General features: G+C 37.4%; 4 protein-coding genes across 9 annotated transcripts; 3 read left to right on the top strand and 1 right to left on the bottom strand.

Moving 5' to 3' along the window:
* Positions 1-325: 325 nt before the first annotated feature.
* LOC127858265 (cullin-2-like) lies at positions 326-60,245 on the top strand. Of its 2 annotated transcripts, XM_052395254.1 has the most exons (21): positions 326-445; positions 743-875; positions 4,246-4,347; positions 5,170-5,267; positions 6,214-6,319; positions 7,446-7,528; positions 10,301-10,508; positions 12,877-13,039; positions 14,620-14,744; positions 19,874-19,981; positions 23,755-23,817; positions 25,529-25,657; positions 27,508-27,594; positions 32,230-32,376; positions 40,902-40,979; positions 41,564-41,630; positions 42,483-42,676; positions 50,051-50,152; positions 54,538-54,654; positions 57,028-57,860; positions 57,915-60,245. In XM_052395254.1, exons 2-20 carry the CDS (start codon positions 756-758, stop codon positions 57,157-57,159), a joined length of 2,229 nt encoding a protein of 742 aa, XP_052251214.1. In that variant the 5' UTR covers positions 326-445; positions 743-755; the 3' UTR covers positions 57,160-57,860; positions 57,915-60,245. The 2 variants fall into 2 exon arrangements, with proteins under 2 accessions (XP_052251214.1, XP_052251215.1); XM_052395255.1 differs by lacking the exons at positions 50,051-50,152; positions 54,538-54,654; positions 57,028-57,860; positions 57,915-60,245 and adding an exon at positions 49,375-49,627.
* On the top strand, positions 47,921-49,258 carry LOC127858271 (uncharacterized). Of its 3 annotated transcripts, XM_052395266.1 has the most exons (3): positions 47,921-48,788; positions 48,843-48,896; positions 48,951-49,258. In XM_052395266.1, exons 1-3 carry the CDS (start codon positions 48,576-48,578, stop codon positions 49,095-49,097), a joined length of 414 nt encoding a protein of 137 aa, XP_052251226.1. In that variant the 5' UTR covers positions 47,921-48,575; the 3' UTR covers positions 49,098-49,258. The 3 variants fall into 3 exon arrangements, with proteins under 3 accessions (XP_052251226.1, XP_052251225.1, XP_052251224.1); XM_052395265.1 differs by having other exon boundaries at positions 48,843-49,258; XM_052395264.1 differs by having other exon boundaries at positions 47,921-48,896.
* Positions 60,246-62,278: 2,033 nt separating the features above from the next.
* On the bottom strand, positions 62,279-85,709 carry LOC127858270 (leucine-rich repeat-containing protein 46-like). Of its 3 annotated transcripts, none has more exons than XM_052395261.1 (7): positions 85,626-85,709; positions 73,901-73,988; positions 72,860-72,971; positions 72,492-72,648; positions 68,638-68,707; positions 66,904-67,121; positions 62,279-64,224 (listed from the first exon to the last, which is right to left on the bottom strand). In XM_052395261.1, exons 1-7 carry the CDS (start codon positions 85,663-85,665, stop codon positions 64,058-64,060), a joined length of 852 nt encoding a protein of 283 aa, XP_052251221.1. In that variant the 5' UTR covers positions 85,666-85,709; the 3' UTR covers positions 62,279-64,057. The 3 variants fall into 3 exon arrangements, with proteins under 3 accessions (XP_052251221.1, XP_052251222.1, XP_052251223.1); XM_052395262.1 differs by lacking the exon at positions 85,626-85,709 and adding an exon at positions 81,716-82,049; XM_052395263.1 differs by lacking the exon at positions 85,626-85,709 and adding an exon at positions 76,007-76,345.
* Positions 85,707-105,942, top strand: LOC127858266 (cytochrome P450 20A1-like). The gene is made up of 11 exons (XM_052395256.1): positions 85,707-85,878; positions 86,095-86,144; positions 86,767-86,936; positions 87,412-87,557; positions 88,413-88,580; positions 89,523-89,592; positions 95,829-96,002; positions 96,407-96,527; positions 98,563-98,674; positions 99,648-99,712; positions 100,848-105,942. Exons 1-11 carry the CDS (start codon positions 85,807-85,809, stop codon positions 101,092-101,094), a joined length of 1,395 nt encoding a protein of 464 aa, XP_052251216.1. The 5' UTR covers positions 85,707-85,806; the 3' UTR covers positions 101,095-105,942.
* Positions 105,943-107,699: the final 1,757 nt, after the last annotated feature.

Here is a 107,699-nt window from a genome sequence, read left to right as displayed (position 1 = left end):
TTATAAATATAAAATGTTTTATTCTTTTAACTGCACTCTCATGATCACCTTGTATATAACAAATGTACGAGTATGCTCCAGAGTGAGATTAGTACATCACATGGAAGAAGAAGAAGGTGTATCCGGAAAAAAATGACACAAAAATCTACTGAAATTCTTGTTCATGGTCTAATTCATTCCCATCTTGACTTCTGTAATGGACTCTTTGCTGACATTCCGGCATATTAGCTGAACAAATTACAAAGAATTCAAAACAATGCTGCCAGGTTAGTCACTGTTTTCATATAATAAAACACTGTTTCGGTACATTTTATTGTTTTCGCGAAAACAGTACTGTTTTCGGTATCTAGTCATACCGCCTTATGACAGGTTCTTCTTTGCGAAGGTAGAATAATTGTTGGAAGAAGAAATAGAAGTTCTATCGACACTTCACGTAAACATCTCGGTAAGTGACGCATCTCAAGCTAAATAAGTGAACGTCCTTAACAATGTATGCACTTTAATAGTTCTAATTAAGAACTTAAGAAGATTGGCATGAAACCTTAAATTCGCAAGGGATAAACTTGACGAATCATGTCACTGTTATTGTTAAACGAATTGAAAGAAAAGCATGTTAACATTTTTAAATGTAGCTTAAAACTGTTAATGTTATTGTCTGCAGACTAAGAAACTAAAGTCAAAAACTATATTTTTGTGTTTATTTTTCATTTTTAGAATATAGGTTACATGTTTGTTTTTTCAGCACGTTGTGGAAGATGTCACTTCGACCAAGACGTGTAGATTTTGACACTACCTGGTCAACACTGCTGGAGACAGTGAAAGGAGTAATAACATGTGGAAGTGTTGCCAGATCAACTTGGAATGACAGATTCTCATATCCTTTCCCATACAAGTCTAGCTTTTATTATGATTGTCCTGTTGTCCTTTTTCGGACAAATTTTCCAGACATTTCGAAAAACTTTGTTGGTTCTGTAAGTTTGCTTTAAAACTGACTTAGCAAGCAAAAAAAATGTTTGGCTTATCACTTTAGTGCCACGTAATGGCCCCTTTTATCAACATTCAAGCATGTTCCAGCGTTGTTCTTTACACCTATCAGGAGATAAAAATTCCACTGGTCTGCTCGTATTTACCAGTTAAATTTTTAAAGGACAAGTGTATTTCCCAAAAGCAGTCTTCCTACAGGACAAGAAAAAAAAATCTGATGTTAATGCATCTGACCAATTACACTCTTTTTCATTAAATTAATTTCCTTTTCTTAAAGCATATCTAGTCCGAAAGTTGAACTGAAACGTTTTTTGAACTCTTTAATTTTCTGTATGAAACGAAATTCATAACTAACTGCAGTTTAGTCCAGATGTGTGTGCCTTCACGCTTGTGTAGTGTCACTAACAATAATGCCACTTGCCCAATATTAGAGACATGATGCTAGCAACCAATCACATTCTTTGTGGTATTAATATAAGCAAATCAGTGCTCAGGAAGCCAAATACACGTTGTCCCCAAGTAAAGGTGTACTCAATAATAGTCCATGACACAGATCTCAAAGCCCGCAGCGCTGTAGATAAAGCCTAAACTACTTGTTTTTGATAAAGAGAACAAGTTTTCGCATTTTTAGCTCGACTGTTATATATGAAATATATATGGTGGAGCTATCCTACTCACCCCGGCGTTAGCGTGAACATGCAAATGTTAAAGTTTGCGTACTACCCCAAATATTTCCTATGTCCCTTGACATATTGCTTTCATATTTTGCATACTTCTTTACCAACATGACCCCAACCTATAAACAAGAGCAGACAACTTTATCATGCATTTTGTAAGAATTATGGCCCTTTTTCCACTTAGAATATGCATATTATTGATAACTCTATGTTTAAGTTTTCGTACCACCTCAAATATTTTCAATGTCCCTTGACATAATGCTTTTATATTTTGCATACTTTTCCAACATGACCCCAACCTATAAACAAGAGCAGACAACTGTATCGAGCATTTTGTAGGAATTATGGCCCTTTTTTGTCTTTGTTACTTTGAATATTTTGTTTAATTTTGTGTTTATATCCATTTTACTTCTAAAGTATCAATGCTATTGCTTTCAAACTTCTACTTTTACTGTACCTATTGCTTTCAAACTTCTACTTTTACTGTACCTTGCAAGTTGAATTTGACCTTGACCCTTTGAATGACCTTGACTCAAGGTCAAATTAATAAATTTTGCTTAAATTGCCATAACTTCTTTATTTAACATCAGATTTGATTCATACTTTGACAAAACAACACTTACCTGACATAGCACAATGGACTCCACCCAAACTATCCCCCACGCCCCACCCCAGAATCCACCCCCCAAAAAAATTTTTTGTTCTTTTTTTTGAAAGATCATCTATTGAATAACCACACACCCACATTATACCCCCCTCTCCATGATGGCTTACATTTTACTGTCAAGCACTCAAATAGTGGAGCGCGCTGTCCTCTGACAGCTCTTGTTTTTAAATGCACCACCAATGTTTTAACCAGGAGTACAGATCTGGGGGGTTCTCTGCACTACAAAGTTTTGATTCAGCAAACAAATATCAAATTTAAGTCATATCAGTAAATTGCAATCTTTATTTCACACATATTTGAGAGAACGAGTTCATGTGTTTGCAGGACGAGTGAAAATAGTCATGCGCTCGTCCTGCAGGACTAGGTTATTAAAATAGTTTTGCCCCTGACATAAGTCGAAATTTATTGGCCAAGTACCGGTAGCCATTTTATATATCGTGCATTCATGTGATGGCGTTTTTGTGATAGGGTTTGCTAATTGCTATCAATAGGTTTATTGAAATGTGAAAGCCAAGTGTGTATATGTTTTTTATGGTCCAATCAAGTCCTACGCTACTAGTATCTTCTTTATATAACCTGCGATTTTGAAAGCAGACAAATACAATTTGATTTTTTACATTAAGTCACTTTTGTTGCATCAATCTTAATTCAATTGTTTTTGTCCCCCTACCGGTTTCACACTGGTTTGCGCTCTGTGTGTCTGTCTGTCAGTCCGTCAGTCTGTCACACTTTTCTGGATCCTGCGATAACTTTAAAAGTTTCTGTAAAATTTTCTTCAAGAAACTTGAAACATGGATAGATGGCAATATGGACATAATGCATGTCATTTCATTTTGATCCTACGTCTAAAATTCTGGTTGCTATGGCAACAACAAAAAATAATTTCTGACGATAATGGAGCCAGTAGGGGACATTTATTGCTTGGCAATAGTCTTGTTGACCATGGTTCGAATAACATAAGTGGTTGATGCATGCAAAACGTGTTATATGATTGACACATGTTGAATGGGAAATCTCTGCTCCTAATTAGACATCCAATAGAAGCAAATGCCACATTTCACTTTATGAAGTCATGGGTATGGTTCACCTGTGTTTTTTTTTCTGGAAAATGTTTTTTTCCAATCAAGAACCTTTGTGTTAATTGTCATGAAATATTTATATACATTTAACGTTAATATTAGCCAGACAGCAATACTTTACTGACTTAAATAAAGTTGAAATAAAAGATTATTAAGGATATTAAGGCTAGTCTTGCTATGAATTCATATTGCCAGACAATTTTCATGGAATGTCATGATTTGGACCTGATAAATTATGGCATGTATACCTTTCATTACCACTCTTACTAATCTATATACAAATGCCTTTATTCTTATAACACATTTCAACTTAATAAAGCAATAAAAAACAAACAAGCTTAAGTAATGTAAATGGAACAAAAATATCCATCAAATTATTTCCAATCTAACTTGAACCAGTAGTAAAATCATTATTTATTGATGTTTATGTGTTTTTTGACCTTGAGTTTTACTATGAACATATATATTTTGCAGATTTAATATTTACTTGCATACTGGATTGTCCCTGTCAAAGCTAAATATTAAACCAATATCTATGTTGCAAAAACAAAACATGATTACATGGTGAAACTCAATACATGTCGGTGCTGTAGTTTACATGAATATGTTGAAAAAATAAACATTTAGACATAGGCATGAACAATTAATGTAGATTTTATTGTAAAGTTTTGGTAACAAAAAGAAAGGAATGTGATGATGTTTTGTCAACGCTGCCAATGCTGATAGATAGTCTTTTCTTACTTCTAAGGCTTTGTATTGTGTTTTGTTTACTTTTCAAGAGCACAATGTTGACTTTATTCAGTCAGTCACTGTCTTTGCCACTTTAACTCCATGTACAGATGTGTATGCCCTTTGTGTAGCCTGCCCGGAGCCTCTGGGAGATCGTCTCTACCAGGAAACCAAGGCATTCTTGGAAAAGCATGTGGACACTTTACACAAGGTATCTTCATCAAGTGCACAAATAAAATCGAACTCTGAGATTTCAGTGGAAGCAGATTTTAGCTTTTTAATTCAAAGTAACTGCCGTATTATTATTTTTGACTTTGCAAATAATCTGTACTGTATTATTGTGTCTCATAAGACATCATTAAAAGCCCTTGAAAGTAATGTTTTAACAATATATGTCGCATTCTGAGAAAACTGGGCATAATGCCTGTGCGTAAAGTGTCGTCCAAGATTAGCCTGTGCAGTCTGCACAGGCTTATCAGGGACGACACTTTCCACCTAAACAAGCACTTTCAGCCTAAACAAGATTTTCGGTAAGAAGGGACTTCCGTAAAACGAAAAATACCATAAAAGTGGAAAGTGTCGTCCCTGATTAGCCTGTGTGGACTGCACAGGCTAATCTGGGACGACACTTTACGCACAGGCATTATGCCCAGTTTTCTCAGAACATGACTCATATAAATGGTCAGTATGGGATGTTTCAAATCATTTCAAATGATGCTTAAGTAATGTGTTGTTTCTAAAGTTAATTAATGTAAATTAAGCATATATATTTAATGTGACATTTTGGTAATGCTTCTAGATTATCTGCATAACATGTAATGCTAAATGCTGATTATGCCAACTGAACATGCATATACATTTGTCTTCAAACATGTCATGCATATGAAATGGTCTCTACGACGACACATTACCTTAACTGTATTTTGCAAAGAAGAAACTTCTTTCAAACAAACAATACCATAAAAGCAGAAATAGGATTTCCATGATTGGCTTGTGTGGACAGTACAGGCTTATGTGAAATACTGTCTTTCAGAGAGTTGTTGATTGCAATGAAGAGAATCTACTGACAGCTTACCAGAAGCACTGGGAGCAATACAGCAAGGGATCTGCCTACCTTAACCAGCTATATGGGTACAATTTTCACTGTCTGTACTGCGGTGGTTGTAACAACTGTAAAATCAGTATTATTTGTGGACATTTATTTTCAATGATTTCATTGCTTGACCAACATTTGAATTTTGCACAAGCATGTCGAAAAATGACCAACACAAGTTCCTTTTTTCAAAAATCAGAAATCTACAAATTGAAAGTCATTATTTTTAAGAATATGACAATTCACGCCCACATATGTAAATAATTTTACAGAATAACCTAGCATGTTTAAACTCAGAAAATTATTAAGTACAAAAAATAAATAAATGTTCAAGTTAGGCAAGTTTTTATTTAAACCACTCACTAATTGCCTACTTGTACACTTAGTGATGCACATTTAAACCACTCACTAATTGCCTACTTGTACACTTAGTGATGCACATTTAAACCACTCACTAATTGCCTACTTGTACACTTAGTGATGCACATTTAAACCACTCACTAATTGCCTACTTGTACACTTAGTGATGCACATTTAAACCACTCACTAATTGCCTACTTGTACACTTAGTGATGCACATTTAAACCACTCACTAATTGCCTACTTGTACACTTAGTGATGCACATTTAAACCACTCACTAATTGCCTACTTGTACACTTAGTGATGCACATTTATGTTATATGTGTATGTATTATACAACAACTTTAAGCTCTTAACGCCCTGTTTTCCCAGAGCATGGCTTAACCCTTTGCATGCTGGGAAATTTGTCGTCTGCTAAAATGTCGCCTGCTGAATTTCTATAATAAGCATTTTCTTCGATTTTTTCAAAGAATACTATCAGAATAGCAAACAGTTTGGATCCTGATGAGACGCCACGTTCTGTGGCGTCTCATCTGGATCCAAACTGTTTGCAAAGGCCTTCAAAATTTGGTTCTCGCACGGAAAGGGTTGATTTGAGTTGTGTAGAATGTTTCTTGTTGTAGGTATCTTAATTCCACATTTATCAAGAAGCAGAAGTACAGCGATGCTGACATTAACTATGGAGGCTATGCCATTGAGCTCACAGACCAAATGATGGAAGTTGGAGAGGTACCTACTACTTTTTATGCCCCCGGTAGGGTGGCATATAGCAGTTTAACTGTCCGTCAGTCAGTATGTCAGTATGTGTGTGTGTCAGTATGTCCGTCCGTCCGAAAAAACTTACAATGGCAATAACTTTTTCACTATTGAAGATAGCAACTTGATATTTGGCATGCATGTGTATCTCATGGAGCTAAACATTTTGAATGGTGAAAGGTGAAGGTCAAGGTCATCCTTCAAGGTCAAATGTCAAATATATGGCATCTGTCAGTCCGAATACTTTAACATTAGCCAGAACTTTTTAAATATTGAACATAGCAACTTGATATTTGGCATGCATGTGTACCTTATGAAGCTGCACATTTTGAGTGGTGGAAGTTCAAGGTCAAGGGCATCCTTCAAGGTCAAAGGTCAACAAAAAAAAATTCAAAGCGCCGTTCTCATGAAGCTGCACATTTTGAGTGGTGGAAGTTTAAGGTCAAGGTCATCCTTCAAGGTCAAGGTCATCCTTCAAGGTCAATTTTTTTTTTCAAAGCAGCGTTCTCATAAAGCTGCACCTTTTGAGTGGTGGAAGGTCAAGGTCATTCTTCAGGGTCAAGGTCATCCTTCAAGGTCAAAGGTAAAAAAATAAATTCAAAGCGGCTTTATCATGAAAATACACATTTTGAGTGGTGGAAGGTCAAGGTCATCCTTCAAGGTTAAGGTCATCCTTCAAGGTCAAAGGTCAAAAACATAATTCAAAGTGGCGTTCTCATGAAGCTGCACATTTTGAGTGGTGGAAGTTCAAGGTCAAGGTCATCCTTCAAGGTCAAAGGTCCAAAAAAAATCAAAGCGGCGCAATAGGGGGCATTGTGTTTCTGACGAACACATCTCTTGTTCAATCATTTGTTGACATGTTTTAAAGTAAGTGAGAATTGTCAATCCCAATTGTAGTCTCTTTGTAGAACTTTCTTAATAGATTCATGTTTTAATAGCTCCATTTCCAACCCTAAGTTTCTAATGAGAAGCGAATGGCATAAATCTGAACAGAGTGAGTAATTCACAGGCTATCTGGCTTTATTCTGGTTAGATTTAACCATTTTCATAAAGCCGTTGGGAACGAAAGGGTAAATGATGTTACATTGTTTCCCTCTAGCTGGCGCTGGATACGTGGAAGAAGTTCATGATAGAGCCCCTCAAGGATCAGACGATCTCACTCATCCTGTCTGACGTGCACAAGTAAGAACACTGCACTATTGACTAGAAGCCAAATCATTGACCTAGTTCATATGAGATATGAGTTCATATTGACCTAGTTCAAATGAAGATATGAGTTCATATTGACCTAGTGCATATGAGATATGAGTTCATATTGACCTAGTTCATATGAGATATGAGTTCATATTGACCTAGTTCATATGAGATATGAGTTCATACTGACCTAGTTCATATGAGATATGAGTTCATATTGACCTAGTTCATATGAGATATGAGTTCATATTGACCTAGTTCATATGAGATATGAGTTCATACTGACCTAGTTCATATGAGATACATTCTTGGACATCAGAGCTTATTGCACTTGTGTAAAGCTTCTCAGATTAGCCTTGAAATATAGTTTGTTTGTCTTTACAAATGTTTAATAGATTGTGGAAAATATACCTGACGATTTGTGGAAAATATACCTGACGATTTGTGGAAAATAAACCTGACGATTTGTGGAAAATATACCTGACGATTTGTGGAAAATATACCTGACGATTTGTGGAAAATAAACCTGACGATTTGTGAAAAATATACCTGACGATTTGTGGAAAATATACCTGACGATTTGTGGAAAATAAACCTGACGATTTGTGGAAAATATACCTGACGATTTGTGGAAAAATAATACCTGACGATTTGTGGAAAATATACCTGACGATTTGTGGAAAATAAACCTGACGATTTGTGGAAAATAAACCTGACGATTTGTGGAAAATATACCTGACGATTTGTGGAAAATAAACCTGACGATTTGTGGAAAATATACCTGACGATTTGTGGAAAATATACCTGACGATTTGTGGAAAATATAACCTGACGATTTGTGGAAAATATACCTGACGATTTGTGGAAAATATACCTGACGATTTGTGGAAAATATACCTGACGATTTGTGGAAAATATACCTGACGATTTGTGGAAAATATACCTGACGATTTGTGGAAAATATACCTGACGATTTGTGGAAAATATACCTGACGATTTGTGGAAAATATACCTGACGATTTGTGGAAAATATACCTGACGATTTGTGGAAAATATACCTGACGATTTGTGGAAAATATACCTGACGATTTGTGGAAAATATACCTGACGATTTGTGGAAAATATACCTGACGATTTGTGGAAAATATACCTGACGATTTGTGGAAAATATACCTGACGATTTGTGGAAAATATACCTGAACTCATAATAGTCTATGATGTACCACTTCTTTAAAACATAAACGATCAATATGTTTCAATAATTGTCCTCTTCCAGGTAGAATATGACTATACTACCTTGACCATATTTAATAAGAACAATTTCCCCATTATATTGTCAAGCACTCGAAAAGTCCAGCGCGCTGTCTTCTGACAGCTCTTGTATGGGAATAAATTTGCCTTGGTGTTTCACAGAGAGGGTAACAACAATTGTAAAAGTTTAATGGGAAATGTTGCCATGCTATTTCACAGAGACCGTAACAACAGTTGTCATGCTATTTCATGAGACCATAACAACAGTTGCCATGCTATTTCACAGAGACCTAACAACAGTTGCCATGCTATTTCACAGAGATCGTAACAACAGTTGCCATGCAATTTCACAGAGACCGTAACAACAGTAACCATGCTATTTCACAGAGAGCATAAAAACAGTTGCCATGCTATTTCACAGAGATCATAACAACAGTTGCCATGCTATTTCACAGAGATCATAACAACAGTTTCCATGCTATTTCACAGAGACCGTAACTACAGTTGCCGTGCTATTTCACAGAGAATGTAACAACACTTGCCATGCTATTTCACAGAGATTAAACAACAGTTGCCATGCTATTTCACAGAGATCATAACAACAGTTGCCATGCTATTTCACAGAGACCGTTACAACAGTTGCCATGCTATTTCACAGAGAATGTAACAACAGTTGCCATGCTATTTCACAGAGATCATAACAACAGTTACCATGCAACATGTATTGCACAGAGACCGTAACAACAGTTGCCATGCTATTTCACAGGGATCATAACAACAGTTGCCATGCTATTTGACAGAGACCGTAACAACAGTTGCCATGCTATTTCACAGAGACTGTTACAACAGTTGCCATGCTATTTCACAGAGAATGTAACGACAGTTGCCATGCTATTTCACAGAGACCTAACAACAGTTGCTATGCTCTTTTACAAAGATCATAACAACAGTTGCCATGCTATTTCACTGAGACAGTAACAACAGTTGCCATGCTATTTCACAGAGACCGTAACAACAGTTGCCATGCTATTTCACAGAGAATGTAACAACAGTTGCCATGCTATTTCACTGAGAATGTAACAACAGTTGCCATGCTATTTCACTGAGATAGTAACAACAGTTGCCATGCTATTTCACAGAGATCATAACAACAGTTGCCATGCTATTTCACAGAGATTGTAACAACAGTTGCCATGCTATTTCACAGAGACCGTAACAACAGTTGTCATGCTATTTCATGAGACCGTAACAACAGTTGCCATGCTTTTTCACAGAGATCATAACAACATTTGCCATGCTATTTTCACAGAGATCGTAGCAACAGTTGCCATGCTATTTCACAGTGACCGTAACAACAGTTGCCATGCTATTTCAAAGAGATCATAACAGTTGCCATGCTTTTTCACAGAGACCGTTACAACAGTTGCCATGCTATTTCACAGAGAATGTAACAACAGTTGCCATGCTATTTCACAGAGACCTAACAACAGTTGCCATGCTATTTCACAGAGACCGTAACAACAGTTGCGTGAATCAGACAGTGCTCCATGGCGTTATCAACTCGTTTGTGGAGGTTGAGGAGTACAAGAAGAAGCACTCCCTTCAGTTGTACGAGGAGGTGTTTGAGCAGCAGTTCATCAGCCAGACCGGGGCATTCTACAGACACGAGGCCGCCAAACTCAAGGATGAGTGCACCTGCTCCGAATATATGGACAAAGTAGGTGCAGGGCAATTTAATAGGAATATATTGACAAAGTAGGTTCAGGGCAATTTGATAGGAATATATTAACAAAGTAGGTTCAGGGCAATTTGATAGGAATATATTGACAAAGTAGGTTCAGGGCAATTTGATAGGAATATATTGACAAAGTAGGTTCAGGGCAATTTGATAGGAATATATTGACAAAGTAGGTTCAGGGCAATTTGATAGGAATATATTAACAAAGTAGGTTCAGGGCAATTTGATAGGAATATATTAACAAAGTAGGTTCAGGGCAATTTGAGTAAAGTATAATACTTTCCTGCTCAGAAATGAAATGAAAATGGTTATATTTAACTAGCATTAAACCAGAACAACCTGCGAGTAATTCACACACAGCCTGTTCAGGTTTTATGATGTTTGCTGCTCATAAGTATCTTGGAATTTGAAAGGAAACCTTTTAAAATTTGAATCTTTTCAGTAAGATCTTTAATTAAATTTTGTTTTAGAAAAGACTATAAAACATTTTAAAATGCATATCTCAGTGGTTACAGGTAAAGGGTTAAAGTTTCCATCACACATCCCTATTTGTTATTTTGTGATCCCATTTTGTCAGTCGTTAATTTTCAGATTTTTCTTGTTAACACTCTAGATGTCACATTGTTAGATCATCATGAAGCTGGGTCAGATTTGTCACAATGATATCTCAGCTGAGTTCGAAAATGGTTCTGGTTTGTGGAAATTTTCCTTATATGGATATAGTGAAACCATGTTAAAACGCTTTTTTATCACATGCCATACCTTGTTTCCAATGTAATATAAACATTACAAATATTTTTATCTTACACATGTGTAATATACTTTTTAAGCGTTTTTATTGGCTAAGTTTTCGTTCGACTGACCAATCGCATTTTGTTATTTTGCTGAAATGACGTTGCAACGTCAAATGACGTCACAAAATGTAAACAATATTCTGGATTTTTATGTCCCTCACCGCTATAGTGGGGACATATTGTTTTTGCCCTGTCTGTTGGTTTGTTTGTTTGTTTGCTCCAACTTTAACATTTGGCCATAACTTTTGCTATATTGAAGATTCATATTTGGCATGCATGTGTTTCTCATGGAGCTGCACATTTTGAATGGTGAAAGGTCAAGGTCATCCTTCAAGGTCAAAGGTCAAAAAAACAAATCCAAGGGAAGTAACAAGCTTTAAAGGGAGATAATAATCTGTACCTGCCAAATGATAATTTTTAATGAGGTTTTCCGAAGGGAAAAACTGGTTATTAGATTGGCGAATGTCGGCGGGTGAAGGGGCGGGCTGTGAGGCGGACCAAACAAGCTTGTCTGGGCCATTACTTTGTGGTTCATCGTGAGATTTTAAAATCATTTGATATCTCCAAGGTCAAGGTCACACTTTGAGTTTAAAGGTCAAAAATGGCCATAAATAAGCTTGCCCGGGCCATAACTATGTCATTCGTTGTGAAATTTTAAAATCATTTGGCACATTTGTTCACCATCATTAGACGGTGTGTCGCGCGAAAGAATTATGTCGATATCTCCAAGGTCAAGGTCACTCTTTGAGTTTAAAGGTAAAAAATGGCCATAAATGAGCTTGTCCATGCCATAACTATGTCATTCATTGTGGGATTTTAAAATCATTTGGCACATTTGTTCACCATCATTGGACGATGTGTCGCTCAAAAGAATTACGTCAATAACTCTAAGGTCAAGGTCGCCACAACTAAAAATAGATTTATTTTGAAACAAAGGGGGTTAATTCAAAACAATCAGTTCAGTGTGAGTTGTCTCCCTTTATCAGACTTTTTTTTCAAATTGAAAACCTGGTTGTGTGACACTTTTGTCCTTTGTTTTTAATTAAATCAAAGCGGCGCAGTAGGGGACATAGCATTTCTGACAAACACATATCTTGTTTATTATGTTTGCTTAAATATTTATTTAATTTGCTCATTTAAAAGCATGTTATAGAAAAAATCTGAGGCGTGTTGTCATTTCATACCATATTTTATTAAACTCGTCCATGAAATTAGTTATTAAGCTTGCCAAAGGCTAGCTTACTAACAAAATTCATGAACTCGTTTAAGAAAATATGGTATGATATGACAACTCGTGCTAGATCCTATGTTTAAGTCACATTTATATTCCAATCTTCATGAAACTTAGTCAGAATAGTTGTTCTAATGATATCTCAGCAGAATTCGTAAATGGTTTTGATTTGTTGAAAAACATTGCCACCAGAGGGGGTGGCAGTTTTCCTTATATGGCTACAGTAAAACCATGTTAACACTCTAGAAGTAACATTTTTAGCCCAATTTCACATTAAACTATATTTATATGTTTAATTTATGCTTTTTTTTATGTCCGCTAGGTGATAAAGAAGCTCCAAGAAGAGGATTTCCGAAGTCGCAAGTTTCTGCACCCGAGCTCCTACAACAAGGTGACCCACGAGTGCCAGGAGAGAATGGTGGGCGACCACTTGTTTTTCCTGCACGGGGAATGTCACGATATGGTGAAGACAGAGCTGCTGCAAGGTATGTATGGCTTGCATCAGTATTGCAGTGTAAGCGGGAAGTGTTGTTCCTAATAAGCCTATGCTTACTTCACAAGCTACTCAGGGACATCACTTTACAATCACTTTACACTTACACTTACAATCACTTTACACTTACACTTACAATCACTTTACACTTACACTAATAAGCCCATGCTACTCAGGGACATCACTTTACACTTTTGTTAGTATTGCACTGTTGCTTTTTGCAAACAAAAATTTACTTCTGGTAAAACTGGGCTCATTGTATATGCGTAAAATGTTATCCCAGATTAGCCTGTGCAGTCCTCACAGGCTTATTGATGACAACACAATTAGCTTTTATCGAATTGTTTGGTTTTTATGCCCCCAAAGGAGGGCATATAGTGATCGAACTGTCCGTCTCTCCGTCACACTTTGCGTTTAGGTTTAAAAAAAAAATGCTAATAACTTCTATGTCGCTTCTGATAGCAACTTGATATTTGGCATGCATGTGTATCTCATGGAGCTGCAAATTTTGATTGGTGAAGGTCAAGGTCATCCTTTTAGGTCAAAGGTCAAAAAACAAATCCAAGGGAAGTAATAGGCTTTAAAGAGAGATAATTATCAGTACATTGCCAAATTAAAAAAAAAATAAATAAATAAAAGCGGCTAAGTAAGGGGGCATTGTGTTATTGACAAACACATGTCTTGTTTTAATGAAAATCCATTCTAAGCGGAATGTATCATCCCTTATAAGTCGGTGTGGCCTGCGCAGGCTAATGGCGGACAATACTGTACTCACTTGCATTCAGCCCATTTTCCCAGTGGGTGTCTTATTTAAATGTTGGCACTGCTTTTTCCAGCCATCTGTCATTATTTATCACGTAATTACCCTGGGGTCAAAACTGGCTACACTTAGGCACTTAGTGGGTAAAATAGTTTTATGGACTCTTATAGCAAAATAACTGTTAAAAATCTTTTCCTATTAAAACATAAGGCCCAAAAGGTAAATTTTTGGTTTTTAGCTCGGCTGTTTTCGGAGAAAACCCGAGGTATTGTCATAGTCAGCACGTGTCCGCCGTCCGTGTCAAGGTTTGTTAAGGTTTTTAACATTGGCTCTAAAATCAAAGTCCTTCCACCTACAACTTTGAAACTTCATATGTAGATGCAACTTGATGAGTTATAAACGCCACACCCATTTTTGGGTCACTAGGTCAAAGGTCAAGGTCACTTTGACTTCTAAAAAAAATAAAAAAATCTGACAAGCTTTCACAGCCGAGCATGGCACCCGTTATGCGGTGCTCTTGTTTACACTGCATTATGGATCTCTACAAATAGCGCTTAAAATAATATTTCTGGGACCAAAACTAGCCTACCCAGGGTCTTAATTTCATTGTTGCAACTTGCTATTATTGCTAACTGCAGGGTCAGGGGTGTATTCATGACTTCTGTGACAATGTCTAGTTTGTAGTCTTGAATGTTCAATGACAATATAAAAAAAAACTCATTTTGATGAACTTGTTACTCAAGTTATTTTAGTATTCATTTATGCTGCAGGTATCACCATAAAGACAAATTTTTCATATTTTATTCCTTCAGATTTGGAGAACATGTACACGCTTTTGAAGCCAATACACAATGGACTGCAACACTTGGTGTCGGAAGTGGAGAGTCATATCAAGGCAATGGGACTGGATGCTGTGAAACGACTTAAGGGAGATAATGTATGATTAATGAACAAAGGAAGATAATGTATGATTAATGAACAAAGGAAGATAATGTATGATTAATGAACAAAGGAAGATAATGTATGATTAATGAACAAAGGAAGATAATGTATGATTAATGAACAAAGGAAGATAATGTATGATTAATGAACAAAGGAAGATAATGTATGATTAATGAACAAAAGAAGATAATGTATGATTAATGAACAAAGGAAGATAATGCATGATTAATGAACAAAGGAAGATAATGTATGATTAATGACTCAATTTTTCAGTTGTATATTGAGAAGCTTATTGTGTGACAGATGATCAGGTAGTGACTGAACAAATAGTTTATTAGCTCGACTATTATATATAAAATATATATAGTGGAGCTATCCTACTCACCCCGGCGTTATCGTCTGTGTTAGCGTGCAGTTGTTTAAGCTTTCGTACTACCCAAAATATTTTCTTTGTCCCTTGACATATTGCTTTCATGTTTTGCATACTTGTTAACCAACATGACCCCAACCTTTAAACAAGAGCAGACAACTCTATCAAGCATTTGTCATAATTATGGCCCCTTTTCCACTTACAATATGCAGCAAATGTTAAAGTTTGCGTACTACCCCAACTATTTTTAATGTCCCTTGACATATTGCTTTCATATTTTACATATTTGTTTACCAACATGACCCCAACCTATAAACAAGAGCAGACAACTCTATCAATCATTTTGTCATAATCATTGCCCTTTTTATACTTAGAATATGCATTTTATTGATAAATCTATGTTAAACTTTGCGTACTACCCCAAATATTTCCAATATCCTTTGACATATTGCTTTTATATGTTGCATACTTGTTTACCAACATGACCCCAACCTATAAACAAGAGCAGACCACTGAATCAAGCATTTTGACATAATTATGGCCCCTTTTACACTTAGATAATTGAACATTTTGCTTAAATTGCCATAACTATTTTATTAATGATCACATTTTATGATCACTTTGACAAAACAACTCTTAACTGAATACCACAATAGATTCCACCCAAACAAAACCCCCAACCCCCCCCATTTTTTTATTGTTTTTAAACATCATCTAATAATTTACCACACCCCACATTATACCCCCCTCTCACCCCAACCTCCCTACCCCCCCCCCCCCACCCCCCCCCAATTTTTTTTAAACATCATCTTATAAATTACCACCCCCCACATTATACCCCCCTCTCACCCCCTGCCCCGCCCCCCCCCCCCACCCCACCCCCCAATTTTGTTTAATTTTTTTTTCCTATTTTTATTTTTGAAAGAGCGTCTCATGAATTATTGAATATGAACAATTTTCCAATGATGGCTTATGTTATACTGTCAAGCACTCTAAAAGTTGAGCACGCTGTCCTCTGACAGCTCTTGTATCATCTTGTTGCATAAACAAAAAAAATACGGTTGTGAATCTCATATCTGATTATCTATAAGGAATAAAATTTCCTTGTGGAGACTTTTTTGTACAGGTTGATACTGAATTAACAAACTGTTTACCCTTTCCCACTCAGAATAAATTTAAAATGGTTATATGCAACCAGCATAAAACAAGACCAGTTGGCAAGTTATTTTAAGGCTGTTTAGATTTTATGCTGTTTGCTTCTCATCAGTCAGTATCTTAGGGTTGGAAATGAAGCCTTAAAAACTTCAATCTATAAAGAAAGGTCTTTGATTAAATTTGCTTTTCTAAGGAACTTTAAATGAGGCAAAATGCGTATCATAGCTCTAAAAGGTTTTGAACATTATTGCTGTTGACTTACCACTGTTGTATGCATGAGTGTAAAGGCAAAACACTTCTGGCTTTAACTGGAGAACTGGATTTTCAACATAAAGTGACTTCCTTTAAAAACGAAAAATACCATAAAAGCAGAAAGTGCTATCCTAATTAGCATGTATTTCGTATGGGACGACATTGCATTAAGCCCCCTCAGAGTGCGGCACATATGCTTATATTTTTACTAGGGATGGCAACGAATACCGATATTGGTATTCGGATATTCGGTCATCCTTCCGAACGAATATTCGGTCAACATCTGTTGGAAAAAAAATCAACTTTGTTTACCATACCATTACTCCATGAATTCTACTTTCGTTTTTACTGGAAGTTCACCGGAAGTGACTAAATATTGACACAGCATTGCAGTCGCTAATTGTTTAAATTGAATGAAGAAAACTGTTTTTTAACTTTTAATATTGTACATCAACAATAGAACGAGAAACATAATATTTACATGACGACAAACAATTACACAACAAAACAGTTAGATCTATAAATAATTCAAGCTGAACTTAAATGTAGTATTTACATAGCGAACACATGCGAACAAAACACTGTTGCCACATTTAAAAGTCACTCGGATCGCGTCACTGGGCACATGAACATTGTTCTTATTTAAAAACACGATTGTGTCGACCAGATCACTGGCGAGTCTATTTCTTAGTTTATAACTTTATTGATGAGCAATCAAGTGGTTGAGAATATGCGCTCAGATGGCACAGAAGTTGCAGGTACAGATAGAACACTCCTAGCAACATGCGTGACTTTCGGAAATTCGCTCTCGTGACGTTCCCACCAGTCAAGAGGTTTAGCGTTTGGCTCCATTTTCACGAGCAAATAGCTCTGAAGTTCGTCAGAATTCTCTTGCTCGGTTTAACTATACACTAGAAAGTCTAACTTCCTACGTTTGCGCGGCATTTCATCACAGTCTTTATCAGAATCGCGAGAACGAGACGGCAATCTCAACGGTGCCTCGTCCATACGACTCTAAGGTCTCCTCCGGGATCTTACGTTGATCACGTGACAAGAACGGGAGGCCCTTGTTACGTGGATCTAGAAGAGATGCGAGCACAGGTGTTGATTTTGCGGTTTCCGTTTAAAGTCGACTGATAGCGTTTAATAAGTTCACCACTTATTGTCTCCTTAACGCGCGAGATCAGAGAACTGTCTGTGTCCTCAACCACTAAGCACGTGTTAATTAATCCACACACCATAGGATAGATCACAGAACATGATAAATCACTTTCACTGCACATGTACGCGGTTAACACACTTAGACACTCCGAAAGTTCAGAAACATCTTCCCACTCGTAATCCTTCAAAAGCAACCCAGCGTCATTTTTCTTCGTGAATTTCCCGTCAAGCATATGGACCGTCACTACGCGCTGTTGTTCGTGCAGCCTTTCAAGCAGAAGCTGCGTGGAGTTCCAACGCGTGGACACGTCCTGCATTAACACGTGCTCCTTTTCGCCCAACACCTGTTGTCGTTTTTTCATTTCCGCAGTTAACGTTGTTGAATGCTTGAAGTGACCAACAAGGTTCCTATACCTCGCGATTGTCTTAGAAACGGATGCAAGCTCCAGAGCAGGCTTAACACATAACTGTAAAGTATGTCCAAAGCAACATAGATCTCCCCACTCATCGCACTTATCACCGGCACATTCCATGTTACGCGCGTTGTCATGAACCCAAGTGTCTATCTTCCGTCCTAGACTAAACTCGGAAACACAGTCAGTTAACCTATTCGCGAGGTTCTCACCTGTATGACGCTCTGGCATTGCCCTAGTGAGCAGCACATTTGATTTCATATCCCAATCACTGTTTATGTGGTGTTTAGTTACAGTAATATAACTTTCCGTGGAGTTGGAAGTCCAAGTGTCAGTTGTGATTGAGGCTGACTGCACGGACGCGAGTTCTGAGGTTAACACTTCCTTTTCACTTTCGTATTTGTGTACGATACGCGAGCGCACAGTATTCCTACAAGGCACTTTATAATCCGGTGCAACAATTTGCATCAGGTTACAGAAACCTTCATCTTCAACAATACTTAATGGCACATAATCCTTTACTATCATGTCCGCAATAGCACATGTAATCAGTTCACTTTTGGAAGCAGACACTTTCTTAGGCATACTCAAAAACGATGAAGTTGACGACTGTTTCTTAGAGTCCCCAGCATCATTCGCAGTTGCAGAAGATGGATGTTTGTTATTAATATGATTGAGAAGATTGGACGTCATACCGCCCTGGATGTACGTAAGATTAGCTCCACACAAGTTACACATTGCCGATTTCTTATCGGATGATCTCGTGAAATACTTCGAAGCAGCGGAAGGTGTAGGTGGCATTTTGATTGGACAGAGATTTACTTTATGCGTGTAGCAATGATAATATGTTCAATTTAATGAGGGCGAAATACCAAAAACATTTCTTTAAATATAATACCTGATTGAATATTGAGTAATTAATTAAAGTTTGGACCATACGATATGCAAATACTCATTAGAGGTTGAGTAAATTATTTTCTAAAAGCTTTTTTGATTGGACAACGTGATTACAGGGACCTATACAAGTTTGTTTGTATAGGTCCCTGGTGATTATAACCATACAATCTTTATTGTTTTTCACACCAAGTCGGCACTTCCTTTACTCGTTTAATCTTTGATCATTTTAAATGTAATTCAAGTTATTAGATCAAGACAGGTCGGTGTTTTAATTGCAAGACGGTATTATTAGTTTTTTACACAAAGTCGGCTTTTCCTTTACTCATTTAATCTTTGATAATTTTAAATGTAATTCGAGTCATTGAATCAAGTGCAGGTCTGTGTTTTGATTGCCGACGCGATTTGCACCTATCATAATTTTGACACAAAGTGACTGTCTTTGTTAGGCAATTAGCGGGATTTATGACCGGTATATTGTCATCACCATAGCGACGCATTATCCGGACTAAACATTATGACACGAGGAACAACTTTTTGTACAATGTTTGAAGCAAATTTCACGAATACAAAGTCTTTGAAATTACTCGATGTTTTTTTTCTTCCGAATATTCGATTTGGAAAATAGTATCCGAATATTCGGTCCGGGACCGAATATTCGGATATATGGCTATTCGTTGACATCCCTAATTTTTACGGTTTTGCACATATGCTCATATTTTTACGGTTTAGCACATATGCTCATATTTTTACGGTTCGGCACATATGCTCATATTTTTACGGTTTGGCACATATGCTCATATGTTTACGGTTTGGCACATATGCTCATATTTTTACGGTTTTGCATATATGCTCATATGTTTACGGTTTATCCCGCAGGTTCCCAACCAGTTTGTAGAGGGTATGCTGCAAGTACACAGTAAATACACAGAGTTGATACGGAGAGTGTTCAAGAATGACCAGCTCTTTGTTGGCGCTTTAGATAAGGTACATTTGTATGCATGGTAAGTCATTACACTTATGAAGTGCTGCTAATGTGCAATCTCTTTTTTTTTAACCTTTTTGTTCTGAAATTATAATGATGATATCTTTTTGTAACAGTTAAACCTATAAACATGATGTTTTAATTTATTGTTTTGTAAGACTCTTTGATTTTAGTTTTATGATTGCCTTTTGATAACTTTGCTGAGTTCTTAAAAATCTCAGTCTTTTGAAGACATGACCTCCAGGAGCTGGGCAGTTTTCAATATGTGGTTACAGTCAAGCTTTGTGAACCCTCTAGAAGTAACATTTTTTCCAAATCATCTTGAAACTTGTTAAGAAGATTGTATGATATTTCAGCAATATTCCAAAATGGTTCTGGTTAGTTAAAAGGGGGGGGGGGCAGGGCGTACGTCTTTATATGGCTAACGTGAAACATTGTGAACACTCTAAAAGTCAAATTTTTATGCCTTCACAGGACGGGGTTTGAAGCTTAATTGTTGCACTTGTTCAAATGGGCCCCATAGTGCCTTTAAAACTCTTGTTGAGATATTTTATTGTTTGATTTACCAAAAAAATAATATTTTAATTATTTTTCAGTAAATAATATCATTCTTTTCATCTGGGTTATGAATCATAAAATCAAAACTACTGATTTGAAATTAACATAACTAATGCTCCTGTCATTATATTTGCAATTGCACAGGATTATCTTTGTCATTAGAAAATTATATGCATGTCATGTTTGTCTAGCGGTAGTTTGTACAAAAAGTGTGCGCGCCTCCAAACATATTGACCTAGCTGTTAACAATAATTGTCATATTACAACATATGGACCTAGCTGTTAACAAAAATTGTCATATTACAATATATGGACCTAGCTGTTAACAATAATTGTCATATTACAATCATAAAACTTTTCAATACGAGCCTCCAACTGGGACACTGGGCTAAATGCATGTGTTTTAAGTGTTGTTCCATGTGTAGTTAGTGTTGTTCCAGATTAGGATGTGTCAACAACATTTTCAGCTTTTATGGTATTTTTGTTTAAAAGGAGTCTCTCCTTAGATTAAATCCAGTCCCGGTGGAAAGCTTTGTCCCTGATTACCCTGTGCAAACTGCACAGGCTTATCTTGGAAACACATAATGCACATGCCTTAAACCCTATATTTCCAGAGCAAGGCTCATATTTGTATATATCACGCCATCTACAAAATACTCTTCTCTCATTGGCTGTTTGACGTCACATGCTGACCCCCATATATTCTATATGGTGTCAGTAAACTATATGGGGCAGTAGAAACATTCTAAATGGCCGCCCGGAATCGTCGATTCAACAGTAACAGCGCATTAGGATTTTCTACTGCTTATCGATATGAGGCTGTATAAAATAACTGGCTGCTCAAATATGTTTAGTACTCTGTGACCTACAAAAGGACTTTCCGCCCTTTTCCTTTCGTTGGGTTCGTTATTAAAAATGAGTTTGAAGAGCAGAAAATTGAGATGCAGAATGACAGCACAATTTTCAGTGAAACTTACAAATAACAATTTAACTAGACTATTGAAGATTTTCATATGACATGCATGGATTAGCGAAATATGTGTACTCAACTTTCATGGAGAGTTATTTTAAGCCATAAACATTCAGTGTTCAACATAGATAATTTAAGTGAAAGTGTGTTTCCGAGCGACCGTTTTCATGTCAACTTTACAAGAAAGAACAGTTGCAGGATTCTTGGTCAAAAATGGTAAATGACAAACATGGTTTGATTTATATGTTAGTGAATCTGCATTTTATCAGATTCATATGCATATTCTGCTTATTATGTTTGTTTAAACACCAGACCAAAACAACGTAACTGTAAACACATGTCTTTAAAAGGTAAATAGTTTTTTGTACTACACTGTAACTCCAATATAAAGCGCTCCGTTATAACGCTGAATCCAATATAACGCGGAGGGTGCTTGGATCCCATTTTTTCTCCAACCTTCCATTTGATTTCTGATTCAATCTGTATTATGCAACTTCATGTATTTTCAGGCAATCGCAGTCTTGTTGATTGCTTTATTCAACCGTGCGTTGAACCGATTATATCGATAATCGCCTTGAGGTTAAACAACACCGACAGCTAATTGGTGTTAATCTGTTGTGTAATGTCAATAAAGGTGTGAAAAACTCGCGTGTCAGTGTTTATTACATGTATTCCTCATCAGAGCGGTTCAGTGCGATAATTTCCATAAGTTATGTGCAAGTGGGATAGTTATACAATTCAAGTAATTCAAAACGATTGAAACATTCTTACTTTGATATGGTTGCAGTTTGACTATATGAAATGAGCGGCTGTGAAATATACTGCCTACTGTATAAAACAACTTCTTCTGTCATTTCATTATCATTCTAGTATTATGTCATTTAATCTTTCAGTTTGTGTATAAGAAATTAAATAATGCAGACGATTTATTTACATGCGAACGCAGTGTACCGGCAATTGTTAACAGAGTTTCACTTTCATTTTCGCGCGGTATCAGAAAGTCCCTGGGAAACACGTTTTTTGCATGCGTATGACGCAATAAAACAATTTTTTGTACACGAGTCGTATTGCATTCAATCTAAATTTAAAGTCGCTCGTCCAATGAAAGCTCTGCCCCATAATGCACTGTACTCTTAACACTTCTGAAAATGGCATATATGCGTACGTTTGTGTTTACGAATTTCTTAAACATATATCGTCATTAATGTTCAAGATTATTATTTTTTAAGTGATGTTGCAATTTTATTGGATTATCGGATAAATGTGCACATAAGAAAAGCGGTATGTATACTGTTGTCGATACGATTCGGTTTATATGCATGTATTTGCGTCAACACAGCATGGCAATATACATGACCTATATTATAGGCTATTCTATACCTGTTTTTTTTTATAGCGCCCTGCAGTAAATGAGCTCAAAACCTATAACGCGGATCCGTTATAACGCTGTTTCGCGGCTTGGACCCCATTGACCGCGTTATATTGGAGTTACAGTGTAATAACCCAGCTCATAACATTACCCCCCACAAATTTTGGCTAAACTCAGAAACAGAAAATTGAGATGGAAAGTTGTTGGCGTGATATAATCATTACAGGGTTAGTTACTGACATGGTAACTATTAGTATATCTCATATTTGTATGTATATCTCATATTTGTATGTATATCTCATATTTGTATGTATATCTCATATTTGTATATCTCATATTTGTATGTATATCTCATATTTGTATGTATATCTCATATTTGTATGTATATCTCATATTTGTATGTATGTCTCATATTTGTATGAATATCTCATATTTGTATGTTTATCTCATATTTGTATGTATATCTCATATTTGTATGTATATCTCATATTTGTATGTATGTCTCATATTTGTATGTATGTCTCATATTTGTATGTATGTCTCATATTTGTATGTATGTCTCATATTTGTATGTATGTCTCATATTTGTATGTATGTCTCATAATTGTATGTATGTCTCATATTTGTATGTATGTCTCATATTTGTATGTATGTCTCATATTGTATGTTTATCTCAAATTTGTATGTAAATCTCATATTTGTATGTATATCTCATATTTGTATGTATGTCTCTTATTTGTATGTATATCTCATATTTGTATGTTTATCTCATATTTGTATGTATGTCTCATATTTGTATGTATATCTCATGTTTGTATGTATATTTTCATGTTATTTCAGGCCTGTGCCACTGTATGTATATTTTCATGTTATTTCAGGCCTGTGCCACTGCCATAAATTACAAAAGCAATCAAAAAATGCCTTGCCGATCACCAGAACTTGTAAGTTGCTATTGTATGGAAACTTTTATTGAAAGACATGTTCAGGCATCATCAACATGTTTTAACCCATCACACTCAGTTACGCATTTTGAACTGTTTAAAGATCCTAAGAAAATCCAATTAAATTAAAAATATTAGTGCTGCAACAATATATACCTGTATATCGGTATATATTGCAATACGCAATCCGCATTTGTATTGCGATACGATTGTCATCATACCGGTACGAAAATTTAACAAAAATTCAACTACATTACGTCCAGAAAAGCCCTCTTAAATAATGATTTCAAGGTTAACAAAACAAAGCAGTATTTAGTTAAAATAAATTATGTAAAAATAGCATTCTAAAAAGTCTATTATATGGAGTGGTGTTGTTACATGGGAGCATTCATGTGATGTTTTTGAACGAAATATTGTTAAATTAAGAATTTCGGAAACAAGCTTCCCAATTGTAATGCTAACGCGACAATAAAAAAATTCTTTATCCTTTGTTTCAATAAAAAGTGCGCGAAAATTATGCAGACATGTAGAATGTCGCATGGAAAGTGTGGGTGTATTTTGTGTTGTATATAAACGGTAACATCACATCAGGCGATTTACACGTGTTCAGTGGGAAAAAAATGCCCGATTGGACGTTATTTCATCACATCTTTAAATAGTAACAAATGCCAAAATGTATTTGATACTTAAGAAAATTGGCAAATGTTTGTGTTTCGTATTATTCTTGAGCACTTTTATAATACGGTAAATATTTACCAGAATTTGCTTAAAAACTGGAATATATGGAATTATCGGGTAATTGGCGAGTTATAATTCTGGTACAAGTTAGCAATATATTGCGATATATTGCAATACGGGTTTTTGAACTGACAATATATTGCAATACGCTTTTTGGCGTATTGTTGCAGCACTAAAAAATATTCTAATTTTTCCAACTGTAAGATACTGATGAGCAGCACATGGCATCAAACCTGAACAGCATGGTCCATTGGAGTTACTCACAGGCTGTTCTGGTTTCATACTGTTTAACATAAAGCCATTTTAAATTTGATTCTGAGTTGGAAAAAGTTAAATAAATGGAAAAAAAGAAATGTTTGTACATTCATGCATAATATATATTTATTTTATGAAGTAAAAGCAACAGCACATTTTATTCAGCTGTCAAAACATTTACCGTTCTATTTGTATAAATCAAAATTGGTCATTTCAGAATCATGTGCTATAAAGTCAACATAAAAGACTAAAAGCTGGATAATTGTTATTGCTTTCTGTGATTTCTTACACATATGTGTACATTAATTAGAAGAAGCCTGTTAAACTGTCCAAAGGAACATGTAACTATCATAAACGCTTCAACAGAAGGACTTGCTGTTGAGTTGACAATATTCTGTGGGATTTATAGCCCATCATACACTGGGAAAACTGGGCTTAATGTGTGTACATAAAGTGATATCCCAGATTAGCCTGTGAAGTCTACACAGGCTAATTTGGGACAACACTTTCCACTTTTATGGAATTGTTTGTTTAAATTAGGTCTCTTCTAAATGAAATTCTAGTGTAGGCAAAAGTGGCATCCCTGACAAGCCTGTGTGGACTGCACAGGCTGATCTGAGATGACACTTTACGGACATGCATTAAGTCCAGTTGTTGCAGAACAAGGCGCAATGAAAGCCTGTCAGTTTGTTAATTGCATACCTGTTGAATTATTTAGCTGGCGAAATACTGTGATAACCTTCTGAAGAAAAGTTCCAAGGGTACTTCAGAGTCGGAACTAGATGAGAAACTGGCCAGCTGTATCACTGTGTTCAAGTACCTGGATGACAAAGATGTCTATCAGAGGGTAAGTGCAGTCATCACTGTGTTCAAGTACCTGGATGACAAATATGTCTATCAGAGGGTAAGTGCAGTCATCACTGTGTTCAAGTACCTGGATGACCAAGATGTCTATCAGAGGGTAAGTGCAGTCATCACTGTGTTCAAGTACCTGGATGACTAGGATGTCTATCAGAGGGTAAGTGCAGTCATCACTGTGTTCAAGTACCTGGATGACCAAGATGTCTATCAGAGGGTAAGTGCAGTCATCACTGTGTTCAAGTACCTGGATGACCAAGATGTCTATCAGAGGGTAAGTGCAGTCATCACTGTGTTTAAGTACCTGGATGACTAGGATGTCTATCAGATTAGATAACTTGGATGTTGTACTGATTATTATCCCCACGCTTTTCGGAGAAAAAGTGGGGATTATGTGATTATCTCCATGTCTGTCCGTCCGTCCTGGCCACTATCTCTTCATACACTTTTAGCACTAGAACATTGAAACTTACACACATGAGAGATATGAGCATATGTGCGACGGTGACAGCAATGGAATTTTGATCTGACCCCTGGGTCAAAAGTTATGGGGTTAGGGTGGGGCAGGGTCAGAGATTTTCCTGCGACTGTGATTCGAAAAAGGCTCATAACTACTGTGTCCGTCCAGATATTGCTTTCATATTTGGTATGCATGTGTATCTAGACAACACCTTTCCATGTGCATACAATTTTTTACCCCTGTGACCTTGACCTTCAAGTCAGCATTCAGGTTTCCCAATCTGCGACCACCATTCAAAAAAGGCTCATAACTACTGTGTCCCTTCAGATATTGCTTTCATACTTGGTATGCATGTTTATCTATACAACACCTTTCCATGCGCATACAATTTTTTACCCCTGTGACCATGACCTTGAGGTCAGCTACAGGTTTCTTAATCTGCGACTTGGATTCGAAAAAGGCTCATAACTACTGTGTCCCTTCAGATATTGCTTTCTGGTATGCATGTGTATCTCGACAACACCTTTCCATGGCATAACATTTTTGACCCCTGTGACCTTGACCTTCAACTTGAGGTCAGCGTTCAGGTTTTGAAATATGCAACCACGATTTGAAAAAAGCTCATACCTACTGTGTCCCTTCAGATATTGCTTTCATATTTGGTACACATGTGTATCTGGACAACACCTTTCCATGCGCATGAAATTTTTTAACTTTGGGTTCAGGTATCAAAATCCGCGACCGCAGTTAAAAAAAATCTTATAACTACGGTGTCCCTTCAGATATTGCTTTTATTTTGGTATGCATGTGTATCTAGGCAACACCTTTCCATGTGCATGAAATCTCAACTTTTCATGGCCCAATTACCAACCGTGGAGCGCCCCTGGGTCAAACATTCGGCGTGGGGATAAGCTTTGGCCTCTGCCGCGCCATTTCTAGTTTAACATCTGTATTAAGAAACGTTTCTTTATGACCATCAGTTTCATCTACAAAAACACAAGAAAGGGCAATATCATCATTGGCAGTTGATCGCAGTTTTACCTACCAAGAGTTAGTTCAAAGCAAGAAATACAATAAGCTAGATGTGTAAATAAGATTAACTTATTGATATCTTAGCTGTATGTTGCAACACTATTGATATATCAGCTGTATGTTGAAGCACTATCGTGATCTCTCCTGTATGTTGTAGCACTATTGAAACCTCTTCAATGTTAAAGCACTGATGAGATCTCCCCTGTATGTTGTAGCACTATTGAGATCTCATCTGTATATTGTAGCACTATTCTTGTCTGTTGTAGCACTATTGATATATCAGCTGTATGTTGTAGCACTATTGAAATCTCATCTGTATATTGTAGCACTATTCTCGTCTGTTGTAGCACTATTCCCGACTGCTGGCTAAGAGACTGATACATGGACAGACGGCCTCTATGGATGCAGAGGAGCTGATGATCAACAAACTGAAGGTTAGACCTACAATCGCATACCTTGGGATCTCTTGCATATTAGGGCAGAGGGGTGGGATAATGCTTAACCCATTCATGCCTAGCGTCCTGAAAAAAGGACATTGCAAACAGCGTAGACCCAGATGAGACGCTGCATAATGCGGCGTCTCATCTGGGTCTGTGCTGTTTGCTTAAAGAAATTTCTGTAAGAAATATTCTAAAAATAGAAATAAATATACCAGACATCCCTAATTTTGGAAATAAATTGATCCAATTTAGAAGGGTGGGAGAGTCCACTGGGCATAAATGGGTTAAACCCCTTGAAAAATCCCATGATGTGTAATTCTGTGCAACTGATTTATAGCAGAATAACTCGAAATTTATTTTCATCGTTTGTCGATAGAAAATGGGTATGGGAACAAATCGTGAAATCATATTCGAATATTTGTTTATCTTAATTGACAAATATCAAAAATGTGGTCTTGATATATTAGCCCTTGAATCCAAATGACCAAACTTTTGAATATCTTAACTTAAAAAAGTTTTGTTATTTGTTGACACAAATATCACTATTGTTTGTACATGTATCTTCTGTCAATCTGTGAATAAGTGGAATAAAGCAATTTCAAGACAATAATTTTGTTTTCATAAGGTATGTTTAAAATAATAGTTTTTTATTTCCAGCCAACATAGTTTCTGAATGTCACATACATGCCATATGTTTTCAAGCGAAAACAGGATAATGACGTTTGCCATTTGAGATGGACACTTTTGTTTTGGTGTTTATATCTTCTTTTTTTCCAAAAGTATTTAAATTAAATTAAACTTTTATATGTCAGGTCAACAGCACAGAAGGCATTCAAAGTGTTTGCATATTGATTTCCAAATGAAAACTTTGTAGTGCATGGGCCAAAGTGGGAGTTGCGATCTTGTTTTGGTGTAGAAATCAATAAGCCACTTCAGATAAGTGTGATTTTAAGTCAGTTTTGACAGCTGTTTTAATTGAGGAATAAAAACTGTGTAGTTATTTTTAATATCACTGTAACTTCCAAGGATTTTTGTGATCAATGTAACTGTCATGAATTTAGCAGGACACAAACTGGCACATCACTGATGCTGATATCATTATGCAAACCAATTATCAAACGATGCAAATGTTATCAAATCATTTTCTAATACATGATAGTCGTCTGAACAAATCTGTATTTCAACTTTGTAGTGGTACCAACAGCTTTTATGCTGAATTTCAATTGAGCTTTGCTCTGTGAAAAGGGGATTTAATGCATGTGGGTGAAATGTTGTCCCAGATAAGCCTGTGAAGTTTGCACAGGCTAATCAGGGACGACACTTTCAGCTTTTCTGATATTTTTATGCCCCCGGTAAGGTGGCATATAGCAGTTGAACTGTCTGTCCGTCTGTCTGCCTGTCTCTCTGTCTGTCTGTGTGTCCGTCTGAAAACTTTAACATTGGCCATAACTTTTGCAATATTGAAGATATTGGGCATGCATGAATATCTCATGAAGCTGAACATTTTGAGTGGTGAAAGGTCAAGGTCATCCTTCAAGGTCAAAAGTCAAAAAATACAATCCAAGGCAAGTCAAAGCTTTAAAAGGCAGATAATTTTCAAAACTGCCAAATGATATATTAAAATTTTATGTCAAAGCGGCGCAATAAGGGGCATTGTGTTTCTGACAAACACATCTCTTGTTTGTTAAAGAAAGTATCTTCTTAGCAAAAATCTAGTTTGGGCGGAAAGTATCGTCTTATATTAGCCTGTGTGGACTGCACAGGCTAATCTTGGATGACACTTTATGCACATGCATTAAACCCCCTTTTCACAAAGCACGGCTCAATTATTTTCTTTTAAAAAAAAATGTTTTAATACGAATTTCAAATTGAAATATTTGTTTCCATCCCTTATACAAACATGTTTCGTACATGGTTGAAACTCACAACCTGGAGCTTGATATATATGTTAATAAAATAAAATTTGGTCAATATATTATCCTTGTATATAGGTGTCCCATTGTTGAGATCATCCCACTCTACTCTGTACATTGTTTACAAAAAATATATGCTGATTATACATGTAATACATTTTTATACTTTTTACTATCAAAACCTATCAATTTATAATGTTAATATTGTTTGATAAAGAAATTATTGATGATAAAAGAGTTCATAAGTCCCTTATCACAACTACTGGAGAACAGGTAACCATATTTCCTATTCTGTACTTTGGCGCAAATCATTTAAATAGTTAATTTCATTTAGCGCATGGCAATTAAAAAAGAGGTAGGATTTTGCAGCTTTAAAATTGGGTTTATTTGGTGCTATTTTTTATAATAATAAATAAATGTTTTGATCAAAACAAATATTAAGTTTTAAAATGCATTTGTATTTGCAGTACCCATTTTAGTGAAATGAATAGATATTAAGGAAGTTTTTAAAAATGAATAAATCTTGAAAACAATTATAAATGTATTATTAACTGAATCAAATTCTTACATTCCCAAAATATATGTTGAATGTTTAAACAATTGGTTTGATAAAAGGTGCAGTTGGCTGAATGAATGCATTTTTCAAACCATGATTTTAAACTTATTAAATATTGCTTATTGAATTATCTTTCAACCTGTTTGCAATGCACAATATTTAATAACATTATTGGCCACCAGTTCTGCAAAAAAATTCTGGTTTTATCACCTTTTGGAATGCAAGTAATTATATCCTGTGTGTTAGTATTAAAAAAAAATTCACGAATAAAAAGTGTGATTTAGGGTTCTTCAAAAAGATTGGCCCTTTTTTTCCAAAATGCCTTTAAAAACAATTGTGAAACTGTATGAATCTATGCCTTTATTATTTGCCATGTTTTTTATAAACGGAAGAAGCCCCTTTTAATGTGATTTTCCCTTCTAAACTATTTAACAGTGCACTTGAAAGTTTGGGTATTTCTATGGCATTAACACAACTACCGGTACTTAGATCTTCATAGTTACGGTTAACATTTTGGCAACGGTATAGTTTTTTTTTTGTGCTCCCCTTCGAAAAAGAGGGGGTATATTGCTTTGCTCATGTCGGTCGGTCGGTAGGTCGGTCGGCGGTCAGTCCACCAGTTGGTTGTCAGACGATAACTTAAGAACGCTTGGGCCTAGGATCATGAAACTTCATAGGTACATTGATTATGACTTGCAGATGATCCCTATTGATTTTGAGGTCACTAGGTCAAAGGTCAAGGTCATGGTGACCCAAAATAGTAAAATGGTTTCCAGATGATAACTCAAGAACGGATACGCCTAGGATCATGAAACTTCATGGGTAGATTGATCATGACTGGCAGATGACCCCTAATGATTTTGAGGTCACTAGGTCAAAGGTCAAGGTCACGGTGACCCGAAATAGTAAAATGATTTTCGGATGATAATTCAAGAACGCTTATGCCTAGGATCATGAAACTTCATAGGTAGATTGATCATGACACGCAGATGACCCCTATTGATTTTCAGGTCACTAGGTCAAAGGTCAAGGTCACGGTGACCCGAAATAGTAAAATGATTTTCGGATGATAACTCAAGAACGCATATGCCTAGGATCATGAAACTTCATAGGTAGATTTATCATGACTCGCAGATGACCCCTATTGATTTTGAGGTCACAAGGTCAAAGGTCAAGGTCACGGTGACCCAAAATAGTAAAATGATTTTCGGATGATAACTCACGAACGCTTTTGCCTAGGATCATGACACTTCATAGGTACATTGATCATGACTCGCAGATGACCCCTATTGATTTTCAGGTCACTAGGTCAAAGGTCAAGGTCACAGTGACAAAAAACGTATTCACACAATGGCTGCCACTACAACGGACAGCCCATATGGCGGGCATGCATGTTTTACAAACAGCCCTTGTTTAGAATTAGGCAGTGTCTTTTTAAATATCAGATTGGTTATCTAATACAATTCCTTGTTCATAAAGTAGGTAATGGTTTTTGTTGTTAATTTGTATTTTTGAAGGTTACAAAATAGTATCTAGGTTTTTTGCACCATTTTTAACCCATTCACCTCTTGGCCCAATTACGAATCCTTCATAATTATCATCATAAATGTTTTTTTAGTTCATATTTTAAACATTGCCATTATGACTGAATTTACTGAAATAAGCAGAAGTATTTGAAATATTTTCCCAAAAATTAAAATGTTGGCAATATTTTGACACATTCTCTATAGAATTAGTTTTCTATTAATGATAAATTAGGCGTATAAGTAATGTTACTTGGGTAAGCTGTATTGAACACCACATAGACCTTTAAGAAAAATACCCTGTAAATGCTATAATTACATTACATTGTATTTAAAGGGATACGAATTTCAAATTTCCTGCGCAATACCATGGTCTGCACAATTGCAAAAAAGCACGTCCAAACGCAATAAATACACCAAATGAACTGAACCACTTGTATGTATATTATTTTAATAGACTATTGTTTTAAAGGTTTCAAAGGAGTGTAATGAAACTCAGTTTAACCTTTATTGCACACAGCACTAATCAACTAGGCGTATAAGTAATATAACTCTTTTTTCTCTGTTTTGCACACAGCAGTTATCAACTAGTCGTATTTAAAGTAATATAACTCCTTGTTCCCTGTATTGCACACAGCAAGCCTGTGGGTACGAGTTCACCAACAAGCTCCACAGGATGTTCACAGACATGAGCGTGAGCAGTGGACTGCAGGATGAGTTCCATACGGCGCTAAAGAAGGCCAACACGGATCTCGGGCTCAACTTCTCCATCCTTGTACTGCAGGTCATATATTTGTAGGAGTGTTTTGATACATGAGAATTGTAACATATTGTTTTTTGTCCCATTTCTACTTAAATTTGTCTCGCTTATGAATGAATTAATGATTTCAAAAATTCTTTTACAGAAATTGATAGATTAAATGATATAAAAGAGCTGGACCATGGATTTGAATTTCTTTGAAGAATTGAACAAAGTTCTTATTTTTAAAAAGTGGAACGAAAGGTTTTCTGAATTGAATCAGTTAAAAGTGTGGAATCTATTAAGAGAAGTATAAATTTTTGATAAATAATTTCATAAAACAATCATTTAAGCCTAGCTCTGGGAAAACTGGGTTAAATGCATAAGCATACAGTGTTATACCAGATTAGCCTGGTCAGACAATATGCACGTGTGTGAAGCCCTGTAGCCTGATCAGACAATATGCACATGTGTGAAGCCCTGTAGCCTGATCAGACAATATGCATGTGTGTGAAGCCCTGTAGCCTGATCAGACAATATGCACATGTGTGAAGCTCTGTAGCCTGATCAGACAATATGCACATGTGTGAAGCCCTGTAGCCTGATCAGACAATATGCATGTGTGTGAAGCCCTGTAGCCTGATCAGACAATATGCACATGTGTGAAGCTCTGTAGCCTGATCAGACAATATGCATGTGTGTGAAGCCCTGTAGCCTGATCAGACAATATGCACATGTGTGAAGCCCTGTAGCCTGATCAGACAATATGCACGTGTGTGAAGCCCTGTAGCCTGATCAGACAATATGCACCTGTGTGAAGCCCTGTAGCCTGATCAGACAATATGCACATGTGTGAAGCCTTGTAGCCTGATCAGACAATATGCACATGTGTGAAGCCCTGTAGCCTGATCAGACAATATGCATGTGTGTGAAGCCCTGTAGCCTGATCAGACAATATGCATGTGTGTGAAGCCCTGTAGCCTGATCAGACAATATGCACGTGTGTGAAGCCCTGTAGCCTGATCAGACAATATGCACGTGTGTGAAGCCTTGTAGCCTGATCAGACAATATGCACCTGTGTGAAGCCCTGTAGCCTGATCAGACAATATGCATGTGTGTCAAGCCCTGTAGCCTGATCAGACAATATGCATGTGTGTGAAGCCCTGTAGCCTGATCAGACAATATGCATGTGTGTGAAGCCCTGTAGCCTGATCAGACAATATGCACATGTGTGAAGCCCTGTAGCCTGATCAGACAATATGCATGTGTGTGAAGCCCTGTAGCCTGATCAGACAATATGCATGTGTGTGAAGCCCTGTAGCCTGATCAGACAATATGCACATGTGTGAAGCTCTGTAGCCTGATCAGACAATATGCACATGTGTGAAGCCCTGTAGCCTGATCAGACAATATGCACCTGTGTGAAGCCCTGTAGCCTGATCAGACAATATGCACATGTGTGAAGCTCTGTAGCCTGATCAGACAATATGCACATGTGTGAAGCCCTGTAGCCTGATCAGACAATATGCATGTGTGTGAAGCCCTGTAGCCTGATCAGACAATATGCACATGTGTGAAGCTCTGTAGCCTGATCAGAAAATATGCACATGTGTGAAGCCCTGTAGCCTGATCAGACAATATGCATGTGTGTGAAGCCCTGTAGCCTGATCAGACAATATGCACATGTGTGAAGCTCTGTAGCCTGATCAGACAATATGCATGTGTGTGAAGCCCTGTAGCCTGATCAGACAATATGCACATGTGTGAAGCCCTGTAGCCTGATCAGACAATATGCACGTGTGTGAAGCCCTGTAGCCTGATCAGACAATATGCACCTGTGTGAAGCCCTGTAGCCTGATCAGACAATATGCACATGTGTGAAGCCTTGTAGCCTGATCAGACAATATGCACATGTGTGAAGCCCTGTAGCCTGATCAGACAATATGCATGTGTGTGAAGCCCTGTAGCCTGATCAGACAATATGCATGTGTGTGAAGCCCTGTAGCCTGATCAGACAATATGCACGTGTGTGAAGCCCTGTAGCCTGATCAGACAATATGCACGTGTGTGAAGCCTTGTAGCCTGATCAGACAATATGCACCTGTGTGAAGCCCTGTAGCCTGATCAGACAATATGCATGTGTGTGAAGCCCTGTAGCCTGATCAGACAATATGCATGTGTGTGAAGCCCTGTAGCCTGATCAGACAATATGCATGTGTGTGAAGCCCTGTAGCCTGATCAGACAATATGCACATGTGTGAAGCCCTGTAGCCTGATCAGACAATATGCATGTGTGTGAAGCCCTGTAGCCTGATCAGACAATATGCATGTGTGTGAAGCCCTGTAGCCTGATCAGACAATATGCACATGTGTGAAGCTCTGTAGCCTGATCAGACAATATGCACATGTGTGAAGCCCTGTAGCCTGATCAGACAATATGCACCTGTGTGAAGCCCTGTAGCCTGATCAGACAATATGCACATGTGTGAAGCCTTGTAGCCTGATCAGACAATATGCACATGTGTGAAGCCCTGTAGCCTGATCAGACAATATGCATGTGTGTGAAGCCCTGTAGCCTGATCAGACAATATGCATGTGTGTGAAGCCCTGTAGCCTGATCAGACAATATGCACGTGTGTGAAGCCCTGTAGCCTGATCAGACAATATGCACGTGTGTGAAGCCTTGTAGCCTGATCAGACAATATGCACCTGTGTGAAGGCCTGTAGCCTGATCAGACAATATGCACGTGTGTGAAGCCTTGTAGCCTGATCAGACAATATGCACATGTGTGAAGCCATGTAGCCTGATCAGACAATATGCACATGTGTGAAGCCATGTAGCCTGATCAGACAATATGCACATGTGTGAAGCCATGTAGCCTGATCAGACAATATGCACCTGTGTGAAGCCCTGTAGCCTGATCAGACAATATGCACATGTGTGAAGCCTTGTAGCCTGATCAGACAATATGCACATGTGTGAAGCCCTGTAGCCTGATCAGACAATATGCATGTGTGTGAAGCCATGTAGCCTGATCAGACAATATGCACATGTGTGAAGCCATGTAGCCTGATCAGACAATATGCACATGTGTGAAGCCATGTAGCCTGATCAGACAATATGCACCTGTGTGAAGCCCTGTAGCCTGATCAGACAATATGCACATGTGTGAAGCCTTGTAGCCTGATCAGACAATATGCACATGTGTGAAGCCCTGTAGCCTGATCAGACAATATGCATGTGTGTGAAGCCCTGTAGCCTGATCAGACAATATGCACGTGTGTGAAGCCCTGTAGCCTGATCAGACAATATGCACGTGTGTGAAGCCTTGTAGCCTGATCAGACAATATGCACCTGTGTGAAGCCCTGTAGCCTGATCAGACAATATGCACGTGTGTGAAGCCTTGTAGCCTGATCAGACAATATGCACCTGTGTGAAGCCCTGTAGCCTGATCAGACAATATGCACGTGTGTGAAGCCTTGTAGCCTGATCAGACAATATGCATGTGTGTGAAGCCCTGTAGCCTGATCAGACAATATGCATGTGTGTGAAGCCCTGTAGCCTGATCAGACAATATGCACATGTGTGAAGCCCTGTAGCCTGATCAGACAATATGCACATGTGTGAAGCCCTGTAGCCTGATCAGACAATATGCACATGTGTGAAGCCCTGTAGCCTGATCAGACAATATGCATGTGTGTGAAGCCCTGTAGCCTGATCAGACAATATGCACATGTGTGAAGCCCTGTAGCCTGATCAGACAATATGCATGTGTGTGAAGCCTTGTAGCCTGATCAGACAATATGCACCTGTGTGAAGCCCTGTAGCCTGATCAGACAATATGCACGTGTGTGAAGCCTTGAAGCCTGATCAGACAATATGCATGTGTGTGAATCTCTGTAGCCTGATCAGACAATATGCATGTGTGTGAAGCCCTGTAGCCTGATCAGACAATATGCATGTGTGTTAAGCTCTGTAGCCTGATCAGACAATATGCATGTGTGTGAAGCCCTGTAGCCTGATCAGACAATATGCACGTGTGTGAAGCCTTGTAGCCTGATCAGACAATATGCACGTGTGTGAAGCCCTGTAGCCTGATCAGACAATATGCATGTGTGTGAAGCCTTGTAGCCTGATCAGACAATATGCACCTGTGTGAAGCTCTGTAGCCTGATCAGACAATATGAACGTGTGTGAAGCCCTGTAGCCTGATCAGACAATATGAATGTGTGTGAAGCTCTGTAGCCTGATCAGACAATATGAACGTGTGTGAAGCCCTGTAGCCTGATCAGACAATATGCATGTGTGTGAAGCTCTGTAGCCTGATCAGACAATATGCATGTGTGTGAAGCCTTGTAGCCTGATCAGACAATATGCATGTGTGTGAAGCCCTGTAGCCTGATCAGACAATATGCACGTGTGTGAAGCCTTGTAGCCTGATCAGACAATATGCATGTGTGTGAAGCCCTGTAGCCTGATCAGACAATATGCACGTGTGTGAAGCTCTGTAGCCTGATCAGACAATATGCACGTGTGTGAAGCCCTGTAGCCTGATCAGACAATATGCACGTGTGTGAAGCTCTGTAGCCTGATCAGACAATATGCACGTGTGTGAAGCCCTGTAGCCTGATCAGACAATATGCATGTGTGTGAAGCCTTGTAGCCTGATCAGACAATATGCACCTGTGTGAAGCTCTGTAGCCTGATCAGACAATATGAACGTGTGTGAAGCCCTGTAGCCTGATCAGACAATATGAATGTGTGTGAAGCTCTGTAGCCTGATCAGACAATATGAACGTGTGTGAAGCCCTGTAGCCTGATCAGACAATATGCATGTGTGTGAAGCTCTGTAGCCTGATCAGACAATATGAATGTGTGTGAAGCTCTGTAGCCTGATCAGACAATATGAACGTGTGTGAAGCCCTGTAGCCTGATCAGACAATATGCATGTGTGTGAAGCTCTGTAGCCTGATCAGACAATATGCATGTGTGTGAAGCCATGTAGCCTGATCAGACAATATGCATGTGTGTGAAGCTCTGTAGCCTGATCAGACAATATGCATGTGTGTGAAGCTCTGTAGCCTGATCAGACAATATGCATGTGTGTGAAGCTCTGTAGCCTGATCAGACAATATGCATGTGTGTGAAGCTCTGTAGCCTGATCAGACAATATGCATGTGTGTGAAGCCATGTAGCCCGATCAGACAATATGCATGTGTGTGAAGCCATGTAGCCTGATCAGACAATATGCACCTGTGTGAAGCCCTGTAGCCTGATCAAACAATCTGCATGTGTGTGAAGCTCTGTAGCCTGATCAGACAATATGCACATGTGTGAAGCCCTGTAGCCTGATCAGACAATATGCACATGTGTGAAGCTCTGAAGCCTGATCAGACAATCTGCATGTGTGTGAAGCTCTGTAGCCTGATCAGACAATATGCATGTGTGTGAAGCTCTGTAGCCTGATCAGACAATATGCATGTGTGTGAAGCCATGTAGCCTGATCAGACAATATGCACCTGTGTGAAGGTCTGTAGCCTGATCAGACTATATGCATGTGTGTGAAGCCATGTAGCCTGATCAGACAATATGCATGTGTGTGAAGCCCTGTAGCCTGATCAGACAATATGCATGTGTGTGAAGTTCTGTAGCCTGATCAGACAATATGCATGTGTGTGAAGCCATGTAGCCTGATCAGACAATATGCACCTGTGTGAAGCTCTGTAGCCTGATCAGACAATATGCATGTGTGTGAAGGCATGTAGCCTGATCAGACAGTATGCACCTGTGTGAAGCTCTTTAGCCTGATCAGACAATATGCATGTGTGTGAAGCTCTGTAGCCTGATCAGACAATATGCAGGTGTGTGAAGCTCTGTAGCCTGATCAGACAATATGCATGTGTGTGAAGCCATGTAGCCTGATCAGACAATATGCACCTGTGTGAAGCTCTGTAGCCTGATCAGACAATATGCATGTGTGTGAAGCCATGTAGCCTGATCAGACAATATGCACGTGTGTGAAGCTCTGTAGCCTGATCAGACAATATGCATGTGTGTGAAGCTCTGTAGCCTGATCAGACAATATGCATGTGTGTGAAGCCATGTAGCCTGATCAGACAATATGCACCTGTGTGAAGCTCTGTAGCCTAATCAGACAATCTGCATGTGTGTGAAGCTATGTAGCCTGATCAGACAATATGCATGTGTGTGAAGCCATGTAGCCTGATCAGACAATATGCACCTGTGTGAAGCCCTGTAGCCTGATCAGACAATATGCATGTGTGTGAAGCTCTGTAGCCTGATCAGACAATATGCATGTGTGTGAAGCCCTGTAGCCTGATCAGACAATATGCATGTGTGTGAAGCTCTGTAGCCTGATCAGACAATATGCATGTGTGTGAAGCCCTGTAGCCTGATCAGACAATATGCACCTGTGTGAAGCCCTGTAGCCTGATCAGACAATATGCACCTGTGTGAAGCCCTGTAGCCTGATCAGACAATATGCACGTGTGTGAAGCTCTGTAGCCTGATCAGACAATATGCACGTGTGTGAAGCCCTGTAGCCTGATCAGACAATATGCATGTGTGTGAAGCCCTGTAGCTTGATCAGACAATATGCACCTGTGTGAAGCTCTGTAGCCTGATCAGACAATATGCATGTGTGTGAAGCTCTGTAGCCTGATCAGACAATATGCACGTGTGTGAAGCTCTGTAGCCTGATCAGACAATTTGCACCTGTGTGAAGCCCTGTAGCCTGATCAGACAATATGCATGTGTGTGAAGCCCTGTAGCCTAATCAGACAATATGCATGTGTGTGAAGCTCTGTAGCCTGATCAGACAATATGCACCTGTGTGAAGCTCTGTAGCCTGATCAGACAATATGCATGTGTGTGAAGCCCATACAGTGTTATCCCAATTTAACCTGTTCAGACAATATGCACGTGTGTGAAGCCCTGTAGCCTGATCAGACAATATGCACGTGTGTGAAGCCCATACAGTGTTATCCCAGATTAGCCTGTTCAGACAATAAGCACGTGTGTGAAGCCCTGTAGCCTGATCAGACAATATGCATGTGTGTGAAGCTCTGTAGCCTGATCAGACAATATGCATGTGTGTGAAGCCCTGTAGCCTGATCAGACAATATGCACGTGTGTGAAGCTCTGTAGCCTGATCAGACAATATGCACGTGTGTGAAGCCCTGTAGCCTGATCAGACAATATGCACATGTGTGAAGCCCTGTAGCCTGATCAGACAATATGCATGTGTGTGAAGCTCTGTAGCCTGATCAGACAATATGCATGTGTGTGAAGCTCTGTAGCCTGATCAGACAATATGCACGTGTGTGAAGCCCTGTAGCCTGATCAGACAATATGCATGTGTGTGAAGCTCTGTAGCCTGATCAGACAATATGCATGTGTGTGAAGCTCTGTAGCCTGATCAGACAATATGCTAGTGCATTAAGCCCTGTATTCCCAGAGTGAGACCAATTTTTAGCTCCACTGGCCAGAGGCCAGCGTGGCTTATGTCATGGTCCTGTGTCCGTCGTGCGTGCGTCCGTGCGTGCGTGCGTGTGTTTACTTTTTCTTTTAACATCTTTTTCTCCTAAACTACAAGTCCAATTCTGATAAAACTTCTCACAAATGTTCCTGGGGTGAACCTCTTTCAAATTTGTTCAAATTATTCCCCAGGGGTCAAATTTGACCCCGCCCCGGGGGTCAATAAATTGAACATATGCTTATATAAAGCCTATTTTGTGCAAACTTTAAAAATCTTTCTGTCCATAACCATTGGGACGAGTGTTACCACATTTGGTATGTAGTGACATTTAATAGTTCTCTACTTTGTTTGTTCAAATTATGCCCCTGGGGTCAAATTTGACCCTGCCCCGGGGGTCACAAAAATGAACATATGCTTAAATAAGGCCTATTTTGTGCAAACTGTAAAAATCTTCTTGTTCATAATTATAGAGCCTAGGTCTACTAAATTTGGTATGTAGTGACATCTAATAGTCCTCTACCAAATTTGTTCAAATTATTTCCCTGGGCTCAAATTTGACCCTGCCCCAGGGGTCACAAAACTGAACATATGCTTATATAAAGCCTCTTTTGTGCAAACTTTAAAATTTTGGAAAAAGATTCATGATTGAATGAAGGAACTTTCATTAATCTTGTAGAACATGTGTAGATTTGATCTTCAGCATCTAAAAATATGTGAAATAAAAATAACGACAATATCTTTTGGATAGATAAATGTACCTACGTTATAAGCAAAGGACCTGTGCGACAATTCCCGGCTTTTTTGTCTGTTTAGTTAACACCATAGTAACGTTTTCCATAAATAAAAATTCTCACCCTTCCAACTTTAAGCGCCCAGTGGGACGAGGGATAGAAAGAGAAAGTCACATGCTTGAGTACATTTCAACCCATGCGCATTGCACGCTTTTTTCGCATAAAAAAACAGTGGAGCAATACAGGGCCATCATGGCCCTCTTGTTTATTATAGTAACTGAATGTTTCAGCATATCAATAAAGTTTATTATTAAAAATGACTGTGTTTTGTATTACAGGCAGGAGCATGGCCTCTGGGTCAGAGCAACCTTCCAACATTCGCAATACCTCAGGAACTAGAGCTCAGTGTAAAAGAGGTCAGCTTACTCAACATTTCAATGTTTTCTTTTGTATAGATTTAGTATAAAAAATGTGAGGCTTGCTTCGGGAAAATGGGGCTAAATCCATGTGCGTAAAGTGTCGCCCCAGCTTTGCCTGTGCCAACAGTTTCTGCCTGAACTGGATTTTTATAACAAGAGACTTCCTTTAAACGAAAAGTACAATATAAGTGGAGAGTTTCGTCCCTGATTAGCCAGTGTGGACTGCACAGCCTAATCTTGGACGAACCTTTATGCACATGCATTAATCTTTTTTTTCAGAAACATGTCTCATTTTTATAGTTTACGCAATGTGTGTGCAATGGGCGCTTACAACATATTCTCTTGCTAGCTTGAATATTGTTTATCATACTATTTAAATGTTCCAAATGAGTTGTGTTTGTATTATTTTACATCATTTAATTTTCCTAATATCCCACTTAAAACAGGTTTATGATGTGACCTTGATGATATTCATGTATTATAATAAATATTAAGATGTACCTTGTTAAAGTAACATTATCTTCATTTTCATAGAATTACCTGGTAAAAAGTAAATAACATAGTTTTCTTTTGTATTTCAGTTTGATCAATTTTATAATCGCAAGTATAATGGTCGCAAATTAACCTGGATGCACGGATTATGTACAGGTATGCATTAGAGATTAAATGGAAACTCTACACAGTATTGTCACAGTAGTTAATGATTTCCACTGTCACATATCGGTATTTATACCCCCACAAACGAAGTTTAGGGTGGTATATAAGAGTGAGCTTGTCTGTCGGTCTGTTGGTCGGTCTGTTGGTCTGTCTGTCGGTCCGTATTAAGTGTCCGCTCTCTAATTCAAGTTGTTTTCATCCAATCTTCACCAAACTTGGTCAGATGTTGTATCTAAATGATGTCCAGGTCAAGTTCGAATATGGGTCATGCCAGGTCAAAAACTAGGTCAAGGGGTCACTTAGTGCGTTTTAAACATTGAGCATGGTGTCCGCTCTCTAATTCAAGTATTTTTTTATCCGAGCTTCACCAAACTTGGTCAGAAGTTGTATCTAGATGATGTCTAGGCCAAGTTAGAACATGGGTCATGGCAGGTCAAAAACTAGGTCACAGATTCACTTAGTGCGTTTTAAGCATTGAGCATGGTGTTTGCTCTCTAATTCAAGTAGTTTTCATCCGATCTTCACCAAACTTGGTCAGAAGTTGTATCTAGATGAAGTCTAGGTCAAGTTTGAATATGGGTCATGCCGGGTCAAAAACTAGGTCAGGAGGTCACTTAGTGCGTTTTAAACATTTAGCATGGTGTCCGCTGTTTTTTGTGAAGACAACATGCAAAATATTCTGTGTCAATGCGGCATGTGGCATGTGGGGGTATTCGTCACGTCTGTGACAAAGCTCTAGTTTCTATGATAGCTTAATCTTAAACCAAGTATTTTCTATTATAGCTGAATCAAGAACCAATTGTGTATTCCAGCTTAATAAGTCTGTTGTATTTCCTGTTCCAGCCGAGCTAAAATTGAATTACCTTAAGAAGACCTACCTAGTGACAATGGGCAGTTTTCAAATGGCGGTGCTGCTGTTGTTCAACTCGTCTCTGAGACTGTCTCACTCGGAGATCAGGGACCACACCCATCTGGGGGACAAGGAGCTGGTCAAACAGCTGCAGTCATTGGTGGAGGCAAAACTGCTCAACACAGAGGTAGGAGGATCTGTATGAGTATATAAGCCAGTCTCTGAGAATTAGGGGCTTAATGCATGTGCGTAAAGTGTCATCCCAGAGTAGCCAGTGCTGTCTTCACTGGCTTATCAGGGACAACACTTTCCACTTATATTGAATTTGAGTTAAGTTAACCCTTATAAAGCTGGAACCGAATTTTAAAGGCCTTTGCAAACAGTTTGGATCAAGATCAGACGCCACAAAACGTGGCGTCTGATCTTGATCCAAACTGTTTGCTATTCTGAAAGTGGTTTTTGAAAAAAATGAAGAAAATGCTAATTTTAGAAATTCAGCAGACGACATTTTACCAGATGACAAATTTCCCAGCATGCAAAGGGTTAAGTATCTTCTAAAGCAGAATGCATTGTATACAGAAAGTGTCGTCTCTGATAAGCTTGTGTGGACTGCTCCGGCTCATCTGGGACAACACTTTACGCACATGTATGAAGCCAAGCAAGCTCATCTGGGACAACACTTTACTCACATGTATAAAGCCCAGCAGGCTCATCTGGAACAACACTTTACGCACATGTATGAAGTCAAGCAGGCTCATCTGGTACAACACTTTACACACATGTATGAAGCCCAGCAGGCTCATCTGGAACAACACTTTACACACATGTATGAAGCCAAGCAGGCTCATCTGGGACAACACTTTTACACACATGTATGAAGCCAAGCAGGCTCATCTGGAACAACACTTTACACACATGTATGAAGCCCAGCAGGCTCATCTGGAACAACACTTTACGCACATGTATGAAGCCCAGCAGGCTCATCTGGGACAACTCTTTACGCACATGTATGAAGCCCAGCAGGCTCATCTAGAACAACACTTTACGCACATGTATGAAGCCCAGCAGGCTCATCTGAAACAACACTTTACGCACATGTATGAAGTCAAGCAGGCTCATCATGGAATAACACTTTACACACATGTATGAAGCCCAGCAGGCTCATCTGGAACAACACTTTACACACATGTATGAAGTCAAGCAGGCTCATCATGGAATAACACTTTACACACATGTATGAAGCCCAGCAGGCTCATCTGGAGCAACACTTTACACACATGTATGAAGCCCAGCAGGCTCATCTGGAATAACACTATACACACATGTATGAAGCCAAGCAGGCTCATCTGGAACAACACTTTACACACATGTATGAAGCCCAGCAGGCTCATCTGGAACAACACTTTACACACATGTATGAAGCCCAGCAGGCTCATCTGGAACAACACTTTACGCACATGTATGAAGCCAAGCAGGCTCATCTGGAACAACACTTTACACACATATATAAAGCCAAGCAGGCTCATCTGGAACAACACTTTACACACATGTATGAAGCCCAGCAGGCTCATCTGGAACAACACTTTACACACATGTATGAAGCCCAGCAGGCTCATCTGGAACAACACTTTACACACATGTATGAAGCCAAGCAGGCTCATCTGGAACAACACTTTACGCACATGTATGAAGCCAAGCAGGCTCATCTGGGACAACACTTTACACACATGTATGAAGCCAAGCAGGCTCACCTGGAACAACACTTTACACACATGTATGAAGCCCACCAGGCTCATCTGGAACAACACTTTACACACATGTATGAAGCCCAGCAGGCTCATCTGGAACAACACTTTATGCACATGTATGAAGCCCAGCAGGCTCATCTGGAACAACACTTTACCCGCATGTATGAAGCCCAGCAGGCTCATCTGGAACAACACTTTACACACATGTATGAAGCCCAGCAGGCTCATCTGGAACAACACTTTACACACATGTATGAAGCCCAGCAGGCTCATCTGGAACAACACTTTACGCACATATATGAAGCCCAGCAGGCTCATCTGGAACAACACTTTTCACACATGTATGAAGCCAAGCAGGCTCATCTGAAACAACACTTTACACACATGTATGAAGCCCAGCAGGCTCATCTGGAACAACACTTTACGCACATGTATGAAGCCAAGCAGGCTCATCTGGAACAACACTTAACACACATGTATGAAGCCCAGCAGGCTCATCTGGAACAACACTTTACGCACATGTATGAAGCCAAGCAGGCTCATCTGGGACAACACTTTACACACATGTATGAAGCCAAGCAGGCTCATCTGGGACAACACTTTACACACATGTATGAAGCCAAGCAGGCTCATCTGGGACAACACTTTACACACATGTATGAAGCCAAGCAGGCTCATCTGGAACAACACTTTACGCACATGTATGAAGCCCAGCAGGCTCATCTGGAACAACACTTTACGCACATGTATGAAGTCAAGCAGGCTCATCTGGAACAACACTTTACGCACATGTATGAAGCCCAGCAGGCTCATCTGGAACAACACTTTACACACATGTATGAAGCCAAGCAGCCTCATCTGGGACAACACTTTACGCACATGTATGAATCCAAGCAGCCTCATCTGGTACAACACTTTACGCACATGTATGAAGCCAAGCAGGCTCATCTGGGACAACACTTTACACACATGTATGAAGCCAAGCAGGCTCATCTGGAACAACACTTTACACACATGTATGAAGCCCACCAGGCTCATCTGGAACAACACTTTACACACATGTATGAAGCCCAGCAGGCTCATCTGGAACAACACTTTTTGCACATGTATGAAGCCCAGCAGGCTCATCTGGAACAACACTTTACACACATGTATGAAGCCAAGCAGGCTCATCTGTAACAACACTTTACGCACATGTATGAAGCCCAGCAGGCTCATCTGGAACAACACTTTACGCACATGTATGAAGCCCAGCAGGCTCATCTGGAACAACACTTTACGCACATGTATGATGCCCAGCAGGCTCATCTGGAACAACACTTTACCCGCATGTATGAAGCCCAGCAGGCTCATCTGGAACAACACTTTACACACATGTATGAAGCCCAGCAGGCTCATCTGGAACAACACTTTACACACATGTATGAAGCCCAGCAGGCTCATCTGGAACAACACTTTACGCACATATATGAAGCCCAGCAGGCTCATCTGGAACAACACTTTACACACATGTATGAAGCCAAGCAGGCTCATCTGGAACAACACTTTACACACATGTATGAAGCCCAGCACGCTCATCTGGAACAACACTTTACGCACATGTATGAAGCCAAGCAGGCTCATCTGGAACAACACTTAACACACATGTATGAAGCCCAGCAGGCTCATCTGGAACAACACTTTACGCACATGTATGAAGCCAAGCAGGCTCATCTGGGACAACACTTTACACACATGTATGAAGCCAAGCAGGCTCATCTGGGACAACACTTTACACACATGTATGAAGCCAAGCAGGCTCATCTGGGACAACACTTTACACACATGTATGAAGCCAAGCAGGCTCATCTGGAACAACACTTTACGCACATGTATGAAGTCAAGCAGGCTCATCTGGAACAACACTTTACGCACATGTATGAAGCCCAGCAGGCTCATCTGGAACAACACTTTACACACATGTATGAAGTCAAGCAGCCTCATCTTGGACAACACTTTACGCACATGTATGAATCCAAGCAGCCTCATCTGGTTCAACACTTTACGCACATGTATGAAGCCAAGCAGGCTCATCTGGGACAACACTTTACACACATGTATGAAGCCCAGCAGGCTCATCTGGAACAACACTTTACACACATGTATAAAGCCCAGCAGGCTCATCTGGAACAACACTTTACGCACATGTATGAAGCCCAGCAGGCTCATCTGGAACAACACTTCACACACATGTAAGAAGCCCAGCAGGCTCATCTGGAACAACACTTTACGCACATGTATGAAGCCCAGCAGCCTCATCTGTTACAACACTTTACGCACATGTATGAAGCCCAGCAGGCTCATCTGGAACAACACTTTACACACATGTATGAAGCCAAGCACCCTCATCTGGGACAACACTTTACGCACATGTATGAAGCCCAGCAGGCTCATCTGGAACAACACTTTACACACATGTATGAAGCCCAGCAGGCTCATCTGGAACAGCACTTTACGGACATGTATGAAGCCCAGCAGGCTCATCTGGAACAACACTTTACGCACATGTATGAAGCCCAGCAGGCTCATCTGGAACAACACTTTACGCACATGTATGAAGCCCAGCAGGCTCATCTGGTACAACACTTTACGCACATGTATGAAGCCCAGCAGGCTCATCTGGAACAACACTTTACACACATGTATAAAGCCAAGCAGGCTAATCTGGAACAACACTTTACACACATGTATGAAGCCAAGCAGGCTCATCTGTAACAACACTTTACGCACATGTATGAAGCCCAGCAGCCTCATCTGTTACAACACTTTACGCACATGTATGAAGCCAAGCAGGCTCATCTGGAACAACACTTTACACACATGTATGAAGCCAAGCAGCCTCATCTGGGACAACACTTTACACACATGTATGAAGCCAAGCAGGCTCATCTGGAACAACACTTTGCACACATGTATGAAGCCCAGTTGGCTCATCTGGAACAACACTTTGCACACATGTATAAAGCCCAGCAGGCTCATCTGGAACAACACTTTACGCACATGTATGAAGCCAAGCAGGCTCATCTGGAACAACACTTTACGCACATGTATGAAGCCAAGCAGCCTCATCTAGAACAACACTTTACACACATGTATGAAGCCCAGCAGGCTCATCTGGGACAACACTTTACACACATGTATGAAGCCAAGCAGCCTCATCTGGGACAACACTTTACACACATGTATGAAGCAAGCAGGCTCATCTGGAACAACACTTTGCACACATGTATGAAGCCCAGTTGGCTCATCTGGAACAACACTTTACACATGTATAAAGCCCAGCAGGCTCATCTGGAACAACACTTTACGCACATGTATGAAGCCAAGCAGGCTCATCTGGAACAACACTTTACGCACATGTATGAAGCCCAGCAGGCTCATCTGGAACAACACTTTACGCACATGTATGAAGCCAAGCAGGCTCATCTGGAACAACACTTTGCACACATGTATGAAGCCCAGTTGGCTCATCTGGAACAACACTTTACACACATGTATAAAGCCCAGCAGGCTCATCTGGAGCAACTCTTTACGCACATGTATGAAGCCAAGCAGGCTCATCTGGAACAACACTTTACGCACATGTATGAAGCCAAGCAGCCTCATCTAGAACAACACTTTACACACATGTATGAAGCCCAGCAGGCTCATCTGGAACAACACTTTATGCACATGTATGAAGCCAAGCAGCCTCATCTGGAACAACACTTTACACACATGTATGAAGCCCAGCAGGCTCATCTGGAACAACACTTTACGAACATGTATGAAACCAAGCAGGCTCATCTGGAACAACACTTTACCCACATGTATGAAGCCCAGTTTTCCAAGAACTCGGTTCAAACTTAGTCGGAGAGGTGGTACATTGGAGTTGGTTGTCTATAGGTCATTTATCAGTCTGCATAAAATGTAATAAGTTTATGGAGAAAATTACTTAATCAGTTCTCAAGCTCTTAAATTGAAATTTGAAATATTTTGTCACTATGATATGAAGACTTGCAAGACACTTTTCATGCCATTATTATCCACACATGCCTGATTTATTTTTCCTTGAATAATGCTAAGCTAGCAGTGCATGGATATAAATCATATATGTGACAAAGCTCTAGGTTAAATTGTTAAAATTATTATTTTTAGCTTGAATTACTCGTGGTGATCTATTGTGGTAACACTATGTCATTTAATTTAATTTTAATAAGCATATTTACCAGTTTTCTTTTTGTCTGATTCTTCAATAAAAGGGAACAGTAATAAACATCAATATGACAAGTGTTTTATTGACAGGCTCCTGTTGTTAGTATGGGAGCCTCATCATACAAAAAAGGGTCTTATGCCATAGGCAGCCAATTTAACTGCACTCAAGCTTGTGCAATTGGTCAGTCTGATCAGGAGGAAGGCTGTGCAATGGGTCAGTCTGATCAGGAGGTAGGCTGTGCAATGGGTCAGTCTGATCAGGGGGTAGGCTGTCCGCTGTCCAGTCAAGCTTGTGCAATGGGTCAGTCTGATCAGGAGGTAGGCTGTCTGCTGTCCACTCAAGCTTGTGCAATGGGTCAGTTTGTTCAGGAGGTAGGCTGTCTGCTGTCCAGTCAAGCTTGTGCAATGGGTCAGTCTGATCAGGAGGTAGGCTGTCTGCTGTCCAGTCAAGCTTGTGCAACGGGTCAGTCTGATCAGGAGGTAGGCTGTCTGCTGTCCAGTCAAGCTTGTGCAATGGGTCAGTCTGATCAGGAGGAAGGCTGTCTGCTGTCCAGTAAAGCTTGTGCAATGGGTCAGTCTGATCAGGAGGTAGGCTGTCCGCTATGCTTGTGCAATGGTCCAGTCTGATCAGGAGGTAGGCTGTCCGCTATTTAGTCACTCAAGGTCTGGTAGTGTTATTAGTAGACAGGGTAGCTCCTTACTAGACTGCACAAATACGCATAAGGGTCTGGAGTAGCACTGGCTGCAGATGGCATAAGACTCATTTTCACGTTGCGATTTATAATTATCTGCGGTTTCAGGGTGATCCCAGTAAACAGTCTACATTTGAGCTGAATATGAGCTATGTTTCAGGGTTATTTCAGTGAACAGTCTACATTTGAGCTGAATGTGAGCTATGTTTCAGGGTGATCCCAGTAAACAGTCTACATTTGAGCTGAATATGAGCTATGTTTCAGGGTTATCCCAGTGAACAGTCTATGTTTAAGCTGAATATGAGCTATGTTTCAGGGTTATCCCAGTGAACAGTCTACATTTGAGCTGAATATGAGCTATGTTTCAGGGTTATCCCAGTGAACAGTCTACATTTGAGCTGAATATGAGCTATGTTTCAGGGTTATCCCAGTGAACAGTCTACATTTGAGCTGAATATGAGCTATGTTTCAGGGTGATCCCAGTGAACAGTCTACGTTTGAGCTGAATATGAGCTATGTTTCAGGGTGATCCCAGTGAACAGTCTACAGTTGAGCTGAATATGAGCTATGTTTCAGGGTTATCCCAGTGAACAATCCACATTTGAGCTGAATATGAGCTATGTTTCAGGGTGATCCCAGTGAACAGTCTACATTTGAGCTGAATATGAGCTATGTTTCAGGGTTATCCCAGTGAACAGTCTACATTTGAGCTGAATATGAGCTATGTTTCAGGGTGATCCCAGTGAACAGTCTACGTTTTAGCTGAATATGAGCTATGTTTCAGGGTTATCCCAGTGAACAGTCTACATTTGAGCTGAATATGAGCTATGTTTCAGGGTTATCCCAGTGAACAGTCCACATTTGAGCTGAATATGAGCTATGTTTCAGGGTGATCCCAGTGAACAGTCCACATTTGAGCTGAATATGAGCTATGTCAACAAGAGAACAAAGTTCAAGATCACAGCTGCTGTACAGAAGGAGTCTGTGCAGGTAATGAACTCACTCAGGTGATGTAGAGGGTGTGTGTTGAAACATATGTAAAATCATAATTTATTTACTTTAAACCTATTTGGACCATGCTCTGTGAAAAAGGCGTTTTATAATGCATGTGCTTATAGTGTTGTCCCAGTTTAGCCTGTGAAGTCCGAACAGGCTTATCAGGGACAACACTTTCTGATTTTATGATATTTTTCGTTTGAAGAAAGTCTCTAATTAGCAAAAGTCCAGTTAAAGCAGAAAAAGTGAAAAGTGTTGTTCCTGATTAGTATGGTATGACACTTTACGCACATGCATTAAACCCCCTTTTCACAGAGCGCGGGTCAATGACACTTTACGCACATGCATTAAACCCCCTTTTCACAGAGCGCGGCTCAATGACACTTTATGCACATGCATTAAACCCCCTTTCCACAGAGCGCAGCTCAATGACACTTTATGCACATGCATTAAACCCCCTTTGCACAGAGCGCGGCTCAATGACACTTTATGCACATGCATTAAACCCCCTTTCCACAAAGTGCGGCTCAATGACACTTTATGCACATGCATTAAACCCCCTTTCCACAGAGCGCGGCTCAATGACACTTTATGCACATGCATTAAACCCCCTTTTCACAGAGCGTGGCTCAATGACACTTTATGCACATGCATTAAACCCCCTTTTCACAGAGCGTGGCTCAATGACACTTTATGCACATGCATTAAACCCCCTTTTCACAGAGCGCAGCTCAATGACACTTTATGCACATGCATTAAACCCCCTTTTCACAGAGCGCAGCTCAATGACACTTAATGCACATGCATTTAACCCCCTTTTCACAGAGCGCGGCTCAATGACACTTTATGCACATGCATTAAACCCCCTTTTCACAGAGCCCGGCTCAATGACACTTTATGCACATGCATTAAACCCCCTTTTCACAGAGCGCGGCTCAATGACACTTTATGCACATGCATTAAACCCCCTTTCCACAGAGCGCGGCTCAATGACACTTTATGCACATGCATTAAACCCCCTTTCCACAGAGCGCGGCTCAATGACACTTTACACACATGCATTAAACCCCCTTTCCACAGAGTGCGGCTCAATGACACTATGCACATGCATTAAACCCCCTTTCCACAGAGTGCGGCTCAATGACACTTTACACACATGCATTAAACCCCCTTTCCACAGAGTGCGGCTCAATGACACTTTATGCACATGCATTAAACCCCCTTTTCACAGAGTGCGGCTCAATGACACTTTATGCACATGCATTAAACCCCCTTTCCACAGAGCGCAGCTCAATGACACTTTACGCACATGCATTAAACCCCCTTTCCACAGAGTGCGGCTCAATGACACTTTACACACATGCATTAAACCCCCTTTCCACAGAGTGCGGCTCAATGACACTTTACGCACATGCATTAAACCCCTTTTCCACAGAGCGCGGCTCAATGACACTTTACTATCATGCATTAAACCCCCTTTCCACAGAGCGCGGCTCAATGACACTTTATGCACATGCATTAAACCCCCTTTCCACAGAGCGCGGCTCAATGACACTTTACGCACATGCATTAAACCCCCTTTCCACAGAGTGCGGCTCAATGACACTTTACACACATGCATTAAACCCCCTTTCCACAGAGTGCGGCTCAATGACACTTTACGCACATGCATTAAACCCCCTTTCCACAGAGCGCGGCTCAATGACACTTTACGCACATGCATTAAACCCCTTTCCACAGAGAGCGGCTCAATGACACTTTACACACATGCATTAAACCCCCTTTCCACAGAGCGCGGCTCAATGACACTTTATGCACATGCATTAAACACCCTTTTCACAGAGCGCGGCTCAATGACACTTTATGCACATGCATAAAACCCCCTTTTCACAGAGTGCGGCTCAATAACACTTTATGCACATGCATTAAACCCCCTTTTCACAGAGCGCGGCTCAATGACACTTTATGCACATGCATTAAACCCCCTTTCCACAGAGCGCGGCTCAATGACACTTTATGCACATGCATTAAACCCCCTTTTCACAGAGCGCGGCTCAATGACACTTTACACACATGCATTAAACCCCCTTTTCACAGAGCGCGGCTCAATGACACTTTATGCACATGCATTAAACCCCCTTTTCACAGAGCGCGGCTCAATGACACTTTATGCACATGCATTAAACCCCCTTTTCACAGAGCGCAGCTCAATGACACTTTATGCACATGCATTAAACCCCCTTTTCACAGAGTGCGGCTCAATGACACTTTACGCACATGCATTAAACCCCCTTTCCACAGAGTGCGGCTCAATGACACTTTACGCACATGCATTAAACCCCCTTTCCACAGAGCGCGGCTCAATGACACTTTACGCACATGCATTAAACCCCCTTTCCACAGAGAGCGGCTCAATGACACTTTACACACATGCATTAAACCCCCTTTCCACAGAGCGTGGCTCAATGACACTTTATGCACATGCATTAAACACCCTTTTCACAGAGCGCGGCTCAATGACACTTTATGCACATGCATTAAACCCCCTTTTCACAGAGTGCGGCTCAATGACACTTTATGCACATGCATTAAACCCCCTATTCACAGAGCGCGGCTCAATGACACTTTATGCACATGCATTAAACCCCCTTTTCACAGAGCGCGGCTCAATGACACTTTACACACATGCATTTAACCCCCTTTTCACAGAGCGCAGCTCAATGACACTTTATGCACATGCATTAAACCCCCTTTCCACAGAGCGCAGCTCAATGACACTTTATGCACATGCATTAAACCCCCTTTTCACAGAGCGCGGCTCAATGACACTTTATGCACATGCATTAAACCCCCTTTTCACAGAGCACGGCTCAATGACACTTTATGCACATGCATTAAACCCCCTTTTCACAGAGTGCGGCTCAATGACACTTTATGCACATGCATTAAACCCCCTTTTCACAGAGCGCGGCTCAATGACACTTTATGCACATGCATTAAACCCCCTTTCCACAGAGCGCGGCTCAATGACACTTTACGCACATGCGTTAAACCCCCTTTCCACAGAGCGCGGCTCAATGACACTTTATGCACATGCATTAAACCCCCTTTTTACAGAGCGCAGCTCAATGACACTTTATGCACATGCATTAAACCCCCTTTTCACAGAGCGCGGCTCAATGACACTTTATGCACATGCATTAAACCCCCTTTTCACAGAGCGCGGCTCAATGACACTTTATGCACATGCATTTAACCCCCTTTTCACAGAGCGCGGCTCAATGACACTTTATGCACATGCATTAAACCCCCTTTTCTCAGAGCGCGGCTCAATGACACTTTATGCACATGCATTAAACCCCCTTTTCACAGAGCGCAGCTCAATGACACTTTATGCACATGCATTAAACCCCCTTTTCTCAGAGCGCGGCTCAATGACACTTTATGCACATGCATTAAACCCCCTTTTCACAGAGCGCGGCTCAATGACACTTTATGCACATGCATTAAACCCCCTTTCCACAGAGTGCGGCTCAATGACACTTTATGCACATGCATTAAACCCCCTTTTCACAGAGCGCGGCTCAATGACACTACGCACATGCATTAAACCCCCTTTCCACAGAGCGCGGCTCAATGACACTTTATGCACATGCATTAAACCCCCTTTTCACAGAGTGCGGCTCAATGACACTTTATGCACATGCATTAAACCCCCTTTTCACAGAGCGCGGCTTAATGACACTACGCACATGCATTAAACCCCCTTTTCACAGAGCGCGGCTCAATGACACTTTACGCACATGCATTAAACCCCCTTTTCACAGAGCGCGGCTCATTTATTTGATTTTGGTTACATCAAAAGCCTTGGGCTTATTTAAACGCTATAGAGCTCTTTTCCTGGTTAGTACCTATCCATACTATTGATGCTTTTTTTATTGAGCCTTGCTCTAGGAAAACTGTGCTTAATGCATTGCATGCTGGAAAATTTGTTGTCTGCTAAAATGTCGTCTGCTGAATGTCTAAAATTAGCATTTTCAGAATAGCAAGCAGTTAGGATCCAGATGAGACGCCACGTTCTGTGGTGTCTCATCTGGATCCAAACTGTTTGCAAAGGCCTTCAAAATTCGGTTCCCGCACTGAAAGAGTTATACATGTGTTTAAAAAGTCCTCTCGCATTAGCCTGTGCAGTTTGCATATGCAAATCAGGGAAGGCACTTTAGGCTTAGACTTGATTTTTGCGTAGAAGAGACTTCCTTTAAACAAAAAATCCATAAAAGCCTAAAGAGTTGTCTGCTCCAGGTAATCTGAGATGAAACTATATACACATGCATTCAGTCCAGTTTCCCAGTGCAAGGCCATATTGTATGTGTTTGCAGGAGATGGAGCAGACGAGGAGTGCGGTGGATGAGGACAGGAAGATGTACATCCAGGCAGCCATTGTGAGGATCATGAAGGCGCGCAAGCTACTCAAACACAACCTTCTCATTCAGGAGGTGAGAGCATAGATCATGGGTAACCTGTGTGAGAAAATAATTAATATTTTAGGCTTGTTGTAGGAAATGGGGCTTAATGCATGCACATAAAGTGTTGGTTCAGATTAGCCTGTGCAGTCCACACAGGCTTATCAGGGACGATCTTTTTGCTTTTGTGGAATTATTCGTTTAAAGGTCTATTCTTAAAGAATCCAGTTGAGGTGGCAAGTATTGTCCCTGATTAGCCTTTCTGACTGCACAGGCTAATTTTGGACGACACTGCACATTCATTAAGAATGTTTTTATTCAGTCAATGTGCTATAGATCCATAGCCTTGCATTTAAACAATAAAAAGTCACAACAATAATGCAAGGAATTAAATACGGATATTGTAAAGTAAAGATTTTCAGGACAAGAAATACTGTTTAATCATTATGATTAGTGGGACGCTAATTTTAGTTGATTATTTGGGTTGACTGTTCAATGAATTTAACACAAAAACTTAAGAAATTTACCAACGCAAATTATTATTTTTTCCATAATCAGAAAGCTTCAATTTACGCATCCACAAAAAATTGTGGAGTCATCATGCAATTTCCTGCTAATGAATAAAATGATAATTGCTAGTGGGAGAACAGGGAACTGGAATTCAGTTACAAAGGAATGAAACTATGTGTTGTCTTCCCTAAAAGTTTCATAGCCACACATTTTCATTAGAATGAGAAGATTATTGGTTGTAAAATAATAAGGAATCAAAGTTAAAAAAATATTCAATTTAAAGATAATGTGACAAAGAATTATGTATATTGTTGAGTTCAAGAACATGATTTTGATATTTTTTTAAAGTTGATTTTGTTTATAGAGATATCAGCAAGTTGCGTGGTAAGATATTACTTGCATACCCTTAGCACATATCATAGTTGACAGTTCTAATTGACTCGGGGAAAAGGTGCTAAATGCATGTGATTTAATTGTCCCAGATTAGCCTGTGCAGTCTGCATAGGCTTATCAGGGAGGACACTGTTCCACATAGGCTGAATTTTAAATAAAAATAAACATACTTTAAACGAATAAATTCCATAAAAAGTGGAAAGTTTCCTCCCAGATTAGCCTCTGCAGATTGAACAAGCTAATCTGGGACAACACTTAACACATCAGATTGAACAGGCTAATCTGGGATAACACTAAATACATTCATTGAACAGGCTAATCTGGGACAACACTTAACACATTCATTGAACAGGCTAATCTGGGACAACATTTAACACATTCATTGAACAGGCTAATCTGGGACAACACTTAACACATTCATTGAACAAGCTAATCTGGGACAACACTTAACACATCAGATTGAACAGGCTAATCTGGGATAACACTAAATACATTCATTGAACAGGCTAATCTGGGACAACACTTAACACATTCATTGAACAGGCTAATCTGGGACAACACTTAACACATTCATTGAACAGGCTAATCTGGGACAACACTTAACACATTCATTGAACAAGCTAATCTGGGACAACACTTAACACATCAGATTGAACAGGCTAATCTGGGACAACACTAAATACATTCATTGAACAGGCTAATCTGGGACAACACTTAACACATTCATTGAACAAGCTAATCTGAAACAACACTTAACACATTCATTGAACAGGCTAATCTGGGACAACACTTAACACATTAATCGAACAGGCTAATCTGGGACAGCACTTAACACATTTATTGAACAGGCTAATCTGGGACAACACTTAACACATTCATTGAACAGGCTAATCTGGGACAACACTTGAAACATTCATTGAACAGGCTAATCTGGGACAACACTTAACACATTCATTGAACAGGCTAATCTGGGACAACACTTAACACATTCATTGAACAGGTTAATCTGAAACAACACTTAACACATTCATTGAACAGGCTAATCTGGGAAAACACTTAACACATTCATTGAACAGGCTAATCTGGGACAACACTTAACACATTCATTGAACAGGCTAATCTGGGACAACACTTAACACATTCATTGAACAGGCTAATCTGGGACAACACTTAACACATTCATTGAACAGGCTAATCTGGGACAACACTTAACACATTCATTGAACAGGCTAATCTGGGACAATACTTAACACATTCATTGAACAGGCTAATCTGGGACAACACTAAACACATTCATTGAACAGGCTAATCTGGGACAACACTTAACACATTCATTGAACAGGCTAATCTGGGACAACACTTAACACATTCATTGAACAAGCTTATCTGGGACAACACTTAACACATTCATTGAACAGGCTAATCTGGGACAACACTTAACACATTCATTAAACCTTGTTTTGTCAGACTAATGCTCATGTGTGTTGTTTTCATTTCTTTCAGGTTATAAGTCAAGCTAAATCCAGATTTGGACCCAACATAGCAATGATAAAGAAGTGCATTGAAGCCCTTATAGACAAACAGTACCTTGAACGGACTCAAAACTCAACAGACGAGTACAGCTATGTAGCGTAACAATGCAGCTGGGATTTTAGGCGATACGTTTAACACTTACCCTCAGTGTTTGTAAACTAAGTTCTGTTTCTGGCCGGTAATCAGCAACCCATTTTAGACTTAAGAATAAATAATCATCTTTGACTCATTAAAAATACATCCGAGTTTGCATATATACTGGCTAAAAATGGTGCTTTTATCAATGACAGATTGTTCTTAACAGACAATTTATATAATTATAGGTGTTATCAGCCATGCTAGACTTGACTTTAAAGTAATTTTAGTTCATGGCAGTTTTAAGCATAGTATTTATCTTGAGACTAAGTTCTACAAATTGGTGAGTACGGGCTCAGGTACATTAAAAATGTGCAACTGATTCAGATTGGTTTGCCTTGCCTTCCCTCTGTGATATGAATTTCATGCAACAAATAGCTGTTCAATAGAAACATAATTATATAAGCCTTACTATTGAATAAAAGTAAAACATGGCAATAAGTCATGTCGGATATCATATTGCCAAAGATTTGCACATAAATACACATGTATTGAGATCTATAGCTTGCAGAGAGAGGACGTGCAATATCAACTGCAAACTGTCTTGTCTTGGTAAAGACAGTGTAGCAATACTATATGCTTGTTTTTGCCTGATGAATACAGCAGCATTTTGGGAAAACCTGGGTTAATGCATGTGTGTAAAGTGTAGTCCAAGATTAGCCTGTTAGGTCTGCACAGGCTTATCAGGGACAACAATTTCTGCCTACATTGCAGCCTGTTAGGTCTGCACAGGCTTATCAGGGACAACAATTTCTGCCTACATTGCATTGTATTTTAGAAGAGACCTCCTTTAACCCTTTGCATGCTGGGAAATTTGTCGTCTGCTAAAATGTTGTTTGCAGAATTTCTAAAATTAGCATTTTCTTCGATTTTTTTTCCAAAAAATACTATCACAATAGCAAACAGTTTGGATCCTGATGAGACGCCACGTTCTGTGGCATCTCATCTGGATCCAAACTGTTTGCAAAGGCCTTCTAAATTCGGTTCCCGCACTGAAAGGGTTAAACAAAATCTGGGACGACACTCTGTGCACATGCATTAAGTCCAGTTTTTTAGAACGCTGTTTAAAAGAGGATATTCCTCTTATGATGTCAAACTTAAATGACCGACAGTTCCACTCCAGACCTTCAATGATTCTTGCTATATTCACCCATAATTCTTACCTTTGTTTCTGAAATTTCTGACATTGTGTATGTTATGATTTTAAGATCAATGTTTAAAATTAATCCCTATAAAATGGATCATGCTATCAAATTATGGTTTGTTAAAATAAATCATGCATACTACCGGTATTTGAGTTTTGGAAATTGTATTTTAAGTTCTTACACAAAAAACGTACATTTTCATGCTCACATTGGAAGCATAAAGCCTTGCAAGTACATGTACATTCATAAGCTGGTGTCTCGAATTCCTCTATATTACTGGGTGGATCGAACTCAAACTTTCAGTTGGATGATCATAATTATGCCCCCAATTTGAAGAAGAGGGGCAATAATGTTTTGCTGGATGTTGGTCAGTCAGTCGGTAGACCAGTTCATGTCCCACCAATAACTTGTCAAGGAATTAATCGTTTGGCTTGATACTCCACATGTGCATCGGCCTTGGACAGTTGATGACCCCTATTTAAATTGGGATCAAAAGGTCAAAGTCACTGTCACAATAAGTGTGAAAATGGTTTCCGATCAATAACTTATCAGCAAATTGACCAATTGGCTTGATACTTCCCATGTGCATAAACCTTGGACTGTAGATAACACCTATTAAAATTGTGGTCACTAGGTAAAGGGTTAAGGTCACAATTAGTGTGAAAATCGTTTCCGATCAATAACTCATCAACAAATTGACTGATTGGCTTGATACTTCCCATGTGCATAAGCCTTGGACAGTAGATTACCTCTATTGAACTTGGGGTCATTAGGTCAAAGGTCAAGGTCACTGTGACATAAAGCCTTAAATTGATTTCCATTCGATATGTCATCAAAGGATTGAGTGATTATCAAGGCCCTATTTTGAGGGGCATCTGTCTCTGACAGCGGAGCTCTTGAGTATAATTTATTTGTAAAGACAAGAATTTGTTGTTTTTTGGCAGAATTGTGACCCTTTGTGTGTTTTTTCCATTACCTGTGTATAACATATTATTGTCTGAAGCTTATGTTTTCAACTCCTCATTTACTCATTGTTAGATCTGTTACAGTTTAAAAGCCTTAATTTGTAGATTATCGTAAAGAATGGAAGTTTGTTTCAAATGTTTTGTTTTGCAAAATGATGGCCTTTTGTAAAAAAAATTCATAGTGACTATAGAATATATAGTCCCCAATGTTGTACACTGCCAATAATGTGTTAAAAAAATATCCCAAGGAGGGAAACTGGCTTACCAGGGAAACTATATATGAATTATTTCTTTCATTAGAATCCTCTTGTGATATCAATTGCATTGTGTATTTTGCTATATTGTACTTGTCAAAAGAAATAAATATGTTTAAACAAATGTTGTGTATTTAACTATTCTTTAAGTACTGGGTCTATCTCGTTGAAATGTTCACAGTTGATCGACCTTAATTTGTAAGCTATTTAATAAAGAAATTTTGTTGAAAAAGAGTTTTGCCATAAGACCGGTTCTTTGTCTGATTTTTCACTATAGAATAAAAAGTCACACAGTTTTGTTTTTTAGCTCCTCTTTAACTACTGGTTGAATCATCCTCAAACTTTTACAATGGAATGAACTCGTTGTATAGATGATTATAAAGAAAGGATCAGTGACTGCGACCAGATTTTGCTGTATTAAGGCTCTTTGTCTTTTTGTAATATGTAGAATATTAAGTGGATATATCTAAGTCCGAACATGTTTTATGGGGAAATCAGTGTCTGTAACACATGTCTTGTTGTGTATAATTTTTGTATTAATTATAATTATGCCACACAGAGGTAAATTGTTAGTGCACCAACTGATATGGCTCCAATGTGCTGATTGTCATGTATATATACTTGTTGCGTATGTTAAATTGTCATGACATGAAAATGCATATTGAATTAAAAAGATGTGAGAAAATCTATCTATCTATTCGTGTTATTATGATAAACCTAGCATCTCAAGTTTATGTTTAACTGTTTGAGACTCTTCTGAAAAAAACTGGGAGACAGGAAAGATTCGTCCATGGTTAGCCTGTGCGGACCACACTAGCTAATCAGTAGGGATGGCATCGAATACCTTTATCGGTATTTGAATATTCGCAAATCCATTCAATTGAATATTCGCATAAAACGTCTGGATTGGTTTAACTTCTTTTATTAAGTTTCGTATCCAGTAGGGATATTAAATATAAATTGACACAGAAATACAATTGAATATACAATTGTTGTTTTAATAAATAGAAAGAAAATGCAGCTTAATTGTAAAAACAAACTTTGAAAAAACCTATTTAGGCGAAATATGTCAGAAAAGAGTGAAACTTGTTCTGTGTTAACTTCCATTGTTGTGTAAGTTATATCCGTTTGCTGAGCACGAGGCTGTTTATTAATGTTGCTATCGGATAATTGTATCCCTGTCAGCATATACTATAACCGATACTGTAATCGGGCACAAATAGAAGGAAAAACGTCATGTCATAGAATTTTATGTTTATTTGAAATTTTAAAGTAACGATAGTATTACGTTAATATAAAGAAACATATCAATAAGGCATGAAAAGAACACAAAATATTCAAGAACAAATATAAGGAAAAACATCATGTCATAGAATTTATTTTTATTTGAAATTTAAATAACAATATCATGTACATTAATAAAAAGAAACGTATCAATAGGGCATGCAAAGTCAGTCAGATACAAAATTGTGTCCTTGGCACCTAATTGACAAACAACATTTCAGGCCCTTTCTTAGTGTGTATATTGCATTGCGCAATTTGAGTAATTCACACATTTGAATGGCTGTTCATACTGTGATCACAGAAACTTAATTATTATTTGCCAGTCAATTGAAGCCGTTAATTGGCACCCCATTGACAAACAAGAGTTCGGGGCCTTTCTGAGAGTGTGTATATTGCATTGCGCAATCAACGCTGATATGGGCCGCATTATCAGTTTGACTCGAAGAACTTCACTTCAAACATGTTAATCCCAATTGATTTCGGGTGCCAATTTTGAATTAGTAAGCGGCTTGCAGGTCATTAAATATTATGTGAATTACGTTTGATTATGATTTTAATTTACATTGAACATTGTGAAATTGTATTATATTGGAAGAGACTTTAATAAAAAATAAAAATAAAATGCGAATATCAATTCTGTTATTCGAATACTGACCATACAATCGAATATTCGAATAATTTTGCCATCCCTACTGATCAGTGATGACATTTTAGGTTCTTGTAATAAGCCCAGTTTTCCTATAATTCTGTTCAATTTTACTAAAGGCAATAAATTGTTAAGTGCAGGGTTCGACACTAAGGCACGTCCGACAGACATTGTCTAGTAAGATCGGTGGTCGGGCTAGTAAAACTGTGGGCTAGCTTGTCCAACTGGTCGTACATAAAAAAAATCTATACTGATTCATATAACTATAACTAACCGAAAACCTTTTTCTCTTAATGTGTAAAATAACTCTCGTATCCGTTATTTACATCAGAACAAAACTAGCGTATATAAATAAACGCGGAGCATTCACGTGATTCATTGCTATTTTTAGACGCGAAGGAGAGCTTCCTGCAGAAATTGCTTGTTTCCATTGGTCAAGTTGTCATGAATATTAACGAATTTCTGCAGTGTCTTAGAACTTTACATCATGTTTTTACGACTTCTATCGAAAATCGGTATCATCAATGTAAACATTTTGGCGTAGCAGACGAGAAGTGTTATTTAAAGAATGGCTTTGTTCAAGATTGGATTTTCGTCCGACAAATGAGTTAATAAAGAAGAATCCGACGGTAAAACTGACACAGATTATGATGGAAAAAGGGTCTTGGAGCTGTGGTAGCATGGAGCACAGCGGTCAAGGTGGCCAGAATTTGATGACGTTGAATAAATGTCACCTGCTGTACAGACATCATTTGTTTAACTGGTGATAAACAGTGAAATTATAACAAACAATTTATGTTATTAAATAGTTTTATTTTATTTTTTACTCTGTGCATCAAAATAACTTTCTTGTGTTCACTAATTATTTACTGATAAAACCTGATTAAACATTTACACGACACAATTGTGTTTATTTGCTATGCCATTTATGGTCTAGTAGACATCAGATTCGGGCTAGTACATTTTAAGAGGAGCTGGTCCGATGGTCTGGCTGTAAAAAAAGTTAATGTCGAACCCTGAAGTGTATTGTGTATCACTTGACCGTAAAGTTGGGATTTAGCCAGACTAAAAATGAAAGATGGCCTAAATAAAGGGCAGGGTGACATCTTTTGTTAAATGTGTTTGATGGTTAACTTCATACTTTATTGTGCTGTTTCCACTGAAGCACCAACATTTAATCATCTATTCAGTATATATCTACGAGGCATGTTCTTAATCAATTACCGGTTTTATTTTTAATATCATGCAATACTGTAAGCACCGTTTAAACTATTAAAGAAAGATAATACATTTTTCAATCGGGGGACATTGGTAAGAACATTTAAGGAAGCTTTAAAAAAAAAATGTATACTTAAGCAGTGAAATGAAGAACCATAAACATGGTTACCTTTTTTTGCAATCAGGGCTTAGGATTAAGCATGGGTTAATTACATCAAATAAAGAAAAAGATGTGCAATAATTTTTTTATTTAAATTCAGCATAGAGAATCAAGAACATTAAAACATTCACTCAACATATTTGTTTCAATACCATTATAATGTTTACAATCACAACAAGAGCATCAATTTTAATTGTGAACATAGGATCAACAATTTGTCTAAATATCATTATATTAACACAACAGCTGTTTCAATATCAATATAAAACTTAAGGGGAGGGTGTACAATATACTGGCAATTTTTGTTCAAATAGTTGTGCAAACAACATAAACATAGAGGTACAGCTTATTCATGCAGAAAATCTATATTTTGTTCTATTCCAAATCTCTTTTTACATGTAAAGAAGAGTCAGTTCATTTTAAGAATAAGTATGTTTAATTTTTTATAAATTATGATTAATGTAAATTAAGCCTTAATTAATAGCAAATTGGTCATCACTATATCTGTATGAGCTCCATCAAAGCAGTGATCAAAATGAGCTCAAGACAGTTAACCATACCATGGTAAATTTTGAACTGGGCTTGTTCAGATTATAGGTTTCATATAGAACTTTCACCCCATAAGAATCACAGTGAAAATGGCTTTTGCAACCAGAATAAAACCACAACAGCCTATGAGTAACTCGCAGTCTGTTCAGGTTTTATGCTATTTGCTGCTCATCAGTATCTAAGAGTTGGAAATGAAGCCTGCAAAACTTGAAGCTAATAAGAAAGGTATTTAATTAAATGTAACTTTCTAAGGGACTACAAATGCGTCAAAATATGTATCTAAGTGGGAAAGGGTTAGATGGGCTTGTTACACTTAAACCAGACTTGTTTGACAAAACCGCTTCTTTTAATGATTTTCATAGGAAGATAACAAGCTTAGCAACAAACACTTCCATATGAGCATTTATGGTATTTTTAATCAAAAGGAAGTTTCGTCTAGAGAAAATCAAGTTAAGGCAGAAAGTAACATCCCAGGTTTGCCTGTGCAAACTGCACAGGTTTATCCGGGACCACTTTCAGCACATACATTACTGCATGTTTTCCCAGAACGAGGCGCTAATAATAAACCAAACTTGTTTTTTCAAACCGCTTATTTCAAATACTGTCATAGGAAGATAACAGGCTCAGCAACAAACACTTCCATATCAGTGAGGAATGGCAGACCGAGAAGAGAGCCTGGAGCTAGGAGGCAAGGTCAAGGTCACTCGAAGGTCATCCAGCTCCGAGGTGCGCTTCCTGTGCTCCTGCATCCCTACTTCTGTCCTCTCCGCGGACCTCAACAGAATTCCTGCAGTGAGCCCCTGGAGGGTTTCTGAAGAGTGTAGGATAAGGAGTTAAATTAACCCTGTACTCACAACCGAAGTTAAAATGGCTATACACAACCAGCATGCAAAACAGGAAAGCCTGCGAGAAACTTGCAGGCTTTTCAGGTTTTATGATTTTTGTTGCTGATCAGTATCTTAGGTTTTAAAATAAAGCCTTTAAATCCTGTATTAAGAAAGGTATTTAATTTCATTAATATATTTAATGTAATTTGATTTTCTAAGGAGCTTCAAATTAGTCAAAGTTTGTATCTTAGTGGTAAAGGGTATAAGTGCAATAGCAGTTGCTACTTGTTAGTGCAATAGTACAAGTTACTTTTAAGTGATAAGCAGAATTAACTTAAAAGTGTATTAGAAGTTCAATAGCGTAAGTTTCGTTTAAGTGCAGACGCAGAAGTTTTTTTTAAAGTGCAATTGCAGAAGATACTTTTAAGTGCAATAGCAGTAGTAACTTTTAAGTGCAATAGCAGCAGTTACTCTTAAGTGCAATAGCAGCAGTTACTTTTAAGTGCAATAGCAGTAGTTACTTTTAAGTGCAATAGCAGCAGTAACTTTAAAATGAAAAGCAGTAGTTACTATAAAGTGCAATAGCAGCAGTTACTTTTAAGTGCAATAGCAGCAGTTACTTTTAAGTGCAATAGCAGCAGTTACTTTTAAGTGCAATAGCAGTAGTTACTTTTAAGTGCAATAGCAGCAGTAACTTTAAAATGAAAAGCAGTAGTTACTATAAAGTGCAATAGCAGCAGTTACTTTTAAGTGCAATAGCAGCAGTTACTTTTAAGTGCAATAGCAGCAGTAACTTTAAAATGAAAAGCAGTAGTTACTTTTAAGTGCAATAGCAGCAGTAACTTTAAAATGAAAAGCAGTAGTTACTATAAAGTGCAATAGCAGCAGTTACTTTTAAGTGCAATAGCAGCAGTTACTTTTAAGTGCAATAGCAGCAGTAACTTTAAAATGAAAAGCAGTAGTTACTATAAAGTGCAATAGCAGCAGTAACTTTAAAATGAAAAGCAGTAGTTACTATAAAGTGCAATAGCAGTAGTAACTTTAAAATGAAAAGCAGTAGTAACTATAAAGTGCAATAGCAGTAGTAACTTTAAAATGAAAAGCAGTAGTTACTATAAAGTGCAATAGCAGTAGTTACTTTTAAGTGCAATAGCAGCAGTTACTCTTAAGTGCAATAGCAGCAGTTACTTTTAAGTGCAATAGCAGTAGTTACTTTTAAGTGCAATAGCAGCAGTAACTTTAAAATGAAAAGCAGTAGTTACTATAAAGTGCAATAGCAGCAGTTACTTTTAAGTGCAATAGCAGCAGTTACTTTTAAGTGCAATAGCAGCAGTTACTTTTAAGTGCAATAGCAGTAGTTACTTTTAAGTGCAATAGCAGCAGTAACTTTAAAATGAAAAGCAGTAGTTACTATAAAGTGCAATAGCAGCAGTTACTTTTAAGTGCAATAGCAGCAGTTACTTTTAAGTGCAATAGCAGCAGTAACTTTAAAATGAAAAGCAGTAGTTACTATAAAGTGCAATAGCAGCAGTAACTTTAAAATGAAAAGCAGTAGTTACTATAAAGTGCAATAGCAGTAGTAACTTTAAAATGAAAAGCAGTAGTAACTATAAAGTGCAATAGCAGTAGTAACTTTAAAATGAAAAGCAGTAGTTACTATAAAGTGCAATAGCAGTAGTAACTTTAAAATGAAAAGCAGTAGTTACTATAACGTGCAATAGCAGTAGTAACTTTAAAATGAAAAGCAGTAGTTACTATAAAGTGCAATAGCAGTAGTAACTTTAAAATGAAAAGCAGTAGTAACTATAAAGTGCAATAGCAGTAGTAACTTTAAAATGAAAAGCAGTAGTTACTATAAAGTGCAATAGCAGTAGTTCATTTTAAGTGCAATAGCAGCAGTTACTTTAAAGTGAAAAAGCTCCAATTTTTTTCATTATCTTAACCCAATGTAAATAGTCCCCACACATGTTTCACCTATTGAACACTATATTACAGTACAACATGTATTTGTTTTAGGTAACCTTTCACTGATTTTACAAAAGTTGAAATAAAACTACAAGCCTGTTTAAAGCGCTTATTTATTATGCTTATTTTTCTATACTCTGATCTATAATGAAGATGCATGCAGTATAAAAGCTGATCAGCAAATTTCAGTCGAATAAGATCTTAAGGTGGCAGTTAAAACAGGCCAGTCTAACAAACAGTTAATGTATGGTCCATAGTGACTATTTGAATCACTGTTTCAGTGAGGGATCTATCTTAAACAGCACCTGAAGCATGTAACCTGTACTGACTTTTTGTTTTTATTAATGTTAATTCTTAATAAAGTTTTAATGTTAAATTAAAGTTAATACAAAAATATCAGTTTAAGTTTTCTGTTTATGATCAGTTTCTTAATTCCTGAATTATTGTATGATATAAAATGATACTTTATTTTAATAACAGCATTTTTCTCGAGGCATAGCCAAGATGTTTGACTATTAACCAAAAGTGATGTCATGCGACTAGAACGGAGATACCCTACTTTTCCATGTATAAGGCCCAATCATGTGTAATGCGCAGCCGTTTTTTTAATGCCAAAACGGAACAAAAGATTGATAATGAAGAACACAGGCCAATCAGACTTTAAATTGGCCAGTAGATATAACAGTATAGAGCTTTACCTGTATTGTCAAGACCATCGCCAGGTGACAGTGCTACATTGTTTGTTACACCTCCTTCCACCACCACCTCCACCTCCTCCTCCTCATCATCGTCGTCTAGGTCATCCTCGTCTTCTTCATCACTGGGCACATTCAGACCAGCCTCCCTCTTGTCTACATTAGAGAGCTCACACAGATCCAGCTGACGCAGATTTGGGAAGTCGGCTATCGTCGTTAATCTGAATTAGAGACTTTTGGTGGACTGCACATTCTAATCTGGGATGACACTATATGCCTTGTTCTGAGAAAACTGTGCTTAATGCTTGTGCGTAAAGTGCCGTCCCAGATTAGCCTGTGCAGTCTGCACAGGCTAATCAGGGACGACACTTTACGCACATGCATTATGACCAGTTTTCACAGAACAAGACACCTATATGCACAAGCATTAAGCCCCATTTTACCAGAATGCGGCTCACTTGAGTTTTCCTTAACTCTTTATTGCAAATAACATAATTTAGAGTGTTATGTTATCAAGCTGGACATAATTCTGTAGTCAAAATTACAATTCTTTCACAAATTTAGGCCATGCTATAATATCTCAATCATAATGCAATCTAGTAGAGATGTTCCTTATACTCATTGCCCATCTACATCTAACTGCATATCGATTTGTGGCGTGTGATAAAATATACAAGCAATTAAGGCCATGTGTCACTAAATTGAGTAAAAGGTGTAACGGCTGGCAATTTTAAATGGAGTGTAACAATTTTCCAACTGAGCATGTTTTATGAAAATTTTGCTCTACATTTACATGTAACCTTTTAGGGTTTTAACATTCCTTTTGTATGTAAACATGCTTGGCTGAGGTATTATTGGAGTAGATTTTCTAACCAAGTGTAATGGAGAATTGGCAATAAATGTTAACTCTAGATTGTAAACAAGCCTTTTATTAAAAATGACCAATATATCTTTTTTGTCCCTACATGGCCCAGTTTGATACTCAGCTGAGCTATAATAGTGAAACAAATTCTGACCAAGTTTCATTTCAATCTAGTGTCTTTTCAAGTCAAAAGTTGATAAAGAAAATTATGAGAGCTCACCATGAGTATAGTTTGCTCTCAAAGCACATTGCACTCAGGTGAGATGAAAAAACTATTACTATCACTACAAATCTGATTCTGAAACAATTACTTTGCACAATCGATCATATGTTCATCTGGGAAGACAGGGCTTAATGCAACTGCATAAAGAATACTCAAAGATTAGCCCGTCTTGTCTGCCCAGGGTTATCAGCAGACTTTTCTGCATTTATGGAATTTTTCGTTTGAAAGAAGTATATTGTGTAGGAAAATCAAGTCTAGGCAGAATGTTTGGTTGCAGATAAGCCTGTGCGCACAATACCTAAATTCTGTTTTCCCAAAGGAAGGCACATATAGAAAAAACTGAAACATGGAACATTGCTGGTATAAAATAAGTCTTATTTTGGGAAAATTAGGCTTAAATCATGTGTGTAAAGTATAATCTCAGATTAGTCAGTGCAGTCTGCACAGGCTTATCTGAGATGACACTTTTCACTTTAACAGGAAGACTCTTGCTTTACCATAAAAGTGGAAAGTGTTGTCCATGATTAGCCTGTGCTGACGGTGCAGGCTTGTCTGGGATGATACTTTGAGACAATGTATTTAGCCCAGTTTTCCACGAATGAGGCTCCTATAATCTACAAGTCCATGCTCAGAAACATGACCTATTCCGTACCTGTAGTGAGGGTAATTTGTGCAGGGATTGCCTGTCAGGTTCAGAATGATAACACTGGCAGGGACGTCACCTTCAATGAAAACATAAATAATATGAGCCTGTCTCTAAGGAAACCCCGCTTAATCCTTTCAGTGCGGGAACCGAATGTTGAAGGCCTTTGCAAACAGTTTGGATCCAGATGAGACGCCACAGAACGTGGCGTCTCATCAGGATCCAAACTGTTTGCTATTCTGATAGTATTCTTTGAAAAAAATCGAAGAAAATGCTAATTTTAGAAATTCAGCAGACGACATTTTAGCAGAAGACAAATTTCCCAGCATGCAAAGGGTTAATACATGTGCATAAAGTTTTGTGCCAGATTATCCTTATAAGGGAGGATACTCTGCGCCTTAACTAGATTTTTGTTAAGAAAAGGCTTCTTTTAAATGAAAAGTGGCGTAAAAGTGAGGACCGCACAGGCTTAGTGGCGTAAAAGTGAGGACCGCACAGGCTTAGTGGCGTAAAAGTGAGGACCGCACAGGCTTATCTAGGACAACAATTTACGCAAATGCATTAAGTCAAGTTTTTCCAGTAAATTGCTCCAATATTTCTGGATGACACTTAACCACAAACAACTAAGACAATCATTAAAGATGACAAATACCCCCAATCATGACTAACTTCATGCAGTGTAACTGCAAAACTTAAGTTGTGATTTTTTTTATAAAACTTGTGTTTCTTTTTCCTTCACAAAACGTTTCACATTGATTTTTTTAATTAATTGCCTTAGTTCAAGGGCACGCATCAATTGTGTGACACACACGCCAATTCTGTATTGCACTTCCATGTAGAATAAACTACTATCTATAAAGATTAATGTTGAGGTGCAGAGTACTGAGAGAATAGTTTGCAACACAAAATACACAATTATATACAATGATGTAAGTATCTAAAGTTGCCTAAATTGAAGGGCAAAAACTTCTGCAACAAATGGAATATACACAAACATCATGTCACCCACACCTACATAGTATAAACAACACATCTATAAGGACTGAGTTCTGTAAAAAGGGGGTTTAATGCATTTGCGTAACAGGTCCACAGTCCGCACAGGCTAATCTGGGACGACACTTTCCGCTGTTATGATATTTTCTGTTAAAAGAAAGTCTCTTCTTAGCAAAACTCTAGTGCAGGCGGAAAGATTCGTCCTTGATTAGCCTATGCGGACTGCGGACTGCGGACCTGTTACGCACACTTGATTAGCCTATGCGGACTGCGGACCTGTTACGCACACTTGATTAGCCTATGCGGACTGCGGACCTGTTACGCACACTTGATTAGCCTATGCGGACTGCGGACCTGTTACGCACACTTGATTAGCCTATGCGGACCTGTTACGCACACTTGATTAGCCTATGCGGACTGCGGACTGCGGACCTGTTACGCACACTTGATTAGCCTATGCGGACTGCGGACTGCGGACCTGTTACGCACACTTGATTAGCCTATGCGGACTGCGGACCTGTTACGCACACTTGATTAGCCTATGCGGACTGCGGACCTGTTACGCACACTTGATTAGCCTATGCGGACTGCGGACCTGTTACGCACATGCATTAAACCCCCTTTTCACAGAACATGGCTCATACACCTTCATGCTGATACATGGCAAACTGAAAGATGAATTCATGTAAAAAAGATAACATGTACAATAATGTAAGGATCCAAAGGTTGTGTAAATTTAAGAGCTCAAAACTCTGGAACATATAGCCTGACATACACAAAAAACACGTTTTGAACTTTAAAATAGTATAAAACAATATATTGTTGTAGCATTGATAAGCAAAACATTGAGAAAAAAGTTAATGAAAAAAGTACAAATAATTAGTAATATAAGTATTTACACAATTGTCTTAGTTCAAGGACACATAACTCAGCAACAGATACAGGGGTTCCGCTGTCGATCGCCATTGGCGCCAAATGGCGCTAATTTTTTTTAAGTGGCTCCAATTTTTTTTAAAGTGGCGAATTAAAAAAAATCGGTAAAATCCTATCCGAAAATGTACTGCGAGTGGAAAAGTACGCGACCAAGCATAAGCGGCCAGCGTTTGTCAGTTGTAAATGTTGATTTACGACGATGTAAGCGACCTACAGTGTAGAGTGCACTGAAATCACGGAAGCGTGAAAGTGTGACAGTCGGTGTTTTTACTGCTATTGTCAAGTTTTATTGGGGTTATTATCGGATTAACGGTTCTTTTATTATGTAACACTTAGGACAAACTGGCACAAAGATCAATGGCGATATAACGATATAAAAGGCGGTGTTAATTTAAATTGAGATGTTTGTCGTTCAGATGTGTATCATTTTTTTCTCTTTCAGTTAATGTGCATCATATTAGCCAAATGACCAAAATTAATGTAACTGTTAAACAATTAAATTTAGATGTTTTATTTTCTGAAATGTAACTGTTTAACAATTAAATTGAGAGGCTTTATTTACTGATGTTTGAATTTTTTTCCCCTCCAGATGATGTACATTTGTGTGATTGTATGTTTATGCCCCCCTTCGAAGAAGAGGGGGTATTGCTTTGCTCATGTCGGTAGGTCGGTCGGTCGGTCCGTCCACCAGGTGGTTGTCAGACGATAACTCAAGAACGCTTGGGCTCATGAAACTTCATAGGTACATTGATCATGACTTGCAGATGACCCCTATTGATTTTGAGGTCACTAGGTCAAAGGTCAAGGTCACGTTGACCCGAAATAGTAAAATGGCTTCCTGATGATAACTCAAGAATGCATACGCCTAGGATCATGAAACTTCATGGGTAGATTGATCATGACTCGCAGATGACCCCTATTGATTTTGAGGTCACTAGGTCAAAGGTCAAGGTCACAGTGACCCGAAATAGTAAAATGGTTTCCGGATGATAACTCAAGAACGCATACGCCTAGGATCATGAAACTTCATGGGTAGATTGATCATGACTCGCAGATGACTCCTTTTGATTTTGAGGTCACAAGGTCAAAGGTCAAGGTCACGGTGACCCGAAATAGTAAAATGATTTTCGGATGATAACTCAAGAACGCTTTTGCCTATGATCATGACACTTTATAGGTACATTGATCGTGACTTGCAGATGACCCCTATTGATTTTCAGGTCACTAGGTCAAAGGTCAAGGTCACAGTGATAAAAGTCGTATTCACACAATGGCTGCCAGTACAACGGACAGCCCATATGGGGGGCATGCATGTTTTACAAACGGCCCTTGTTAAATAATTTTTTATAAAAAATGTATGCAGCATACTGTTCCATTGATGTTAACATGATTAGATAAGTTTGGTTATATGTGATTATTTATCATTTGCAAACCAATGTTTTTATGTATAAATAAAGCTTATTAAGACTTAAGAAGTTACTTATTATTATTTATGTATTTACATACTTTTAAAAGTAATAATATAGTCAATGACATTGATGTTGTAAGGTTTCTTAGACGATTGTCATAATTAATAAGGTCGGAATAACTGACAGTTTCGCGCCACGAAAAAGTGGCGACAACTTTTTTTGGGCCAGTGGAACCCCTGAGATAGAGTGACGTACACAAAAAGAACATCGTTCACTTCTACATGCTACAGAAAATAGATTTAAAATAATTCATTTTGAAACACAGAAAACTGAATGACTAGTTCTTGACACATGTGCAGATTAACAAACCAACCAATAACCCAATCAATCAGCCAACAGACAGAAAGAGTAGACCCCCCTCAACTCATGATCAGCTGCAAAATATAGAAGAAGCCATGTGTCAAGTATGAAGCAAAAAAAGGAAACACAAAGTGAGCAGTATAAGACTTCATAGCAAAGCATAGTTACCCTTATCCACCGCAGATATCTGGTTTTCTGACAGGTCAAGGAATAGCAGCTTCTTCAGGAATTTCAAATTCTCAATCTTTCTAATTCTGTTATTTGCAAGTATTATAAACGTGAGGTTTTTCAAGCACTCAAGATTTTCAATTGTTTCTATTAGATTCTGAAAAGAGAAATATTACATGATTAGTGTCAAGAAAATATGTATTGGTTACTACTTCATTGAAAGAAATGTTTTTTGTTATGTAGTTTTCAAAATACCCTCTTATTAAAATCAAAATCTGTTTGATGCATGTCCTTTTGATGAAAAATCTGATTTTGTTGATTTGTTCTCAATGTACTCATTACAACAAATTTACAATGGCACCACTAACCGACTGAAGGTAGAGGTTGGTACAGCGGTCCCCCAGCAGCTCCAGGCTGTCTATCTGCCCTATCCTCTCTCTGTCTAGACGCACATGTGTGATCTGATTCAGGGCATCGATACTAGAAAACATTTATTAAAATATTTTAGTTTTCCATTTGAAATACATGCATGCTCGGGGTTTAAATTATTTTTGATAGTTTATGTCTGTAAATTTGTTGTTTGAAATACAAGCATCTTAATTAGGTTGAAATATCTTTGATTATTAATAAATAATTGTACTTTATCCAATTAAAGGTTAAATGCCAACAATTCCTTGCTTAATGTACAATATTCTACAAATAATGCTCTTTTTTGATAATTCTGTCAGATTAAATGCAAGGACCAAAAACCATAGCATATATCTAGGATCTGGCACGAGTTGTCATATCATACCATATTTTATTAAACGAGTTCAAGAATTTTGTTAGTAAGCGAGCCTTTGGCGAGCTTACTAACGAATTTCCTGGACGAGTTTAATAAAATATGGTATGATATGACGAGTGTCAGATCTTTTTTATCACATGCTTTTAAATGAGCAAATTAAATAAATATTTACACAAACATAATGATAAATCCCGAATCTTGTTTACATTTGGTGATGTCATTTGACGTTGCAACGTCATTTCAGCAAATTAACAAAATGCAATTGGTCAATTAACAAAAACTAAGACAATCAAAACACTTAAAAAGTATATTGCACATGTGTAAGATAAAAATATATGTAATGGTTATATTACATGGGAAACAGGGTATGGCATTTGATAAATGATATTCATTCATTTGAGCTCGGCTTTGTGTAAACTGGTCTTACTGCATGTGCAAATTGTCCCACATAAGCCAATGCAGTGAGCACAGGCTAAATAGGACCAACTCTTTTGCCCAGACTGGATTTTACTAAAGAAGAAACTTTCTTGAAATGACAAATTTCATAAAAGCAAAAAGGGTTGTTCCTGATAAGCCTGTGTGGACTGCCCCCATTTTCCCAGAATGAGGCTTATTTTAAGTTTACATTTTCTTCTGGTCCCATTTCTGTCCATCTGGTGGAAGATGCCTCTTACATATCATATGCAGTGAAAGACGGACAGGCTTCTGCTCTTCTGTAAATAAAAAAACACGAAAATTCATGTCAAGCGGTATTTTATTTTAGTAAACAAAACACACACACACACAAATCATCATATTATTATCATGTCCCAGAGATTTAAGTAAAACACAATTTTTTTTTTTAATTCATTGCCAATACTGTATTTTATATACTCATTACCAGTACTTGGTGTGCACAATATACAAGTCAAACTGTAATGTGATATTTAGGTAAACATTCAATGATCTTGTATTTTAGTAGCAAGATTGATGATCCAATATCAATACCCAGTTTCCCATAAAAAAAGTAGCTGAATGGCTAAGTAATAACTACTTTTGTTCATTTCAAGGAAAAATGCACACATAGGTCTGATGTGCTATGGGCTGTTTCTGATCAATAAGGACACTCTCATATCAGACCAATGTAAAAACATAATTGTTTTCAAATATGTGTTATAATACTGAAAAATATTGACAGCTAAATATTACTAAACAGCGAATAAGCAAATCTTATTGGAATCAAATCCTTTTGTTCACTCAATTATTTATTGCTATTCAAATCTGCCAACATTACATAAGCAGTCACCTAACTCTTTATGTTAAATCACAATTTTAGTTTTTTCAATCCAATACATTTGTATGTAATAGTGTTTGGATTTTATTCATACCCAGAGAACAAAATAGAAAAACCAAAGACTATTGAAGACAACAATTTGATCATCTGAACATTACCTCTTATGCAATGTCATCAGATTGACACTCAGCAAATATCGGATAGTTTATGAAATACGTTCCATGAAAAAAAATCATAATTTAAATTTGCAGAACTAATACAGATCCCCTAACTCATTTTCAAAGTTTGCCTACTGAGACAAGACCATGTTATACATGTTAGACAAACAACCGTCATTCCTCAATCCACTACGATTCCTTGTTAATGAATGCACTTTTTTCAAGACATTTTCCCAATGATAACAATCATTTTTTGCAGAAGTATTTAATTCAGATTAGAAAACAAAGTGAAAAAATGAAAATAATTATGGTATTGTACTCAATATAAAAACTATTTAAACATGTATACATGTTAATAATTTTAATCCAGCAAGATTGATATTTTAAATTTCAGATCAACAAGAATGTATATAAGTGCATTCAAATGTGTATCAATGTTTTTTTACTTGTTGTCTTGAGGCCGAGGAGCATAAGTTTTTTGTATTTTGCTTGCTTATATTTGAAAATGGAGAACTCCAAGGGTTATTAAATTGATTACTTCAAATCAAATCAAATCAATATTTATTTATTGTCGGTATAGTATACAAAGATTATAACATAAGCTATGAATAGCTTTTGACCGACAGATTACAAACATAACAATATAACAAATAAGCATATGAACACAAAGTTAAGAAATTACATGGACATGCAAATTATATGTTAATTTATAAAAGCACGTTGTAGAATCACAGTAAGAAGCAATACATAAAAGAAATATTCTAAAAATCCTTAAAAGGGGTAATAAATTAGCTTATTTAAGAGCTGTGTTAAAGCTGCTGATCTTGACCCTTGACCCAGTGTCTAAAAACTGCCATAAAAGGAGAGAGGGTAAAAAACTGACATAGAAAAAAAGAACACAAAAGTGCGACACTTAAAATAAGTTTAAAGAACTTATCACCTCAAATCAGCTTTGAAGGGAACTGATCAGCAGCTTTCACACCATAAAAACAACTTCAGAAAGCCCTACAAATAGGGTTTCAAACAATCTGTATACTCTCGATTACAGTTACTCAATTGATGTTTAGGACATGCTAGACATTTAATTAGAAGTTACAGGACTAATACGGGCAAAAGCCCGCGAAGCGGGCGTTGACCGTTCATACATATGGGAATTTAGACATAAAATTACATAAGAATACCACATATGGATACGTCTCAAAAAAATTTGCCACGCGACATATATTTTCGCGATGCTATTTATGACCTTGAACAAATCAAAAACACTTTGACATATGCTAAATCACATGTAAATACATACCTCAGGAAAAGTTATATCAATGACATCATAATTGTGTAGCGAATCGCACTAAATATTCTCGCATTATTTGCTTTTCTTCGCAACCGTTCCAGAATTAAGTCATTACTCAATTATCTCCCCTGAATGCTCTTCTTCAGTGGGTATAAGCCGAAGACTGGTTCACTACATATAGTGACAGTCTTTACCAAACACAATTTAGGTGAACATAACCGGTCTTTAATATATTGCCGAATCTCAGATTTCTGTCGAATTTATTTGCTTTGATCTTTTCGATATCTTATTGTTATTATTATCCTGACAAATCACAAACGCTTGTTAAAAAATTATTTGTTTTAAACATTATAGTTGGCATCTCTATTCTTCCAGTATTCTCGCGCACTCTGGATCAGCAGACGATTTATTTCATAAATCAATCTCTGGGTTAATGGTCGCCATCTTTCGAACTACTTTCAAAAGAACAACAACAACAATAACAGTAGAAGACAAGTTTAATTGCGAAAAGTTGAAAAATTTAGTACATGTGTCACGGTTGTTGAGTGAAATAGTGTTATTTTCAACTGTGTATGAAGCATGTGAACTGGTAGTGGAATAACCGAATTGTTGGTGGAAATGGAATTTAGAAATATATCTAATAACTCATCATCGTGTAGAATTATCATCAGCATCATTTCTGTGGAACATTGCACTATTCAAAATACAAGTGTTTCATAGATATGGTGCTTTTGACATAGTTCACTAACCATCAAGACTGAAATGATTCATGCATACAGGTAAAGTACATAATTGAATTTGTGCAGAATGTTTATTTTTTACAAATTATTATTTAATTTGACCAATTTATTCAAGATTGAGTGCACTGAAACTCAAAGTCTAAAGCTTAGTAAGACACTTAAGCCAGTTTTCTGAGAAGAAACAATACTTGTTCAGAGTATAGCAGGCTCATGCGGCCTCTGGTTTATTTATTTTGCCTCGGCCTTTAACCTGGGTCGCTTTGATTTCAGGTGTTTAGCCCCCATATCAACAAGGCTCTTGACCCTATATGTAGTTATTCATATTGTTTAAAGATTTTGAGAACCCTCACTCGGTGCCAGTGGGGATAAAACAGGGACCTTCTTATAGCTAGATGAATGCATCAAATATGCCAGCAACACTTTATAATCAATAACTTTATAATTGATGATTCTGCTCACTTAACTACATTACTAATTTACCAAAACAATGTGAAACACATTTTTATGCCCCCAAAGGAGGGCATATAGTGATCGCACTGTCCGTCTGTCTATCCGTCACACTTTGCATTTAGGTTTCGAAAAAATGCTCATAACTTCTATGTCGCTTCAGATGTAACATTCATATTTGGTATGCATGTGTATATGGACAAGGCCTTCCCATACACACACAAATTTTGACCCCTTTGACCTTGAACTTAGGGTCGGCGTTTAGGTTTTGAAAAATGCTCATAACTTCTATTAAAGCGTTTATCGGGGGCGTATGTCATCCTACGGAGACAGCTCTTGTTTTTGCTACTGTCCTCTGCACAAACCATGATATATCTGCATATATGCATCCAACCAAATCAGTAAAACTATTTGTCACTTAATTACAGTAAACTTATTGCATGTTAACTTTTCAACAATATATATATACATGTATATATTATTATATATAACAGATCTTGAAAAAAACACACATCAAACTTCAAATTGATTTAGTAAATTATAGGCTTTACTTGGTATTGTGACATTGACACCACTCATGCATGCGACTATACAATTATACAACTATGGAACACATTATTTATGAGAAATTCCAATACATCAACATATCGTCTCAGATTTAAGGCAGATAATCTAGTGCTTTTTTGCTGCCATTTTTACTATTACACATATTTTCATTTTATGTTATGATGCATTGATCTTGTTTCTAAATTAACCAAGCAATCATGTTAAACTTTTGAAGAAAGATGTTGTCTGATAAATATAGAAAATATAATCACTATAAAGTGAACAAAATTCAGTTGACTACTGTGACCAACAAAGATTTGCCAAAGAGCAATTCAGATCATGATTTAAATTAAATACAAGTAATATGAAAGTCTGCCTATTGGATCCCAGTTAAGACTTATTTGTCAAATCTGAACATTAATTTTCCCTTAGCCATGTAGAATTGGGGACTAAATACCATCAAGTCATTTAAAAAGGAGCAGGGTATAGCACGCTGCTATTGATCTCTTGAGCTTTCACATGAATTTTACGGGCAATTTTCATACAACAAATGATATTATATAGTGTAATGATAAAGCATTATGAGCACAAATTATATCTCTTACTAGTGGTGCAAAAATCTATTAAGTGTCATATTTCAAAAGAAAATTTATATAAAAAGGTATTATTAATTGTTAAAACGTTATAAAAGGTTATTTCAATTCACTAAAGCATTTAATTACAAGAACAAGTGCATTTTATGTCAATTACAATACATGTAACAGTATTGGCATTGTATTTATCTGCATTTGATGTATTTAATACACTTAAAAATGCAGACAAGACACACTTCTAACAGAAACAAATGTATTTTTTTCTGCATTTTCCAGCATTAATACTCGTCAAGTGTATTTTTTATCATCCCAAATACACTTTACCAGGAAAAAGGTATGTTAAAATGCATTTTTAGTTTGTTTTAAGTATATTTTCAAATGCATTAAGACACTCTTTTCTTTTGCAAAAAATGTTGAACAAAAACTTGAAAATATTTAATATACTAAAGTGTTGTAATAATTAAAGTTTTGTATGAGCATCAAAAACAGTGTCAAATTCATACCAGTGCATATTTAGTAGCAGTAGGCCTTATATGGTCTACTTGTGGTAGAAATAATGCATTTTGTATAATACAACATACATAAATTAAAAAATATAGCTGCCCATACAATTCAATACAATGTTCAATTAACTACACTATGCAAAGTTGAAATATGACATCATGCTTTGAATAATCTTTTCAATAAAGAATAATATGCTGTTTTAATTTATAAGTGAAATAGACTCTTGCATATAAAAACTGATTTTACATCAAAACTAAATGTTTAATTTGATTTTTAGCTCCACTGGCCAAAGGTCATGTGTCCATCGTGCATCCATGCATAAACTTTTCCTTTAAACATCTTCTCCTAAACTACTGGTCCAATTCTGATGAAATTTCTTAGGAATGTTCCTGGGGTGAACCTCTTTCAAATTTGTTCAAATTATGCCCCTGGGGTCAAATTTGACTCTGCCCTGGGGGTCACAAAATTGAAAATTTGCTTAAATAAGGCCTATTTTGTGAAAACTTTCAAAATCTTCTGTCCATAACCATTGGCCTAGGGCTATCAAATTTGGTTTGTAGAGACATCTAATAGTCCTCTACCAAATTTGTTCAAATTATACCCCTGGGGTCAAATTTGACCCTGCCCCGGGGGTCACAAAATTGAACATATGCTTATATAGGGTATATTTTGTGAAAACTTTACAAATCTTCTCGTCCATAACCATTGTGCCTAGGGCTACCAAATTTGGTATGTAGTGGCATCTTATAATCCTCTACCAAGTTTGTTCAAATTATGCCCCTGGGGTCAAGTTTGACCCTGCCCCGAGGGTCACAAAATTGAACATATGCTTATATAAGGCCTATTTTGTGAAAACTTCAAAAAAATTCTTGTCCATAACAATCCGGCCTAGGGCTATCAAATTTGGTATATAGTGACATCTAATAGTCCTCTACCAAATTTGTTCAAAATTAATCCCTAGGGTCAAATTTTACCCTGCCCCGGGGGTCACAAAATTGAACATATGCTTATATAATACCTATTTTGTGATAACTTAAAAAAAATCTTGTCCATAACCATTAGGCCTAGGGCTACACAATTTGGTATGTAGAGACATTGTATAGTCCTCTACTTAGTTTGTTCAAATTATGCCCCAGGGGTCAAATTTGACCCTGCCCCTGGGGCCACAAAATCAATTATATGCTTATATAGTGCCTATTTTGTGAACATTTTAAAACTCTTCTTGTCCTTAACCATAAGGCATAGGGCTACCAAATTTGGTATGTAGTGACATGTTATAGTTCTCTACCAAGTTTGTTCAAATTATGCCCCTTGGGTCAAATTTGACCCTGTCCGGGGTCACAAAACTGAACATACACTTATATGGGGCCTATTTTGTGAAAACTTTAAAAATCTTGTTGTCCATAACCATTGGGCCTAGGGCTACCAAATTTGGTATGTAGTGACATCTAATAAGCCTCTACCAAATTTGTTCAAATAATGCCTCTGGGGTCAACTTTGACCCTGCCCCGGGGGGGGGGGGGGTCACAAAATTGAATAAACGCTTTTAAAGTGCCTATTTTGTGAAATCTTTAAAATCTTCTTGTCGAAAACCATTTGGACTATGGCTACCAAATTTGGTATGCGGTAACATCTTATAGTCCTCTACCAAGTTTGTTCAAATTATGCCTTTTGGGTCAAATTTGATCCTGAACCGCATGTCACAAAATTGAACATTATATACGCTTATCTCTTGCTTATTTTGTGAAAACTTAAAAAATATTCTTGTCCTTAACTCTAGGACCCAGGGCTACCACATTTTGTATGTAGTGAGATATAGTAGTCCTCTACAAAGTTTTCTCAAATTATGCCCCTGGGGTTAAATTTGACCCAGCCCAGAAGGTCACAAAAGTGTACATGTGCTTAAATAGGGCCTATATTTAAGTATTTGCACATGCAGAGAAATTTGTTTCAACCTTTTTCAGCAGTGGAGCGATACAGGGCCATCACGGCCCTCTTGTTTAAATACTCAAAAAATGAAACCAGTTTCATGCTTGCATGAACACAGTTTATAAATGCTGTCAGAATTATAAAATATGTAAGTACTATAAATACAAATGCAAGGGAAAAGTGCTTTTTGTACTAAAAAATTTGAATGAATATTACAATAATACATTCTGAATACTTTAGTATGTAATAAACAATTTTGTCTGAGAAAATCACTAAATTTTATATATTTATTCAAATTCACATAAATCATATTTAAAAAAAAACATAATTACTTCAAATCCTTTCACACAATACTGAAAAAAATGCACAGTTTCTGATTGTTATTGATTCTTTATTAATTTATACATGTACCATTTTTAATCTTGATGCATCCTCAATTGTATAATGCTCTGGAGGTCACTGGTGTGATCCCCAGTGTGGGAGCATTCTTAAGAAATCTCCAAGAGACACCTAAGTACTGGTTCTAGGCCCAGGAAACGAACTCAAGAGCATTTTACATACATGTACGTAGTTAGTACTTTAAATTTAATCGAACTAAAAATGGGTTAAAACTAACAACTGAAACCCTTATTAATACATTTTATTTTGAATCAAGCAAATGTGCAAATTCATTAAAAATAATGAGTAAAATTTAAAAATTCTACTTTAAAGTAATCATGATAATTTAGATCTTCAGAATATTTAATGATGATAATGATACAATTTTATATTCCCTAAATGATAAAAATAAAACATGTAATGTTAATTTATGAAAAAAACGTTTTAATTTTATCAATATCATGGTAATTACAACTAGATACAGGCAATTAGATCAGAAACGTGCATTAATTATATTAATGAACAACCCAGACATTTGTAGTGATTTATGGTCACTATTTGATTAACGTTCTATACATGACCTGTCATAAAAGGTATTTTTTAGCCAGTATTACAATCGGCAATGATAGTCTGTATTGCATACATATTCCAACGTCTATTATCGATTCGCTTCCTCAAACTGAACAAATATTTAATGTTTACATCGCGAAACGTAATGCATCCAGTTTCACTTTCGGTTTGGTTGGTTTTGTAAACACCGTAATTTCATCTTAAAAATTGGATGATAGGGTGATTAAATAATAATGGAAAAGTAAATCGCTTGGATAATAGGTCAAAATGCAACACAAATGAACGTTAATAGTGCTATTAATATCAAAGTTTCGGTAAAAAGTTTGGCGCTAGTTCAACGCGCATCGTATACAGCCTCATAACAATAGACTGACAACCTTTTGGGTAGTAAAGTAGTAATACAAGGCAATATGGCGACCGTTAGCCACGAGGCCTATCTTACGGAGGAATCCGAGATAGCCGAAGTATCACGATTGTATTCTCGCGGTATTTCAATAACGACACCCTACTGTTTATTTGTAAGAATATGTGACGCATTTTCCATTCGCTCTCAGAAAGCATTCTATACATAGATGGTGACGTCACTTCGTTATTGTCAGTAAGACCGGTGTGTACACAATGTCTCAGAAAGAAGTTTTACGTGTGATCATGAGAAATATTCTGGTAAGTTGTCGTTGTTATCCACCAGGAACACATTTATTCACAAAATTTTAAGATATTCCGATCTAACTTTTTAGTCTTTTAGCTTTTACTTTAACGTATTTACACCTCGTCTGCTCGCACTTTACCGATATCCCGAAAGGTTACATATCACTATAATTAGTTTAGGCCTAAAACCACAAAATCCGATACTGTTGGATTTTCGTACCACAATCTTACGTAGAAAATCTTCCAGATTCGAAATCAACAAAAAACAAGACATTTATAAATTGTCTGCATTATTGATCAAATTTTAAGATATTTGTTGGTTTTCCGTTTTTAGAAGCTGTTATGCGAAGGCAAGAGCTGGGCATTATACAAGCCATTCTATCCAGCAAAACTGACAGTTTTGGTTTACAGAAATCAACAAAGGAGGGATTCATGAACTATCAAATTTCCAAGCTATACACACAGTTATTATCTGTGGTGATCTTTTTTGGTTCTGTTTGTTTACTTGGATGGAACATGTGTGAACTTTTATAAAACTTTGAAAAGTCTATATATGTCTATCTATAAACAAAAATCAGCTATTGTATAATAAGATCAGATGTGCAAACAATGTCAAAGGGTTGTTAAATTAACAATTTGAAGGCAATTATGCTGAAAAAATATGAAAGGTACCATGCAAATTTTGTCTGTATATCGACAAGTGTCTGCCGATAATTGTCAAACTAGTAATACAAAACTTACCACAAGTATGTAAAAGCACTAAGTACCTGTGATCATTTTTAGTAAGATAGTGTAATTCTAAACAGTAGCAAATAGCTTGTTTAGTAAATGCATAATGCAATTAATATGATTTCCGTTCTATTGTGTAATTAATAAATTGGTTGTTACTTGTTAATCCATGATAAATGTTTTATGGCTAGTACAAAACCAGCAATGTTAATTTTGTAAAAGGTAATACAATAACACCACTTTGTAATTTCATATATGTAAATATTCTTGAAATGTAGGTTGATGACAGTGTTTTAGTTTTACTTATTTTGTAACTATTATTTTATGTGCAAATAAATGATGTGAAGTGTTTTGTATCTCCACACAATACCACATACCTTTTTATATAAGTTCTGTGTTATGTGTTATTTGAATGTTTAAATAAAAAAATATGGATGATATAACATGATGCATTCTAATATTTGCATTCAAATTGTAACTATAGAGTTAAGTGTATGCAGTTTAGACTGTGATTTTAGAATTGCTACAAAATGGCTAGTTTTTTAGTGGCGACAAAATTTAAACTATTCAACAATAGTTTGCGAAAGAAAATTAGAAACCTGCAAGATACCTGTATTTATTAAATATTTTAATTGCGAATCAAGTATGTTGTTATGCTGTTACACATAATTATACATTGATAATAAATAAGAAGACAATTAGTGGTGTTAACGTTTCCCAACAGCAGAAATCATTCTTCTGATGAAGTCAGTGATATACAGACGAAAGCTCCAGGTATGGCTTTCAATACGTAGTGTGTGTTATTTGACAGTCTAAAACTTATTGGATTAAAAAAAAATCCTGTCAAATTTGTCAATCAAAATTGATTTGACACATCACATGATTTTGATTATGTTAAATCAGTGTACTGTATGCTAAATGCAACTGCTTTAGCAAGCTGTCAAGTTGAATTGAGACATTTGATGAAGCAAACTGTTTCCTGGGTAGGACCAGTACTTAGTGTCTATATGACGTACCATGACGTCGAAAGTCTACAAGACCTACTAAGTAGAACGAGAAATGTACTTCGACGAACAATTTTCACCGACCCTTGAGTGTTAGCCAATCAGAAGACACCTTACGTCTGTTGCTTTTAGAGATTTTTAATATTGAACATTATTATTATTATTATTTATACCGAATTATGCGACTATCGACCGCTTTCTCATAGATATTGTGCGTATTTATTAAACATTATTATAATTTATACCAAATTATGCGACTATCGACCGCTAACTCATAGATATTGTGCGTATTTATTGACCTGGCGTGGCGGAATTAACCTCTGACTTATGCAAGTTATGGTTATCACAAAATACCACCAACGGGGAGTTTATAATACATTATTTATCCCATTAATGCTTGGTAACTGGTTACTGTTGGGAATTTTCTACACAGTAATGCGCTGGACGGTCGTGATACTCTGCCCCGCAAGATCATTTCATACACACAATATGCTGAATAATTTTAATTTTAAAAAGGTAACAATTGAATCTTCTTCAAATTTGTATATAATCTATTTCAATGCATTAAATACTTGAAACTTCTATGTGTTTTTTTTGCCATTCTGATATTTTTATTTATTTTGTCCTCAACTAAAAAAGTGATTTTAAACATTTATTATGAATAAATCTGAAGGAAAAGCGGCTCAAGAGACTAGTGTTTTGATTGGCTGTTCAGAAAATGTGTACGTAGAAGTACAAACATGTATGTCAAAGTACAAATTGTACTTTGACGTACAAATATATACTTCGAAGTGTATTTTATATTCATGTCGACGTACAATTGTTGTACTTCGACGTACATTTATCTTTTTAACGTGTAGGTCTTCTTGACTTTCAACCCAAATGGTACGCCATAGTATGTCTTTAGGGTTATCTAAAGAATGCTTCCACTTTAAGTATCAATACAGAGACCTCCCAGTGACTAAGCCAGTTAGCAGACACCCCATCCACTATACCACAAACACCGAACCAGCTATAAATTCCTGTGGCTAGAAAACAAAAAAAAATAAGATGCTAGATCTTTAAGCTTGGAACATGTAACTCGTTTTAAGATTGACTTTTTTGGATGCATTACTTAATTATTGCAACAATTATCATATTTTGAGCACAATCATATATCCATATATTTATTAAAAATACATGGTTATCAAAAAAACTTAAAAAGCTTTTGCCCGTAAATTAGGTAGAACCTATAATCATATTAGTGCAATAATATGGATATGTTGGAATTTTCTCTGATTTCAAAGGAATTTCAATTCATCAAATATGCTTGGGGTTAACCGAGCAATATAGCTGACATTTTGAGGCAAAAAAAATTGCGTTTAGAACTTATGTCAGAACTTCTAATCTTGATAGTTGATTTTGACAGAACTATTCAGTAGTCAAGTTAGATAAGTGTGACTGTGAATTAGTCTTGAATCTCTGACTCTGCTCTGGAAAGCTAAAATATGTCTTATCTTAATTGGAAAAATGTTTCCACCGTTTATGATAGCTAAACTACCTTGTTCACTGTTTTCTTCCGACTGTGTTTCTCCTTCCATTTTAACAAGCGTTTGTTTGATATGTATCTAGCAAGCGTTTGCAGATAACACAACACAAATATTTTTCTCGGCACAACAGTTGACGTTTCGTTTTTACAGACCAATATTTATTCAAAAACATAAAGTTTCGATCGTGACAGCATGCTGGCGTTTGCCATATTTGCAGTGGTGTTTGTGCTTGTACTTCTGGCTGCGGTTGTCTATCTGTATCCGGTGGGAAATGCATCTTTTTAATGGTTTTGCAAACGCGATTGCCTCGAGTCTTACTCTTATTCTACATTGCAAATTGATATCAGTATATGACATAGACTATGTTGGGAGTTTGGGGTGGTTAGATTTATTTGACAACGTACGTTGTTTCCACGATAAACGTAACACTATTACGAAAATCGTTTGAAATATTAATTAATTAATTCATATGTTTTTCAGAGTTCCAAGAGCCCATCCACCATTCCAGGCCTAGACCCGGTCTCAAAGGAGTAAGTGGTGTCTTACTTGCTTTATAACCCTTTCCCCCCATAAGAAGCAAAGTGAAAATAGCTTTTTCAACCAGCACTTAACCAGAACAGCCTGCCAGTAAATCACAGTCTGTTCAGGTTATATGCTGGTTTCTGCTCATCAGTATCTAAGGGTTGGAAATGAAGCCTTTAAAACTTGAATTTAGTAAGAAAGGTGTTTAAGTAAATAAAACATGTGCATCAAAATACCTATCTTATTGGTAAAGTGTTAAAACAAAATGCACGACTTTTTAATAATTAAGATATCGGTTAATTTATTATTGCAAAAAATGTCAATTTTACTATTTTATTTTGCATTGCTTTACTTCATATACATGTAAGCCATAATAACGTAAGTATCAAATGGGATTGCTTAGGGGAAAGAAAGGAGCTTTTTTTATAAACTACTTGGTTAAATTGAATTATAGCTTTGCTCTGGTAATAGAGTGCTTGATGCCTGTGCATAATGCATGCGCATAAAGTGTTGTCACAGCACAGGCTAATCAGAGATAACACTTTCCGCTTTCATAAAAAATTTAGTTTAAAGGGAGTCTCTTTGTAAAGAAATCCACTTTAGGCTCATTTATTTTTTGTATCTTTGCAGAGATGGAAATTTAGGGGATATTGCGAAAGCTGGAAGTCTCCATGAATTTCTGATGAAGCTCCACAAAGATTATGGGCCCGTTGCGTCATTCTGGTGGGGCCCAACTTACACCGTGAGCATCTGTACAGAGGATGTCTTCAAGCAACACACCAACGTCTTCGACAAACCCAGTAAGAGATGTCGAAAGAAGCATAGGGATTTTATCCTCATTCTTGGAAAAATGGGCTTAATGCATGTGTGTTAAGAGTTTTCACAGATGAGCTCCTGCAGTACGCACAGGCTAATCAGGAACAACACTCACTGTTTTTATGGAATTTTTCATGTAAAGAATTTTCCTTCTAAATGAAAATCCAGTTTCCCTGATAAGCCTGTGCGTGCTAACTGAGATGACACTTTAAGCACATGCATTAAGTCTAGTTTTGCTTGAAAAAAGCTCAAATAAAGAGCCATTAGCCTGTGAGTCCATTCTTATCACCATTCTTATCACCATTCTTATCACCATTCTTATCACCATTCCTTCCAATTTATTTTATTTTTAAAACTAATAAAAATGTGATAATAATATTTTTAAATTGAGTTCTTAAGTCTTCAGTATTTATTTATACAATTTTTACTATTTTTATGTTATGACTGTATTGACTTCAGATGAGCTGTTCATGATGTTCGAGCCTGTGTTCAGTTTGAAGAGCATCCAGTTTGCTAATGGGGAGGATGGACGGGCCAGAAGGAAACATTATGACACAGTGTTCACTCACGAGGCAATGAAGAGATACTTTCTTGACTTTCAGGAGGTTAGTTTCCAAACTTTTCTTAGAGGCTGCAGCTGGTTGGCATTGTTGGTAAATTGCTTAACTCTCAAACAAGGGAGTCTTGAGAAAGTTGTCTTAAATTTCTTCTGGGCAGGCAGGGCCCAGTTAGCTCCGTTGGTACATTACTGTACGGCCTATCCTAGGGTAGTGAGTTTAAGTCTGAGCAAGGCCACATATTTTATGGGTGGCTGTGCTATGAAAATCTTTTTACAGCCATTCCAGCCCAGCTCTGAATCTAATAGGGAAGAGAGTGGTAAATAATCTATACCTGAGTGGTTTTTGTAATACAATATTTGTCCAAATCTCTCACTGGCAATGTCTTATGATGCAAAAATGTTATTATTTCTATACATGTGTATGCATCTAATGAATGGTGAATGTACCATATATTGCATCTAACAGATTAACTTTTTTGTATGAAAACCATGCAATGCCTACCTAAGAAAAATTGAATTGAATTTTCCTTGGTTTGCTTTCCTAGTATTTGAGCCCTGTTCTGAGAAAACTGGGCCTAAAGTGTGTCCCAGATTAGCCTGTGCAGTCTCCACAGGTTAGCTAATCAGGGGCGACACTTTCTGCTTTTATGGATTTTTTCATTTAATTGAAGACTATTCTAAACAAAAATCTAGTCTTAGTGGATATTGTTGTCCCTGATAAGCCTGTGCAGACTAAACAGGCTAATATGGGATGAATCTTTACGCACTTGCATTCAGCCCTGTGTTACCTGAGCAATACTCATATTGAACCCAACAAACTTTTCATGTATGAGAGACACGCAAAAATGCATGCTTGATTTTCATTGGAAGTTTTTTTATTATTATGTTTTCTTATGTTAAGGTTGCTGATGGCTTGGTGAAGAAATGGACAGGCCTGGTGAAGGAAGACCACATCCCGGTCAGCGAGTACATGTCTGTATTTGCGCTGAAGGCTGTCTTGCTGGCACTGTATGGTAAAGCCATGAAAGATGACAAGAAAGTGCTGGAGTTCAAACACATCTATGACAATGTAAGTATTGTGTAGGAACTTCTCTCTTTAATTCATATGGATGAGTGTCATCCCTGATTAGCCTGTGCTGTCAGCAGAGACTTATCACGGACAACAGTTTTAGCTCTAATGGAATGTTACGATCAAAGGAATTCTCTTCTTAGTGAAAATCCAGTTATGGCGGAAATTGTTGTCCCTAATAAGCCTGTATAGATTGGGCAGGCTAATGTGGGACAACTATTAACTTACATGCATTAAACCTGATTATACCAGGGCACGGATAGTTTCTTTGATGTTTCTTGTAATTTTTCCATGGTTTTTGCGGTATACTGTGCTACACCACTGGGCAACTCGTTCTGTGTTGTTTTTTTACATTCTTTCAGGTGATTTTTTGTGTGTGCAAATCACTGAAAACAAATGCTTGCACTGTTTTCAGGAAAATAGGTTATTCATCACAATAAATAAAACAATTATGTATTCAAATCTGCAAACAATTTTGCATAATTACGTGACATTAATTTTTAAAGGATTAGATTAGTTGATGGTAAAGGAACATGCAAATGCAATTAAAAAAATAAATAAATAATATATGGTTCGGCATACAACCTATTGATTTTGTTTGCCTAATTGATGTTTATTGGTATGTAAAAAAAGGACCCTTCTTTGTTTAACTGAGCCTCGTTCTTGGAAAACTGGGTTAAATGCATGTGTGTAAAGTGTTATCCCAGATTAGCCTGTTCAGTCTGCACAAGCTTATCAGGAACAAAACTTTCTGCCTATTCTGGGTTTTCTTCATAATGAGACCTCCTTTAAACAAAAAATTCCATAAAAGCAGAAAATGTGTCCTCCATGATTATCATGTTCTGACTGCACAGGTTAATCTGGGATGACACTTTATGCACATTCATTAAGCACAGCTTTCCCACAATGCACCTCAATCTATTACTTTGCTGTGTTCTATAGGTCTGGAGTGAACTGGAGCTGAGACTGACTGAGCCGCCTACAGCTGTGAGACAGAAGAAACTTCAGGAAGGTACGCACCAAAACTGAGTGTTAAAGTTGCTTGTAATCTGAAGATTTTGGTTCGAAGTTATGGTTATGTGTAACTGGAATTTTTTGGTTTTGAGTTATGGTTGTGTGTCACCTAAATAATTAGAATCATGTTTGTCTGCATTTGATGTATTTATTTCAGTTGGACGGTGTTGAAAAACTGGTGGATTATTGAGGCACTTTTGACCTTTCCCTATTTGTTTGTTAGTTAGAACCAGTTCTTAGTTTCTTTAGAATGACTGTTTTAGAAGTCCCCAAAAAGAAACAAACCATGGAATTCCACATCAAGAGGCACCCTTTGTATCCTTAACACCAAAACATTACTAAACAACAGCCCCTAATTTCTGAACCTGTATTCACCAACAAATCTGTGACTTAAGTCTAAAAATTAGGACTGTTTTGTTCTTAGAGTATATCTAATAGAGTTCATTATGACATGGAATGTCATACACAATTCTTTGTTAAAGGGACCTTTTCACAGATTTTGGCATGTATTGGAAGTTTGTCATTAAATGCTTTATAATGAAATATGTAAACATTGGATCTAAATAGCTCCAGTAAAAAATAAGAATCAAATTAAAGAAAGAAAAAAAAGTAACCCTTAACTAAGCTCGAACCACCGACCCCTGAAGTAAAAGTCTAACACTTTTACCACTTGGCCATTGGTGCTCATACAGTGAGTGATGTATTTTATAGTTTATATAAGCAATCCTTGTAGTGTAACAAATTATAACAACAACAACAACAACTGAAATCTCATAATTATACAATCATTTCGAGTTTCAACACTTTATAATTGTCAGATTTTTAAATCGTCAAAAGATGCATGTAATAGATATTTTAGAGCTTGGTTAATGTTCAGTATTACTGTTCCTCACAAATATATTAACTACATTCCAATTTGCGAATCTGAAACAATTATTTTCAATTTTGTCAATTTACAAAAACATGAAAAGGTCCCTTTAAGAATAGTTTGTTAAAAACATAAGAATAAGCCAGAATATATTCAAACATAGAACATACTTTTCTTAATTCCATTTTAATTATATTCTATTTTTATGCCCCCGAAGGAGGGCATATAGTGATCGGACCGTCCGTCTGTCTGTCCGTCTGTCCTTCCGTCCCACTTTGCGTTTAGGTTTCGCGTTTAGGTTTAGAAAAATGCTCATAACTTCTATGTTCCTTTACATAGCAACTTTATATTTGGCATGCATGTGTATCTCATGGAGCTGCACATTTTGAGTGGTGAAAGGTCAAGGTCATCCTTCAAGGTCAAAGGTAAAAAATGCATGTATCAAAGCAGCGCAGTAGGGGGCATTATGTTTCTGACAAACACATCTCTTGTTTATATATATTATATATTAGCTCTTCTATCATATTTTTTAAATGATGAGCTATTGTCATCACCTGAGCGTCGGCGTCTGCGTCGGCATCCGGTTAAGTTTTGTGTTTAGGTCCACTTTTCTCATAAAGTATCAAAGCTATTGCATTCAAACATGTCACACTTACTTACTATCATGAGGGGACTGGGCTGGCAAGGTTAGGTAACTCTGGCTGGCATTTTGACAGAATTATGTGCCCTTTTTATACATAGAAAATTAAAAATATGGTTAAGTTTTGTGTTTCGGTCCCCTTTACTCCTAAAGTATCATAGCTATTGCTTTCAGACTTGGAACACGTTGCTAACTATCATAAGTGGACTGTGCAGGCAAAGTTCTGTAAATCTGACTGGCATTTTGACAAAATTATGGCCCTTTTCTGACTTTGAATATTTGGTTAAATTTTGTGTTTAGATCCACTTTACTTCTAAAGTATCAAGGCTATTGCTTTCAAACTTCAAATACTTTCTTACTATTAAGAGGGAACTGTACCTGGCAAGTTGAATTGGACCTTGACTTTTGATTAACCTTGACTCTCAAGGTCAAAGTATCAAATTTTGCTAAAATTGCCATAACTTATTTATTTATGATCAGATTTTTCCTTTTTTTTTAAAAAGATCATGTAATAAATGGCCACACCCCACACTATACCCCCTTCTCACAACCCCCCCCCGACCCCCCCCCCCAAAAAAAAAATAATTTATTTTTATTATATTATTTTTGAAAGACTGTCCAACCATCCCATCAATTAATCCCCCCCCCCCCAAAAAAAAATAAAATAAATATATATTGTTTTTCTCTTTTTTGTGTGTGAAAGATAATGTAATAAATGACCACACCCCCACACTAAACACCTCTCTCCACACCCACCCCTTCCCCCTTTTTGATTGAAGTATTGAGATAGGTTCCTTCACCTTTAAAAAGACAAATAGATGAGTGGTCTACACCGGCAAAATATCATAATTAGCTCGGCTGTTTTCGGAGAAAACCGGAGGTATTGTCATGCCATGCTAAAACCTTAACATTGGCTCTAAAATCAAAGTGCTTCCATTTACAACTTTGAAACTTCATATGTAGATGCACCTTGATGAGTTCAACATGCCACGCTTATTTTTGGGTCACTAGGTCAAAGGTCAAGGTCACTCTAAAAAAAAAGATCTGACAAGTTTTCATTTATTCAAAACTGCATCCGCAGCCGAGCGTTTGCAACCGTTATGCTGTGCTCTTGTTTTAAAATGATATTATTTTGACTGGTGGAATAAAAGACTTCAGCCTTTCATACTGAAAGAAGTGAGGCATCTACACAATATGTTCAGTATAAATTCCCCCTTAGCTGCACTACTAACCATATTATTTATACTGCTAACCCATTTACACTTCTAACCCAATAATCATTTTTGCAAAGCCAATAATCTATATTCTTAAAGTGATATTATGGGCATTTTTCGCTGTTGAATTGAGCTGAAAAGAATTAACAGGTTATCAGAGTAAGTTAAAATGTGGTTACTGGCCAATTATCTGAAACTCGTCTTGCTACCAGTTGTTTATAAAAAATTTATTTTACGACTGCAACAATAAAACAACACTTTACTCCATTTAACTAGTTTAATGACCCGATTCCAAAATATTTTGCCTCCCAATAAACATCACAAAAATGTAATAGAATGCACAAAGTATTCACTAACAGATCTCTTTAGTATATTATACGAGTAAAAAGTGGGATATAAAAGGCCGCAGCGAAAAAACAGCCGGTGGTAACCACGAGCCCCGAAAGATCGGCTACTCACTCGTGGAAACCTGTTACTTTTAAAATATGCCTACCGGAGGTGGATGAGCACATTTTAAAATTACAAAACGTGAAGTAACACCGTTATAGTAGCAACACCGCGTACCCAAAATAAAAAATGCTATTGCTCATCAAGCGACCGAACTAGGAAGAACCATATACTTTGCTGGGCTAAACCTAGTTCTTCCAATCGCTTGACCATTGGATCACACTTTTACATGATAATCGCCATGACACTTTTAATGACACACTAATACTTTTACTTGATCACTACACTTGTGATCACACTTTTTTCGCACTTGCGAATAACATACTTAATCGGACATTGATCACTACACTTGTGATCACACTTTTGCGCACTTGCGCTAACACTTACTTGATCACTACGCTTGTGATTTTTTACATACTTTATCGGACATTGATCACTACACTTGTGATCACACTTTTTGCGCACTTGGGATAACACTTACTTGATCACTACACTTGTGATCCAACACTTTTACTTGTACCTTTAACATACTTAACACACTTTTTCGCACTTGCGATAATATACTTAATCGGACATTGATCACTACACTTGTGATCACACTTTTTCGCACTTGCGATAAAACTTTTACTTGATCACTACACTTGTGATCACACTTTTATCGCCACACTTGCGATAATATTACTTGTACCTTTTACATACTTAATCGGACATTAAAATACAACTTATCGCTCAGCCAGCGATTTGACACCTAAACGTTTTTTACCCTACGGTACTGCTATTTTTTATTTTGTTTAAGCTTAAACTTTAATAACTTGGAATTACCCGAAAGGACAAGTATGATAAACTACGCAAGTAGTCACAGAGTCCATTCAAATAAATGTATAAATGCGCATGCCCATCCGACCCCCGGCAAACAGAATTTTCCGGCACTGCGACAAGAAGGCAAATGCAACAAGAAATATATGACAATAAAATTACCAGACATAATAACACATATAAAAAGGCTCATATGACAATAAAAAACAGACAGAATATAAAAAACGACGCCAAATTGAATGTTCGGATATGGTTGTGGCATCAAAAATTCCTGTGCACTTATATTAAACACGAGACAGTTCATTGTTCACCTGCAGAATGCATGTGCTCTATATAAACGTGCGACAGTGCGTTTGTCCATTGTAGCATTCGATAGACAGTCCAAGCGCCGAGTCACGCTGTCCGTTGGAATGCGCCCCAGTTGTACAAGACCAAGTTTGGTCCCATCTCGATCGACTGTAATGATGTGGCCTGGCCCCGGCACCAAAATGGGTGTGAATGTCTGCCATCAGATTTTAGGAGCCCGCCATGAGCCGGTGTACATGTACTGGAAATAGAGAACTTGCCAGCAGAATCGTATAACTCAAATGTATAGTCCATATATGTGCAAGATATGGTTTTAAATCGACTCTGAGCATCTTAAAATGTGGATGTCGGACCAGTCGAGATATTAATCAGGGTGCGGTGGGTGGTGTTTGTTGACCATCCGAACGCAAGCACATGCAGTTTGCAAAAGGCGGAATGACGTAATATCACGTGGTACGGAAATGCGTAATTTCATTGTTTTAACGAATTCAACCAAAGCATTCCGTACATAACGTTTCTTCCGTAATCGTATCTATAGAAACCAGCAAACAACATTCGTTTCCGCGAAAATAAATATTATTAATTTATATTCAAAAATTAATAAGTCATATTTTATATTTGATATCTTACGTGACCCACTCAGTCCTGTAAGCCGAAATGATCCGTAAAACAAAATTGTGTCTTTGTGTCGTATGAAAGAATCTGCACTAGAACTAAATTTAGGTTCACATGGTACATGCGTTATCAGTTGTCAAACAAAAGTACGGTTGATATTCAAATGCATTATTTTTCTCTTTCCGGGATATTGTTTTAGTATGTTGATGCTGCATTAACAAATATAAGTGTATATGAAGTGAAAACACCAAAAATAAACAATGGTTGCGATAGACACCTATAAACTGTTAGATGCCCATAATATCACTTTAACCTAATTATCAATACTGCTAAACCATTTATCTAAAATACTTACCCAATTATCCATATTGTAACGTGACTTTCTTCACTAACCTACTAAACCAAATATATATACTGCTTACCCAAATATCTATACTGCTAACCCAATTATCTATTATCTAACCCAATTACCTATACTTCTAGCCCAATTATCTACACCGCTAACCCAATTATCTATAGTCATAACCCAATTATCTATTATCGTAACCCAATAATCTACAATTCTTAACCAATTATCTAAACTGCTTACACTTTATCTACACTTCTAACCAAATTATCTACACATATATGTATATTGCTTGCCCAATTATCTGTACTGCTAACCCAATCATCTATATTGCTAACCCAATTATCTATACTTATCAATTATCTATCCTGCTAACCCAATTATCTTTACTACACACCAAATTATCTATACTGCTGTCTATATTGCTCACCCAATTTTCTACACTGCTTACCCAGTTATCTGTACTACAAAACCAATTATATATACTTCGAACCCAATTATATATATATTGCAAACCCAATTATCTTTATTGTTTACCCAATTATCTATTCTTCTTTCCCAATTATCTATGCTGCTAAACAAATTATCTAAACTGCTTACCCAATTATTTATATTGCTATACCATTACTTTGTCTATACTTCCAAATCCAAATATCTAAACGTCTTACCAAATTTTTTACACTGATTATCCAATTATCCAAACTGCTTACCCTATTATCTTTATTGCTAATCCCAAAATCTATACTGCTAAGCCAATTATCTATACTTTTCACGATGACCTTATGAATATGGTGTCTGCCTAGTAAAGGGAGGCTATTTGTTTGGTTTCCACTGTTGGAGTATTCTTTAGATCTCCCCCATAGACACCAACTGCTGGGTAAACCCACCAAACGGACTAGTGATCACTTTGATAAGCCTTTAGTTTCGATGCAATAAAGCTAAAATAAATAAGTTTAAACTAAATTTTACTGCTTACCTTTAGGCAGAGACCAGCTGAGGATAGTCATTGATTCCATTCTGAAGGAGCGCAAGAAGAGCCCTCCACAGCACGGTGAGGAACTACTCATCGACCTTCTACTGGACAAGGAGGACCCTGACGTGACCTTCTATGATAGCCTTGTGTACGTCATTGGCGGCTTTCACACCACTGGCAACTGTAAGTGGGACACTAGCATGTGTTGTTGATAGTTATTTCAAGGTTTTACCATGCAACTCTCTTTTGGTTGTTTAATGGCTTGGTTCTTGTCACCGGCATCTGTCACACCAAGGGCCATAGTGAGTGTGACACTAGCTTGTGTATAGAGTGAGTCGAGCTGTTGGAAAATTGGGCTTAAGGCATTAGCGTTAAGTGTCTCCGCCCCAGAATAACCTGTGCCGCATGCACAGGCTAATCAGGGACGACACTTTATGACTTAGTTTGATTTTTGATGGCAGAGACTCTTTTTTTAATGAAAAAAAAATCGATAAAAGGGGAAAGTAATGCCCCTGAATAGCCTGTGCAAACACTTTTCATATCATTACAAAAATATACGCCCTAACATGATGTTGTCCCACTGTCAGTGCTGTCCTGGTGCATGTACTTCCTGGCTACCCATGCTGATGTGCAGGAGAAGGTGTATGGTGAGATCAAGACTGTGCTGGGCACCGATGATGTGGACCACACCACCATCAACGACCTTGTGTGAGTAGTGCCACACATTGTGTGCTTAGATCGCAATTAAATATGGTGTTTGTTCAACTTGCAACAATCAATGACAAGTAGTTATATCTTAAATTGGCATTAGAACAATCTCATGTAAGTGCCTGACATTTGTGTACAGAGCCACATTCAGGGAAAAGTGGGCATAATGCATGTTCATAAAGTCTTGTCCTAGATTAGCCTGTGCTTCTGCACAGGTTTATCAGGTACGACACTTTCTGCTTTTAGGGAATTTTTATGTCCCAGGATCGATAGATCGGGGTATATTTTTTTTTGTCATGTCTGTCTGTCTGTCTGTCTGTCTGTCTCTTCTGTCTCTGTCTGTCTGTCTCTGTCTGTCCGTCTGTCGTCTGTCTGTCTGTCTGTTGTCTGTCTGTCGTCTGTCTGTCTGTCTTTCTGTCTGTCGTCTGTCTGTCGTCTGTCTGTCTGTCTGTCTGTCTGTTTATCCTTGGTTAAAGTTTGATAACTTTTGCAATATTGAACATAGCAACTTGATATTTACCATGCATGTGTATCTCATGGAGCTGCTCTTTTTGAGTGGTTAAAAATCAAGGTCATCCTTCAAGGTCAAATGTCAAATATCATTGTATTTTTCTTGACTAAAACTTTAACCTTTGTTAAAGTTTTATCATAACTTTTTTTATTGAACACAGAAACTTTATATTTGGCATGCATGTGTATCTCATGGAGCTGCACACTTTGAGTGGTGAAAGGTCAAGGGCATTCTTCAAGGTCAAAGGTCTAAATTAAAAAAAAATCTCCATTCAATCCCTTACTTACTTCTCGTGAAGCTGCACATTTTGAGTGGTGAAAGGTCAAGGTCATCCTTCAAGGTCAAAGGTAAAAAAAAAATCAAAGCGGCGCATTAGGGGGCATTGTGTTTCTGACAAACACATCTCTTGTTTGTTAAAGGAGTTCTGTTTTAAACAAAAATTTGGTCTAAGTGAAAAACATTGTCCGTGATTAGCCTGTGCAGGCTTAACAGGTTACACTGGGACAATACTGCACATGCATTAAATTAAACACTTTTTTATGCCCCCGGATCGATAGATCGTTGGTATATTGTTTTTGGCCTGTCTGTCTGTCATTCTGTCCCAAAACTTTAAGGTTACAGTAAAATTTTGCAATAACTTTTGAAATATTGAACATAGCAACTTGATATTTGGCATGCATGTGTATCTCATGTAGCTGCACATTTTGAGTGGTGAAAGGTCAAGGTCAATCTTCAAGGTCAAAGGTCAAACATTTAAAACTTTAATATATTAAAGTTTTGCAAGCACTTTTGAAATATTGAACATAGCCACTTTATATTTTGCATGCATGTGTATCTCATGGAGCTGCACATTTTGAGTGGTGAAAGGTCAAGGTCATCCTTCAAGGTCAAAGGTCGAGAATTAAAAACTTAAATATAGTAAAGTTTTGCAATAACTTTAAAATATTGAACATAGCAACTTGATATTTGGCATGCATGTGTATCTCATGGAGCTGCACATTTTGAGTGGGGAAAGGTCAAGGTCATCCATCAAAGTCAAAGGTTAAAAAAAGCGGTGCATTAGGGGGCATTGTGTTTCTGACAAACACATCTCTTGTTTTTTTTCAGAAAAAGGCTCTATAGAACAACCAGTCCATAAAATATAACATCACAAAGTGGCATAAATTCTTTTGAATGCTATGTTGTTTGTTCAACAAACATCAATGCATGAGAATAAGTTTTTATAAGTCTTAATAGGCATTAGTTCATATGAACCCATCTGCTGTAAATTTGATTGAAACCTATTTCATTTCTTTTTGAAATGCATAGTATGTAAGTTTCATTCTTTTTGGAGCCTCATATTTCATAAGAGTTTGAAACTAAGAATGCACTGATATCTCAGTGGAAAGTGTCGTCACTAATTAGCTTGTGCGGACTGCACAGGCAAATCTGGGACAACACTTTAAGCCCATACCCGGTACATAAAGCCCCATTTTCTCAGAGTGCTTCTCACTTCAACAAATGTTCCTTGTCCCCCCCCCCCAGGTACCTGCGACAAGTGCTGGATGAGACGCTGCGTTGTGCTGTGATCGCCCCATGGGCTGCACGCTTCCAGGATTTCGACTCGGAGATCGGGGGACACAAAATACCCAAAAATGTGAGTCCTCAATTGCAACTTCAATTTGTGTTCTGTCTTGTTGGTAAAACATTATTTAAGCAGGTATGTATATCTTAAGATAATTACTGCAATATACATTCCACTCTGTTTTAACATAGCATAAATTAGACATTGAAGTTTGAGACAAGTGAATTGTTTGATGTTGAAAAATTAAAACGAAACAGCAATATATAAAACTTGTTTAAGTTACTAAATTCTATTCGTTGTACAGAGTAAAGAGTTAGTTGTTTTTGCTGGATGCCTGACGCAATACTTTGAAACCATGATTATTTCATGTTCAACAAATCTTTACATTTGTAAATTCAGTTTTTTTTATCAGAAATAACAATAAATTCAACAATAAATCAACGTAATAAAGATCCAACAAACATGCCTCATTTTTGGAAACCACAACATTTAATGCCAACTAATCCACAATTTAAAGGACTTTGTGATACTTAGCAACATATATTAACTTAGTTTGATAAATTTCATTATCAGATCTCTTCAGTCTGTTCAGGTTTTATGCTGTTTTATGCTTATCAGTATCAAATGGTTGGAAATGAAGCCTTTAAAACTTGAATCTAGTAACAAAGGTATTAAAATGAATTTAAGTTTCTAAGGGACTACGAATGTGTCAAAATACGTATCTAAGTGGTAATTCAAAGGGTCAAACATAATGTTGCTACCAGTACTATTAATGCACATTATTGCACTTGACGTTACAATGAGTATCTTTTTGGTAAAACTAAGCTTAACACATGTACATGTACTTGTTTCCAGATCAGCTGTGCAGTCAGCACAGGCTAATCAGGGATGACACTTTCCCCTCAACTGGATTCTTATAAAGAAGAGACTTCCTTTAATTCAAAAATTCCATACAAACGGAAAGTGTTGTCCCTGATAAGCCTGTGCTGACACACATGCATTAATCCCAGTTTTCCTACAATGAGGCTCAACACTGTTTTTTCAGACACCTGTTATTCATGCCATTGGAGTTGCCAGCAAGAATGAGGCAGTCTTTCCTGATCCTGATAAGTAGGTTACGCAAACTGTTTTAGCTCATTCGCATTTGTAAATAAGAATGAAACAAATGCAGTTATGTTGTCTACAACTACAATTTTTGGTACATTTGTACATAGTAATTTGGAATCAGTTAATTCATAGTCAGCCTTATTTGGATTTTTTTGCTGGTCCCGTTTTTTGTTATGTTCTTCTTTTTTTCTTCTTTATTTTACTTAAATGAACTTATACAATATATTCAATCTTTAAATTATTCAAATTATCAAGGGGGGGGGGGGGAGGTTATAGTTGTTAATGCACTCACAAGCCAATGTTTCTAGACATTTTATTATTAGTATATATATAAATAGTTTTAGAAGTCCAGTTTTTATTCAGTTTTCATACCTCTGAAATGGCCATCAAGGATGATTTTTCACTATGTTTTTAAAGAGCTTGCGTGCAATAATGACCAACGTTTTTTGCAAGTTGCAGAATTGCATAATTAAATAAAAAGAACAGATTTATTAGAAATAAATAATTGATACATATTATATTTCATTTTGTACAGATCTAATGAGGACAATTTTCATTATTACACACATTGATTTTTTGAGAAACCTAATGTTTATGTCATATTCTTGTAGCTCAAATATTAATCTGAAACAAAGTAATGAAATACGTAAAACGCAAACATAAAATAAAATGAGGCATTCTCAGGGAAAACAGATTAGGCTGTACAGTTTGCAGGGACAACACTTTCTACCTAAACTGGATTTTTGTGTAAAAGAGACTTCCTTTAAACAAAAAGCCCATAAAATTGGAAAGTGTCATGCCTAATGCTCCTGTTCAGACTTCACAGGCTAATCTGAGATGACGATTCAGGAAAATGCATCATGACCCTATTTCTCCAAATTAGGCTTATTTCTATTAGTTAAATATGTATCTAAGTGATAAAGGGATAAAAACATATCTAAGTGTTAAAGGCTTTAATACCCATCTAAGTGGTAAAGGGTTAATTAGCATGCCTTTCAGTAGATTGCAGTCCACATATGCTTGTCAGGGAGAACACCTCTCGCTTGTATTGATTTTTTTTTTAAAGGAAGTCTCTCTTACACAAAAATCGAGTTAAACATGGAACAAGGCTCAAATAAAACACATTGATCTCCCCCAGGTTTGATCCAGATCGTTTTGACCCCAAGAGCAAACATCTTCATCACCTAAGCTTTGTGCCATTCGGGTTTGCGGGAAAGCGGAAGTGTCCGGGCTACAAGTTCTCCTACGTCGAGGCCACAGTGCTGCTTGTGTCCGTTCTGCGCAAGTTCCGAGTCATGATCGTGGACGGACAGGTCGTCGAGCCTGTGCATGGATTCGTCACGCACCCAAGCGACGAGATTTGGATCACGATTTCGAAACGTTGAGACTGGTTTTCTGATTTCTTGATATAAAATCTCCAGACTGATTGTATTGTATTTTTGCAAAATAAGTTAAGAATAACTTCCGTCATTTTTTAAAATAATCTTGTGTTGCTTAATTTATTAGAGCTGAATATGACAGCAAGTTACATATCGTCGCTGTCGTTCTCAAACCTCGTAGCTCCAAAATTTTCAAAACATTTTTTTCGTCTTTTCCGAATATATTAAGTCGGGCGAGTGTTTTGTGCTATATCTCGTAGCTTTACGCTACGCCAATCAGAGCCCTTGAAAAAGCCACGTGACGAAATGTTGTAGAATGATTGTTAGCTTTTTTCCCGGCGAAAAGTCGTAGCGACGCCATTTCACCTATAGGTACGTCGTTTCGTTTGGACAAATTTGACAAAAACGTTTTTATAATTTTTAACCAGGTTTTCCGAAGGAAAAAACTGGTTATTAGATTGGCGAATGCGGGCGGGCTGGCTGGCGGGCTGGCGGGCGCTCGGAACAAGCTTGTCCGGGCCATAACTTTGTCGTTCATTGTGAGATTTTAAAATCATTTGGCACATTTGTAAACCATCATTAGACGGTGTGTCGCGCGAAAAAATGTCGTCAATATCTCCAAGGTCAAGGTCACACTTTGAGTTCAAAGGTAAAAAATAGCCATAAATGAGCTTGTCTGGGCTATAACTATGTCATTCATTATGAGATTTTAAAATCATTTGGCACATTTGTTCACCATCATGGGACGGTGTGTGGCACGAAAGAATCACGTCAATATCTCCAATGTCAAGGTCGCCACGACTAAAAATATATTTATTTTAAAACAAACTTACAAAGGGGGTTAATTTTGTTTGTTCATTTCAAAAGTTCAGTTTGAGTTGTCTCCCTTTATCAGATTTTTTTTCACAATGAAAACCTGGTTTTGTGACAATTTTGTCCCTTGTTTTTATTTGCAACTACGAGTTTTCCTATCAGGACGAATTGTTGGTTTTTTCTCTCTCCTGAAAAGTTGGCATTTTGTAGCTACGAGGTTTGAGAACGACAGCGACGATATACTAGAACTCAAATAAAATACCACATTGTCAAAAGAAATTGGGAACATCAGTCCCCAGTACCACTTGGTGCTTATCAAGCACAGTAGAATATTGGTGAACATCAGTCCCCAGTACCACTTGGTGCTAAGCAAGCACAGCAGAATATTGGTGAACATCAGTCCCCAGTACCACTTGGTGCTTAGCAAGCACAGTAGAATATTGGTGAACATCAGTCACCAGTACCACTTGGTGCTAAGCAAGCACAGTAGAATATTGGTGAACATCAGTCACCAGTACCACTTGGTGCTTAGCAAGCACAGAAGAATATTGGTGAACATCAGTCCCCAGTACCACTTGGTGCTTAGCAAGCACAGTAGAATATTGGTGAACATCAGTCACCAGTACCACTTGGTGCTTAGCAAGCACAGCAGAATATTGGTGAACATCAGTCACCAGTACCACTTGGTGCTAAGCAAGCACAGTAGAATATTGGTGAACATCAGTCACCAGTACCACTTGGTGCTAAGCAAGCACAGTAGAATATTGGTGAACATCAGTCACCAGTACCACTTGGTGCTAAGCAAGCACAGTAGAATATTGGTGAACATCAGTCACCAGTACCACTTGGTGCTTAGCAAGCACAGTAGAATATTGGTGAACATCAGTCACCAGTACCACTTGGTGCTAAGCAAGCGCAGTAGAATATTGGTGAACATCAGTCCCCAGTACCACTTGGTGCTTAGCAAGCACAGTAGAATATTGGATCATTTTGCACTGCCTATGAAGCTTATCCGTACTAGTTAGGTGTTGATAGAACACATACATAACCATGTATATGTATATTTAATATATGTCATGTCTTAATAAGACAGGATGTTCACATCAAATGTTGGGACATTGATTATATTTTGTTTTCTTATATGTTTCAAAGTATTACTGCAGTGCTAATCTATCAAAATTGTTACACTTTATGTGGAAGTTTAAATTGGTTATTGTTTACAATTTAGGCACTAGTTCTTTTAAATAATTATAAAAGAAAAATATAACACTTGATGTATTTATAAATCTTCTGAATTTGTTAATTAGCAACTCACACATGTTAAATTAACCATTTTTACAACATGGGCTTTAATCAATAAAAATGACTTACATGGAATGTGAGGTTAAAGTTTTATACATTATTATTTTAATAAAGTGTTAATAAGCCTAGTTACTTTATAATTCATGAAAAAAACATAATTTTTAATAGAAAATGTTTAAGGTGTAACTATAATGACCTTTATCATTATAATTATGTTATATTACGTGTATTACATTTGATCATCAATCTTGGAAAACTGTGCTAAATGCCTTTGCATTAAGTGTCATCCCAGATTAGACTAAGCAGTTTACACACGCTAATTAGGGACGGAATATTTGAATTTTAAAAGGTTGTTTCTTCTAAACAAAAAATCCAGTTCAGGCGGAAATTGTCAACTCTGATAAGCCTGTGTGAACTGCACTGGCTAATTTGGGACAACACTTACCGTAACATGCATGCATTCAGCAAGGTTTTCACAGAATCAGACACATATTATGTGTAGTAGTAATAAAAACTCACTAGTCAAACATGGCATTTTGGTGTTACTGTTAAAGTATTTGTTTTCTCATTATTTGTGAATTAATGCGATTTATTTAATGGTTGCTTTTAAATATGTATACATGTAGTAAGTACGGTTTTGTTATATACTTGTTATTTACATTTTTTGAATATTGATAATGGTCTACACCAGTTTCATCACCAGGTGTGTTGCTAAGATCTCTTAAAAGCTCATACGATTTTTCAAGTATTTACCTTATCAGCTTATAAAAAAATTACAGTGGCGGTCTTTTTGTTAAAATAATATTGAAATATATTATAAACAAAAGATAAAATAATGAATTTAAAAGATGTAATTAAGTGGCATTATATTTGTAAATAAACAAAGTGACACTTTGTTAAAAAAATAAGTATTGAATAACTTGTAGTACTAGTAAACGGAGAAGAATGTTTTCACTTATTTCTTTGAAATTTCCTGTAGAAAACAGGCAGCTGTTGCCAAAACAAAAATTGCTTCATACATTTATTTAAAAGGAGGATAACTTTCTTAACATAGCAGTTTTCACACTTACTCAAAAAAGTTACTATGGCATGTTAATGTCTACAGTCCTCCAAAAAGAAAGTTCTGCCAAACTAATTATTTTACGTTTGAAAACATTTGAATGAACTTGTCAGTTTGTCAAGATACTTGGTCTTTCTAATCTACTTGGATGATATATAAGACTTCCAGAAGAGCATCCCCTATGTAACAGTGTGGTACTTTGTTTATTACTAATCTTTCTTGGTTGAATATACAAAACTATGTTAAAAATAATGTGCATACAGTGAAGAGGTTTGTTTGGTGTGTATATATTACACTTATACTTATCATGGCCTTTGTTCTTAGTGCTGATGGCATTTATCTTAGTGCGGATGGCCATTGCAGGATTCACCTGGGGATTAAAAAAAAATTAAATTGAGTTTTAAAACGAAACGTGATTTGTTAAGTTGCTAGTTTCAGGGCCGACTTACATTTAGTAACTCAATTACAAGAGCTTATTCATTGTTAATCCATTTAAGAAGATGTACTGGACTATGCATATATTCAAATAGTTCATCATTTTCAAAAGAGCATGAAATTTAAAACGTAAACGTGTTAAGAGAGGTCGTGAGTGTGTTGACAAAGTAAATTTTACAGTGACATAAGAATCATGTTTAGCTATAGGTGGTCTTAACAGTGCTGCATTTAGAAAGGACTGTACAATATTAATGTTATGTGAATACATTTATCATTTATGTGAGAAAAACAAGGCCTTATGCATGTGCATTAAGTGTCATCCCATATAAGCCTGTGCATATCACACAGGCTAATCAGGTAGGAAAACTTTTAACTAGGCTTGAATGTCGTTTTGTTTACTTCCTTTGAACAAAAAAACTCCATTAAAGTGGAAAGAATCATCCTTATTAGCCTGTGCAAACATCACTTATCTGGGATGGCACTTTATTAGCCTGTACAAACATCACTTATCTAGGATGGCACTTTATTAGCCTGTACAAACATCACTTATCTGGGATGGCACTTTATTAGCCTGTACAAACATCACTTATCTGGGATGGCACTTTATTAGCCTGTACAAACATCACTTATCTGGGATGGCACTTTATTATCCTGTACAAACATCACTTATCTGGGATGGCACTTTATTAGCCTGTGCAAACATTACTTATCTGGGATGGCACTTTATTAGCCTGTACAAACATCACTTATCTGGGATGGCACTTTATTAGCCTGTGCAAACATCACTTATCTAGGATGGCACTTTATTAGCCTGTACAAACATCACTCATCTGGGATGGCACTTTATTAGCCTGTACAAACATCACTTATCTGGGATGGCACTTTATTAGCCTGAACAAACATCACTTATCTGGGATGGCACTTTATTAGCCCCTGAAAACATCACTTATCTGGGATGGCACTTTATTAGCCTGTGCAAACATCACTTATCTAGGATGGCACTTTATTAGCCTGTACAAACATCACTCATCTGGGATGGCACTTTATTAGCCTGTACAAACATCACTTATCTGGGATGGCATTTGATTAGCCTGTGCAAACATCACTTATCTGGAATGGCACTTTATGCACATTTTTCTAGAAAGAGAGGCTCATATTTAATATTTGTCATGGCTTTCAGTAGATTGTTTTGGTGCATGGATTTACTTTGATTAGAATTATATATAATAAACTCTATGATTTAACATTTATGTTATTTTTTCATTAACTTTTATGTTGTGAGTTTATTAAATTTACAAACAAGAGGGCCATGATGGCCCTGTATCGCTCCACTGTTTTTTATGCGAAAAAAACGTGCAATACGCATGAGTTGAAATGTACTCAAGCATGTGACTTTCTCTTTCTATCCGTCGTCCCACTGGGCGCTTAGAGTTGGAAGGGTGAGCATTTATAGATGGAAAAAGTTACTACCGTGTTAACTAAACAGACTAAAAAGCCCGGGAATTGTTGCACAGTTCCTTTGCTTATAACGTGGGTACATTTATCTCTCCAAAAGATATTGTCGTTCTTTATATTTCACATATTTTAGGTGCTGAAGATCAAATCTACACATTTGATTTGAAACAAGACCCATATGAATCAAAATGCCTTAACCCTTTACCAAACGACACATTTTGGACATTCCCAATTTGAAAGAGGTTGCAGACGACAATTAAATTGTAATGGAATCTGAAGGAAATGATCAGGTAGGGAAGAAATAATTGTGATAAAAGGAGAAATTGCTCATCTTGAGCAATTTCTCCTTTTATCACCATTATTTATAAAGTCGTCAGCTACAAACCTGTAAAATCCTGTTAGTGTTTGGTAAAGGGTTAATAATCTCTGGCATTCTTAAGAGCCTTTCACACATTTATAACCACCAAAATAGTAGCATATTTTTTGTAAAGAATCATCTCAAAATATAACAAGGGCTGTTTGTAAAACATGCATGCCCCCCCATATGGGCTGTCAGTTGTAGTGGCAGCCATTGTGTGAATATGTTCGTCCGTCAGGATGGGTTTATTGGTTTTCTTTGTGAGTTATATTCTTACAACAAGACTGGCGGCAGTTTAAATAATATATTTATTTAGTAGGTTTAATATGTTATTGCAAAATTAGACAAGTTTGGTGGACACTTTCTCGGAAATACGTTACAAGTTATTTTTAGTTACCCAAGATGTTTTTACTCACTTTACTGCCCAGACAAGTGGAGCTACCAAGATGGAAGTTGTGCTGTCAAATTCAAATTCTAGCGCCCTTATATACTTTCTGGAAAGTGCCCACGTGACCTTAACTGACCAATGACCATATGACAGCCTGCCAGCATAATAACAATAAACCAATAGGATTCTGACAGCTCGGGAATCACCCAATCAGAATCCGCCAGCCTGAGCTGTCAGAATCCACAATGATGCTGGCAAATTCTGTGTCATAGCGGCCATGACAGGTCAGATTTATGCATAACATTTACATAATAATGCATAAATATGGCTTGTCAATAAACAACAGGATCGAAATGGAAACAATACACATAATACTAATAGTTCTGTTAGTGCAGTTAATAATTCGTGGTATTACGGAATAAGTCCTGGAAATGAAATGGATTATTGTGTTAAAAGGATGTAAACAATGGACATTGCAAGCCTTACACGAATAACAAGGTAAGTGCAATTATCATCATCATCATCATAATCATTAGTAGTATAACTTTGGAAACTGCATTCCACGTAAGTATAACAGTAAACAATAAAGCATTTAAGCATATAATGGGTGTGGGGGTGGGTCATTACAATCGCCCCACCTTTCTAAAATTAAAATTCTCCTGAATTTTGATAGCTCAAAAGCAAACGTCATGTGGTAGTTATCACATAAAATATACTGCAATTCAAACTTATTATAAGACTAACATTAATTAACAAACGAACATGAACATTAGAAACAGTTGGTAAGTAGTTGTTATCCA

Source organism: Dreissena polymorpha, chromosome 14 (assembly GCF_020536995.1).
Source record: "Dreissena polymorpha isolate Duluth1 chromosome 14, UMN_Dpol_1.0, whole genome shotgun sequence".
In the NCBI taxonomy this organism is placed as follows: Eukaryota; Metazoa; Mollusca; class Bivalvia; order Myida; family Dreissenidae; genus Dreissena; species Dreissena polymorpha.
The sequence above is the reverse complement of the archived record's forward strand: the minus strand, read 5'-3'. Positions and strand labels throughout refer to the sequence as shown.

Bases quoted from the DNA above. Each gene is read 5' to 3' on its own strand.
- LOC127858266 (XM_052395256.1), top strand. From the start codon at position 85,807: ATGCTGGCGTTTGCCATATTTGCAGTGGTGTTTGTGCTTGTACTTCTG. The intron at 88,581-89,522 runs GTAAGTATTGTG...TGTGTTCTATAG, and splicing joins TCAAACACATCTATGACAAT to GTCTGGAGTGAACTGGAGCT. The intron at 96,528-98,562 runs GTGAGTAGTGCC...CCCCCCCCCCAG, and splicing joins ACCACCATCAACGACCTTGT to GTACCTGCGACAAGTGCTGG.
- LOC127858270 (XM_052395261.1), bottom strand. From the start codon at position 85,665: ATGGAAGGAGAAACACAGTCGGAAGAAAACAGTGAACAAG. The intron at 72,972-73,900 runs GTAAACTTAAAA...AATGTTTTCTAG, and splicing joins AAATGGGACCAGAAGAAAAT to TATCGATGCCCTGAATCAGA. The intron at 72,649-72,859 runs GTTAGTGGTGCC...TTCTCTTTTCAG, and splicing joins CCAACCTCTACCTTCAGTCG to AATCTAATAGAAACAATTGA.
- LOC127858265 (XM_052395254.1), top strand. From the start codon at position 756: ATGTCACTTCGACCAAGACGTGTAGATTTTGACACTACCTGGTCAACA. The intron at 876-4,245 runs TATCCTTTCCCA...ACTCCATGTACA, and splicing joins CTTGGAATGACAGATTCTCA to GATGTGTATGCCCTTTGTGT. The intron at 14,745-19,873 runs GTATGATTAATG...TTTATCCCGCAG, and splicing joins AACGACTTAAGGGAGATAAT to GTTCCCAACCAGTTTGTAGA.
- LOC127858271 (XM_052395265.1), top strand. From the start codon at position 48,576: ATGGGAGCCTCATCATACAAAAAAGGGTCTTATGCCATAGGCAGCCAA. The intron at 48,789-48,842 runs GTAGGCTGTCTG...TTTGTTCAGGAG, and splicing joins TGGGTCAGTCTGATCAGGAG to GTAGGCTGTCTGCTGTCCAG.